This window comes from Phoca vitulina, unplaced genomic scaffold, assembly GCF_004348235.1.
Source record: "Phoca vitulina isolate PV1807 unplaced genomic scaffold, GSC_HSeal_1.0 scaffold16, whole genome shotgun sequence".
Lineage (NCBI taxonomy): Eukaryota > Metazoa > Chordata > Mammalia > Carnivora > Phocidae > Phoca > Phoca vitulina.
The window spans coordinates 12,960,439-13,082,334 of NW_022589719.1; the positions used below are offsets into that span (position 1 = coordinate 12,960,439).

At 45.3% G+C, this 121,896-nt stretch overlaps 4 protein-coding genes across 6 annotated transcripts in view; 1 reads left to right on the top strand and 3 right to left on the bottom strand.

Moving 5' to 3' along the window:
* Positions 1-46,404, top strand: part of KIAA1549L (KIAA1549 like) — a 268,932-nt gene extending 222,528 nt beyond the window's left edge. Inside the window, exons 18-22 of the mRNA XM_032414728.1 lie at positions 16,651-17,001; positions 27,595-27,692; positions 30,172-30,320; positions 31,472-31,623; positions 36,446-46,404. Coding sequence (XP_032270619.1) covers positions 16,651-17,001; positions 27,595-27,692; positions 30,172-30,320; positions 31,472-31,623; positions 36,446-36,727 — 1,032 coding nt within the window. The 3' untranslated portion in view covers positions 36,728-46,404. The remainder of the gene's footprint in view (positions 1-16,650; positions 17,002-27,594; positions 27,693-30,171; positions 30,321-31,471; positions 31,624-36,445) is intronic.
* Positions 46,405-55,298: 8,894 nt separating this feature from the next.
* CUNH11orf91 (chromosome unknown C11orf91 homolog) lies at positions 55,299-58,949 on the bottom strand. 2 transcript variants are annotated; one of them, XM_032415089.1, is made up of 3 exons: positions 58,402-58,949; positions 56,749-56,874; positions 55,299-55,456 (listed from the first exon to the last, which is right to left on the bottom strand). In XM_032415089.1, exons 1-2 carry the CDS (start codon positions 58,892-58,894, stop codon positions 56,789-56,791), a joined length of 579 nt encoding a protein of 192 aa, XP_032270980.1. In that variant the 5' UTR covers positions 58,895-58,949; the 3' UTR covers positions 55,299-55,456; positions 56,749-56,788. The 2 variants fall into 2 exon arrangements, with proteins under 2 accessions (XP_032270980.1, XP_032270979.1); XM_032415088.1 differs by lacking the exon at positions 55,299-55,456 and having other exon boundaries at positions 56,611-56,874.
* A 10,982-nt stretch (positions 58,950-69,931) lies between these two features.
* On the bottom strand, positions 69,932-83,946 carry CD59 (CD59 molecule (CD59 blood group)). Of its 2 annotated transcripts, none has more exons than XM_032414905.1 (4): positions 83,618-83,946; positions 79,502-79,580; positions 75,810-75,908; positions 69,932-70,972 (listed from the first exon to the last, which is right to left on the bottom strand). In XM_032414905.1, the coding sequence occupies exons 2-4, from the start codon at positions 79,560-79,562 to the stop codon at positions 70,770-70,772; spliced, it is 363 nt and encodes a 120-aa protein (XP_032270796.1). In that variant the 5' UTR covers positions 79,563-79,580; positions 83,618-83,946; the 3' UTR covers positions 69,932-70,769. The 2 variants fall into 2 exon arrangements, with proteins under 2 accessions (XP_032270796.1, XP_032270795.1); XM_032414904.1 differs by lacking the exon at positions 83,618-83,946 and adding an exon at positions 83,414-83,566.
* A 1,951-nt stretch (positions 83,947-85,897) lies between these two features.
* On the bottom strand, positions 85,898-118,592 carry FBXO3 (F-box protein 3). The gene is made up of 11 exons (XM_032413889.1): positions 118,450-118,592; positions 114,447-114,536; positions 112,390-112,553; positions 101,855-101,969; positions 99,888-100,092; positions 98,730-98,775; positions 96,300-96,384; positions 95,350-95,472; positions 93,480-93,595; positions 92,161-92,351; positions 85,898-87,070 (listed from the first exon to the last, which is right to left on the bottom strand). Exons 1-11 carry the CDS (start codon positions 118,551-118,553, stop codon positions 86,894-86,896), a joined length of 1,416 nt encoding a protein of 471 aa, XP_032269780.1. The 5' UTR covers positions 118,554-118,592; the 3' UTR covers positions 85,898-86,893.
* Between the last annotated feature and the right edge of the window lie 3,304 nt (positions 118,593-121,896).

Below are 121,896 nucleotides of genomic sequence, written 5' to 3' on the forward strand. Positions count from 1 at the left end.
CAGACAATGCTTGCAGAGCTCAGTCTAAACATTTTCTCCCCCAGAATCTTTTCCTTGACCCCATATCTGTGGGGCTGACTTAGGCACCTGTCCTTGGTGCACCAGTAGCACGTGGGACTCACTCCCATCAAAGCCCTTACTCCCGGGCTTCCATCTGTAGATTTACTTGTGTTGTTTTCCCCGTTTGACTCCTCAAGGACAGGAATCATGTTTTATTCATCCTGGAAACCTCAGCACTCGGAATAGGAACCGGCGCATAGTAAATTCTGTGTCTCTATTTGTTGAGCAAATGAGCAAACAAGTGTGTCAGCCAGAAGAGGTGACTCTATAGCTGAGACTTGAACATATAGGGCGGATTTATAACCCCGAGCCATATAAACATATGATTTGGCTGCTTATCAAATCAGTGTAGGCAAATGTATGTTACTGTTTGAAGTTCTGTCTAAATAGTGGTTATTGGTTGGGACGTTTGGGCTAACATAACAGAAAACCCAACCCGAATGAAATGATCTTAAATCATGAAGGGAAGGTATTGGGTACAATAAATCCAGGCATGGTCTGACTGGGGCTCCAGTTCAATCCCCTCTGCATTGTGCGGCACCGTCCTTAGGCGTCGGCTTCATCCGCTCTACTGGGAAGTGGCTGCAGGAGCCTGGGCCCCACATCTACATACTACATGGACCAATGAAAGAGAGAATTTCTCCTTTCCAGCCATGAAACAAAGTTTATGGGTTTTGCTCTAACTGAGCCTCCGAAGGTCAAGTACCCACCCCGTGTATCCATCACTGCAGCAGTGGGGGTGGGAGGCTTACACTGGTGAGTTTAACCCAGTCAGACCTTACCGAGGGAGCTGGGGCAGGAGTGGATGCGGGCCGAGGCCATTACAGTATCCGCTACCCCGGGAACACTGGTGGTTGGGCCTCTTAAGGAGCAACACCAGTGTAACCCTCCATGTCGCTCGTTCCACCAGTCACCTGTCATCTTTAGCTGGCCCTCCATAAAGGGAGAGTTGAGTGCGGTGAAGAGCCAGTGGGCTCGGGAAGGCCCGGCTACAGTGAGAGGTTGTGTTTTAGGGGCAGATAGAGGGAGAACGAGGGATTTTGTGAGTCTGGCTGGCTTTTTCTTTTTTTTAAAGATTTTATTTATTTGACAGAGACACAGCGAAGAGAGAGAACACAAGCAGGGGTAGTGGGAGAGGGAGAAGCAGGCTCCCCGCGGAGCAGGGAGCCCGATGCGAGACTCGATCCCAGGACCCTGGGATCATGACCTGAGCCGAAGGCAGGCGCTTAACGACTGAGCCACCCAGGCGCCCCCTGGCTGGCTGGCTGGCTAGCTGGCTTTTTCAAGACCCGAAAGGAGAAAGAGCAGATCTGAGTGGGCGCTGGGGAGGGCCTATTTTGTTACAGAATGGGGTCGGCTCTCAAAACTGACCTTCTGTCCCCTCCCTGCCCACGGCGCCAGCTCAGCTAGGAGGAGGAGAAAAAGCAGGGGATGGCTCCCCCTCAGAAGCGCCCAGTGAAATAGCTTCGCATGAGCCAAAGCCTTCCTTATGTGCTTACTTTCAGGTTGAATCCTTTTTAAAAGATATTTGTAATTAATTGACTGTGGCTCATGCCTCGTTCTCAACGTTAACAAGCAGTGCTGTTTAATGGTCAGGTTCGTGGCCTCTGGAGCTTGGCTGCCCTCAAATTCCAGCTCAGCCACTTCCTAGCAGCGTGAATTTGGTTTACTCCACCTCTCCGTGCTTTAGTTTTCTCATCTAGGAAATGGGGATGCAAAGGGCACATGCCTTATAGGGTTGTTACAAGAATTGAGTGAGTTAATGCGGGTAAAGCACATAGAAAACATCCAGTGACCGTTAGCTGTTTTCACTGTGGCTAACAGATTCCATGAGGGAGAGAGGGATACTATTTTTTGTTTCTTTTCCATCCCAGCACTCTAGACATGTCAAGACTGCTAGGAATTTTGTCACACATTGTGATATTGTGATTTATAATAAGAAATATATATATTTGGTTTCCGTGCACTATTCTTGGCACAGAGCTCCAAAAACCCTCGGAATTTCCTAAGTGATGAGCATATTAAAGTGTCTTTTGTTATGTTAATGAGGTGACTGGGAAAGCACCTAAGGATAGGGGCTGGTAGCACACAGAGCCAACGATGAACATGATTAGGGGGTGGGAACTTTCAGTGAAATTTGCAATTTTGCTAAGATTTTTAAAAATTCCATTTGCATGCCGATTGCAGAAAAGAAGTCACCAAACCATGAATTTGAACCCTCCTACCTGTTCTGAAGGGTACCAGTCTCCCTTAATTGTCAGAGAAGTTCTTGAGAGGTAGGCTCAGGAGGAAGCGGCTGCCTGCACTTGGGCCCTGATAGCCCTGCAAGGGGAAGTGGAAACTCCCTGGACTGTGGTTTCCAAAAGCAGCTTTGTACACATGTCTCTGCATCCTTGGTCAAAGCTGGCATCATATGGAGAGAAGCAGCCCTATTTTGTGTTGCCCAAAGGACCCTGTTTGGTGGAGAGAAAAATGGACATGGAGCCAGATCAAGGCATCATGGCCAGATGGCCCAGAAATGGATCTTGCTGAACCCTCCACTTGGTATCGGGGCCCTTGCTGTGAAGTTGTAGAAATTGTTCAGAATCTGTTCTCCTTGGGGCGCCTGGGTGTCTCAGTCATTAAGCGCCTGCCTTCAGCTCAGGTCACGATCCCAGGGTCCTGGGATCGAGTCCCACATCGGGCTCCTTTCTCCGCGGCAAGCCTGCTTCTCCCTCTCCCACTCCCCTTGCTTGTGTTCCCTCTCTCACTGTGCCTCTCTCTGTCAAAAAATAAATAAAATCTTAAAAAAAAAAAAAAAAAGAGAATCTGTTCTCCTTGCTGAATGGGGAGCTGTGATTAGCACGGAGCTGAAAATCAGGGCCTTGGGCAAATTCTTGTACTCCGTAAGTGGAGAACCCCGGTGAGGCAATGTGATGTTGTACACACTCGTGTGTCCTGGAAAGGATGGCCTTGTAAGACATCTATCCATTCTGGGGCTCATAACTCAAGAAATTCTGGAATAAATGGCCTCAAAGATGTGAAAATGTTGGGGTTCGGAGCGAATGGTCGAGGAAGAATTCTTGAGACATCTTCAGTGCAAGAAGGGGGTTTTATTAATGCACTAAGACAGGACCCATGGGCAGAAAGAGCTGCATTGGGGTCATGAGCAGTGGCCCATTATAGACTTTATAGTTGGGGAGTGGTTAGGGACAGCATAAGTCTCTAAGGAATTTGGAAGCAAGGTTTCCAGGACCTTGAGGGGCTAGCTGTTGTTAGGAAAAGGTCATTTATTACTGTCTAGTAAAACTTTAGTCATGAGACCCTTCAGATGTGTATCAGAGGGCCATATGCTTGGAGGATGATTGATAGCATATATGTTGGGGGATAGAGATAAAGGAAGCTTCCAAAGGAATGTTTATATGTTAAAGGAGGCTTACAGGATCTTGGAGATCAGGATAATGTTAAGCTCAAGTATTAACATCGAGACAGCTGAGTTCCTAGAGAAAGGTCACTCTGCCTGTCTCAGGGACTTGTCAATGGGCTGTAAGTTGTAAGCAAATTTAATTTTTTTCTTTTGCCTGTGTTCGCCACATCATCAAGAGCCCTTCATCCCTCCTCTTCAACTCCACTCTAGATAAGGCTGTCTAATGTGGTGTCTAAATGTGGTGGCATCTCTTAGGAGATGGGGCCCCCCAAACGTGGGGTGACAATTGGGTAGAAGCCGGTGGCGTGAAAGATTTCACCTGAGACAGAACAAAGGAGATAGAATACTGAGCACACAGCAAGGGAGAAGGCAAGGGAGTGGAGGGCAGGACAGCAGAGGAGAGACTGTGTGCCACGAGGCAGTGGGTGGGGGCCATTTTGAAAGGGGGAAGATGGGGAGGTATGGCGACATATGGACATATGGAATTTTCCCGTTTTTGGCAACTGTGCCTAGTTGTAAGTAGCCCATTGGTCAGTTAGGGCCAATGGGTATTTTGAGGTGAGTCACCTGCTGGGCCTGTCCGGATTCAGCCAGGGGGTTTCTGTGAGCCTTTTCTACATTCCGTCGCTCAAGCCTGTTTGCCTAAAAGCATTTTCTACATCTAATTCATTTTAGACACTTGGCAATGTCTTTTCCTGGTAGAGGCTTTTGAGCAGAAATCCTCCAGGCTCTCTTTTAAGATGAATTTCCATTTATTCATTCAACTAGTATGTATTAAAGTCCTACTGTTTGCTATTCTGGGTTGCAGCAGAACACATGACAAAGTCCCTGACCTCGAGGAGCTTATATTCCAGTAGGAAGAAAAAGTAATAAACACCCGAGCACATAGATGTTCAGCGCAATGTCAGAAATGCTGTGGGGGAGCATAAAGCAGGGCGAGACAATGGAGAAAAACAGGAAGCCCTTTTTATAGGTTGGCCCCGGGGAAGGCTCTTGGGGGGGGCGGTGACTTCTGAGCAGAGACCAGAAATGAGGGAGCTAGCCAGGCTAGCTCTTGGGGGAAAAGCATTTGGGCAGAAGGAACGGCAAGTGGGAGGGCCCAGAGGACAACGCATGCCTAGGGAGCTCAGAGAACATCAAGGAGACCCAAGTAGCAAGATGCCCCTTCTTGGTAAAGGTCTCAGCTTTGACTCCTTCCTTTGTTTCATCCCCACACCTCATCTTTCAGCAAGTCCTGTCAGCTCTCTTCCAAAATATCTCTAGAGCTCGTCCATACCTTCTTTGTCCACCCTAATTCAAGCCCCTGCTGTTTCTCCTTACCTGGATTACTGCAAGAGCCTTCTAACTCACTTTCTGTAAATTCCAATCACATTTCTCCCATGCTTAAAATTCTTCAAGAGCTTCACATTGCCCCTTGAAAGCCCTCCAGCCTTCTTACCATGGCCTTCAAGACTCTATGTGATCTGGCCTGCCATTCTAGCCCCGTCTTCTGATACGTGGGGCTCCAGCCACACGGTTCATGTGTTAGTCAGCTCAGGCTGCCCTAACAAAGTGCCACGGACCTGGTGACTTAAAACAACTGAAATTTATTTTCTCACAGTTCCAGAGGCTGGACATCTAAGATCAAGGTTGGTTCCTTCTGGGGGTTGTGAGGGAAGGATCTGTTCCAGGCTTTTCCCCTTGCATTCTAGATGGCTGTCTTCTCCCTATCTTCATACTGTCTTCCCTCTTCACATGCCTGTGTCGGAATCTCCTCTTCTTATAGGGACACCAGTCATATTGAATTAGGCCCTACTCTAATGGCCTTATTTTAACTTCATTACCCGTGCAAAGACCTTATCTCCAAATACAGTTTCATTCGAAATTACTAGGGTTAGGACTTCAACATATGAATTTGAGGGGTTCACAATTCAGCCCATAGCAGCCCACCTTTCTCTTTCTCAAATACTACAAGCTCTTTCCCATCTCGGGACTTTATCATAAGCTTCCCTGTGATCTTCACATGGCTAACCCCTTCTCCTTCAGGTCTTCAAAATGTCACCTCTTCAGAGAGGCCTTCCCTGACCATCCCCGTAGTACGAGCTATGTTGCCCAAGTCATTTTGTTTTGTTTTATTAAGGCAAAATTTATATAGGATAAAATGTAGAGGTCTTTAGTATACAGCTGGATGAGCGTTGACACATGTATGTACCCTTATAACCACCAGTCCAATCAAAATATAGGACATTTTTATCACCTTCTGAAGGCACTCCGTCTACACCATGCCCCCCACTGGCAACCACTTTTCTGATATCTACCCTCATACTTTTACCTATTCTTGGACTTCATATAAATGGCATTATTTGGTATGTACTCTTCTGTGTCTTCATATAATGGCATTATTTGGTATGTACTATTCTGTGTCTGACTTCTTTTGCTCAGAATTCACCTGTGTTGGGACGCCTGGGTAGTGCAGTCGGTTAAGCATCCAACTCTTGGTTTCGTCTCAGGTCATGATCTCCGGGTCATGATTTCAGGTTTGTGAGATTGAGCCCCACATCAGACTCCATGTTCAGTGTGGAGTCTGCGTAAGACTCACTCTGCCCCTCCCCTCTGCTCTCTCTCTTTCTCTCTCTCTAAATAAATCTTTAAAAAAAAAAAGAATTCACCTATGTTGTTGCATGTATCTGTCATTTATTTTTTTTTTATCACTGAGTACTATTGTGTTGTATTCTGTTGTATAAATATACCACTATTACCACTATTTGTCTACCATCCTGTTATTGGACATTTGGGTTGTTTCCAGTTTGAAGCTACCAGAAAACACTACTATAAATATTTTCATATTTTATGAACATATATGCTATTGTCTGAATGTTTGCATTCCCCCCCCCCAATTTTTTAAAGATTTTTACTTATTTATTTGAGAGAGAGAGCAGAGCAAAAGAGAGAGCACGAGGTGGGGAGAGGCAGAGGGAGAAGGAGAAGCAGGCTCACCACCAAGCAGGGCTATCCCAGGATGTTGGGATCATGACCTGAGCTGAAGGCAGACACTTAACCAACTGAGCCACCCAGGTTCCCCCAACTTTTTTAAAGATTTGCATCCCCCCAAATTTATGTGTTCAAATCCTAACCTCTGATGTGTTGGTATTAGGCGGTGGGGCCCTTGGGAAGTGATGAGGTCAGAAGTGTGGAGCCCTCATGAACGGGATTAGTACCCTTAGATGAGAGACCCCAGAGATCTCCCTGACCCCTTCTTCCACCCCTTCCGAGGTCTGTAACCCAGAAGAGGACCCTCACTCAACCATGTGGCATCCTCAGACTTCCAGCCTCCAGAACTCTGAGAAAGACATTTCTGTTATTTATAAGCTAACCGGTCTGTGGCATTTTGTTCTGGCAAACTGAATGGGCCAGGACAATATGTTTTCATTTATCTTGGATAAATCCGTAGGAGTGGCATCTCTGGGTCATGAGGTGTACGTTCAACTTTCTAAGGAATGACAAATAGGTCTACGAGGTATGTGTGCTATTTGACCCTCCCTCCAACAGTATGCCAGTTCTGATGTCACTCCTCAACCTCACCAACATTTGCTGTTATTAATCTTCTTAATTTTAGCCATTCCAGTGACTGTAAAATGATATAACCTCCCTAATTACTACCGGTGTTGAGCACTTCCTCATGTGTTTATGGGACATGTTATGTATCTTCTTTTATTGATGATGACTGTTCCAGCCATTTGCCCAATTTTTTTTATTTTTTTATTAACATATAATGTATTATTTGTTTCAGGGATACAGGTCTGTGATTCATCAGTCTTACACAATTCACAGCGCTCACCACAACACATACCCTCCCCAATGTCCATCACCCAGCCACCCCATCCCTTCCACCCTCCTCCACTCCAGCAACCCTCAGTTTGTTTCCTGAGATTAAGAGTCTCTTATGGTTTATCTCCCTCTCTGGTTTCATCTTGTTTCATTTTTCCCTCCCTTCCCCTATGCTCCTCTGTCTTGTTTCTCAAAATCCTCATATCAGTGAGATCATATGATACTTATCTTTCTCTGATTGACTTATTTCACTTAGCATAATACCCTCTAGTTCCATCCACATCGTTGCAAATGGCAAGATTTCATTTTTTGATGGCTGCATAATGTTTCATATATATATATATATATACACCACATCTTCTTTATCCATTCATCTGTTGATGGACATCTAGGCTCTTTCCATAGTTTGGCTATTGTGGACATTGCTGCTATAAACGTTGGGGTGCATGTGCCCCTTCGTATCACTACATTTGTATCTTTGGGGTAAATACCCAGTAGTGCAATTGCTGGGTCATAGGGTAACTCTATTTTCAACTTTTTGAGGAACCTCCATGCTGTTTTCCAGAGTGGCTGCACCAGCTTGCTTCCCACCAACAGTGTAGGAGGGTTCCCCTTTCTCCGCATGCTCACCAACATCTGTCGTTTCTGACTTGTTAATTTTAGCTGTTCTGACTGGGGTGAGGTGGAGCACTTTTTCATGTGTCTGTTGGCCATTTGGATGTCTTCTTTGCAGAAATGTCTGTTCATGTGTTCTGCCCATTTCTTGATTGGATTAGTTTTTTTTGGGTGTTGAGTTTGATAAGTTCTTTATAGATTTTGTATATTAGCCCTTTATCTGATATGTCATTTGCAAATATCTTCTCCCATTCTGTCGGTTGTCTTTTGGTTTTGTTGACTGTTTCCTTTGCTGTGCAAAAGCTTTTTATCTTGATGAAGTCCCAATAGTTCATTTTTGCCCTTGCTTCCCTTGCCTTTGGCGATGTTTCTAGGAAGAAGTTGCTGCGGCTGAGGTTGAAGAGGTTGCTGCCCGTGTTCTCCTCAAGGATTTTGATGGACTCCTGTCTCACATTTAGGTCTTTCATCCATTTTGAGTCTATTTTTGTGTGTGGTGTAAGGAAATAGTCCAGTTTCATTCTTCTGCATGTGGCTGTCCAATTTTCCCAACACCATTTGTTGAAGAGACTGCCTTTTTTCCATTGGACATTCTTTCCTGCTTTGTCAAAGATTAGTTGACCATAGTGTTGAGGGTCCATTTCTGGGCTCTGTATTCTGTTCCATTGATCTATGTGTCTGTTTTTGTGCCGGTATCATACTGTCTTGATGATGACAGCTTTGTAATAGAGCTTGAAGTCCAGAATTGTGATGCCACCCATTTGCCCAATTTTTTTTTCCAATAAAACTTTATTTACAAAAATCATTGATGAGCCATAGTTTGCAGAACCTGTTTTTATGCATAGGATTTGTGACAAATCATTACCATTTCCTCAAGTCTAGGCCTCAAACTGTAACTTAAACTTCCTGAAAGCACAAAAGCCCATGGTTCCGTACAAAATACACAGTGTGTTTTAGGACTGTCGCCAATCCTGTCATAATGCAGTGTTTTAACTTTGAACAGTTGCCTATTTTTTATTTATTTATTTATTTTAATAGGCATTTCTTTTATGTTATGTTAATCACCATACATTACATCATTAGTTTTTGATGTAGTGTTCCATGATTCATTGTTTGTGTACAACATCCAGTGCTCCATTCAGTACATGCCCTCTTTAATACCCATCACCAGGCTAACCCATCCCCCCACCCCCCTCCCCTCTAAAAACCTCAGTTTGTTTCTCAGAGTCCATAGTCTCTCATGGTTCGTCTCCCCTTCCAATTTCCCCCCCTTCATTTTTCCCTTCCTGCTATCTTCCTTTTTTTTTTTTTTTAAACATATAATGTATTATTTGTTTCAGAGGTACAGGTCTGTGATTCAACAGTCTTACACAATTCACAGTGCTCACCATAGCACTTACACTCCCCAATGTCTATCATCCAGCCACCCCATCCCTCCCACCCCCACCACTCCAGCAACCCTCATTTGTTTCCTGAGATTAAGAATTCCTCATATCAGTGAGGTCATATGATACATGTCTTTCTCTGACTGACTTATTTCGCTCAGCATAATACCCTCCATTTGCCCAATTTTTAAATTGAGTTGTCTTTTTGTTCTTTATATATAGGAATTCCATATATATTCTGGTTACAAATCCTAGCATTTTCTCCTGGTCCATGATTTGTCCTTTCATTAGGTGTCTGATAGAAAAGTAGTTTTTAGTTTTGGGTTTGTTTTTTTTTTTTTTAAAGAGTTTATTTACTTGAGAGAGAGAGAGAGCACGAGGTGGGTGGGGAGGCAGAGGGAGAGGGAGAAGCAGGCCCCCTGCTGGGCACAGAGCCCAATGTGGGGCTCCATCCCAGGACCCTGAGATCATGACCTGAGCCCAAGGCAGACCCTTAACCAACTGAGCCACCCAGGCACCCCAGAAAACTAGTTTATAGTGTTGATGAAGTCTTAGGGCTATAGAATCTGCTCCAGGACCAGGCAGTAGGACTGAGCTGTGTCCTGAGCCGTGTCCTGTGTTGGAATACTTTCTAGAAAGAAGGTACTTGGGGGTCCCAGCAGGGCTGTCATTTCCTTCAGGTTTGTTCTGTAGTATTTCAAAGTGAAGCTGAAGTCACATGGATACTTAGTCCCTGTGTGAGCCATCCTGGTGTGCTCTTTTGAAAAAAACCCTGAAAGGGTCACAGCTTCTCACTCTTTCCGGTAGGCACCAGAGCTCAAGCCCCAAGTGGGTTCAGGTGTGGAGAAGAAATGGCCTTAATTTCCTCTAAATACCTGTGGCCTTTGCTGCTGAATGATGAAATACTCTAAGAGTCCAAGATCTTCAATATGGGCATATCCTCTGACCCCATAATTCCACTTCTAGGGGTTTAACCTGAGGTTGAATCTATGGTTATGTGCAGAGTGTCATTCACAAGTGTACTTATTTCGGCTTTGTTTCTACGGCAAGATACTAGGACATCACCTACAATAGGGGACTGTTACATATAGCCTGAAAACTCCGTATAGCAGAATGCTATGAAATCATTTAAAGTTATTCCCTAAAATACATATATTTACTGGCAGAGACATTTCACAATATTGTATAAAAAGGGTTTCAAAATATTATATACAGTCCCATTTTATAAAAAACGTTATGTATGTATATATATGCATACATATATATGTATGTATGTTTGTATATTCTGTTTATAAAAGCATGACCCAGATGGCTCAGTTTGAGTGCTGTGTCAACAAAAGTAATTTTTAAATACTTCTATTCCTTTACTTATATTTTTCATATACATGAAGGTGATTATATCATGCCCAGTAAGACTTATAAAATTCCCTTAATTCCTCTCCCGTTCATATGTCATAGCTGCTTCGGCACCTCTCTCCAAAATCCCACTTAAAAATCCTGCAGCCCACACCCTTCTGCCTGTTTGTTCTCCCCTACTTCCTATTTTCCATCACAATAGCTGGAGAATCTGTGTGGCCAATGCTGGGCCCTCCTTGAAAGGGGGGGGGCTGTGGATGTTGGTGGGGGGGGGGTTGGCAAGGCTCCAGCATTGATAATCTCCTTTTATTTCATATGCATAGAAAACATGTGGAAGGATATGCACAAAGGCCAAAATGTTAACAGTAGTTATTTCTGGCAGTAGGATTAGAGTGGATTTTAATTATCTTCTTTTTGCTTATCTGTGTTTTCTAATTTCCTACCATGATCGGACATTCCCTGATTAATTTTTTAGAATTTTTATTGAAGTCCATCTTGATTAACTTATAAAAATAGTTTTTTAAAAAAAATAGTTCCCCAGTACTTCAGGAGGTTGGAGAAGCAAGTATGGTAAACTTCAAGTTAAAGAGGTTTAAAAATAAATTCTCTGTCCCAGACACAGCCCCCAACATTATACCCAAGTCAACCACCAGCCAACACTGGGAGGTTTGTCTTTGCTCCTGTCTCCCCCTTTTTGTCAAATAAAAACAAAAGGTATTTTCAGAAATGTGCAAATTAGAGAGAAAGGCTTGGGGCAAGTTAAGCAAGTTAAGCCAGTATAGACATGATATGCCTTATCTGGAAGATGGGTACAACCATATGGTCCTCAGGGATGGGTGAAGTGACACATGTGGAAAACCCAGGACAAGGCTGGCTCATGACAGGTCCTCAAGTAGATTTGAGCACCTGCTATGTTAAGTTCTGTCCCTCATCAGACGAGTCTTGGTTCCAGCTTTGGGCTCAGCCCTGGATTGGAGGCTGTGGATATAAGCCTAAGACAGAGGCTCAGCCCTGTAGGCACTCCCAATCTATGGAATGAGACAGATAACAACAATTATGATAGCAGCTAGTAATTTTTAAATGCTCATGTGCCAGACACTCTTAGAAGAGCTTTATATGTATATATTGATGTTTTCCATCTTTCTAGGAGTCTATGAGATTATCTCAGTAATTATTTTATAGTCTGTCCTCCTGGTCACAGATGGTCTGTTTGTCCTTCTGTCAAAGCCCATATCTGCAGTATGGTAATCTATCTGTTTAGATATGTACAATGGGTAACAGTTTGGGGCTGGAATCAGACTCTCTGAGTTCAAATTCCAGCTCTGCCAATTACAGGCAACATATTCAATACCCCAATTTCTTCACCTATAAAATAAGGACAATCAGAGTTGCTACCTCATAGGTTACTGAGAGAAAAAGGGTGAGGGGCGCCTGGCTGGCTCAGTTGGTAGAGCACGCAACTCTTGATCTCAGGGTCGCGAGTTTGAGCCCCACATTGGGTGTAGAGATTTTAAATAAATAAACTTAAAAAAGAAAAAGGAAAGAAAAAGAGTGAATATATATAAAGCACTCTGGACAGTGTCTGGCACATAAGCTGTGAATAAATGTTATCTGCTATGATTCTTGCTGTTGTCTTTGTCCTTTGTCTCCTCCTATAGACTGGGAGCTTCTTGAGGGCTGGCTCACCATCTTATTAATTGCTGTATCCACAACTCCCAACCCAGGGCCTCGTTGAAATAATAATTGTCTATTAAGTAAAAGAGCAAATGTATCACTGCTCACATGTTTCAAGGTGGGGAAGGAAGTTGGGCAGGGGTATGAGTAGACATGAGATTACTTCATGAGTAGACATGAGATTCCCCCAAGAATGATAGTAGGAGGACCTCGGGCCTTCCTGGAGCAGATAGAGTCCAAGAAACAGTAAATGTGAGAACCAGAAGGTCCTTCCCAGATCAAAGTTCAGCTCCCCCATTTGACAGATGAGGAGCCTGAGGCTTAGGGAGTTCATGTGACTTGCCTGTGGTCATACAGCTCATCAGCATTGGAGTGAATGTGTCAGGGAATGTGGGCCCTTTATCCTAACCTCAGGTTCTACCCCATGGGCAACTGGACAGAATTTCTTATTGGTTTAATTTCACAAAGTTTTTTTTTAATATGCTAAGCTCCTAAGAGACAGAGGTGAAATGGGCTCAGGGAGCATCCAGATTTGGGCAAGATGGACATTAAATAAGCAAATACAAGTGTGAGGAGGGGGAAGCCCAGGGTATAATGACAGTTTGTCTTGTTTCCATCGGTAGATGTCAAGAGACTGAAAAACCAAGTGAGAACAGTGGGAAAACAGGAGGAGGCTGGAGCAATCCTATTGAGGTCACTTGGGGTATAACTCTGGACCCTCCAGCTAAAGTGAAGCCCCCTCCCATACGAAATGGAAACTCTGGGGTGGGAAGCAGAGGTTGACTTCTGTTGGGGTGTTATGGGGTGGACGCAGTGGGAACCTGGAGAAAATGTCTCCACCTCATCATCAAAGATCGTATTTCCCCCACCAACCTTAGAGAACCCCCAAGCCAGCACAGCCCCGCCCCAGGGCTCCTGGAAGAGTGGCAGAGCAGGGACTTAGTTGTTGCTCACAAGTATATTTTTGCCCTGCTTAAGGCACAACTATAAATTCACATAATTGATCCACCAATATGACTGGAAATGCATAGGACAGCTCAGGGGTGGGAAAAATCATAGCTCATCCCAGTGCCATTAATCTTCCACCTGGGAGTAGTTTAGCATTAAGCATCCATTATTTATTAGGGAGACGGGGATGTAGGGAGGAAGGGCAGTGTTTGGGTAGCAAACAGCATTGACAGGGAAATGTAACGGGCAACATGGTGCAGCAGGATGTGGGGGGGACGGGAGCTGGGAGAGCTAGACTGTGCCACAGCCACCCCTGGGTGACTTGGGAGAAGTCACTTAAACCACTCTGGCCTTGACCACCTCATCTATAAAATGGGGCTTGGATTAAATGGTCTCCTAAAGTCCTTTCAGGGTTTGAAATTCTGTCCAAAATGTTCTCTGCATTATGAAGAAAATTTGTTTTCAGAAGTTGCATTCACGGGGCCCCTGGGTGGCTCATTCGTTAAGCGTTTGCCTTCAGCTCAGGTCATGATCCCAGGGTCCTGGGATCGAGCCCCGCTTCGGGCTCCCTGCTCAGCAGGAAGCCTGCTTCTCCCTCTCCCACTCCCCCTGCTTGTGTTCCTTCTCTCGCTTTGTCTCTCTCTGTCGAATAAATAAATAAAATCTTAAAAAAAAAAAAGTCGCATTCACTACCCTAGAAGGTGTCATCAAGCCATCAGGGAGCACATTTCCAGGAGAGCCATCTCAAGTCTTTCCCTAAAGATCCCCAATTGATAAGAGCCCCATGAGGGCATGCACCCAGATATGAAATGTTTTTGAGTTTGTTTATTGGGGCAAAAGTAATTTTGCATTCTACTCCATGACCTATTTTTGCTTGTGTTCCTATAAAAATAGTATTCTCAATTCTTACTGTAGATGTTTGTTGATAAATCTAGATTTGAAAGTTGACAGAGACCCTCATCTTTTGATCTTGAACTACGGCGAAGCCTTAACTCTGAGTGATAAGATTACAGGGAATGTCTCTTTTCTTCTTGGTGTTTTCTGTATTTTCTATTTCTTCTCTAATGCACTTATATTAATTTAATACTAAAGGAAAGTGAGTATGTCTTCAAAATAGGAAAAATAACAAATTTCTGACCTTCCGTGTATAGATTTTAAGGGGAGAAAGACTTCCCTTTATGAATGAGTTCCCTGGCGACATTTTCTTGTTGTGCTCTATCTCATATATCCGAGAGGCTTACGCATAGTAATTACATGAGAAACAGGTGCAGTTGAATATGTAAAAGTAATAATAATGATAATTATGGTGACGACAGTTACCACTGTGTTTCGCCGTATGCTACTGTTCTAAACTCTGTGCAGATCATCATATTTAATCCTCGTAAGACCCCTGGAGGCAGATGCTACTATCCTCACTTTACAGGTGAGGAACTCAAGTGATAGAAAGTGAAGTAACTTTCCTGGTTAGAACATCGTTTATGCCCTGTCTTCTGTCTTCTCAACACACCTTTTAGATCTGGCCTTGCTGTAACATCTGTCCTCTGCAACAGGAACTTGACCTCCCCGTAGCGGTCCCTTAGCTTTTACTTCTGCCCTGAGGCTTCTCTGTCTCTGTTCCATGGGAGCCCGTTGTACCCATCTGGCACCTGCACAGATCTCAGAGTTCAAGGACACTTTCTGGAGCAACTCTTGACTAGTGGGGGATGAGAGCTGGTGGACAAGATTTTGTTATACAGTCCTCAACCATGTTCTGCCTGGTTCCTTGGCGGGGCGGGGAGGGGGGGTCCCAAGGGGAATTAAGCCTCAATTGCCCACAGCAATCACTAATTTAGTGCCTGCCCTTGATTGGCTTTTTTTTTTCTTCCCCCAATTTACTCATTCTAGGCCCTGACTCCCATTCCCTGGAATTGTTTTCCAAAATAAATGATCTGTATATAAAGTATGTCTCAGGTCCTGCTTTATGGGAGAACCTAAGCTAAGACATTGCCCCAAGGTTTACTCAGCTGTTAAATTGTGCCACCCAGGTGGGAGAATATTCATTCTCTGTAAAATAATAGTAACCACCCAGAACCAGGATATAAATACCTAAATCTTTTTAAATGGGTGCGTGTGTATGGAGAAGGAGTTTACACGCACACCCCGATAGGCTTGGGAGTGGAATAAGTACACCAAAGTTTAATGGTTTTTAGATTTTTTTTCCCTCTTACTTATCCATATTGTCTAATTTTGCTAAAGTGGTAGTATGTCACTTACGTCATAGATGGAGAGCAGGGTGGCAAACTGATCTATGCTGATTTATTCTCACGGAACCCTCACGTTCTTCTAGCCACGGACGTGCTTGAGTGAATGTGGACTAACTACTCCCCCACAGCCTTACTCTCAGGCTGTCATAGACCCAGACACAGGCCGACTTCTTAAATAAGCATTCATTAGCAGGCAAGCATGAGACAGTCCGTGCAGCCTGCTCTGGAAGCTGATGATGCCCCAGCCTCTGCCAGCTCAGGTACTGCAGCTGCCCCCTAAGTGAAAGGTTCACTGGAGGAAGGCGGGAGAACATTCTAGATCTGTTGGTCTCAACCCTGAGCAGGCAGGAGAGTCTCCTGGAGGGCTGGCTAAAGCACAGGTTGCTGGGCCCTGCTCCAGAGCTTCTGATTCAGTGTGGAGCCCACTTTGAGACCAGTGTGATCTAGTGGCAGGATTTTGTTGCTCTCTCCAATAAAACTGGCATTGGGCAGCCAGCGATTCCCTAAATGGCTGGACACAGGACCATTTAGAGAGTTAGTCTAGAGTCCAGAGCATCAACCATTGGGGTGTAGACTACCAGACGCTCTAGATTCTTTTACCTAAAAGGCATGAGGGTGGAGAATGTCTCTAAGTGGTTTTAGAGAATATCATTAATGCCGTCAGTGAAAAGCCATTTCTCATCATCCTTACGCCAGTTAGCAAAGCCTGCTGCATCGCTGGAACTGCAGAAAAGTGAAGCCACCTGGAGAGCTGGCAAGTGGCCTTCCAAACACAGTGCTAGCTGACCACCCCTGTGGGGTGGATTCCTGGATAGGGCAGCGAGGTGCTAACATACATGAGCACTACACCTAATAATAGCAGAAGTCCAAGCCGAACATTTTTTTTTAAAGATTTTATTTATTTATTTGACAGAGAGACACAGCAAGAAAAGGAACACAAGCAGGGGGAGTGGGAGAGGGAGAAGCAGGCTTCCCACAGAGCAGGGAGCCCGATACGGGGCTCGATCCCAGCACCCTGGGATCATGACCTGAGCTGAAGGCAGCCGCTTAATGACTGAGCCACCCAGGCGCCCCCAAGCTGAACATTTTAAAGTGCAGACAGCGTTAAGGGGAAGGAAAGTTCATTAACAAATCAATGGGCTTGTGTTTGATCCCCCAGACGGAGCCTGAGATCATAGAAGAAACCAACATTGACAGAGTGAATGAGCCCCGGGGCTACGGCAGGTCAAGGCAGGTGAAGGGCCACTCGGAGACGTCCACGCTGAGCTCCCAGCCCTCCATCGATGAGGTCCGGCAGCAGATGCACATGCTGCTGGAGGAGGCCTTCAGCCTGGCGTCCGCGGGCCACGCAGGCCAGGGCCGGCACCAGGAAGCCTATGGCTCAGCACAGCACCTGCCCTACTCGGAGGTGGTGACCAGCGCTCCGGGGACCATGACGCGGCCCAGGGCAGGAGTGCAGTGGGTGCCCACCTATCGCCCAGAAATGTACCAGTACAGTCTGCCTCGGCCGGTAAGTCAGACGTCCCACCCACCTGCCACCAGCAGGTCAGCTCTGCCCAGCGTGTTCCCAAAGGAGGTCTCAGGGCGGGGACTTCTAGGGATAAACCACCTGGGGATTTGGAGACAAACTTTTCTGGGCTCTCATCCCATCCTCCACCCATGATCCAAGCCTAAACCCATGGGCACAAACACACAGGAAGCCCTCACATCAAACCGTAATACACTGTAGGATGAATTTCCTTTCGACTACCCCTCCTGTAAAGGCTTGACCTCATTCTTCATGCACTGGTGGTTTCCTGCACTTCCAAGTGCGAGGACCCATTTTAAATGTCAGAACACATTGCAGAGCTTCGTGTTAGGGAGCCATGGGCCTGATGGTTCGGAGCAGAGGCTCTGGAGGCGGGTCGTTTGACTCCGAGTCCCTGTTCCATGACTCACTAGCCTTGGAGACATCACTTAAATTCTCTACAGGTGAAATCAACAAGAAAAATAACCCACTTCCTAGGGTTGTTGTAAAGATTAAACGAGTCGATCTATCTGAGGCACTCAGAAGAATGCCGGGCACACAGTAAATGCTACAACAATGTTGGTCGTGCCTATTTCATTTGCTGGTAAGTGCGCTTCAGGATTGGAGAAAGCACCCAGTGACTGAAAGCTTCCATGATTTAAACAAGAATTTTAATTAGCGTGCATTTCACTCATTACCACAGCATCTACAGATACCTTTTTAAAAAGATGGATAAACCGTGGACCATAATAAACGATGCATTGTGCGTGTATAGATTTCACCCTCGTAATAGTCTACGCCCTATCCCCGACGGTTACTCATTAATAGAGCTTTATAAATTGTCGTTGTGATGTATAATAACATAACAAAAGCCAACAGTTGTTGTTTTACTTTTATTAGGTATTGATCATGTATATGGGTATGCTCTTGATCATGCTACTACAAGTAAGGACCACTGAGGCAGGTAGTAGTTTTATCCCTATTTTACAGATGAAGGAACTGAGGTTACACACGTGTTCAGGTCCCACAGCCAGGAAGGGGCACCGCTGGGACCCAGAGCCAGGCGGTCAGCACCAGGGCCTGTGTTCTTATCCAGCATGCTGTTCTCCCTTGTGCAGTGTTACAATACCTCTTCATCCATATTATTTCTTTCATCTGCAGGAGACTAATTGGGACACCTGTGGGCTTGTGGACCCTCGTGATAATTTCATGCCCCTACCCGCCACGGTCCACACTACACAGGCACTTAATACATTGCTGCTTGCTGTGCAACCACATAGCCTGCACACTATTGTGAATTTCCTTATTGTTCTCCTTTGCTCCAGATCCCCCCTCTCCTCCAAGTCACTGAGATGTCTCCCCTTGACCCTGCTCCTCATCCCCTCTATCAGTTCCCTCTCTGTGAATGTCAGCGTCTAGCCTTACCTTTCCCATTGGCTAAGCTTTAGCAGGAGAGACTGAAGTTTATTTCAAACAGAACCTCGAGGGTGGGGTGGCCGTGTGTGTGTGGGACCATCGTCTGCAAGCGTTTGTCCTTAGGTTGGCAGGTGCAGAATTTCTATCTTGTCTGTTCACTCCACGGGGATCAGCTCCTGGGAATTTGACTCACACTGATTAGGCTCCCAACAACTGTTTTATTAAAGATTCGAACTTAGCAACGTGCAGTGAGAAGTTGGCTGACCACATGGGCCAGAATACTTATGTTTGCTGGTCAGTGTGATCTTTCATTAAGTAAAAGCCAAGCTGAGGAAAGTAAAACATTGTCAGAAGGAGAGCTAGTTATTTTTGGAGCTTTCTTCTTCTCCATCTGTGATAGGCAAACCTGGAGAGTACAGACAATGAAGGACAAAGGGTAAACACCAGCCATCTTTTTTACATCCCATTTTCTGAGGTATGGGTAGAATACAATGCAAAATTCTTAAAACAGTCTTTAAGCTAAAATAGAAGACTTTGGGGCAATGCCCAGATATCAGGAATCTGAGTCTGTCTCCACCATCAGGGAAGTTTGCTGGACATGTTCAAGAAGCACCACCTTCCGAAAGGGTGTCACAACTGTGGGGCCGCCACTGGCCATGCTCCCATCAGCTGGAGTCCCAAACATCCTTTTTTCAGAAAGAGAAAAATTCTCACCAAGCCTTACAAATCCATCACCTTTAAAAGACTTTCCTTTGGCCATGATGTTACAGTTTGCACAATTATAGTTCTCTTATTGTCCATTAAATCGGTACCCACCCTTATGGGGGAAGAAGGGGTTTTTCTTACTGAGATTTAGAAAACACCCAAATCTTATCACATTTATACGCAGCTCTTAAGTGTCTGTCCCCTGGGAAGAGTCACCTGTATCCGTTCTGTATTGATTCACACTGACCAGTTTCGTTGGCTCATCCTTCTTGACCTCCATACATTGACCTCATCCCTGGACTTGCCCTGAGCCCGGAGTAGAAGGGCACACGCGGCTGAATGACCGTAGCCATGGCTGCAACTCTGAGCCTCGGGTTCCTCGGCCATGAAACGGTGGTGATAAGAGGTCTTCAGTGAGGATGAAGTGGGCGTTCATGGAGAATGTTTAGCACAGTCCTGCACCTGGGGAGCACCCGCTACTTGTTTGCTGATATTAATCAGAGGGCTTCCGATGAAGCTCAGCCCCTCAAATTGCTCGATCAATGGTAGTCATCATTGTAAAACTATTCTGCCCTTTTCACTGAATTCCACTAGTTATATTCCTTCTCCTGACAGTTCCGGGACTACATCTTTTCCTCCTCGTGCTCTGTTGAATTCCTTTAAGAGCATGCTCCGGGTGCCCCAACTGAGGGTCCCAGAGAAGCTTCACTTCTGTTGAAAGATGATTCTCAACAGCTGGACCCCTCTGGCTGGAGGCCAGACTCTGGGGATCCATAGAGAGATCCGATTTCAGAGAGAAAAATTTAAACAACCAGGAGGAGTCTTCCAGCCGCTGATGGAATCCATGTCCATGGTGCTTCAATTTAACAAAACTATCTAAAAATTTCATTGTGGGACCTATGAAAACCGAGATCATTCTGTTCGTTATAATTTGGGGTTGGCAGTGGTGCCAAGAAGGGCAACAACATCAGCATTCCAGGCTTGAAAAACAAGGCCACCGAAAACTGGGAAAGAGCTGAGAAATAACACAGCAGAGAGATGGGCCATCAAACCAGAACACTATCAAAGGCAGTTCTCTTGTTATGAAGACTTCCTCTTTTTTGCCAACACATGTGGTCCCTATTTTCATAAAAGGAAAAAATAGCTAACAATACACAGTAGAAATAATGATTCTTAACCCGAGTTCTTTGCCGAGCCCCCTTGTGCTATGATAATGTGGAAATCAATAGAAAAGGTGGCGATTGAGAATGATAACTATGATTACTTTTCAGCTTCCCAAAAGGAAGCTCTTGGAGCTCCGCTGGAGGATAATTGGAAGCTGGTGGTTTTCGATGAGCTAGGCCAGGCTGATGCCATTTATATCATGGCAGCCTGGGACTTCCGCACTGCAGTTTGGGGGACTCTTGATCATATTTCACCCCGGAATCTGTGACGAGATTGGACTTGACACCTAAAGACCAATCCAGTTTTGCCGGCAGCCCTAATGAGTCTCTGTCAAGTGGAATGAAAACATCCTTCAGCCTTCCTGTTGGTGTCAGAGGAGGGGATTCAGAGAAAGGTAGTAGGGTTAAAACAGCCTCCCCACTAGAGGCACTTGGAGGAGACTCAGATCTCCAGAACGGCAGAGTGTGATCTCTTCATAAGGAAGCTGACCCTGAGAGGATTTTGTCCATTCCTATCACTGCCACTTATAAGGGAGACATCTCTATTAGGATGAAATCGAGAATTTCACAGCTTTTCTTTTTTCCTGTTTTCCCCTCAAAATCAAAACAAAACCTCTGTTGATGAGATAGGCAGACCTGTCAGATATGAGTCTGCAAACACCACAACACTTGGGTTCAGGAAATAATTACGTTTCTTATGTTTCTCCGAATCCGATTTGCATCTGTTCTGAGCTCCCATCTGGTCAGGTGGGTGGGAAATTCAGTGTCAGTTTTTACTGGGCCCTCTCCGCCTCTGGTTGCTCCAAAGTCATTGGTGGCTTGAGGCAGTCGGAACACCGGGAGAGGGTCTGTCCCTGGCACTGTTGGTGGGGCGCTGTCCAACTCTTGGGAGTCCTTGAAGCAGGTCACACTGTCACACTGTCCTACAGCCTTGGTGTGGGGATCTTTGCCTCTGGACTGCCCTGAGGAAGCCCCCTTGAAAACCAGCTAAGTACCCAACATCCAGCAACAGCATACCCCTCGAAGCTTAGAAAAATCACCCAAGTGAGTAATCCAGGAATGCTGCATGGGAAGGGAGAAAGGGAAGTGTAGGAGATGAAGTCGGAAGAATACTTAGCCCACAAAACTCAGGAGGTGCAAGACATATACCTTTCTTTATTTTTCTCTTCTCCATGTGCCAAAGGCTCAATTTCAGTTCAGGGTCTCCCTGCCTACCCATGGGTTGAGCTATTGCAGGGTCCTACATGGTGCAAAGCATGGTGAAGGGGTGGGAAGTAGGCATCAGAATCTGGTTTCAGTTTGTCCTCATCTAACTACTCTGGCTGGTGTCCCTGAGAAGTCCTTATTTCCATCTAATCTCCAGCTGTTAGTCCAGGAGGAGCACAGCTGGATCCTGAGCCTCCTGTTTGCAAGCTCTGTCCAGACCCCTCCCCTCTCCCTGCCATGCTTGAGTATGCTCATTCTCCCTCTTTGTCTTTCTCTTTCCCCCTCTATCACACACACACACACACACACACACACACACACACACATCCTATCCCTCTCCCTTCTCTAGCATCTTCCTCATATTAGCCTCTCCCTCCCTTTCCCCCAGAGCGAGGCAGGACCTAGAGCCCCTTCTCCAGACGCATCAGCATCTAAGCCCTCTGGCTTCCCTCCCACTCTCCTCCCCTTCCTAACCCCAGGGTGTTTACCTCATCTAGGGGCAGAGTGGTCTAAATGTACCTCTCTTCTTCCAAATCTCTTCTTTCAGCATCAACTTTAGGCCTTGAGTGCTTTAGCGCTTAGGTTTTTGATATTCAAAATCCTAAATTCAATAGTTTTGGCTATCGAAACTCCAATGAGAACTGGCTCTTGGGCCATCCTCAATGGTTGTGGCTATGGCCTTCCTTCCCTGGGGCAGGAAGGTGGGATACCCTTGCTGCTTGGCATAGGGGAAGGGCCCTGGATTCTAGGAATTGTGGGGAGAAAAAAAGTGTTGATTACTACAATTACTATATCAAAAGATTACCCTGTCTCAGAAGGAAGTGATTTTACTTATGGAGGACATACTGTGTGCCAGATGTTACATTAACACATAAAATGAGTCTTTCAGGGGCGCCTGGGTGGCTCAGTCATTAAGCGTCTGCCTTCGGCTCAGGTCATGATCCCAGGGTCCTGGGATCGAGCCCCGCGTCGGGCTCCCTGCTCAGCAAGGAGCCTGCTTCTCCCTCTTCCTCTCCCCCCTGCTTGTGGTCCCTCTCTCGCTGTCTCTCTCTCTCTCTGTCAAATAAATAAAAATTTAAAAATCTTTAAAAAAAATAATAAAATGAGTCTTTCGAACAGCCTTTGGCATGGGGGTCTAATACTGTTAACCACCATCACCTGGTGAGAAAGTAGGCCAGACAAGGCAAGTTGCCCAAAGTCAAGCAGCTGGTAAGGATCAAGCCAGGATTCAGCCCTGGGTTTGTCTGGTTTCAAACCCATGCCCTCTGTACCACACCACCCTTAGCTCAGGTTTGCAAGACAGTGCCCTAAACTGGCTATGGAACTTTAGACAAGTCAGTTTACCTCTCTGGGCTTTAGTATCCCCCTTGCTTAAGGTAAGGGGTGTGGTCTCAGTGTCTCCTGCTCTCTTTCTAGCTTGAACCTTTTATGAGTCCCGAGGCCTTGGAAGCCTTAGATGTGACTCTACCAGCAGCTCCTGGTGAACTGACAGATGAAGATGAGCCCTGGGTTTTCACCATGGGGTTAGTCTTCAATTACCAAGTCCTCTGTTTTCAACTAAATAAGAACTATCCTTCTGGAAGACTTTGCTTCCTACACCGGGTTGTAAAGCTATTTATAGGCCCACGTGGACACCTGTTTTGCCTGGAGCCGTATTGTTACTAGCGGGTGTGGAGAGATTGCTGCATCCACTCTGCCCTGGGGCTGGCTTGCTGGTACTGGATAAAAGCCTCCAGTGAGGGTGGGCTGACTGTGGCCTGTCAGTCCTCCTTCCCCCACCAGTGCAAAGCCTGAGACCCTCTGACCTGTCCCTCCAGCTGCAGGCTGCCCCCTTTGACCTGTCATCCCTATTGTGCTCCTCTTGAGGTTGATCTTGACCACATTCGTCCTTCTGGATGGATGCACATGCACAAGGAGGGGCCAGCACACAGTGGGTCTCACCTGGGCTCACTCTCTACTAGGATTTCTAGAGAGGATGGCCTTGAGCCGCTCCCATCACCCCCCAAGGACATCATGACTGAAACTTTGAGCAGACTACGTAGTCACCTTTTTCCCTTCTACTCTGACCACCCAACTTCTAAGCCCAAAGAGTGGCCTAGTCTAGTCACATTCAGGCTCCTTCCACCTCAAAGACCTCAGGCCTGTTTACAAAAACTGCCTTCTGTTCTGAGTCTCTGATCTCCTTCCTAGCCAGAGGGCAGGGATCCCAAAAGATGGTGTCCTTGGGTGCCAGGCTGGGTCCACTGTCATGGAACAGGGAACTTGGAACCAGGCAACAGTTTTGAGCAATAGCTTCCAGTGAAATCCCAGTCACAGCGCAGCCAGCAAGAAGCCAAGGTTCCAGATACATAACAAGAGAAACCAGAATGTGAGGGCTTAGAAATCTGGGGAACCTGCACAGAGGGAGGGAGGAAGACACTAGGAGAGGTCATTCTCTCAGCCCCCAAGCAACAGGGCATGGGCTCTACTTTTTATGTGACCCCTGTGGCCCCTGAGGATACAGCCCAAAGGCAACTGTCTGATCTCCTGTTCAGTCTTGCTCGTATCTGGAAAGATCTTCCAAAGTAAGGAATTCCCTTGGTACTTATCAAAACTTCAGAATTTTTAATCCATTCTTTGGTGAAGTGCTACAAGATAGACACAGGCATAAAAAGGCTTTTTCTTGAAGGCTGGAAAACTGTGTTGAGCATAGAATAAGGCTTCCAGGGATCAGGGATAAAAATAGGTCGTCTCTCTCCTCTACCGAGTATCGTGAGAGAGGCCAGAAGAGGGAAGAGGGGCTATAAACCCCTTTCTCTATTTTGGGAAAGGCATGTCCTTACTTGATGGTTTATTGATAATAATGGAGGACAAGCTGGAAGGGCATCCAAGATTATGATTTTCAAACTCTCTGCAAAATCTTAGAGTTCAGGGAGGTCCCAGGTTGTCATCATGCTGGTAAGTGAAGGGCCAAATTCACCAGCACTGCCCCCCCCCAACTTCAACCAGAGAAGCTCTGCTTTAATCTGGTTATGTATTCAGATTATGTCATAATGATTTCATGGCTCTAGAAAAGTTTGCTTGGAAGCCCATGAGCTACTCCAATGCCTTATTTCACAAGGAAAATGAAAACCAAACAAGCAAAAAATGAGGGGCAGAGAGACTGACATGCCTACAGAAAGTGAACGGCTGAATCAAGATGAGAATTTGGGTCTCCTGACTCTGATTCACTCAACATTCATCGAACAAGTACTTATTTAGCACTATTAGGTGCAAAGCATTTTGCTTCATAAGGTCGGGGTACCATGGTTGCTGAAACCCAAGAAGTTTAGGATCTAGTGGAGCTTCAGAGTTTGGTTCCCTGAATATGACCTTAGCATACATTGTTGACTGATGCTCAAAAAATGGAAATGCAGAATGGTAATGTAGCTTTCCAAATTGAGTCAGCCAGTACCTCTAGATCTGGGCAAATGTTTTCTTTCATTCTTGTTCTGGAAAGTTAGTATTGCTGATACACTCCTAGGCTGACAGTTATTTTCTTTGAGCACTTTGCATTCCATGGCCTTCTAGGTGATGTTGAGAAGTCCAACGTCAATCTAAATGTCATCCCTTTGTAGATGATATGCCTTTTCTCTCTGGCTGCTTTTAAGATGTTCTCTTTGCTTCAGCAGTCTACCATTTCAGTACAATGTATCTAGGTTTGTGTTATATTTATCCTGCTTGGGATACATTGTACTCCCTGAACTTAGTAATTCATTGATTTTATCCATTCTGGAAAATTCTTAGTCATTGCTTCTTTAAATATGGCCTCTCTTTTTCTCTGGGACTTTGGGACTTTGATTAGCTGCATATTAGACCCTCTTACTCTGCCCTCCATATTTTTTTACTGCTCTTTTATATTTTCTATCTCCTTATCTCCTTGGTAATTTCTTTAATTCCATTTTGTAGTTTATTAATTTTCTCTTCATCTGTGGCACATCAATTACTTTTTGAGTGTTGAGTGTTTTCTTTCAGTAATTACACTGTTGAGTGTTTTCTTTCAGTAATTACAGCCCACTCAACACTCAACAGCCCCCTGTTCCCCTAGAGCCCCAGTTAGTCTATCTCCGATGTTGAGTGTTTTCTTTCCGTAATTACATTTCACCTCTAAAAGATCTATTTGTTCTTTTTCAAATCTTCCTGATCATTCCTGAGAGTATCTCTGGTCATTTATTTGTTACAAACATTTTTTACCTTTCTGTTTTCTGTTTCGTACCTAGAAATTTTAAACTCTTAAGTCCTTAAAGATGTAAATCTGTTGTTTGGTTTTTTTCTCCTGTTTTCACCTATGTTTTCTGGTCTTTGATTATGAGCTCCTGTCTGCTTATCTTAATCTGTGCCATTCCTCAGAGCCTGGGTTAGGGAGATCGCCACCAAAGAGGACTTACAATGGCTGCTACCTGAGCCTGGGAGCACAACCAGCCCCTTGCAGGTTGGTTGTATCTCAGTTCCACTTGCCCGCGCGCCCCCCCCCCACCCCCCCACCCCCCCCACCCCCCCACCCCGCTTGCCTGTCCCAAGGCTTGATCTCTTAATCGTTTGCCAACATGGTGCTTGACTTCAGGCAACCCCACCTTTCATATTTGCATACTTCTATTTCTATCTTTGGTTTCAGCTCATGGTTTTGTTTTAGTTTGCTGAGATGTGTGCGGGGGGGGGGGGGCGGGGGTTAGGGTCTTTGAGGTTTCCCTTACATCTTGCAATTCCCGAAGTGCATTAAGATGTATGTTTCATCTAGGATCTAGTTGTTAGCTCATGGGTCGGCCCTTACGAGTACGTAGTCTGCCATAATGCTGCAGGGCAGAAGACCTCATTCAGTTCAAAGAACCCTATTTATGGATTCCCACCGCTGCTCTTTTTGTCCTGATGCCTTCAGGCTTAAAGTCTTGTCAGCTTGTTCCTCAAGAGATCTAGCAGGCATGATACCTAAAGAAAAAGATGAATGAGAAGCACAAGTTAAGCTTTGTCTTCCCAGAGAGCATTTCTAGATTTTCTCCCACTAAAGGAGGCTGTGGCCTGGCTCTCTGATCCTGTCTATCTCTGACTGTTTTCCTTTTATCCCCTCACGTGTTGATCAAAGTCTTCACTTTTGTGATAGTTCCAATCCTTTATCTTTGAATAGTGCTTTATAGATTGTGAAATGCTTACACTGACTTGCCTGATCTTCTTAGCCCCCTTTGGTGCAAGGCATCCTTGTCCCCATTTTAGAAGAGGACAACGAGGCCCAGAGAGTCCACCTAACTTGCTTAGGGACATAAAGTCTATTTATCAGCAAGCTAGGACCTCCACCCTTACTTCCTGACTCTAAACCCATTGCTTTCCCCCCATTAAACGTGCTTTCTTTTGAGCGAGAAAGTAAACTGCAATCAATGATTCACCGTTGCAGGCACGAGGATAGAGCTGACAATAAAGCCCCTGCCCTCATTACACTCTAGCTGGTGGCAGATAATAAATAAGCAATGATATAATACCAGAGAGTGACAATTGCTATGGCAAAAAATAAAGCAGAATATGGAGATAGATTAACTGGGGCTCTAGGGGAACAGGGGGCTGGCTGAACGAGATGGAGGGAGGAACCACAGGAAGAACTGGGAGACAGTGTCCCAGGGAGAAGCAGTAGCATGTACAAAAGCCAGAGGCAGGAAAGCACTAGATCAGCTGAAGGACTCCATGACTAAGGTGGCCCAGGCACAGGGGAGCATGGCAGAGGTGAGGTAGAAGAGGGGGCTGGAGGACAGAAGGAAGAGCAAAGGGCAGAGTTGGAGGAAGGAAGGAAAATTTGACCTGGAAACCTGCTTTCCTTTTTTTTTTTAAGATTTTATTTATTTTTTTGAAAGAGAGAGAGCACAGGTTGGGGGGTGGGGGCAAGGGGCGAGGGGCAGAGGGACAAACAGACACCCCACTAAGCACAGAGCCTGACACAGGGCTGGATCCCAGGACCCCAAGATCACGACCCAAGCCAAAGTCAGGCGCTTAACCAACAGAGCCACCCAGGCGCCCCCTACTTTCCTTTTCAGTAAGAAGAACCTGTGTGTTGACTGACACTGCGTTTTAACACATCCTCCTCTCTTGCTTGTCTCTTTCACAGGCATACAGGTTTTCCCAGCTTCCTGAAATGGTCATGGGCTCTCCCCCTCCGCCTGTACCTCCCCGGACTGGCCCCGTGGCTGTTACTTCTCTCAGGCGGTAACACATTGCTTTCTGGGCTGTTTGCAGTGTCTGGAAAGGACCTGGTCCCGTGTACTCTGACCCGACGGTTTTCCTTCATGGCTGTCCCATTCAGGGTGCATCACCTGTTCCGACAACCATGTGTCTGGGGTGCCCCGAGGACCATGAAGGAAGTGGGAGCACAGGGAGGGTTGACCAACTTTCTTATCATTTGAAATGGAAAGTTCTACAGGACTTGAAGAACCCCAAGGGCAACCAACCCATACCCCGAAAGCCTCATACCCTGACCTTCAACATCTGAAAATTATTCCAGCTCAGTCCACTACAACGACCACCTCTAGTCTGGGCAGCTCCTGGCACCTGTGTGTGGGCCCAGAAGTCCCTTTGTCGTTTAGGGGTAGTGTCCAAGAAGCTAGGGAGTGGCATGTCTGGGCACCCACCCTAACTCCTGACTCCGAAGACAGGAGGCTGAGAGCACATGAACTCAGATATGTATAAAGAGATGAACTCAGATAGAAAGCTATAAGTCAGATATGATAAAGATACTGTCTTTGTTCTGTAACGATATGACAAGCCCATGTTTCAAACAAAGGTAGGCAAGAAATACAAAATCCATGAGCACTGGGAGATGCTGGAATAGGCATCAGGTCCAGGATTAAAGAAACAAGTGTGCCCTGGGATAGGGATAGGCCAGTGCCCTGGCCCTCCTACCCCAGCCTCTCCCCCTCCAACATGCTAGCCACACTCTACCTGGGGACCACAGGTCTGACCTTTGTGAAAATGGTGAAGAAAAATGAGTTTCCCCCAGAAATGACCCTGCCTTCATTTCCAGTGGTTTAGAACACCGAGCTGTGTGTAGACACCGCTCTTGACTGCAGTCGAGCTCAGGGTGGGGTGGGAAGCTGCAGACCAGGGTTCCAGCCTAACCTGCTGTGTAACCCTAGGCAAGTTGCCTCAACTCACTGGCCCCCATTTCCTTATCTGTAAAATGAGGGCAAGGGCCTAACTGATTGCAGAGATTCATCCAAGGGGGCTGTGTATGGAGCAGAACTCAGGAATTTTCCTGGTAAGGGTTTCCTAAACTAGGAGCAGATGCCTGGAATAGTATGTGGGAAGCCAGGGATATGGGAGAGAGCAACCAGGAGAAAGAGGGGAGGGAGCAAGAAAGGAAGGGAGACCCCATACTACCGAGCCTCCAGCACCCACCCTACCAAGCCTCCAGCACCCACCCTGAAGTTGAGTCAAATCATCACGCCTCTGTGTTTCACCCTCCCTGAGCAATAGTGGGGGGCTTTAATTACTCCTGAGAGTTCTAATGCGAGGAGCTTCACAGTAGTCATTTGTGGCCAATTTGCTAAGGGCTAGTGTCAGTTTCTTCTTTCTTCTCTCAACCCTCTGCCCCCTCCCATGCCCTTGCACAGCATCTGCCATCTTGCCAGATATCAGCAGGCCACTGCTTCCCATTTAGACTCAAAGGATTAGAGCAGGGAGGAGCCTTGGAGAGGGGGTCATCCACCCCTTTTGTTTCTCAGATGGGGAAACTGAGGCTCAGCAGGGGGAGGAAGCTAGAACCCAGACGCCTGCCTCTTGCTGTGGCTCTGTTCTGTTCTTCACAGTGACAGACACTCCGCTCCTCAGAGGGTGGCCATATGGGCTGGCAGCCTGCCACCTGCTGTGGCTGCCTTTGCCTCCTTCCATTTTAATTTTAAGAGAGCCTGAAGTCCCTCTGTGAGGGGGAGGACAGAGACTGGCTAAAGCACCTTCTATTAGAGGGGGAGGCTGGCCCCCGTGGCGCCCAGGCAGCCCTCTTCTTACCAGCTTTCTGAGCACTAAGTGGAAATAGGATGTGTTTAATGGGCTGGATTCTCTGCTCGCCTGTGGGTCCCAAAAAAAAAAAAAACAAGTGCCTGTCATTTATAACGCCTAGAAAGTGCTAGGCTCCTGCTTCCTGGAGCCGCCCGAGCTTCCCCGGAGTCTTGAGCTTCTTGGGCCAGCAGCAGCAGCGACAGCAGGGAACGTGGTCCTCCCGGCCCTCGCGGGTCACCAGCCCCGGTGCCTGGGGCGGGTGGGCGGGGGCGGCCGCCACTCCAGACGGAGCCTTCTCATTGGCTGCTGATGATGTCATCCCCTCCCAGGCCGACCATCCCTGGCTAATACCCAGCGTTAATGGCCTGGCTTATTTTTATGTGGAAATTAAGTGGGCTACTCCCCAGAGACACAGAGCCACCCTCGGGGGAACACTGACCTTGAATATCTAAAAATGACTCCAGCTCGGGCCACCACTCCAGCTGGACGGCCGCTCCAGGTCTCGGCGCGCCGGCCTCCTTTGTGATTCGGGGGCAAATCCAGGCCCGAGGACTCCACCCTCGTGGGGCTTGGAGGCCGCCGCGGCTCCCAGAGGCGGCCCCCGAGGTGACAGGCGGCGGGAACTTCTGGGTGGCGGTGCGGCCGCGACGGGCGTGGGGAGCGGCTAACGCAGCCCCTCTGCGCCCCCCAGGTCCACCTCGGACGTGGGCAGCAAGACCAGGATGGCCGAGTCCGCGGGGCCTGAGCCCGCCCAGCTGCACGACAGTGCCTCCTTCGCGCAGGTGTCCCGAGGCCCCGTGTCCGTGGCGCAGTTGGATCAGTCGGCTTTAAATTACTCAGGTGGGCAAGAGGAGAAACGCCTGAGAAAGGCGGGCGCGGCACCCCAGCCCCACCCGGGTGCTGTGTGTGCTCTTTGCACTGCGCACCCCCCACATTCCCACTCGCCACCTGCTACCTGCCATCCTCAGCAATCGAGGCAGCTGTTACGTCTGACTTCAGTAGCCCTGGCTACAAGAGCTACTGCTCTATTTCTTTAAAAAATCTGAAACGTGACAAAATGGGAAGATACGTGTTACAGTCGGGGTAGCTGTTAACATTTGCCAGACTTCAGGGTTTCTTTTTAATTTATATTTACCTTTAAAGCATTACAGATAGAACTATCCAGCCCTCTATCATTCCCCTTCTTCCCAGAGGTAATCCCAATCCTTAAATTGAGGGTGTTAACTTTTTGCTATATATGTATGTATATGCAATAGTGTATATTAATGCTGTTGGTATTTTACATGTACACAAGTGATATCAAAGTATGCCTTTCCTTCTGCATTTGTTTTCTTGACTCAGCCTTGTGTTCAAGATGGGTAGGTACATGTAGATCTAGTTCATTTGTTTCAACTGCGGTATGATATTCAAAGATATGATAGGCCAGTTTATCCTTTCCCCTAAGGAGGGACATGTGGGTTGTTTCCAATATTTTGCTATTACAAACAGTGCTGAAATGAACATCAAGGTTTATCCATGCCCTAATTGGTATTTTGAGTCTGTTCAAAGCATACCTTTTAGGCAAAAACTGCAAACACTCGGTTGCTAACACTTACTAAAGCATTCACTGTCTCCAGAAATTCCATCAGTGGAATCCATTCCTTTTGGTTCCTTTTCTTGCCTTTTTAAAAATACCTCTTCCCCATGGGAGAACAAAATTTGGACACTGAGCTGTCCCTTCTTGCCAGTAGGTCAGGGGTGTTGGGATGGGGATGGAGGATCGGCGAGGGGAGTTGGGCCATCATTTCTCTAGAAAACCAGGTCTGCATCATAGCAGATGACCATGCAGGTGGGCGGGGCTAGGGCTGCAGGTGGAGGTCTGCTCTGCACCTCATTACCCCTCCCCCCATGCCAGAGTTCCCCCATTTCCCAGCTTCCCCCAGCTTGGGCAAATGCCAGCCCAAGAGGTGGGGTGCTAGTGTAATCTTCCCCATGCATCTCCTCCATGCCAGGTAATACGGTGCCGGCAGTGTTTGCCATCCCAGCTGCCAACAGACCCGGCTTTACCGGCTACTTCATCCCGACGCCTCCCTCGTCCTACAGGAACCAGGCCTGGATGTCCTATGCAGGAGAGAATGAGCTCCCAAGCCAGTGGGCCGATTCGGTGAGAACCTTGCTGATTCCCTCACCATCTTACCTGCTGGACACACTTGAGGGAGAAAATGGATGAGAGGTTGAGACAGTGTTTTTTTATCTCAGCCTGCTTCCCACCAACCAGGTGGCTAAGTTCAGCCATTTTAGAGGAGACAGTGTGGTCAGGTGGGATGTCTTTTGACAGAGGGACTTGAGACCTGCCTTCCAGTCCAGGTTCAACCTCTTCCTAGCGGGGTGACCTTAATCATATAAATTTTTGTTCTAACTATCATTTTTTTAGTGTTTTCTATGTGCCAGACACCATGTTAGATGTTTTATTTATATTATCTTATTTAATCTTCCCAACAATCCTGTCCAGTAGGTGTTATGATGCCCATGATGTGGAAACTAAGGCCTAGTCAGGTGACCTGACTGCCTAAAGCCACACAGCTACTGTAGATGAAATACCAGAAAATATAGTTTTAGAAATTCAAGATTGAATTACTTTGCATGTAGATCCTAAGGCATTCTACTTGACTTCCAGCAAAGGACTGTCTTGTCATGATCCCCTGGTTCCATCCTCCATCATAAGTAGGAATATATGGCACAGTGGGCCTGGCCTATCCTACACCGAAGAGAGGCAGCAACTAATTGAACCTGGATAGTCACACCCAAACCTGCCTCTGAGTCACCTGTCAAGAGTTGCTAAGTAAAAAAAATCAAGCAAACAAAAATAGCACAATGATGGCCTCTAGTGTGGGTTGCCCCCATCCCTCTGTGAGACCATCCGTCATGGATAAGAAAGGCAGGCTGTCTCCCAGGCTCAACCTGAGGGTTCCCTGGTGCTGTGTGTCATTTTAGGGTTTGGTGTCAACTTTTGAAATATATCCTAGATTTAGCAAACATGTTGATGCCCAAGGCCTGGGTCATCTTTTCTCTCTGTCCAAACCCCTGGGGTCCATACTTTCTACCTCCACAGATTCAACTCAGCCTTGGTGTTGGTGTCTGTTTTTATCATAGTGATGACACATTTGAACACCACTAAGGGTAAAGCTCTCCTATATATATTAATTTTCCTGATGATCAAAGCTTATCCTTTTAATTTTCAAAGCACTTAGAATATATGCTATCTTGCCTTAAAAAAATTCTGGAATGAATTATATCCTTCCCTCCTTCTTTAAAAGAGGAACATAATTTAATTTGTCTCTAACAAATGATTCAGCTCATCATTATGCCTTACTAGTAAAATGACATTTGTAAGATGGGCTCTGATGGTAGGATTATTACCCCTACATCACACATCTCCCAACTACTGTAATTTTTGGAGTTACTACAAGGCTCAATATGGTTTTTCTTTTTTTGACCTTGCTCCCAACCAGACCTTCTATTGCTGTCAGTGTCCCCACTTCCACAGATACACTCACCCTTAAATATACTTTTCCTAATGGGCTGTTATCTGCAAATGAGGCATGTCTGAGTTCCTTAGAATTGTTTGTCAAGTTGGAGTAAATAAGCTTTAAGAGTAGCTGTAGGGATTCCCTATTGTTAAGTCTACAGATCTTAATGTGAGACTTTATAGCATCTGTTTTGGTTGTTTGTGGGCCTTTTTTTGCTTCCTTTGTTGTGCTCGGCTATTTTAAACAGCTGAAATCACTGGGTATGAGTTGATCAGTTCAGAGCTTTCTTGACTCCATAATTCCACTTATAGTCTAAACATAATGTGTACTTTTCAGAAAATAGATTATACTTAACTTGTGACAATTAGGCAGTAAACCTACAGCTTTGTCGGTTCACCCTCTGCATGGAAAGTTCCACTGGGTACTCTGCAGGAGTCAATGGAAGTATTTTCCCAAACTTTGGCCCTTGCCCTCAAGACACAGATGATAGCTTAGCCAGGCTTATGGCCACTTCCAGATGCCTTTGGGTTCATATTACCTTAAAGATGAAGGAACAGGAACCCAGCAAATCAAAACCCAACCTTCCTAACAGGATGATTTGACCATTCTGGGTCCATCCCTCTCAGTGTGAGGGAGAGTTAGTTTTCTATTAGTTGTTTTTAAGAGGAACATGTTTGCCGCACTCTAAATGGGTCTTTCCTGGCGCCCAGTTACCACCTACAGTTAAGCAGGGTGGCGGGTCCACGCGTGGAGCACAGTAGCCAGGAACCACAGCAGGGAGCACAGGGGATTCTTCACACGTGAAAGAAAGTGCATGAAGCTCAGAGGGACCCGTTGTCAGCTTGAGAAAGTGGGGCAGGGATGGCGTCCACTTCCACATCCATGAGAAGGAGAAAACCCCCACCATCATTTGGGGGTCTGACCTTCCTGATCCCAGGTATCCAGACATCAGGAGCTAGCTTAGACAAAATCACCTCAAAATCACCCCTTGACAAATGGGTTTCATCCTTGGTGCTGGATGGAGAAGGGTTGGGAGGGGTGTGTTGTGATCACTAGGTGATGCCTGCCTTGGGCACTGCCTGGGGAAGGAGTGGTGTTTGCCAGCCCCGAATTCTGGCCAGCAAGATGTGATGGCTCCAGCCTGGATCCACTATTAGGGGAAAAAGAGTCTCTTAGAGGAGTGACTGCCCTCCAGGACCCCTGCCTGTGCCAGCCGCTGGCGCCCGGACGCTCGACGCCGCAGAGCTGAGGGGTCTCAGGAGTTGGACGCTCTCAGCTCCAGCTGAACTTGAAATGCAGGGAAAGGGGATATGACCGCTTCCCTCACAAACATATGGCACCATCTGGTCATCCTTCAGTGATTTTCAAACTGTGTGCCTCAGAACCCCAAGTTCTGAGAGACTCCCTACTGTGTACCATGCATAATTCTGGGTACTGGTGCCCAGTGATACGCAAGCAAGACACTGTTCTGCCTTTACGGAGTTGACGGCCCGAGACAGGTGATGGCGTCATGGGCGATGACTGACTCTAGAGAAACTACTGGAAGCATCTTACAGGGAGCCCCCGGCTAACGTAGGGCAGGGGAGCGTGTCCTGGAAGAAAGGACGTTTGAGCTGAGACCTGATGGGTCAGTCCCCTGTCTGGGCCTTGGCTCTGTTTCCCCACAATCACTTGTGCATTCCCAGTGCTTATGGACCAAGGACACAGACAGTTCGACTCTGGTTTTCCTCTAAGATGCAAGGGAAATATGTACAGCCCTTGTGTAGAAAGACCCACCATTAACACCTATTTGCCACTTTGTCTTTCTTTGCCAGGCCTTGGGAAATTAAAGCCCCAGCCTTTGGAACATCCATCCTATTATTTCTTCCCTCACTCGGGTCCTCAACCGGCCCTCACCTACCCCACTGACATAGCCTCAGAACTCTCTCGACCTCCAGTGGGTCTACCTCCAGAGTGTCCTTTCTAAAATACAGGCCCCTCCTCCACCTGACACCGCTGGTGGCTCCCAGGCCAGGTGTCGGGCATGCCTCTCAGAACGCTGCGTCCTTGGGACGGGTTGTCAGAACAGCTCAGGCGGGGAGTGGAGGGAGGCTGCATTCCTGCTGTACATTCGCCCATCCGAAATTTCTGACTCATCACCCAACCCCATCCTACTCCATCCTACTCCATCCTACTCCATCCTACTCCATCCTACTCCATCCTACTCCATCCTACTCCATCCTACTCCATCCTCTCCAGGGCCCAGACAAGTGTCTCTGTCAAGAATGGGAACATGCCGTATTTCTGAGAAGTGTGCCATAGAAAACTGAACTCTGCAGCCTGGCATTTGGTGGCTTTCTGATCGGCCCTGCCTGTCTGTCTTCCCTGAGCTTCTCCCAGACCCTGTACATCCTCTCTGGTCAGACCGAGCTCTTCGGAGATTCCTGGGTACACCGTCCTCCACGTACCCCCATGCCTCTGCCTTTGCTTTTCCTCTGCTGGAACACCCCTCCCACCTTGTCTTCCTGGCAACAGCCTATTCATCTTCCAGACCCAGCTAAGCTGCGTCTGCCTGAAAGCCCCCGACTCCCCGCACGTGTCCATTCCCCACAGCACCCTGTGCCTTCGTTGTCCACAGGCACGCATCCCACAGGGACCCAGCTAACATTATGGGATATAAGGGCCTCTTGTGGGTTGCTCTGGAACAGCATCCCCACATGTGGTACTGTCTCTGTGGGAAAGTTAATCCTGAATTCCAAATCATTGACGTGTCCTTATTACTAGAAGTGTCCATATATGTAAGCGTCTAAGTATGTGTCTTCCACATTTGATAATAAGAGAAAAAATTTTCAAGGAACTCAGATCACATCGCAGATCTGAGACAGTGCAGTAACTAACTCCCAGCCCTTGGCGTCAGACAGACTTGCTCCAAGCGTGTCTCAGTGGCCTGTTAACCATGTCACTTAAGACTGTGGCACTCTTTGCTTCAGTGTCCTCTTCTGTAAAATAAGGATGACCATATCTGCCTCCTGGGTTGTTGCTTTGAGAATCAAGTGAGATAATGTGTGGGAAGCCCTTAGCGCAGGGCTCCTTCCGTGTTAGCAGTTACCTGTCGGTAATGAGTCCCTGAGTCCTTCGAGGTCCGTGAAGAACAATACTTCTGTTTGCCGGATTGTGCTTATGTTAAAAAGGTAGCCAGGTAGATTCAGGTGTAGACTCTGTGTGTAGCAAGGTTCAAAACCCCTACTTCGTTCATCCACCCAGCATATCCAGCGAGTCCAAATGACCTGCTTTCTAAACAAACAGACTCCAGGTTCTCTATGTGTACAATGGTGCCTGGTCTCCATTTTCTTCTGAACCTCTTCCCTTGTCTTCAGTGCCCCCCCCCCCGACCCCCTCACCCAGTATCAAGCGTGTCCCATGACTCGAGCCCCTTCCTAATCCCGGCCCTTCCCTTCTCTCCAACACCCTCTGCAGGTCCCCCTCCCAGGGTACATCGAGGCTTACCCCCGGTCGCGTTACCAGCAGAACTCTCCCTCCAGACTCCCTCGCCAGTACAGCCAGCCCGCAGGTATGCACCCCAGCCTGGAGCAGGCCCCGGGGCCGTCCGCCGCGGCCTCGCAGCAGAGCCTGGCCGAGAACGACCCGTCTGACGCGCCCCTGACCAACATCTCCACCGCGGCCCTCGTGAAGGCCATCCGGGAGGAGGTGGCCAAGCTGGCCAAGAAACAGACAGACATGTTTGAGTTCCAGGTCTAATACCTCAGCCCCATGGAACTTCCAGACTCCGAGGGGACAGTCTTCCGGTGTCTCAGCCTGACCTGCTGGGACTTGAGGCACAGACCACGTGGGAGTCTTTCTTACCCTCTGAACAGGTGAACGGTGGGGCTTCTGGGCAACAGAGGAGACTCTTGGCCGCCGAATTCTTGGCTTCTTCAGCTGATTGTACGTCAAGAAGTCCCCGCGTGGGACCTTATGTCTGATATTCTGTGAAGTTAAACGTTTGAACTGTGGGTGTATTTCCCTATGGAGCCTTAGTCGCAAGAGACACTAATTGATGTGCAGATCCCTGTCCAATGCCACATTTTACTAAGTCACCAGAAGGGGGAGAACATAGCTCTGTCTTCGGTGAGTTCTGCATGTTAACTCTGTTTCTGTGTTAAAGGCGCCGCAGGCATCTGACTAAGCAGCAGACCGCACCCTCTCTCGTCCAGCCGTGACTGTAACCGTTTCCTCCTCCGGTCTGTGGACGAGGCACTGACTCCGGCCAAGAAACTCGAGTCCTTTGCTTTTAAAGGTTCAGGTTCGAAGTCAGATGAATTGGATGAAAATCAGTACCGTCCATGACTACACCGATAAATAGTCCTGGCTCTTTTTTTCCCTCCCGTTCATTAAACAAAGGCCAAGGAAGAGAGGAGGTTGAGGGGGAATGGTGGGTTTGGGTTGACAGGTTTTCTGAAAAGGTGTTGTCGTTTTGGAACTGGAGTACCCTGCAAGGTCGTATCTAACTGAAAGGGAATCGGTGCTAAGAGCTTTTAGGATCCTACAGAAGAAAAACAGTCATATGTTGGAGGTTTTTTCTTTGCCCGGCAATGAAGGTGGCCTGAGAACAAAGCTTCTCTCTTCTTTGAGATACTAGAAACATCAGCGTTTACAGGAAAACCTCTGTCTCTTCAACAGCGACGTCCGGCAGGCGCTGCCGAGGGACACGGAAGAAAGGAGTAACTGACGCCTGTTCCGAGCAGAAATAGTCTCCGTGCCCCCCCCCCCCCCCCCCCCCAGGCTGCAGCCTCTGTTTATAGAAGCTTCTGAATGTAGAAAATCTGTTGATTTACGTTTAAATGTAAATACCATTTTTAAAAGTGTATGGAGTTTGCCAGTTCCCTCCCTCCCCGCCCCCATAGTCAATGGATGCAGGACATTGGCTGACTTTAGGACCGCCGTGTGGCAAATCGCACTCCCTGAGCGGCGAGTCGGTCTCCAGAGCTCGGGGTGGACGCTGCCTCGCAGCCCCGAGGCACCAGCTGCTGACTGTCCGTGCCTGAGCGAAACAGCCACCGACTTCAGGTGGCCCCGGGAGGGAACACTCCGGCTCCCTCACCAGCTCTGTTGGGGGCTTCCTTGGTGTCTGTTGGAGAACGAGGTCCTGTCCTGCCTTCACCCATGACCCATCTAGCTTCAGCTGTGTCCATGCCTTCTGAGCCCATCTTGCCATTTTCCTCATGAGTTTCTTTGGTCTTTACTGAGAGAAAGTGGAAATTTAGAAGTTGAGAGAAGAATAGGAGTGGAACTGATTAGAATGGGAGATTCAAACTGTCAAAGCACAGGCTTTTCAAAGAAGCTGTTTTTATTTCCCAATGGCAAATTGCCCTTTCTGGAAAGTTCCGGAGATGATGTGTCATGGAATCCCCCCAGACAAGTCTCTTGTTCAGATGATATTAGGTAGTGTCCTTTTGGTATGCTGGTTGATCTTTCATAGTGTTAGTTTTTTGTTACTTAAAAAAAAAATCAGCTATAAATAAAATGTATTTTTGTAATTTCCATGTGTATATATGGTATATTTCTACCAATGGCCAGTTGTTGTAGTCCAAAACCTAAATCAGCTTGAAAACACTGTGGATGGTGCAAGATTTTATTGACAGATTAACACAATGCCTAAGTCTATCCAAATAGGTATTCAATGCACTTGAATGAACAAAGAGCCAAAGAAACTCAGCCTTTTCATGCAAATGGTATGAGTCTGATAAAGTCAGCCACATTGTCCCGCCTTATCAATAATATTAATATTTCATCAGTGCAATGATATCAACCCAGTACTTTGTCTACTTGGTAAATGCCTGGAAATCCTGTATGTGAAAATGAAGTTTCAAGACCTTAGTGTAATTAAAATAGATGCTTCAAAGACAGTGTCCGAGCTTTGGATGTTCCAGTGACTTACAGAGAAGGAGCCTGCAGTTTGCAGTGGTGTGGCTCCAGCTTGCTAAGAGGATGGAGAAACAAATCATTGCAGTCTTTGCAGAACCCCAGGAAGTATTGAATTAGTCAACTGAGATGACTAAAAATATAGCATGCTAAATCAGACACCCTCGTAAACTAGACACCATAGGTTTAAGAAAAGTATATGGGAGGAAAACCTTAAGTTGAAAAGAAATCAATCTGTTCATGTTTTTTCCAGCACTGGGGAGACAGCTGCCATTGTTAGATTTTTCTGTGACTGATAAATATGTGGTCCCTTCTCTGAAGAGTCTCCTGACCTCGTGGAGGGGACAGATGCCTGGACAGCTGACTCTGAGCAAAAGCAGATGGGCAGAAGTGCCTCATGGAAGTGAAAATAGAGTTCCATGAGAGCCCAGAGGCTCTACGTTCCTCATGACCCTCCAGACGGTTGAAGAAGCCACAAAGGACCTTGGCAGTCCCAGAGAAGGAATCAGAAGTCCAGAAAAATGGAGCAACCTGCTCGAGGATTCCGGCTCAAGCCTGCTGATTCACGATTCAACTTGCTTTCTGTTTCACCACGCTGCCTGCACGCTTGTCTGTGACACGTTTCTTGAACTGTGCTAGGAAGTTTAAACAGTAGACCAGGGTCAGATGAGGGACGCCCTACATTCTCGTGAAGAAAAAAGTTGATTGGATATGTAAAGGACGTCAGTTAAAGTATATAAAGGACGATGCGTTTGTGGCATAATAAACATTTTTCAGAACTTGTTTTGATGTGAGTTTTCTGCATTCCTGAAAAGAAATGCATTTTGACTTTTTCCAGAGAGGGCCATCAAAGAAATGGTGTTCTCCTCATCTGCTGTTCAAGGCTGCGGGGGTGCATTCCTCTCTCGGTGCCGTGGATCCAAATGAGCAGGGAGGGAGGCCATGACAGCTTGTCATTATGAGGCAGCAGATTCTATGCTCAGCATTAGGGGGAGGCAACCCCATGTGCAGGAGCCTGAAAGTCTACCGTGTGCCCTGGTACCTAGGATCTGAGATAGCCGTGGTTACCTATAGAGATGGAAGTTCTCTCTTTCAGGGTGTGCTGTGGACTTAATGTTGTGTCCCACCCCCATTCACATGTTGAAATCCTAACCCCAACATGATGGTATTAGGAGATGGGGCCTTGCGGGGGACGGGGGTGGGGGTAGTTGAGTCATGAGGGTGGAGTCCTCACGAATGCGATTAGTGCCCTTTTGTAAAAGGGACCCCAGAGAGCCCTCCTGCCCTCTTTTTTTGCCACATGAGGATACAGTAGGAAGTCAACAGTCTTGCAGCTCTGAAAAGGGTTCTTTCCAGACCCCGATCCCGTCTGCACCCTGATCTTGGACGTCCAGCCTCCAAAAGTGTGGGAAATAAATTTCTGTTGTTTAAAAGCCACCCAGTCTGTGGTACTTTGTTGTGGCAGCCTGGGCCGACTGAGACAGGGTGGATTATGTTAAGAATCAGTTCTCTGGTCCTGGAGGTTATGTGCCTTTGCTAATTTAAGAATTCAACAGAAGGGCATGTAGTTTCTGAGTAATCTTGATGGAAGAGTGGATAGGAAATTGTTAGATTTGTGACTTAAAAAAAATCAGAATACAGATGGAGGAAGACAGGAATTTAAATAGCTAACAAAGAAATACTTCTCTAACGGGCAGAAATTAGAGAAATGATCAAAAATTTAAACATTGTAGATAAATAAGCTTCTTTTTTCTACATAGGGCACCTTTTTCTACTCAGGCACTCAATGTTTAATGAATACAATAACATATTATTTCTAAAGTTTGAAAACATATTTTAAACTTAATCTGTTCCTTCTACCACACACCAGAAAATAGTTTGGACCTTGCTTACAAAATACAGCCAAACACTCTTGGGAAATACAGTAATTTAACTTGGAGCAGTAACTGACTTCAGTCCAAGTGTTAGAGATTAAATTCTCCCATGTAGTCCAGCCTTGAAGGTATTTTAGTCAAAGACCTTTGCAAGGACTAGAAACCTATTCAGACTTGCTCAAAAGTGTGGGGGGTGATGGAGAGAATACAGGGCCATTTCACAGAAACTAAACACAGCGCCCATATGGGAAAGGGCTGGAGACAGCCAGCTCACTCTTGCTTTCTCTTGCATCCTCTCTCCATATGGACTTTCCTCTGTTTCTCTCTGTATGTCTGCTCAGTTCTCTTGCTTCCCTTGGCCTCCTAGCATTCTCTGTTTTCTCATTGCTGTATGTACAGCTGAAAATCCATCCCAGGATGCACGCTGCTCCCCTTTTTTTTTTCCTGTACCCACCCCTCTCTGACTACCATCTCTGTGCCCAAATCCTGAGAGTCTGGTTGGTCCAGTTCATCTGCCTGTGGATGAGCCACCCTTGGATCATGTGCCTATCCAGTCAACTGTCACCAAGGAGGCAGAGTCATGTAAGACCAGCACGGCCCCCTGGCCTGACCCATTCGGTAAGAGCCTTTGTTGGAGGCTAGTACCCAGAGGAGGAGTGTAAGTGTGCAGAACCTTCAAAAGGAAGGAACCTCCTCAGGACTGGAATTGACCGGCACTCCTAGGACACCACGTAGCCGGTGAGCAATCAGTATGGACACTGCTACAGAGAGGAGAGGTCGTCCTTGACGTGTACACCAGGTGGGAACACACGCGTTTGAAACCCTGGTGGACCAGCCAGCGCTGCCCCAACCACAGGCCATCTCAGCACCGGTACTACTGATTCTGGGTCTAAGAGCAATTTCCAGCCAAGGTCCAGGTAGCACCACATCTTGCTCAGCAGACAGTAAATGCTTGTAAATTGAATTGCACGATCTTAGCTCAGGTGCTATTAATGTAGCTCACGGCCACACACTTGCATGGATGAGGAAACTGATGAGCCTCTCTCTAGAGTCTTTTGAAACAGAATTAGTTTCAAGTGAAATTGATATTATTGTGGCTCTGCCCTTCCAAATATAGTAAGTTAGTGTCCCGAGAATTGAAAGGTCTCTTGATTTCTTAAGGTGAATGGTTACAGGATAGAATCCTAGCCTATGGTAAGTGCTAAAAGGTAGGGGGGCTTCTGGAAAGGAATATTTCAGAAATAGAATTAATAGTGCCAGAAACAAATTCTTTTAGACAGTGTTAAGTTGCTTGATTATGCAGGTTTCAAAGACAGGGAAATTTGTGATGTGGCAGAATTTGTCTCCATAGGTCAAACCCATACTTTAGTGAAAGCCATTATATAATGAAATTGAGAAATTGATTATTTTCATTCTCTGACCTCAGCCAGACTTTTGTAAATTATGGAGGGAGGCCGTCAGTGTATTTTGCATAAATTAACTGTGACCTCACCTTATTTCCCCCATCTCTTCCTTATGCCTAAATCCACCCCCTGCCCACATACAAACTGAGAGAAGGTTTGTACCAAACAGAATCAGAGTATCATTCTCTGGTCTGGAAATTTTGAAAAAAGCATAAATAGTCAAGGCCTTAGGCAACTCACTTTAAACCATTCTCTGACTCCTCACCCGCAAAATGAGGACAGCGACATCGGTGCTTCCTCCCTCCCGTGGTGGGCGTGAGGAGCGTGCGGCAGATTGTGTCCGAAAAGGCTTTGAGAAGTAGGTTTGAAGGTATTCTTACTAAAGTATCAGCTTCATAATTTGGTCTTTTTCTAGTGAAATATTTTAGCTCCTTCCATCCACCGAACTAATTTGTCACATATTCTGTAAAATTAAAAAAAAAAAAATACTCCATAAAATAAAAAAAGGAAGAGGGTCCTAAGTTTGGAACTGCCCACAAAAGCCAGCCTCATCAGGCCATATTGTGTTGTTGCTGTTGTTGTGGAGGATTTGGAGGCCACGCGAGCACGTGTGCGTGCACTGTCGCCCCGGGCGGAAAACCCAGACTCCCGCTCCCCACCAAGCGCATCACACACACGTTAGGCGTTAGGCAAAGACAAGTACGGAACAGGAGCTCTGACTGTGGCTGTCGACACTTAATGCTTGGCTTTCTAATTAACTTCCCACGTCCGTGGCCTCTGCTGGGAACAGAGCGTTCATATGCTGTTAGAATTTTTTATGGTAAAATAAAAAGCAAAGGCTTTCATACCCCAAAACCTACCTGCTTCTCATTCTACCTCCTCCATATGGTGAGATGGAGTCCCCTTCACAACCCAACTGCACAGCAGTACCTGCTTCGAGTTATCAAAGCCCTGCAGAAACCCTTGTGGTCGTGTGGTCTCAGAAGCCATCCCAGCCTGAGGCACGAGCTCATGAGCCAAGAAGAACTTCTTCCTGGCCATCCACAGGCCCCAAGAGAGCAGTTCCAGCCTATTCATGACTGCGTTCTGGGAGCAGATGTCATCCGGGGCAGAAGAAGCCAATGTCTAGTCACAGGCCCTTCTCGGAGCATAAGGAAGTCCCATCCAGGTCAGTGGCTACCAAAGGGTCCGGGATGACACTGCATGGACACAAACTTCCAAGACCACTTACTTTCCCTGCCATTGCTAGTCCCAGCGATCATGATGTCTGCCTTATGTGCAGCCCTATCCGTGTGTTATATCCATGCTCTGCCCTCTGAGGTAAGCCGATTGGACAGGAGACCCATCTGACCAGGAGCCACAAATTCATAGGTTGACCAGCCACAAAAAAATGTAACTCAGCCCATGGGGCTAGGCCGACTGGATTCTCTCTGTAGGAAATACCAAGACACAAAGTCTATTAGCAAGAGATGTTGAAACTGAATGGTCAAGACTCAGAGACCCTGATGGGCTGTATGCAAAGCAAAGCAAAGCAGAGAACAGAATATTGAGTAAGAAGTAGCCTTGAGGCCAAGGAGACTTAGAGTATAGGTAAGAAAGCCTGTCTCCTGTAACAAAAATAGACAAATGAAAAACCAATTCTGAATGTTCCGGAGGAGTCCCCACGTCCTAATGGAGAGCCACAACCCTGGGATTTGGGGGCTTTTTTGCGATTCGGGCAGCTTGGACAGTAACAGCGTGTTGTTTCTCCCGGGAGCCAGGTCTGCTGAAGCTCTCTGCAAGTGTTCAGAAGTACTTAGACACTGAAGGAGCAACTTTTACTCCTCTCTCTACCATAAAGAGGGCTCACATCTGCACAAAAAAACACTCCCCAAAGCCACCGCCTCGCTGCGGTGATGAGGAATAGACTTGGAGCCTCCACAAATTTCTGGGGCGCTCACCATGGCAGAGAGTAGGACCAGTGTGCCCTTTTGTTTTTTCTTTCCTCCTGGATCCTGGCTGCTCTTAACCTTCAGGACAAATGGAATGATCAAGGGAAGTGGTGGTGCCTACTTCAGTCCCAGGAATGGCAGACAGACACAGACCCAGGGGGCTGGAAAAGACACATGGCAATCCCTAGCCTTTCCTTGCTGGGGTGCCCTCATAAAAAGGAGAGCAAACTTATTCCAAAGCACCATCTCCAGACTTCTCTGAGTCACTGTCATGCATCCAACTCATGAGCTCTGCTGGCCCCTGGAAGCCAGAAAGAATGCACCTAGGAAGGAGTGTGGAACCAAGTAATGGTAGCATTAGTGAGTGAGTTGTCAATGGTCAATTACCTGTAAAATGTACACAGATGGTTAGCAAAAGACATAATTGCTCTGAGTCTCTCTATGATCTCTTGGAGGTATGGTTATGGCAAATACTGGTTTGCATAGTTGGGCACTTCATGTTCACAACATTTCAGTGTTCACGTTTGCACGTGGACAAACTCATATTTAAGGAGAGGCCATCTGACAAGGCGCCTTGGAACTGAAATAAAGTTTCGTTAGCATAACCGTTTCATCGCCAACCCCTCCTGCAAACCAAAGAGCTCTGGCAAACTCTTGAAGGTAAAGGCACTCTAGGTTACCTGTCTCTGAAATGGGCTATATGAGCTTGCTCTGGATCTGATGGGCCTTCACTGAACATATAAGAGAGCTTGTTTTTGTCCGTGGTGCCCACTCCATCACCTAGCTCCTCAGTCCTGGTAGCTAAAGCCTTTGGGAAACCCAGAGGGCCCGTGTGAGCCACACCCCTTGAGGCCGCATCTCCAGTGATGCCAACACAACCTAAGGAAAAATCAGGCTACCACCCAGATGTCTTGCCTATAGGACGTTCGGAAACAGTTGGATTTCGGACATAGAGTCTACAAGTAAGCCAGATGTTGCATTACATTATTCATGCTTCACCCTACTCTGCTAGGATTCGTGATGGCAAAGCCAAAAGCTGTTTGCATCCTCCTGGAGAAGTCCATTTCCTAGGTCAAGTTGGGTAGCATCAAGAGAAAGAGCCTGGAAAGTCTTAAGACTGTGAAAACAGAGGGCTGCCAAATTGCACGAATTGCTTCATATATGGAAATTCAGGTGCTTTGGAAACCAAAAGTTGGCTTCTTTTTAATTTAAGATTATGTCTCCAAAACTGGTAGGTCCCAAACTAGCCTTTGGTGCTTGGGGGACCAATTCTTTAGAATGAGTCCAAGTGAAAGAACAAAGGCTAAGACCAGAAATCAGATGCCACAAGTGAGCAGAAACGAGGGTTTAAGGAGCGCTGCTGGGCTGCCTTTCTGCCAGGGGCTTGCATTATGGGCACATTTTTATCCTGTGGATCATTAACCTTTCATTTAACTGGAACTGTACAGGAAGCACTGATAGAACCTTTCGCATAACCATCCATTCAGTCCTTCATTGGCTGAGCAAACATTTCCTGAGTACCTACTATGTACCAGACTCCGTGCTAAGTGATGAGGATTCAACTGTGAGCAGGACAGCGTGCCTGCCCCTCCCGGAGCTAACGGTCAAGGAAGATTGATCCTTGAGACACAGAGCCCAACATATGAAGGACCGCCATTCATTCAGTGCATTTTCTATCCCATCAGAGGTAGGCGAATTAAAAACCGGATACAGCCACATGAAAACCAAAGTCCCCTTCTTTCTGGAAATGTTCACGATTAGAAAGGACAGACTGCAGTCCTATCTTCTAATGATGCTACACAGTTTTCCTTATCAGTGACCTTTAACTAGTTAGTAAGGTGGCCACAATATCCCCATGGGGACTGAGAACAAATTGTCAACTTCCAAGAATCAACAAGTGTTATAAACCCAAATTTCAGAGCTGTCACCATCAAATGAAATCAGGAGCCCAAACTGTAAGAAAAGGAATAACCGATTTGGGGACTACACTATGCAATCCAAATAAAAATTTCAGGAGCCATATATTTTACAAATGAAAACACAGTACGCCGAACACTCTCCCTCTGCATTGTTCATATCAATAAAGTGCCGTTCAGAATGCACTGGATTATTAATGAATGGGTTTTGGTGTTTGTTCAGCCTCTGAAATACGGTGCTCTATGGAGCAAATCTAAATAGGCGAGCCAGGTAGAGCTTTGCAATGATACCATTTGTTTGCTGCATTTGTCTGTTGAGCTTAGTTGAAATTGTGTTTGTTTTTTCTTGGCAAATTTGCATATGAAATAAAGCACGTTGTCTTACTGTAATTTTCTTTCCAAGGTATTAGTGGATATTTGTGCTCACATTTTGTCTTTTCTCTTACTTAATATTTCTTTCTCCATTTCCCATAAGGAAAAGATTTTAGCAAGCATTTACAAATTCTCAGAATATTAGAAATCACCATGGGATGGAAGGATGTATCTTGCTTTTTTTGAAATTATAGGATCCCAGACTCTTTGAGTTGGAAGAGAATTTAGTGGGGAAATTATCCAGCTTTGTACCCTGCAATCAACACAGGATAAACCTCATGCCCTGTATGCACGATGTTGGCTTACCCGGTCAAAGATTAAGCAGAATTAGGGCTTCGGCAAGGCAGGTACTCAAAATGAGCAGGAGGGGAATGAACAGGAGGTGGAAGGGAGATGGAGAGTGTTAAATATGATTTGATATTTAGGGCAAAAAAATAATGTAGTCACCATGGGGTGAAAGTGGGGGAATTGTCTTGATTTTAAATTACATATGGAGTAAGAAGACACCAAAATTTTTTAAAGGTTTTACTCTAGCTCAGAATCTATACCATGCCCATTGTTATCACATGGGTAAAGGGATCCCCATTTTAGGATTTGCAATCATCCAGACCTGGATTTGAACCTCACTTTTACCTCATTCTAGTTTTTGGACAAGTCATATCCCCTCTCTGGGCCTTATCTGTGAAATGAAGCTAAGATCTAGTCTATGATGTGACTGCAGTGCTGGGAGAGAGTGCCCGGTTTACACTGCATGATATTTTATGAGCATGATGGATTGTTGGTATTTATTTGTCTTCTTGAATACTTCTAGCATTGGGGAACTCACTGTCTTGCCAGAGCCAACATATTACCCATTGATCACCCAGAAGGGGTGACCCCTATGCTCAGCCCCTTCCAGCCACCTACTGTAGACAACCTCTCTTTTCAAAAGCCCAGGACACCCATAAGTCCCCAGAACAGAGGCGAGCTCAGGACACCCAGGCAGGGAGCAGTGCTATGAAAGAAAACGCCCTTCACCAACTGACCAAGCTGATGATCTCCCACAGATTCCACATGTTCTTTTGATTATGGCCCCATCATTCCTGGGAGTCAGTCTTCAGAACAACCAAAAGACTCAACTCATCCAGGGTGTTCGACCCTAGTCCCATCAAGCAACTCCCTGCAAAATGCCTGGACTTGGTGTATTTGAAGTTCTGGCAGCAAGGACAGTTAGCTCTGTAAGAAGGACGGGGAACTCATTACCAGAATCATACAGTAAGCCAGTGGAAAATGAGACTGCCCATGTAACTGCTCAAGGCACAGTGTTGTTCAAGTGAAGCTCTCCTGCGCTGAAATCAGGAGAAACCTTGCCTGTTCCTGTTTGAGAGTCCAGACTTTGGGTGGTTATGATATTTGCTCACACCAATGTTCTTGATAGCAGCTAGGTGCAGTGGGCTGAAGGGGAACAGGGAAAATACAGTAGTTTGAAACCAGTTACCAAAAAATGAGCTGGAGGTTTAAGTGATCGGGCTTTGGAGTGGCTTGAACACATCCTAGTTTACATTTCTCGGCGCCTCTGTAAATGGCAGGGAGGACATCATCCTCATGGTCGGGGCTGGAAATATGTATATATTTTTAAAGATTTTATTTATTTATTTGACAGAGAGAGACACAGAAAGAGAGGGAACACAAGCAGGGGGGAGTGGGAGAGGGAGAAGCAGGCTTCCCACAGAGCAGGGAGCCGGATGCGGGGCTCCATCCCAGGACCCTGGGATCAGGACCTGAGCCGAAGGCGGTCGCTTAACGACTGAGCCACCCAGGCACCCCCGGGGCTGGAAATATTAATAAGACTCAGTGTGTAGAGTGCTGAGCACAGAACCTGGCACAGAGGACCCCCTCAGTAATTGGTGGCTCATAGCTGGTATTGGTGGGTATGGCATTATGGCGGGGCTTGGAAGAAACTCTAAGAGTGACTCGAAACCCCATCAGCCTCTCTTGTGCTCAGTCCCCAAGACACCTTTTCCATTGCTAGAACTGGCCCCATCAGAGCATCTTTGCTCTGTTCCTAAAAGAGACTATAAAGTTACACCAGTCCTTGTAGTGCACCTAAAATAAACGGTCTCTTTGGGATGGATGGGGAAGGGTGCAGTGAACAGTTCAGGTTTGCTCACCATCCTCTTCCCCGTGAAGAGGGTCACACAACCTCCTTCTACAAGAGGGCTGCTCATGCCACGACGGCATGCGCGAGTACACGCACACACACGCATACATGCTCACACATCGTACCTTGGTCAAGTGGGCCTGTCCTCATTGTCCTGTGACTCTTCCCACATCTCCTCTGGGAGGGACAAGAAGGGAACCTAGATTCCTGGAGGCTTACACAGAGGAAGGAACTGCCCCCTGGAGGTGCTGGGTAGGCTCCGCCGCTGACCCACTGCGTCACCTTAGGCTTCATGTTCTCGGAGCCTTGGTTTCCTCATTTATAAAGAGATACTATTTTCACCCACTCCCACATCAGTTAACTCTGAAAACCAGGCCTGCATTCAACCCCAGATTTTCCAAACTCAACCCAATCAATTAAATAAAGGGGAAACTCTATGTATTACCTCTGTCTAGATCTGAATGGTCTGATACACTAGCCACTAGCTGTTTAAACTAAAATATAGGGGCGCCTGGGTGGCTCAGTCGTTAAGCGTCTGCCTTCGGCTCGGGTCATGGTCCCAGGGTCCTGGGATCGAGCCCCGCATCGGGCTCCCTGCTCGGCGGGAAGCCTGCTTCTCCCTCTCCCACTCGCCCTGCTTGTGCTCCCTCTCTGGCTGTGTCTCTCTGTCAAATAAATAAATAAAATCTTAAAATAAATAAATAAATAAATAAAAATAAACTAAAATATAATCATTAAAATGAAATAAAATTTAAAATTCAGTTCCTCAATGGTACTAGCCACATGTCGAGTCTCAACGGCCACGTGCGGCTAATGGCTTCCACATTACGCAGCACAGATTTAGAACATTTCTATCACTGCGGAAAGCTCTGTTAGACAACATAGGTCTAGACCATCCACCCATTCATGGATAACAATAATAACAGATAATAGGCAAATAGACAACAGTCCATAGAAAAATATCTATATTTAGGTATATTTATGTTTGTTTCCTCATATGTAAGTAGGTATAAATATATGTACTTACTTATGGACTGTTGTCTACCTGCCTATTTATTTATCTGTTGTCATCCATTAATGGTTGGATGGTAATAGCAGCAGGTGGATAAATGACAGGAGGGAGAGAGAGGAATAACTAGGAATGCAGTGTAGATGACGCTCCAGACTCACTTGTGCCGTCCCCCACCCCAAATCCGTATGTCAAATCCTTAATCCCCAGTGTGCTGGTATTTGGAGATGGGGCCTTTGGGAGGTAAGTAGGTTGAGATGAGGTCATAGAGTGGGGTCCTCAAGATGGGAAAAATGTGCCTATAAGAAGAGGAGGAGACACCAGAGCTCCCTCTCCCATGTGAGGACGCAGCAAGAAGGCAGCCAACTGCAAGCCAGGAAGAGAGCTCATCAGGACAGGAACTGGCCTGCACCTTGATCTTGGACTTTCCAGCCTACAGAACCGTGAGAAGTAAATGTCTGTTGTTTAAGCGCCCCAGTCTGTGAAATTTTGGTATAGCTGCCCAAGCAGACCCATACAGACAATAAATATTAGTGAGTTCAGTCCAGCTTCTTTTATTCATGTGAACCGGACTTTTCACCTTGAAACTGCTTCTGAAAAGAGATCCTCCACCCCCCCCCACCCCCCATCCCCCACCCGTCCCTGTGGGAGTAAAATGTGGCTCTCAGCAGGCACCCACCTGCAGCCTCTGGGAAAGGCCCCGGGCTACACCTGTGTTTATTTTCGCAATGAATGCCGGCACTGGCCGCAACGTGTCCTCCTCCCTACAGGTTTCCAAACTGGATTTTCTCCTGGATAATAATGAACAAGCTGATAAATGTCAGCTCTGGATGTGAGAGGACTAGAAAGGGAAGGGGGGTGGGGGGAAATCTGTTCCATCCCACTTCCAAGTTCAGGCTGCCACCTAGTGGATCCCACCAAGAGAGAAACACCTTTGTGTTCATGACCAGAAACCCTGATGCCAAATGTTCCCAGCAAACCCTACCAAGCAAAGTGACGTGTCAGGTCCTGATCCGAGCGGTTTTATGCACATTATCTCAATTAATTTGAAACAACCCCAGGCAGGGGGAATGACCAGGTACATTTTCCAGAAATTCCAGAAATTAAGCACCTGCTTCTTTGAAGGAAGGCTTGGATGAATAAACAAACGAATGAGTAAAATGCACGCAGGCTTAATTTACGGGCAGTGTTTTCCGAGTTGTAGAATGTACTGCATTCAAATAAACTCCGAGGCGACATAAAGAATCCTGGGTGAGTTTATGAATGGATAGACGGGACAGCTGATATTTCTTCCTCCCTGCAGAGGAGTCCTCCTTCCGGCCCCCGCTGAATCACCGGCTGACCTTGACCTTCGCCGCTCTGTCCTCTCCCCCAGCTCGTGACCGAGCTCCCAGCCAGCATGCCCGCCCCGCCCCTTCCCTGAGGAGCTGGGACAGGAAACTGCTCACTGTGGGCGGTCCTGCGAACACGGAGCCCGACGACGTGGCTCCGGTGAGTCACTGAGGAGTGAGGTTAGGAGGAAGCCCAGGGGCAGAGGCAGGAACGCGGGGAGGAGTACGGAGCGGGAGATCAGACGGCAGCTGCCCGGGCTCCTGGCGGCTTCCCCCCCACCCCCCCGCGCCAGTCGGCAGGAGGCCCGGGAGGGGACATGCGGCGGCCCGGAATGCAGGGGCTGCCCCCAACTCTGAGTGCCTCTGAGGGGGCTGCCGGCACAGGACCCTGGCCACCCCTCCCTCCCTCCGCGACGTGGCCAGAGATGGACTCGGAGGGGTGGAGGGCCAATCACATGTCCTCTCCAAGGACAGGAGGCCGGCGCGGAGCCGTCCTGGGGCAGCACCCTCATTCCATTCCTTCTAAAGGCCTGGATGCCTCCTTTTTTTTTTTTTTTTTTAACATTTTTCTTACGTTGGTTTCTATTGCTTGTAACCAGAGAACCTTCCTGTCAGCCCCTCTTGTTATTTAAGTAAGTTAGTTTGAGTGGCCCTCTGTTTCCCGGCAACCAAAAGAAACCCAGCCCGCGGAACCATTTCCCGGACTCCCCTCTGGTCCTGTCTCCGAGGACGCCGCCCAGATACCGTCTGTGTGAGCTGACGCCCTGGTGTGGACTGACGAAAGCGCCGGGTGGTGACCACAGCCCTCCCCTGGGGGACCCACCTGCAGAGAGTCCCAGCCCTTGGCTTTGCTGCAGGAGATGATGCTGCCTGGGAGAAAGCGGCTGGCCCTCTCTAGAAAAGACTCAAACCCCCTCCCAAACTGCCTCCCAGCCACGCTCACCTCCTTGTCACTTTCTGTAGGGCTGAGCCCTCGGGGCCCTGCAAGCTCAAAGCTTCTCCCTCCCTGCGGGCCAGGCCTCCTTCTGGCTCACAGCCCACGGCCACCTCCATTCCCCATAGCCCAACAGTGAGAACAGTGTTCTAAATGCGCTAGAAAATAATAATAATGACTCCCAACTGGGGCGGTTTCACATCTGTCACCTTATTTCTTGTCCCCCACCCAACCATCCTTTGAGAGCAGTGTCTCCATTATACAGATGAGGGAGCAGGCTCAGAGAGGTTAGGTGACTTTCCCAAGGTCACATATCTGGTTGGAGACGGAATCAAGTGTCTGTTGAAAATGCCCGTGAGCCATGAGGCACCCACGTGGTGTTCACCTCCCGCGAAAGCTTTAAAGCTGTGATTGGCTCTCTCTTCTGTTCTGAGAAACCAGGTTCCTGCAGGCCTGGATCCTGCCTGACTCCTTTGGCCACATGGTGGGGCACAAATTACTTGCATTAAGTAGAAGGAGGTTTTCCCGTTTCCCTTGAAATTTTCTATTTCTCTCAGGACTAACAGATCTGTGATGAAGGGGATGTGATATAAATAGCTAGTTTCATGCCTAATCAAGTTTCATGTTCCATCTTGCTCAAAATGGTTACCACTGCAGAGGAGGGACTTCTGTCCCCCTCCTGCAGGCTGTTACCTCTGTACTCCCTTATACCCTTATTACCCGAAAGTAGAAGTCACAAATCTGATTGGCCAGGGTCCAGAACATTCCTTGGGCCCCATGTTACCAGTGGGCAGGCTTACTACATCTTAAAAGTCAGTACACATGTGCTCCTATTTATTTCAAGGTAAAGCCTGCCTTGGGGGGCAGGCCTGATCAGGCTCTTCTTTCCTGCCTCGTCAGTGTCTACAGCGGAGTGGGCAAATGGGGCCAGAGGAAGAAAGGGGCCTCCTTTATACCTTCAGCCCAACTTCAAATGCTTCAAAGCAGCTTTCTCTTTAGCTCAGTTATGAACAAAGTGGTATTTTTGTTTCTCGTTTAGCTGGTGGTGTGCTAGTAAACAGTTTAACAACCAACTGTCTGGGAGAGTGGAGGTGGGCAGAAACAAACGGGATTTCTACCTTCGCCAATTTCCATGGTGTAGAAACTCTCCTGATGGCCAATATCATATGCCAACCTGACATCCTTAGGAAGTAAGCAGGAAGCACGTTCGTACACCATTATATATAGTGGTGCCAGAGACATGGCCTCAGGAACATAAGTAATTGCAAAATAGGAAGTGAAGGATTTTGAGTATTTCTTAACTTAGTTGTAAATATACTTGGTGAGTTGATACAGTTTAATTTTTAATAATGGCTGTATTTAACAACCAGCTGACAAAATTCCTGAATTTTAGCAACTGGCGCTCATGAGCTATTCAAGCCGGCCCCGGCACCCGGTGCATTCAGCTATTATTCCTTGCATATGCTCTTCTCTCAATCAGGACTCCTATCCTTTTCATCTGCCAACGTCCTTTTCTTTGGCAAACAGCTTCTTCCATTCCATTTTGTTCTGGAGGAGCCTCTCTTCCCTCATTTATAAAACACGCCAAGAGTGGTGCTTATTCTACAAGGTGATGGTGAGGATTAAATGAGATTGTTCATATCAATTGTCTCCCTCTGCGCCTGGGACACGGTGTGTACGGAATAGGGGGCCAATCTTGTGCTCATGGGGGGGGAGGTTAGGGGTTAGCAGGAGGTGGGAGCTATTGGGACTGGGAAGGGAATGGGAAACAGGCCCCCCGGCTATACTGCCCTTGGTTTTTCCCCACCCTCTCATTAACATTCTCCAGCCCCTCTCATTGACTTTGCCCGCCAGAAGTTTTTCAGGGTGAACAAGGGAGCTTTCCCGATAGCCACCAGCCTGGGGCAATAGGAATCTGCCTTCGGGGCGCCTGGGTGGCTCAGTCGTTAAGCGTCTGCCTTCGGCTCAGGTCATGATCCCAGGGTCCTGGGATCGAGCCCCACATCAGGCTCCCTGCTCCGCGGGAAGCCTGCTTCTCCCTCTCCCACTCCCCCTGCTTGTTTGTGTTCCCTCTCTCACTGTGTCTCTCTCTCTCAAATAAATAAATAAAATCTTTTTAAAAAAAAATAAATAAAATAAAAGGAATCTGCCTTCTTCCTGGGGAGGAGAGACGGGCCTGGAATCCCTGCCCAGGGTGAGAGGGCTGCTATGGGTAGAGCAGAGGTTACAAACTCTACGGGACTGCTGAGCCTTTATTTTATTTGGTCCGAATTGTGTTCTGGAAATATTTGCATTTGTTGCTAAGATTTAGAAAGCAGGAGCTTTCGCCTGACAGCGTGCTACACTCCTGGCTGGGCAACAAGCAGCTGGAAGTCAGGGTCGGCTGCCGACCCCCCATCCCCCGCCCAGCCTCGGCTCTGCAGCTGGCCCCTCTCCACCCGGTTCCCCGCACCCCTTCCACGGTTTCCAGCTGGGCCTTGCAGGCATGCACATTTGCATCCTCAAGCACGGGGTCGCTGCACAAACTTTGAGGAGGTAACATGTAAACAAGGTGTGCAGGAAGTTGAGGGTGATAGCCATGTGGCACCTAGGGGAAGGTTCCAGGCACAGGGGGGCTGGTGCAAAGGCTGAAGGTGGGAGCATACTGGGATGTTTGAGGGCCAGCAAGAGCCCAGATGGCTGGAGCAGGAGTGAGGGGAGCATGATGGGGTAAATGCTGAGGGTCCTTCCAGGTGGGACTCTACAAGCCACTGCAGGGACTATAACTATATAATGGTATGCAACTTCCCGGGGTTCCTAGCACCCATTTCCCCATTTACCGGCATCTGCATGCTCACACCACGGACGGAACCTCCTGTGATTGCAGAGGAACCGTCTCTGCTCCCACGTAACGCCGATCCCTCCACTGTAAAGTAGGTCCCACCCCTCTTGTCCACTTGAGAACACCATTCCAGCCATGCCCCATCTACATCGTCACTTTTTCTCCCTCCGCCCGAGCACAAACAAGCAGTCATTTCTCTCTTAATAAAGACCGCTCAACCCCGCTTGCCCTGACAGTTACTGCTCTAAGAGGCAGAGCTAAACGCCTCTAAAGTCTTCTCCAGCCATGGTCTCCAATTCACCTCCACCCCCTTCTCTCTTAAAACGACTCTGGTCAGGCGTTAAACCCCTCTCACTCAACCGAAACTGCACTTGACAAGATCACCGACACCAGATCCCCGTAGCCAAGTCCAAGAGGGCATCTCAGGCTCGCGGTGCCGGGCCGACCAGTGCGATTGGTCCGAGCTGATCACGCCGCCTCCCAAACACCTCCTCCGCTCGGAATTTTTTTTTTTTTAAGATTTTATTTATTTTTCGAGAGAGAGAGAGAGAGAGAGAGAGAGAGAGAGAGAGAGAGAGAGTGAGAGAAGGAACACAAGCAGGGGGAGTGGGAGAGGGAGAAGCAGGCTCTCCGCCGAGCAGGGAGCCCGATGCGGGGCTCGATCCCAGGACCCTGGGATCATGACCTGAGCGGAAGGCAGACGCTTAACGACCGAGCCACCCAGGCGCCCTCCTCCGCTCGGCTTCTAAGACGCCTGATTCACTGCTCACTCCTTTCCGTTCTTTTTTGCAGGAAGCCCAAACGTCACAAGTTCTTTGGCTGTGATCTCCAGCGGCTGCAGGCAGAGCGAGGGCACAAGGGAATCCAGATGCCAAGCATCAAAATGTTACACTCGATTGAAGACCTGTTTTCTAAAATACTTTCTCCTTTATTTGTGGGCTTGTGTTGCTGAGCTCTTGCTCCTTCTTGCCAGAGAGACAGCACCTGGCTGCAGGGGTGCTGGCAGTGGGGGCCACCCCACAGGACATAGACACCTCTGACCCAGCAAGGGGGAAAGGGCGGCCGGGCCTGGGCCACATTGCGCAGCACCACCGCTTCTCGGTGGATTATTAGTTCTGACAGCCTCCTACCTGCTTTCCCTGTTTCCTCCTCAGTCTATTCTCAACTCAGAAGCACAGGTCAGATACTATCACTCGGCTGAAAACCCTCTAACCACTCCATACTCCACTCGAGTCCCTGCCGTGGCTTGCAGAGTCCCACCTGGAAGGACCCTCTGCACTCACCCCTATCATGCTCCACTCACTCCTCCTGCTCCAGCCATCGGGGCTCTTGCTGGCCCTCAAACATCCCAGTATGCTCCCACCTTCAGCCTTTGCACCAGCCCCCCTGTGCCTGGAACCTTCCCCTAGGTGCCACATGGCTATCACCCTCAACTTCCTGCACACCTTGTTTACATGTTACCTCTTCCAGAAACCTTATTTAAAATGCCACCCTGCTTTCCTCTGACCCTCCTGACCAATTGCCTACTGTTTTTGTTTTCCCCTTAGCAGGTCATCTATGATACTGTATTATGATTTACTTATTTATAGTATTTATTGTCTGGGTCTCCCCCACTCCCAGTCCTGAGTCTGGGAGGGCACATAACAAGTCCTCGGTACTTCTTGAATATGATTTTCTAGGAAGGACCATAGCTTTGACCAGATTATCAAAGAGTTTTTTGGCCCAAAAACTATTAAACAAAACACTTCCCAGGACTAAAGCTGTTTGAAAACAAACCATTTGTTCCAGTCCTCAAAGAACCTTTCTGAGCAGGGACACAGCAACCAAATATATATTGCCCTTGGGTTTTCCCAACTCCCTCCACGTGGCAGTATTGGGCGTCCCCTCCTATGGTCTCAGGAGCCCCTGAATGCCAGCTGGGCAGCAGCTTCTAGACCCTGTGAGAGAGCACCCCCCCCCCCGCCCCCGGCTGCAGCACAGAGAGGAGACAGACCATGAGATTTACCCCACAAGTGGGCACTGTATGTGGAATATATGCTGGGAGCAATGAGAACAGCAGGAAATACAGAACAGAAAATAACGATCTTTGAAATGACAACAAACGGGACACATTATCTAAGCACTAACACCTAAGGAGGCGGCTGCCCAGGCTCCGGTGGGCAGCTGCTCAGGAGAGAGAGGCCGACTTCTTTCCAGCCTGCCTTGTCTTCAGTCCTTGTAACTTTTCATCTTTCAGTGCCTTCAAGAATTTATCTGCAGGAGAGCAAAACAAACACAGCTGTAGTTAAGATAAGGGCTTTTCTAACAGTTCCAAAGTAAGCTTCTGGGAAGCAATTGTGTGTTCCCTGCATGAACCCAAAACCCAACATGGGAAGGAAAAAAACCCTAACAGCCAAAACGTGTTTTAAGTGGGGAATATGTAGTAAAGAAATCCAGGACTTAGAAAAGCCTGTCTTCTAGGGATTCTTTCCATGACTGTGGGGAAAAGGACCTTACAGGGTGCCTGATGAGTTGGGGAACACTCTCATGGCCACATTAACCTAAACATTTAGGTTATTTCATACTCCCCTTCCCTGTGTGGCAAGAGAGCCGATTTAACCTGTTGTTTTTGTTTTGTTTTGTTTTATAATAGTGGGGATGGTCTTTCGAGAACAATGTGCCCTCCTCCATTGTTATACTGCAAGCCTTAGAACAGGTGATGGGGGGGCGCCTGGGTGGCTCAGTCGTTAAGCATCTGCCTTCGGCTCAGGTCATGATCCCAGGGCCCTGGGATCGAGCCCCGCATCAGGCTCCCTGCTCTGCGGAAGCCTGCTTCTCCCTCTCCACTCCCCCTGCTTGTGTTCCCTCTCTCGCTGTCTCTCTCTGACAAATAAATAAATAAAATCTTTAAAAAAAAAAAAAAAGAACAGGTGATGGGAAGACAAAGTCTGCAGAACAGCCTATGGCTACTGAATATTCTATAGTGTGACAGGTCCTTATGGAAGTAGAATCAGATTTAACTTTACCCTCCAACTGGAAGGATCAGTTAGCTTGCATGCTAGAGGAATCCTGCCCACATCAGCACACCTGGTCTACCCTGATCCAGATCCCTAAGACTTTAAACCTAAGATCAGAGGGCAGAATTCAGGACCCTGGTGAGAGGGCTTACCAGGACCGGACCCAGGGTTCACAGGGAGGTTTCCTTCCAGCACTGAGAAGTGGAGGGCCCCAAAGCCCCTCAGTGAACTGTCCTTGGGATTCCTGGGTCTTGCACAATTCCCACCTCTACCTACAGACCCTCCAACTGGTGTTTGCTTCCCCCTCCTCCCATTCAGGACCGCAGTTGAAGATAAACACTAAAGCTCAGGTCTGTAGAGGTAGGGATTGTGGGTCGTGGGTGATGGTAATATCACTACCACAGGGGTCGGGGGTGTCACGGTGTAGGAAGTTTAAAGTGCAGGATGGGGGCTGTGATGGACGGAGTTCTAGGTTTGGAGGCTGAGTCCAGATTACCAAAAGGGCTCAGGATGGAGGGAGGGTGGAGTTTGGGCCAAAAGTGTTCATGAAATCCTGGCTGTGGTGAGCGAAGCGTCGGTTGAAATCCAAGATGGGGGAGTCGGGGTGCTGGGAGGTGTGACTGGGTGCTGGAGAGGTCGATCTGGGATCTGGGATCCCTGGGGGCTGGAGTCTGAGCCCGAGGCCACACTGCGGGGGAGGGGATTAGGAAGGCATGGAGCCAAGGAGGGAGCCAAGGAGCCAGCCAAGGCGGGCTAAGGGGGGGACTCGGGCAAGGTCACGCACAGCGCTGGGAGTCGAAGCCGTCCCCAGTGATGGTGAGCAGCTCCAGCTCCTTAATCCGGATCTCCAGCTCGCATAACTCCTCGGGGTGGGAGGCGGAGGCGAGCCGGGGGGTCGTGGGGCCGGGGGCCAGAGGCGAGGCAGCCACCTCGGGCCCCGGCGGTGGCGAGTAGAAGAAGCGCAGAGGCTCATAGGGGATGGAGGCCAGGCCGGAGGGCCAGGGCGGGGGCCACGGGCGCTCGCTGGGAGGCCCCAGGCCGGGTGGCGGCGGCAGGGGCGCCGGAACCTGGGGCACCTGGGGCAGGGGCCGCCCCGCCACCGCCCCGCCCGCCGCCGCCCCGCCCGCCTTCAGAGGCACGAAGAGCTTCTTCCAGATGTTGAAGTCGCTGAGCGGGGACGAGGAGATGCCGCGGTCGTAGAGGGAAGGGAAGTAGAGGGGCGGGGCCGGCCGCTGGCTCATGGTGGGGCTCTGGCTGCCGCGCCGCCCCTTCGGCATCTTTTGAATGGGAAGCTGCGTGGGAGGAACCCCGCGCCCTGAGACGCGCGCCTCAGCCGGGAGTCGCCCGGATTCTGAGGTTCCACAGGCCACGCCCAGACGGAGCGCGGCCCCGCCCTTTCGGCCTGCCCCGCCCCGAACCGGAGGGGTTCTACGGTCCGGCCGGCCACGCCCCAGGACGTGCCCCGCCCATTGACGGCAGGCGGCGACCCTGGAGCCGGCGAGGCTGGGCGAGCGGCAGTGACCGGAAGTCTCGCAGGCGCGCCCTAATCCGCGCTGACCGCACCGCTGGTTTTCCGCTACGCCCGGCGATCGCCCCACATCCGCTGTCCTCTAGCCTCCCACGGTCCGGCCCCTCGACTCTTCCCACCGCCCCTACATTCCACAAGCCTCGCTCCCACGCTCTTGCTCCCCTGGCCCCAGCTCCCATCTCCCATCTCCCATCCCAGCAGAACCTCAGAAAAAAACAGGAAGCAGGGAGCTGGCCAGAACTGCAAGAATTCATTTTTCAGTCTTCCTCTCCTTTCATAGGGAGAAAAATATTTCCTAGAAATCTGCCCCCTGCCACAGCCGACTTCCCTTAGCACCTCTCGCCGCAGAGTATCTGGGGAAATGAGTTACCATCCTCTACAATGGGAGGCAAAGGAGAAGAGTGTTGATTGGGATCAGCTGTTGGAGCCAGCCCATGTTTCTGCCAAATTTCCCAGTGTTGTGGAAGATTCTGGAGAACGGGACCCTGGTATGGATTTGTAATAGATCTGAAGTGGAATGTCTTCAATGAAATGCAGTTTACTTAAGTTCTTTTCCAGACACATTATTAGGCGCTAACAGGAAACAAGCCACCAAAGAGAAATCCTGCTGCACCCACCTCGAATAGCTCACCCATTCTTTAAGAAGGACCTGTACATACTGTCCCAAGGGGCTTGTCCAGCTCATTTTACATGCGTAGCCTGTATTAGCCACAGACTGAGGGGAAGTAAATTTCCTTGAAAACCTCCCCCTAGTGATCACTGGTGTGAATGGACAAAGGTGGGTGGGGGCCAGTTTAGGCTGTTGGCCAGCCAAGATCTGAGTCAGTACCAGCTCCATTGGCAAATGCTACATATATGTATACGGCTATATACCTATGGTTCATTTAGGGGTCTGTGTGTGTGTGTGTACATGTATGTATGTGTGTGTGTATAGATATTAGGAGTGAGCTGGACAGTTAGGCAGTCAGGACTAGGGTCCCCACAAGAAAATACAGAGTCAGGACAGCTAAAACAAAACAGCACCGACATCCTGTTCTGCAGCTTAGAAAGGACTGCACTAACATTTTGCTTTGCAGCCTTTGCAGAAATGACTTCTGCAGAATGTCCTAAAATAAGACAATTAACCCCAAAGCATTTGTCAATATCACGGGCAAGGAACAGTTAAGACAGATGTCAGCAAAAAAAGACCAGCACAGAGACATTAACCTAATAGATAGGCAGATACATGACCAAAGGCATGACTCAGCACGTACACCCTGGTTGCTTAAGATAGCTCCACAAGAGAGCTCATAGAAGCCCCTAAACTTAGAAACTTTGAGAGCAACCCACTCACACTCCCCTCCCTCTCCGGGAGCTTTATACTCTTGCTCAATGAACTTTGCTTTGCTGCCCACCACTCTTCGTCTGGTCTACCTCTTCATTCTTCCAAGCAGTGTGACCAAGAACTGCGGGCACTAAGGGGACAAAAATCCTGTAGCATATATAGCGGGACAGCGGACAGTCAGATGTCCAAGGTGAATAACTTTGGGTACGTTGCTTGACTTCTAAGAGGGTTTTCTGTAAAAATAAAAATAAGAGAACCAGGCTGCCTCATACCGTTGTTTGTGATGATCCAATAGAAGACAGAATGATGTGTGTGAAACACTTGAAAACTTCAAAAACTCTGTCCAAATGCAGCTGTCCCCACTGAGCGGCTTGTCTGAAGCTGAGCAGCTTTGTGTTCCCGTACTTAGCTGCAAACTCCTCGAGGGCAAGAATTCAGCCTTATAATGTTGAGCATAGAATAGGATTCAATAAATATTTGAGAACTTTTATTTTTTTTTAAGATTTATTCATTTATTTGAGGAGGAGGGAGGGACAGAGGGGGAGGAAGAGTCTCCAGCAGATTCCGTGCAGAGCCTGACTCGGGGCTCCATCTCACAACCCTGAGATCATGACCTGAGTCAAAACCAAGAGTTGGATGCTTAACCTACTGCACCACCCAGACGCCCCTATTTGAGAACTTTTAAAACAGTGTTATGTGTTTGGGGGACTGAAGGGGACCAGGATATAGCACGCCAAAATATGCCATGTTGGGATAAGGATTATTGTAAGTTGAAGGAAACTGAGAAACAGCAGACACAGGAGAAATTCTGTCCTCTCCCTTTCTGCCTAAAAGCAGGGTATAAATTTCCCTTTGTGAAGGTATCTCCTCCCCTCTGCCAAACCAGGGAAAAGTGATGATAATTCTCACTGGAGACGGCACTGACTTGAGTATGCTTAAACAAATCTTACTACACAACCCTATCTTCAATGAGTTTCTCCCATGTATCTAACTTCCCACAATTTATGACTTCTAGAAGCCCAAACCCCTTTTTCTTTGTCTTGTCCCTTGTCCACAATTTATCACCCTTTGTTAAAATGGCTTATAAGGTTGCAAGCCTAAATGTTTCTTTGGGTTTTCACATCTTTTCTGTCAGCCCCCATGTGCATGCATAATAAATCTTTTCTACTGTTAACTTGTCTTTCGTTGGTTTAATTCACATGACCCAGCTATTGAACCTAAGAAAGTAGAGGAAAATACTTTTTCCCACCTCTACAGAACCACAGTAGTGGTAAGAACCAGAGTTTTGGACTCAGACCTAGGACCCAACCCTGGATCTACTATGTACTTGGCTGTATGGATGAACCTTTCTGAACCTCGGTTTTTTTTTTTTAAATCTGTATAATGGGAATAGCAGCAGTATTTCCTCATTAAATTGGCAAGATTAGGGCGCCTGGGTGGCTCAGTCGTTAAGCGTCTGCCTTCGGCTCAGGTCATGATCTCAGGGTCCTGGGATCGAGCCTCACATCGGGCTCCCCGCTCGGCGGGAAGCCTGCTTCTCCCTCTCCCACTCCCCCTGCTTGTGTTCCCTCTCTCGCTGTGTCTCTCTCTGTCAAGGAAATAAATAAAATCTTTAAAAAAAAAAAAAAATAAATAAATTGGCAAGATTAAATGAGACCATCTAAGTTATTTGGCCATAGAACATGCTCAGTAATGTTAACTCTTATTATATATTGAAGAGCCTTAGAAAGGAAAGAGATTTTGCATTATGTTTTTCAAATGATGTAATCTAATCACATTTTTATTCATATATATATCCATTCAAAGAGAAAAAGCTTACAGACTTTTTGCCTTAGCTTCAAGGTAATCTGAATAGATGTTTATACCAGGTGGCTTAATTATAAGACAATCGTGATGTTACAAGTGGTAGATTTAAGAGAAAGGTAGTTTCCTCTAACAACTACACAACAGGAAAATGCTACGATGAACACACACTGAGGTAAATCCCAGTGAGGTGAAGTCCTTATGGGGTACTAACAAACCACAGTGGTTAAGGCAAAACCCTACAAATTCGTTCTGCAAACAAGTGTCTGGTAAAGTGAAGTTGGTGATGAAAAGACAGAGCAGACTTACATCCATTTTAAATAGAAACTTCCCCTCCCTGGGCTCAAAAGCTCTTGCAGCACCTGCCTCACTACTCAAATTCCCCATTATGTGCCATCCTATTGGGGCTGAAGGGATTCAGTTTCCGACACCCAAGCTCCCTGCCTGCACTTGGAACCAACTGAGAGAGACACTCACCCAGGTCCCTCTTCGCAGATAAAGGTCTGTTGGAGGACGTGGCTTTAGGTCTGGTGACTGGGTGATTTGCCAGGACAGCACCTCTGAGGTGAGCTCAGCTACCCAGCGCCAGGCCCGGTGGGAAAACCACAGGCCTCGTCCACAGGGGGAAGGGTCTTTACTAGCACAGAGGAGAGTGGGATAAAAGGCCTGGTCCTTTCTCCAGGCTCATCTATCAGGGCAGGGGTTCTCCCATCTCAGGAGAAGGGGGGCAGGAGTGTCACCCTTAAGACACGTGACACAGTGGGTTGGGGGTTCCTCCCAACACTCTGACTTAAACTCTCTCGCACCGAGGTTGGGGTTTATAATTTCCCCTCGCCCAAGCCCTGTTCGGCCAGGAGCTCCCAGGAGTACATGTGTTGCTGGTTCCCTCATCATAGCCTGCTGGACATAAGCAAGCTTCTTCCGGGTTTGCTGCCCTGGGAGTCCCACTGCTCTTCAGCACCTTAGCTCTGCGTCTAGTCACACCACTGGTGGTCACATCCTATCCGGGTCCCCAGCCTCTTTAGGGGCATATCGCGATTGGCCATGCCTGCCTTGGCTCCGGATGGCTTTTAGGGACATGTAGTGCTTGTGGCTCAGAGTACAACAGGGTTGTTATGAGTACATGTTTGTGTCCCCCCAAAATTTCTATGTTGATATCCTAACCCCCAAGAGGAAGGTGTTAGGAGGTGGGTTGGGAGGTGATGAGCTCATGAGGATGGAGCCCCCACAAATGGGATTAATGCCCTTAGAAGAGAGACCCCAGAGACCTCCTTTGCCCCGTCTGCCAAGTGAGGACACAGGAAGAAGATGGATATCTGTGAACCCGGAAGTGAGTTTTCACCAGACACCGAATATGCTAGAGACTTGATCTTGCACTTTCCAGCCTCCAGACCTGTGAGAAATGGCCTCCAGACTTGTTGCTCAAGTCCCCCAGTCTGTGGTATTCTGTTACTGTAGCCTGAAGGGATACGTGAACCCAGGACTCTGTGAGTTGGGGAAAATCGTGTCAGCTCTCTGAACTTCAGCGTTCTGGTCAATAAAATGGAGACAGTATGTACGCCGCAGGGTCGGTGCGTCTGATGAAGACATGAATAAGCGGTCCCTGGGAAACACACTGGGTGCTCAGTTCAGAGCGGCTCGTACAGCTGTAGCTGGGTTCCTTAGTTCACCATTAAGCCCTGGTGAACTGATGAGAATGGAGCAGGGAACGGAGGATGTCACTTCTAGAAAACCAAACCCTCTCCAGATGACTTAGCAAGGCCTGAACCCTGGAAACCGCTTCCCGGCTGTCCTGCTGAGGACAGTGAGAGCAAACTCATGAAGAGAGGCTACTGCATGCCCCACACTTGTCTGAACTCCACTAATCTTCCTAACGACCCAAGCAGTAGGTGTTGTTATCCCCATTTTCCAGATGAGAAACTGAGGCATGTAAGGTTAAGCACCTCACCTGAGGTCCGTGGCAGGTTGGCATCAGAGCTGGTGTTCTAAACGGGGGGCGGGCCCCACTGCCGCCTCCTCCAGCCTCCCACGGGCCCCCAGCCCTCGGGGCAGGCCCACAGCCGGGCATCTGGCCCCCTGTCCTCTTCCTGGCAAGGGCTGGCTCCACTTGGAAGTTGTGTGTGCCACAATTCAATGGCCCAACTATTCTGGGAACAGCCCTTCCTTTATTACTCATCTGAATTAACCATTGTGTTGGTCTGGACCTGGGGGCCCAGACATGCCCACTCGCCTTCACAATGCCCACTATTTATAAAAGTTTCTAGAAAATACAGTTCAGCCCTTCTTCTTTTTCCCTGGGTAGATGTGTTCCTCTGTACTTACTCTGTACTTTGCAGAGTAAGCAAATTGTTTAATAAACTGGAGCCTGAGAGGCGATTTAGTGGAATGGAGCATGCAGGGGAAGGTCGAGCCGCATCAACCAGTTGGGCAACCTTGGGTAAAATAATTGTAGCTTACACTTACTGACCACTCACTATTATGCGCTCTCATGTCATCCCTACAGCAACACTTAGAGATTAGGGCTGTCAGAATTTTCTGTGCTCGAGCAACAGAAGTTGACGCTGAGAATTTACACGGAGGGCTATGAGATAGCTCAGGGATTTGAAAGCTTAAGAATTAGGTTTAGGAGGAGGAAAAAGCAAAGCAACTTCAGGATCCAGGTAGCAGGGAGGAATCAAGAGCGTGTTCAGTGTGGCCACTGGGGGGTAGCCAACTGTTGGCTGGCTATTCTCAATGACTATTCCCTTATCCTTTTACCCTTGCTGTCCTCCCCTAGAGAAGTTGGAAAAAGTAAATACAAGCTTTGCCAGTCCCCCTTTCAGGTAGGGGTGGCCGTGAGACACAGTTCCAGCCGGAAGGTATGACCAGAAGATATTTGGGAGATTCCTAGGAAAGACTGTACTTTCCTGGTAAGAGTGATAAGAACAACTGAAGCTTTCCCTTCAACTCCTCTTCCTGCCTTGAACTTGGATGCAATGCTGGAACTTCTGCAGTCACTTTGTGACCAGGAGGGAAAGACAAGGCTATCACAAATATACCAGCCCAGACATTGTTGAGCAGCTGACCGAATGCCGGCCGCTGCTTACCTGCAGGTTGTTTATGCAAGAAAGTCAGACTTTGTCTGGTTAAGCTCCTCTAAGTTGGGTTATTACTTGCAGGCTTCCTGCGAGGCTCACACCTTCACCCAAAAATATTTCTTTTTCAGTCCTTGCAGAACTCCAGTCGAGACTTAAATTCCAGGAGAGAACATACCCAACTTTTGGCTGGAGGAGGGTAGGCTACCTTTATTAACAGTCCCACCAACACCGCACTTACGGGTAGAAGGAGTTCCCCAAAAGAGGAGTATGCTCCCGTTACCAGAAGGTGGGGGCAACAGAGGCTGGGAGGCTGAAAGTCAAGCGTTCATTAGGATAGGTACCATGGTTACAGCTGGTGAGGACGCAGAGGCTCAGGGCAGTGACGCAGGAAGCTCAAAGCCTCCGAGCTAGTCGGTTCACGGGCACGGAGAAGGACCCTTTACGGACCATGCTGCAAATGCTCTGCCTTTAAGTAAAGGACTGTTGTACTGGGATTTTATTGTCCACCCACCTCTTAAAAAAGGGGCAAAGCTGGGGCACCTGGGTGGCTCAGTCGTTAAGCGTCTGCCTTCGGCTCAGGTCATGATCCCAGGGTCCTGGGATCGAGTCCCGCATCGGGCTCCCTGCTCTGTGGGAAGCCTGCTTCTCCCTCTGCCACTCCCCCTGCTTGTGTTCCCTCTCTTCGCTGTGTCTCTCTCTGTCAAATAAATAAATAAAATCTTAAAAAGGGGGGGGAGGGGCAAAGCTGCATTATTCATCTAATATACATGTTACTTCCATCCCAATTTTTTGTGTTCTTTTAACTGCTCCCCACAGCTCAGGGAGTAGGATGGTTTAGTTAGCAACTGTCAGTTAACTCTTTTCACTAGTAGATGTCTTGGTGAGGGATACTTGGCTGCAAAGAACAGAAACGTTCTCAAACTAATTCAAGCACCCAAAAAGGACGGAGTTATGGTGTGGATAGACCTGACTTTGGGTATAGACAGTAAATACCATTCATAGTTACTGAGAAAAATTAAGCGAACTCGTACACATACAGTGCTTGGCATAGTGCCTGGCACACGGTAAGCCCTCAAGTTATGACCACGACAGTCCAGGGTCGAAAATGTAGCGCCAGGTCCCATTTTGTCTACAGCAGTAGAGTTTATGAACTAGAACACTAAGTTCCAGTTCTGGCCATAACACCATGTCACACCAACCCAGGAAAGGTGTTTCCATTACATTCAGGCCACCGTACCTTATCAGCATCAGCATTGTAGGTTTGCCTGATTTATATACAAAACCTACAGCCAGATTGGGTGGTGTTAGTTGAGCCCGCATGAGCACAGTCTGTTTATGGGATCGACATAATGGGGTCGGCTAACTTGCACAGAGCCAATGATGCGAGGATGGGGATAGCCGCACCCTCAGGGAAGCTGATCACAGAGATGAAGGTCCTCACTCTACAATATAGGAATTGTGTTTCCCAGTTCAGTGCACCTGCCCCCTGCAGGGTCTGTGCTGTCTCCGCATCCCCCCACCCCGCCCCCGCCCCACCTCTCCCAGGCTATGGACCTACATGGCTTCTGGGGAAAAGGAGAGCATCCTTACCTACAACAGAGCCTCGTAGGCACCCAGCTAGAAGTCCTGTGGTCATCTACCTTACTCCAAAATAATGTGTTAATAAATAGGAAGCTTTAGCTTAAACAAAAATCTTATGGTGAACAAACCTGTAATAAGCAATATGAAAAGAAGATCTCTGGTCAATTTCTACTTAGGCCAAAGCCAGTGGAGTGGATGCGACAATGTGGTCACTGGAGATTCTCAGGTCTCTTTAGTTTTAACCACCCTGGACTCGTGTAACCTGCGTTTTTATTACAGCCCACTTCCTACCTGCCAGACACTTTACAAATGCACTTTACGAACGTGAGATCCCAAGCCTCACAACAATTCTTTGAGCGATGGGCAGGAAGCCAGAGTTCAGAGAGGGTCCAAAAACTTGTCTAGAGACAGCCAATTCGTGGCAGAGACAGGATCAGAACCCGGGCCTCCAACTATAAAATCCACCCACTCAACTGCTACTATACTGAAACGAAATAATTACGAGAGGCAGTGGGCCCTGGAAACAGACTGTGGCAAACACAGTATTTTGTAATTTTATCATGTTTCCGGAAAGGCCTAACTGGGTTCTATAAAGCTCATCCCGTTGGCTAACCTAACTGTTCAGTGAAAACAACCGTACTGAAAGTTTTTGTTTCTAAGAAGAGGCAGGAATCATTTGCTTCAAAGCAAAAAAGCACCCGGCTCTCCCTCCAGGCTTTTTCCCAAAGTCACGCTGGTGTGTGCTCAAGGCAGTGTGCAAAGGATGCGGGGCAGTAGAGGGGGGCTGCCTTGGGGAGCTGAGTGTGAACCCTAGACCTGCCAACGTGTTACCCTGGTGACCGGGAGCAATTCAGCTAACTTCTCCAAATGTAGTTTTCTCTTAAGCAAAGTGAGATGATAGCACAGATGGAAATACATGTAGACCACAGAGCAGAGAACCCCGCACCAAGTTCCCCTTGTCAGAGGGCATGTCAGGTCGGTACTACTTTAGGTCAACTCTGTGCCTTCCCAGTACATCAAGAATCTCTTAGAAATGTTAGCATTAGTTCAGATCTGTTTGCAAGCAAACAAACCCAATATGAGCTAGTGGACTTTGACCACTGATGAGGCACTTACAAGGTGCAGGGTGAAATCATCTGGACCCAAGGACTCAGACATATAAAATAAGGTTCATGCTCTCAGGAGGCCCAAAGTGCAAAACGTGGGCTAGACAGGCTCTTATTTTATCAGGATACATACTACGTGTTAAGTCGTGGGGCCCACTACAAGGACACAGGGGAAATATACCCATACCTTGAGGCTCAGTACCTTCAAGCCTAAGTTGGATGATGGGTCAGCATCCTTCAGGACACACTAGGCGTTCCACTTACTACCCATTGGGTGTATCTTGCATCCATACCTCATTCCCCGAGAGAGAAGATCCGATGGGGGTATGACCACCCAATATTAAACCCAATATGAAAGTTCTTATAAAGCCATACAAAAGCTGTTGACTCTCCAGTCACCTGGCCTTTGCAGGACTACTTTTGGGTCAAGACACCCAATGCTCAGTCCATAGCGTGAGTCATAGTAACTTTCTACAGAAAGAAACCTCAAAGCTTAAGGCCATTCATTATGACCATGCTGATTTCAACTCCCAGGAGCCCTCTCCCCATCTCCCCACGTAGCAGCACTCAGATTCTGCTTTAGAGAATTATCCCTTTCTTCGTGCTCTCTGACCCCAGTGTGGGCGCAGGACCCAAGACAGCAGTCAGACAGTCACACTCTGGAATCCGAATGTTGAGAGCGCGTTCTGGAACTACCCAAATCCTGGCTTCTTGTAGTCTGGTTGGATTCTCCCTCAAAAGGTCCCCCAGATTCATTTTCTGTGTGAGTGAGTCAAAACTGGTTCTGTTTCCTAAAGGCCTATGTGAAAGGCACTGCGCTGATCAGCCGGCGGCCGTGGGTACGGTCGTACTACCCTAGGCAGAAGGAAGCCTCCTGAGCAAAGAGTTCCATGTGGTCTTCTGTCTTGGACAAGAGAATGAAAGACAATGTGAGGAAAGACACCGAGCCAGTGAGGAACCCAGAGCACCAAGGCAATGCTAGGTTTTGGTGAGGAAGCCCCAATTTGTCTCTGTTCGAGGAAGGGCGTCCACAGGAGAAAGCTGACATTGCCCAGGCTCTCTTCTACTAGCTGCAACCACTGGGCACACCGCAGATGCTGCTCTCCTCCTGGGCCAGTTATCACACTCATGCACTTGGTTACATTTTATCTTTGGAAAGACATCCGTCATTCCAGTTTGTCGCACAGATTACACGATCAAGGGGTTTAAAAAAATGTTATTCGTGAAATCCCACCTTCAGCTGCAAAAAGTCAAGCTATGCTGTTAAAGACAGCCAAGATGATAAGAGTACAAGTGTCCTTACATCTATTGGATCTTGAGAATTATTCAGCAACACCCACAAGAAAAGTAAAACTCTACCCTCCTGAAAAGGTGTATCACTATTTAGGAAACCGGGAGAGCTTCCAAAAGCCTCAACATTTGTGATTATGTTAATAACCCTGACAAATGTCTCCTCTGCAAACTGGGCTAAGTCAGCTAGGGGTCAACAGGCTAGGTGTCGGCAGGAAAAAACACACCCCTGTTGCTGTTTACGAGGGCATCTGGAGGTCCCAAGCTGCAGCCCCAGAGCTCTTCTCTTTGTGTTCATAAAGTACACAGACACAGAGGAAGAGACCTGCGACCAGTACTACTTAAAGTAGGCACACTTAATACTGCGAGTCATTTTTAACAAAGAATGTCCCACCGTTTAGTCTTCGACTGTGGGTGACAAAGCCAAGATACTCCACCAATCCGAAACAAAAGTCAGGGGGGTAGTTTTGGGTTTTTTTTGTTTTTTTAAAAGATTTTATTTATTTATTTGACAGATAGATAGAGAGCACAAGTAGGCAGAGAGGCAGGCAGAGGGAGAGGAAGAAGCAGAGTCTCCACTGAGCAGGGAGCCCGACGCGGGGCTCGATCCCAGGACCCTGGGATCATGACCTGAGCCGAAGGCAGCCGCTAAACCGACTGAGCCACCCAGGCGCCCCTAGGGGGGTAGTTTTAACACATCATAATTATATGCTGTTTGTTTTTTCTAGTGAAGACAGCAAAGCCCATTCACAACTGAGGAACAGAGGAAAACTTGGATTTTAGCCAACTGCTAGCTCTCGGAAGACAGACCTGGGGGTTCCATACCCTGCTGTGTGGGAAGCTCCCCTCCTTCCCTGCCAGACACCTGCTAGTTGAGAGTACAAAGGTCATTGCGATCACCGCCCCCCCCTCCCCCTGCGCTGAGACTCTCACTGCGCCTGACCGACAGCCCACACGTGGGAGCTTGGTCGGGCCTGCATGGCAGCACAGGGGGCCATGAAGGGAGAGGATGAAGGCATTCCCTGGGAGAGGCTGTTGAAAAGAATCCCCTGCCCCCCCCCCCCCCCCCCCCCCCGAAAGCACTGATCAGAGTATTTAATAACTACCTCCCAGCCATCGGAGGGGAAATGACCAGGGCATGCAGAGAATCTAAGGTACTCAAGCTGTCACAGCGAGGCTGCTCTTGCAAAAAGCCGAGGAAGAAGCATGTGACCTAGCTCAGATCATGCATGCTTCACCCTTACATTTTGTCCCTCTGACAGGTCTTCGCTGCCGGCGGGACTGGTCTTCAAAGTCTCTCAGAGTCTCTCTCTTAACCACGCGGCTCGAGTTAGTTTTAGTCTTGCCCAGCGGGATCCAGGTGAAAAATGTGGAAGGCAGCAGCCAAGGAAATAAGAAATATACAGAAACGGACGGTTTAGGAGAAGGCCTCCCGGTGTTGATTTAGAGCCAAAGGGTCCAGGCTGCGGCCAGCAGGGGGCTCAGCAGCAGAGCCGTGCTGCGGGCGCCCGGGGCCGCGGCGTTCCTGTTACACAGGTCCTGCTGGCAACAGTTGTACTTGAGCTTCCCCAGCCCCAAGGCTTTGGAGATGAAGTTGTAATTGCAATCATCCAACTTCCAACAGCGGTGGTAAAAAAGGTTTGGCTCTGTGGGGGAAAGACACACACAAGGGTAAGCAAGCCCGCGGGTACAGTTCGGTACCTGCCTTTGACCTCTCGATTCTATTTCCTAGAACTTAGCTACTCATGGAAGTAGAGACTTCTGGGCGACAACAGGTACCCTCATTGGGCTAGGGAACGACTGAGCAAATGATGATACAGCTCAAGATGTAGAACTTTTCCCTAAAAACAAAGGTTCATCAGAGCCCATAAAGTTTGTGGTGCAATAACCAATCACGCTGGTGTTTTAGAGGTTTGCTAAGATTTTTAAACCCATATTCCCTTTGATCCAACAATCCTACGTCTAGAATTGACTTTATGATGTTACTTGTGAAAAAGGTTAAGGTAGATGCTCGAGAATGGTCATGGCATCACCATCTGTCACAGCAAGAAACTAAAAGACAAAAATCAGTCCATTACTAAAGAAACGTTTGAAGAAATAAGGGTAGAGTTCCATACAATGGAAATCCAGGTAGAAAAGGAAGGACACAGGCCTGCATGTGTTGAAGTGGAGTCTGAGTTAAAAAAAAAAAAATGTAGAAAAATGGATAAATTGGACCCCATTAAAATAAAAAACTTTTGTGCATCAGTGGGCACTGTAGAAAACAAAAAGACAACCCACAAAGAGGGAGAAAATGTTTGCAAATCATATATATGATGAGTCTAGTACCCAGAATATAGAAAACATTCTTACAACTCATTAATAAAAATACAAACATAAGCAAAGGATGCAGAGATTTCTTCAAAAAAAGATATACAAATGGCCCATCAGCACATGAAAAGATGTTCAGTATCATCAGTCATTAGGAAAATACAAATCAAAACCGCAATGAGCTTCCCTTCACACCCAGAACGAGTGTTGACAAGGAAGTGGAGAAACTGGAAACCTCCGTTCCCACCACTGGGGGGAAGGCAAAATGGTGCTGATACTCTGGAGAAGTCTGGCAATTACTCAAAAAGTTAAAAATAGAGTTACAAATACCATATGATCCAGTAATTCCACTGCTGGGCATTTACCCAAAGAAAACAAAAACACTAATTTGAAAAGATACATGCACCTCTACGTTTATAGTAGCATTATTTACAATAGCTGAGACATGGAAGCAACCCATGTGTCCATTGGTAGATGAATGGATAAAGATGTGGTACACACACACACACACACACACACACACACACTGGAATATCACATGGCCAGAAAAAAGGATGAGATCATGCCATTGGAGACAACATACATGGATGGACCTAGAGGGTACTATGCTTAGTACAGACTCAGGGTACTATGCTCAGTACAGACGGAAAAAGACAAATCCTGTATGATTCTACTCATAAGTGGAATCTAAAAAATAAATAAACAGCAGAATCAGACCTATAAATACAGAGAATAAACTGGTGATTGCCAAGAGGGAAGGAGGGGGGCGGTTGGGAAAAACAGGTGAAGGGGAGAGGGAGATCCAGGACTCCAGTTATGGAACGCAGGTCACGGGCAGGCAGACTGCATAGGACATACAGTCAACGCTACCGGGACAGCGGTATGAGGGGCACGGGATGGGTACGCTTGTGAACACAGCAGCACGCGCACACTTGTCAAATGCTAAGTTATACACTGAAACTACTCTACTATTGTGTGTCAACTATACCCCCCGCCCCAAAAAAGAGTTACCATATGACCTAGCAATTCCACTTCTAAGTATGTGAACCCAGGAGAACTGAAAACTACGTTCACACGAAAGCTTGTACACAAATGTTCAGAGCAGCATTATTTGCAACAGCTACCAAGTGGAAACCCAGATGTCCGTCGGCTGGTGAATGGATCAACACAATGTGGTCGCTCCACGCAACGGAGTGTGATTCAGCCACAAAAAGGACTGGACGTACCGACACGTGCCATGACATGGGTGAACCTTAAAAACACTCTGCTCGGTGGAAAAAGCCAGTCACAGAGGCCACACCCACTGTATGATTCAGTTCACAGTAAGTGAACAGGCAAATCCATGGAGATGGCAAGTCGATTAGTAACTGTTAGGGTATGTGGGAGGGAGGGGCAGGGAGTGACTGCTGATGGGTATGGGCTTTCTTTCTGGGACGAAAATATTCTGGAGTTAGTGGTGATAGTGGTGCAACCCTGTGAATATACTAAAAGCCACTGAACAGTACACTGTAAAATGTACATTTTCTGGTATGTGAGTTTTATCTCAATAGGATGGATGCAGACCAGGATGTAGAATGGGGGCCATATGCATAAATGAAGTGTGTGTCTGGGGGTAAATGCATTCATTTTCTCTGGAAAGATTCCCAAGGAGCTTAACAGTGTTGCCTTCCCAGAAGCCTATCTTTCATTTATATATTTCTGTATGGATTGAGATTTTTTTTTAAGTCATTGGATGGATTTATTTTCAAAATATTTTAAACTTCATTTAAATATCATTGGACTATTCAGTAATACAGGAAGAATTAAAAAAAAAAAAAATGCCATTATGGTCCAACTTTTGCACACATGGAAAAATAAAGGCCCAAAATATCTATGCCAAATATCTTATTGTGGTTTTTGACTATTCAGAAAAATGATGTTAAGGGAAAAACAGTGTGCTGGTTGAGAGGCATTATGGTCAATTTTCCTCTCCAAAAATAACTGTGTGCCAAGACCACGGTGTGCTAGCTGCTTGGGGACACCCCAACAGAGAAGGGATGGTCCTGGCCCTGGGATCACTCTCTCATCCTCTGTGCTGGAAAGAAAAAAACCCATACATATGCCTATTTCCTTATTAAGGGCTTGTTGTAACTAACTTCATTTCATTCATAGCTGGGAACAAAACTACATTTATAATGCAGATATAACTGTCTCATCCTCCCCCTCGGAGGGGATGAGCGCTTGGGCTGGATTTTAATGAAATTTGGTCAAGTGGCAGAGGCCACAGACTGTTCTAGTGACTCTACTTTCTTGGGTCATAAGTATTTAAGTGGATGCTTCTACTAGTGAACTAGAGGATGCTGTTGAACAGGACAAGTTACTGCTTTATGTAATCCTAATCAGGAATTGGAGCTGGAAAAACATTCAAGTGACCAGAATTTTAACTGGGGGAGCCTAACAGCCCAGAGAAAGCAGATAGTAGTTTATTAATAATTGCTACCAATGAATGAATCATTTACTACGTGGCCTGCAGTGAGCCAAGCACTCTACTTCAATGATCTCATTTGCATAACAACCTATGATGGTGAGCTTCTCACCAAGCCACTAGCAGAATTACCCAAATAAGGTGGATTACCAGAGTCCCCAGAATGTTAAGAGTTTCTCTCTGCTGGGCGCATCATCCCTGATCTCTTTGAAGACTTAGTTTGAGTCTAACTTCACCAAGCAACAGTCCCTCATTGTTCTTGGCACCTCTACGTGCGCCCCTTATTCATAAGGTCATTCCAGCAATGATCACTCGGTGCCGTCACCAAAGGCTTATGCCACAGTCTAAGTACATGGTTTACAGTTCTGGGACAGGCTGGGACACCAGTAAATAGTGGTTGAATGAACACCTAACACCTGCCTCCTCTCTTCTAGACTCTCTGTATAGCACCAACATACCCATTTTCTCCTCTATCTGTCCCACTGACCCTGGGAGAGAAATATTCCTCTTTTACAGTGGGGGAGAGGGTAGGGCGTAGCTAGAGTAGTGGAACGATTTCTCCACCGGAGTACCTGACTTTTCACTCGTGTTTATGACGACAGTGTGCCCTGCCTCTCCCAGGAGATGTCAATCCCAGCTGGAGGGGGACTGAGGTGCTCTGGTAGGATCTGTCTTACTGTAAGGTCAGAATGTCTGTATTTCAAGAACTGCTATCATCACATGTCAAGCTGAAGTTTTGGGACTTAAGTTCATAAGAAGAAAAATATTTATCCTTTAAAATTATCCTTCAAAAAAAATAGATTTTATCCTTTAGAGGAGTTTGAGATTCACAGCAAAATTGAGCAGAAAGTACAGAGTTCTCATTTAGCCCCTGGGACCCCCATCCCTACCCTAAAGAACCTGTTCTTAGCGTCCCCCACCAGAGTGGTCCACTTGTTACAACTCCTCCTCACCTCTACCGTCCAACACACACATTTCATAAACCAAAAAACACAGGCAGAGAGAACTTACTGGAGGCAGGACAGAGATTGGAGTTCCGAGCTCCTAACTGCAAATCTAATTCTTACTCTACACATAATATTGCCTTTATTCTCTCATTTGGAAATTACACTTTTTGTAGTTGGGGAGGGGTCCAAGAGACACAGATGATCAAGGTTAACTTGACATATGTGCTCACACATAACTGGTTTTCAAATATCTGTGGGACGAATGGCTACATTCTCTCCAGGGGCCTTACTGCGCTTTCTACATTAACAATGAATGATCGTGGTCCCCCTCCAGAATCAAGGACCTTGCATACGTAGGGCTCGGAATGTTACCCACATTCTAGGACTTTACATCAAAATGATCAGATCGTCCACTCTGACAGGGTAATTCTGATTTGTCCTTACTTATTGAGGGATTTCTCCTTTCTGGGGAAATCAATCTTCTCCTCCTTTCTATCAGGTTTTTCTGAACCTGTGGGTCTCCCGAGCCTTTTATGAGTTTACCGGACATGTTCAGCATTCCCTAATGATGCCCCTGGAAGGACTTTGTGGTAGAGGGTAGAAAAATAGAATAACCTTGAAGGGTGCTTTTATTTTTATTTCTTAGATGGTAACCATTACTTGTTGAATACAGGTCTCATGAGAATAAGCGTGGCACACATTTTTTCCCAGGCCCTCATCATCCTGTTACCCTGAGGAGACGGGGAAGGGGCAGGCTCTTACCGGCTTTGACCAAAAGACACGCATCAAGATTAAGCGAACAAACGGTGGTGGTATTGCACGCAACATTGTCAGGACAGGTGTAACATTTCAGGCTATGACCTAGAATCAAGAACACACCCTGTCAGCGCTTGTAAGATCTCCACTGACTTGCCCCCCACCCCTGGCAGCAGAAGGGAGCCCACCATCGCCACTAGTATGAGGCTGAGGTCGGCAACTCATAGCCTGCTTCCGTTCCCATACGAACCTGTAGCAGATATATTTTCCCAACCTCAAGCTACAGTTCCAGCAGCATTTTTTGGACCCTGATACAAGTGCAAAAGGAATTTCCATATTTCAAAATCCACATAACTGGGATACCTGGGTGGCTTAGTCAGTTAAGTGTCTGCCTTCGGCTCAGGTCGTGATCCCAGGGTCCTGGGATCGAGCCCCACATTGGGCTCCCTGCTCAGCAGGAAGCCTGCTTCTCCCTCTCCCACTCCCCCTGCTTGTGTTCCTCAATCTCTCTCTCTGACAAATAAATAAATAAAATTTAAAAAAAAAAACCAAAAGCCCAAAAAACAAAATCCACATAACCATGCAATTGAGAAGTTTCCTCTTGCCTTCAACTAGAAGTGATAAAAAAAAAAAAAAAAGAAGTGCTTAATCTGCAATGTAATGACATATTAAAAGGAAACTACCCCGAGAAAAAACTAACAGAATTCTATAAATGCCTTCCAGGCCATGAATATGCTCTTTTTGATCACATTCTCCTAGACTGATACTCAGTTATTTGGCAGTACATATCTGTGTGAAAAGACATTTTCAAAGACGAAATATGTAAAATCTCATAGAAGAATGTCATGGTTAAACCCAGACCCAGTGTGGGTTTTAGAACCCAAGAGCTGACTTTTAGTTCTAAGGCCAAAGCCTACATTCATCACGCAGGGAGGGGAATTTTCCAGAAGGCCAGAAGAAAGTGGCTCCTCACTATCTGAGCACCACAGGAGTCAAGCGCTCTATAACATATAAAATGGCCATGCTTGCCTTCACAGGTGTGAAATCCCACCTAGCAGAGGACCCTCTGATTTGGGAAGGTTCCAGATTAACCTTTGAAATGTCAGTCCAAAAAAAGCTCCCCCACCCACTTTGTTTGCAGATGACAGATGCCTGAAGAGGTGAAGTGGCTCACCCAAGGACACCGAAGGACACCCAAAGCAGCATGGCCGGAGCCAGCCCCCACACCCAGGGGCCAGGCTCCGTTAGCCCACTCTGCCTCCTCCCTCCCAATGTTAGTTAGCGTTAGTCGTGCCTGTGTGAAGGGGGGCCACCATGAGAAGGGACAAAGATGCGATTTTTCTGTAGTCCCCTCCCTGTTCCAGATGTGTACACCTGCGTGGGAGGGGAGGATGAAAGAGGGAAGAATGTTCTAGCCTGGATACTGGGGAGGGCCATCTGAAAAGGCTGTTCTGAGGACTGACTCTTCTGCTGGCTACAGCCAGACCTCTTCTGGCTTCTTGACAGATGAACCAAAGCTCACACTTGGAACTTGTGGGGGGCAGAAATACAGCTAACATGTTCATTCGGCGTGCAGAGATCCTGTGTGCCTCCACGCTAAGCTCTTGATCTTTGCAGAACTGTTATGACAGGTAGGCTCAGTGATCTCCGGCCCCATGTTTGAAGAGAAAACAGGACTAAAATGTTAACTAACTTGTCCAAAGTCTCACGTTACAAATGAGAGTTGGGACTCAAACCCAGGCCATTGGTGCTGAAACCCAAGCTTGGTTTAACCATGACGTTCTTCTTTTTTTTTTTTTTTATTTGACAGAGACACAGTGAGAGAGGGAATACAAGCAGGGGGAGAGGGAGAAGCAGGCTTCCTGCCTAGCAGGGAGCCCGATGTGGGGCTCGATCCCAGGACCCTGGGATCACGACCTGAGCCGACGGCAGACGCTTAACGACTGAGCCACCCAGGTGCCCCAACCATGACGTTCTTCTAACGGTCCAGAGCGGGAAAGAGAAGGAAAGAGCACAAACTGTGCAGGGATCCGACTCTGGGCTAACAGAGGTGAGAGGAAGATGCCCCTGCATTTTCCTCAGAGCCCAGGCAGCAGCCAGGGACGCGTCTCCCCTAGGTGCGCTCATGCTCCAGACAGACCCTGACTCTCTGTGCAAGGGCTGGGAACCTGTCACAGAGCAGCTGCTGGCCCCAAACCCAATCCTGCTCTGTGAGCAGATGCCGGCTGCTGGAGCTCGGGCATCACCGGGCGATTCCGCCCACAGGGACTACACCAGGCAGAAGAACAGAGACAGTCACGTCATGTTGTCACAGGCATGAGCCACATGAGCACCCGCCCTGGCTGGGAGTGACACAGGTGGGCAGGGAGGGTCATGAAGCCACAACAGCACCTGCCCCGCCCCGGCTGGGAGTGACAGAGGTGGGCAGGGAGGGTCATGACGGCTCTTTTTTCTCCGAAAGGCAGAGCATATTCAAATGTGTCCTTGGGCTAGTTCCTTCTTTGCTTCAGTTCCCTCAACTGTAAAATGGGAAGAACAACCATGATCCCTCATGGTGTGGCTGGAAGGGTTAAGTGAGACCGGGGCTTGGCACAGTCCCTAGGACACAGAAAGAATTCAATATATGGGAGCTGCTAAAGCTAATAATATCCAAGACATGCTCTGACACAGCAGAGATCTGTTCCTTGCTCATTGCATTGCTACCTCCCTTTCTGCCTCTCCCCCACCAAAAAACCCTGAAAAACTGGCAGAACTAACTGGACAGAGGCAGAAAAAAAATTGATCTTTATCATGAAGCAAAGCAAATAACACAGGTGGGGTTTTTTGTTTGTTTGTTTTAAAGATTTATTCATTTATTTGAGAGCGAGAGTGAGGGAGCAGGGGAAGGGGCAGAGGGAGAGGGAGAAGCAGACTCCCTACTGCGTGGGGTGCCTGATGCGGGGCTTGATCCCACGACCCTGAGGCGAAATCAAGAGTCAGTCTACCTGACTGAGCACCCAGGCGCCCCAGTAACAGAGGTGTCTCTACCGTTACAGAACTAAGACTCAGGAACACACAACTACTGGGGAAGGAGTTCGGAGCAGCCACTCGGGTGCCAGTCCATCTGGGGCTCAAGTTCAGGTTGCACCACTTCTGTGTGACATTTTACAATTAGTTCACCTCTTTGGGCCTTAGTCTGGTCATTTATAAGATGATGGCAAAACCAGGAGCTACTCCATGGCGCTGACAGGAGGATTCAGTAAGCGGGTGTGTACGAAACACTGGGAAGGGCGGCAGCACACGAGTGCCGTGAGCTAGCCGTCACCGCTGCTCCCAGGGCCGTCGTCCTCACCCCCACACGGCGGACGCCCCCGCACGGAGCTCAGCACCCTAAAGATGGCGCCCACTGGGGTCCCCAACAGCTGGCGAGAGGCAGAAACTTCAGCTGCTGCGTGTACCCCCTGCCCTGCTCCCCCCGAAAAGCTACTCTGTCACCCAGGTCGGGCTGTCACTGAGGAAGGTGCTCCAAGGAGGGCACGGCTGTAATGCAGGAAGGAGCGGTCACACGGCCCTGGACCTGTTACACTGGAAGGCAAAAGAAGCAAAGCCAGGTCCGAGGCCAGGGGCATCTGCTCCGTCTTCCTGAGGCCTGAGAGAAACGAAGCTTATGATCAAGCTGACCTAGATGGTCTGGATCCACGTCCCCTTGGACCACTCACCTGAATGGCAGAGGACAGCCAGGACGAGCAGGTGCAGGATGAATCCTCCTTTGCTTCTCATGGTGATTGTCCACAGAATCTGGAAGGAAGGGACGGAGAGGGTTGTCACGCACCAACAAAGGACTGCTGGCTATTTCAGAAACCAACAGTTGGAAGGCCTGGAGCCTTCAGGAAACACAGGGAAGGAGCTAGCAGAGCAAGAAGTGGTTTGGGGTGCCATGAACCAGGGTGCTCTCCTGGTCCCTCCTCTTGCCCCCAAACCTCAGGTTACTGAAGAAATGCTCGCCGTCCTGGTGGGAGGGGCAGCTATGGGGCGTCAACGCACACGGGGCCAAGCGTCGGCAATACCCGGGCCCTGCCCCAGCTCTCACCTTGGGTGGCCAGGAATAAACAGTTACCTTTGAATAAACCTCAGTCCCCCCAAGCCACAGTGGTCACGATCATGCAGTGGGGGTGGCACTCTCTTCCCCAGAAGGGTTGTTGAGTCAAATGAGAATGTGAGAAAAATACTTAATACAGCAACTACAATTCCCACTCTGCGGGCCCAGCCCCAAGCTGCTGGCGGAGCAGGGGGGCCTAGCAAGGGCCACCTCTGCAGGCCACGCCACCACGTGTGTCAGACCCCAGGGGTGAGTCTGGAGGGCACCAGCAGGCCTTCCGCAGCAGAACAGGAGGCAAAGTTTAGCATGCACAGAAGCTCCGGCTCCCCACCTTAGCCAGGGTGATGGAGACAGTGCCTTGGTCACCTCCTCCCCTCTGGGGAAGTAAAGAGGGGTCCCACTAACTTTGATGACCAGTCCCCTTACATTTACGCCTACATGTGTGGCAGGGAGCATCAGGGGAGGAAACGGGAGGGCTGAAATGCCTCAACCCCTCCTTTCACCTGACAAGGAAGCCAAAACACAGAGAAGGTTCTCACTGTCTAAGTCTAAGCCTCGGGTCTCCCAATCCCGCCCCTACTTCCCTGACCCCACCCCCTGAAACAAGGAGGCAAGAGCGCCTCTAAAGCAGGGTGCTCCACGCTCTCCTCCTCTCAGCCCCACCGGCCGGCCTCGCAGACAGCAGGGGTTCTTGCTGGGCGAGCCCCCACCGCCCCTCAGTTAGGAATGTCATCCCTATACCTCTGAAGGTCATCTGCTGCTCAGAAATTGGCTGATCAAGGTCAGGCGAGGGTTGAAAAGCAGAAAGAACAGGTTCTGGCCTTGCCCAAAGAAGAAAACACCAAGCAGGTCAGGCCCGGAGGAAAGAGACAGGTTGCCTTCTGATGTGTGGGGAAACAGGAAGAAAATCAAACGGAGCCTGGCCTTTCTTTACAAGTAACCCCCACTTCCCTCTGGCGTCTTCAGAATCTACAACAGCCTCCGTATGGCCACCTCCCGCCTCCCGCCGGCCCCGCAGGGGGTTAGCTGCCCTCAGCAGCCCTGCACAGTGAGGCCGTGAGGGGTGCAGGCGTCACTGCCCCCAGCCACATTTGCCTCAGCTATGACAAGGGGCAGGCGCTGAGGTGCTTCCCAACACCGTGAGGACTCAGTGAGAGAAAACAGTATGTGCTTGAGACACAGCCAAGCCCAGGGAAGTGGCGGATGTTACCAACCACAGGCCTCCTGCCCTGACTCAGACAGGCATGTCTACTGCACCTCCCGTTCCGAGGACCTGCGGATCGTGGATCTTTCTTCCTGGTCCCTGACCCTGAGAGGTGGGTGTCCTGAGGTCTCCGCACCCTAATGGATGGGGAAGAGGCCTCAGCACCTCCTGCTGGCACCCCGTGCCCTTTGCCCGGAGCCAGATGAGGGACACGGAAGAGCCCCATCCACTCTCCCCTCGCCCGTGAGTGGCCCGGGCCTCGGCACCCTGCCAGCTCCCCGCCTGGCTTCTCTCGCTCAGGAGTTTCTGTTTTGGAAAATACAAAAGCTGCAGGCATGGATGAACCTCCGGAAGGCTACTCCCTACCTACCCTGGGGTTATACATTTGCCACCAGAGTAAATATCCACAGTTTGAGAAATATTGCCACCCCCCTCAAGGAACATTCTGAGGTCTGTGTGCCTTCCTTAAGAAGTGGGAGTGAAGGGGCACCTGGGTGGCTCAGTCGTTAAGCGTCTGCCTTCGGCTCAGGTCATGGTCCCAGGGTCCTGGGATCGAGCCCCACATCGGGCTCCCTGCTCGGCGGAAAGCCTGCTTCTCCCTCTCCCACTCCCCCTGCTTGTGTTCCCTCTCTCGCTGTGTCTCTCTCTGTCAAATAAATAAAATCTTTAAAAAAAAAAAAAAGAAGTGGGAGTGAGATGGCCCCGTGGTGAACAGCAACAGCTGCTGTGGGGTCATGACAACGGTCCGCGAAATATTAACAGCCACGTTGTTCTCCACGAACAGGTGCCAAACTGATTTCCACGAATTATCTCCATTAGTTCTTATAACACCCTAGAAATTAAGGCCTATTATTTTACTGATAAGAAGGTGCGGTTAAATACCTTGCTCAGAATTACCCAGCCAGTAAAGAGCAGAGCCAAGGTTTAAACCCTGGTCCGTTGCCCAGGCCCCTGACCACTACTCTGTGACACATGAACTCGGTCGGGAAGTGCAAATTCACCACTTCTCACGCATAGCAGGCTTCAAATTGTACCTGACTCTAGGTGGATTCCAGAGCCAACAGATTAAGCCAGACAAGGCAGGGCAAAGTGGTAGAAAAGAAGCGTTTCCCCGAGAACTGAACACCTAGTAATCTCTGGGTTAACTACCGTGTTTGAAGTCTCTCCCTCCATTTCAGAAATTGTTTATTATCACAAGCTAACGTGACAGAGGCGCTGTGTCTCTAAATCTGCAAAATGTATGGGCTGATCTGCTTAGAAAGAAGTAGAGGTATTGCAGTTGAGTACGGGTGGGGAGCCAGGTCTCCGCTGGGACCCCCTGGCCTCTTTAGGAAAGTCACCACCCGGTAAGAACACGATTTTTAAAAGAATCAGCTGGTCACAGCGGGCGGCGCCTTCAGAATGGACACAGCGGATGACCGAGAGTAGGGAAAACACCCTCAAAAAGGACACGCTGCGCAAGGCGCGGAGCTAGCGCCTTCACGAGGTGCCCCCCACAGGAGTGTACGATTTCACGAACGGGGCCTCCCGCGGGCAGAGCGTCAGGATCCGCGGCCTGCGGGAGTCGGTGTGGGCTGCTGCAGGCCCCCCGCGAGGGGCCGTTTCCCGGACACCGTGCACTTGCGGCGGCGAGGGGAGAAACGCAACATGTTAACCTGGCACATTTCTAGGACCCGGGGAGCGCCTACTTCTCCTGAAACCACCGCACACACCACTAGTTAACAGTTCTTTAAAATCCCGCTGTCACACTCCGGGAGGGGTGTAGCCCCTCCAAACGAAACATCACACCAGACTTGGACTTAGAATGTCTCCGTTTCGGCCCGCCCTTTCCCCCACAATTCCAAATTTGTCGGTCTCGACCAGGTCTGTTACCACTCGGCGGGGAGGGGGTTGCGGGCTAACCTCCTTTCAAGGCGCGACTTTTCTTCCCTAAGTTACAACAGCTTCCCTTCAGAGTGACGCGAGGACACGGTGGGGGTTTCGGGAAGATACTCCCGACGCAATGGAGGGCACGGCGCGCGGAATTTGGGGTGTTTCGTAAAGAGCGCCCTCTCCCTCCCCCCCTCCCCCGCATCCCCGCGCTTCTCTTTTTGTTAACAAAGGAGGCCAGCGTTCCGCCGGGCTCTCTGCGGAGGGGCTTCAGGGGCGGGAATGCTGCGGGCCGCGGGCGGCACGGAGGGGTCTGCGGAGGGAGGCCGAAGCACCTCCGTCGGTCCGGGGTTTCCGCCGGCCCGGGCCCAGATGCCGGTGAGCGCACGCGCCGGCTTAAGATGGCTGCGGCTGCAGGCTGGGGGTGCAGCTCGGCCCCCTCCCCGCCTCGGATCTTACCTGCCTGCACCCGGGGTCCCGTTGCTAACACCGCGCGGCTTGCGCGCTCCGCCCCGCCCGTGTTTATAGCCCGTGTGGGCCGGGCTCCGCCCCTTCCCGCGGGCCCCACCCCCGCCGAGGCTCCTGCCGGGACCCGGGGGCCGCGCGTCTGCGAGTCCAAGGTCACCTCAGTCCCAGCTCGGTGTGCAGACCCTTGGCACTCACCGCGCGCTCCCGAGCGAAGGCCCGCCAACCACCTCCGGCCAGGCAGCCGGGCAGCCACTTCTCGCAGGGTGACTCAGGCTCTCCGCCCAGGTTCAGAAAAACACCGTACCACGAATAGATTAAGACCTTTAAGATCCCTGAAACGGAAAATTTGTAGTGTCTTCCTCCGATTTGTTACAGGAAACAAAAATAGGAAGCTCCATGACTTCTGATTTTCCCTTCGTTTAAAAAAATATATTAAGATGTTTCAAAAAACGTTCTTGTGCCCGTGCCAAGCTCCCACTTGGCGGGGCTGTCAGGTTATCCAACCCTGCTGCAGCCGGAGTCTCTTTTTTTTTTTTGGCATGAATGCATGAGATACATTTTATTCAGGGAAATCATATGATAACCGATTATGACATGTGCCTTCTACCATGATCCTCTGGTGGCTTTGGGATGTCAGGGAATGAGTTTCAGTTGGTGGTGCCCAAATCTTGGTTTTCTTCTGTAGAAATGGGAGTCTCAAATCAGGACTTGCTTTGGTATTTAAAATGTGTCTGCTTAAAACAGTGAATACATGTATTTCCTTGTTTACAAAACTCTTTCACATGCATTATCTCATACACATCCTATTAGCCGTTCCCTCCTTGGAACTCTTGGATTCTGAGATGCCACCCTCTCCTGGTTTTGCTTCCAGCTTCTTGATCTTTCAGTCCTGAGTGTTGCCAGGGTTGGACTGAGACTGTTACTGTGTGCTCCCTGGAAGAGGACACTGCATCCACTTAGTTTTGCCTTGGGGATATGTATAATTTGCAGATAATTTGCAAATCTTTATTCTCCATCCCTGACCACTCTCTCAATCTTCATATTCATACGCAACTGATTGCTGGAACCTGTATGTCCTACAGGCATCTTGAATTCAAAATGTATCCAAATCTCATCTCCAATGTCCAACCGTATTTCCTCCATTTTTTTTTCATAAATGAAGCCAGAAACCTGGCAATCACCTTTGATTTCTTCTACTCTCTCACATCTAATCACCAACTCTTACGTACTTTCTCTTGTAGATAACCATTTCATCCTCTTTTCACTCCACTCCCACGGCTCTTGCCCTAACTCAGGCCTGTAAGCATGTCTTACTTGCGGAATTACAAGTTCTTCACACCAGGTCTCCATGCTGCCCATGTTAATTGCTGCATCACCCGTCCCCCCCCCCCAATCTGTTCTCCACATGACTGCTGGAGACCTGGTTGGTTTACCCCTCCAGCTGTATGTTTGACTTTACTTTCCATTTAATTTGTCCCTTTTCTCATCATCCTTCCCTATCCATCTATTCCTGGAATAGAATATGACTACAGCTGCCATCTTGCAACCACGAGGTAACCTTTATGATTAAAGCCTTGTGCTAAGGATGGCAGAACAGAAAGTTGGAACGAATCTGAAATGAAGACACCACTGGGCCACTGTTATCAGTCCTCAACTAATCTTTGGTTTTTCATAAGAGAAAAATAACCCTTAGCTATTTGCTGCTATTGGGTCTCATCCTGATACATCAAGCTTTAGATAAATGAGTCGAAGACAGGCAGTGGTCTCAAGGGACCTCAGAACCAGAAATGGCCTTCACTCCACAAAAGCATAGGCTGGCCAACTGTTAGATCCCTTCTATGTGTGAATACACATTCTTGCTAATGAAATAACACTTAAGCGTGTTATCAACTAATCAATCACACCTTGGTATGAACAACAGGTCATTCAACATATTAAGAGGATGTGAATTTAGATGAGAGGATAAATAAGCCTGACGTATTCTAAGGAGCAAGAATTGAATGGGGTTGTAGGGGAGATTTGGGGCATTGTGAGTACTGTGGGAACTGAGAGGAGAGGTCAACCAGAAAAGACAAAGAAGCAAAAATGCTTAACCCCATATACACTTGCCTCTTCCTATAGTTTTCCCTACAATAGTAGTATTCTTGGGGCACCTGGGTGGCTCAGTTGGTTGGGCGTCTGCCTTCGGCTTAGGTCGTGATCCCAGGGTCCTGGGATCGAGCCCCATGTTGGGCTCCCTGCTCAGTGGGGAGCCTGAATAAATAAATAAAATCTTTAAAAAAAGAAGTATTCTTGGGGAAAATGGAAGGTAGGGCATATGACAGGATATAGTCAAAGCCAGGAAATAACTTTGAATGGGCCTCTGGCAATAGGACAATGAATATCGATTTCATCTTCCATCCTGACAGCAAAGGCTGATTAATATTAGTTTATGGAAAATAGGCAATTACACAAAATACAGGGTCAGAACCAAAATTCGTTTTTAAAATGTGAGTTTTTGCCACTTGGAGGATTTCATTCCAAACTCTCAATTATATAATTACAAAAAAATCCATGTTTCAGGAAAACATACTTAATCTTAACATAAAACTCATGTCACTTATCACATAGACAGTCAAGTGTATAAAGGAGAAACAAAACAGAAGCAGTATTTACAAATTTAGACTACATGAGACATTGTGAAGACTCTTGTTAATAAACAACACAATACATACTTTTACACACTACATTTCAAAAATGATGCATCTGTGAACAATATGATAAAGGTCATAGCATTAAAGACTTTAAATTCAAGGTCGTCATGTTGAAGATTTTAAATTAAATTCAAGGTTGGTAGAGTTGAAGACTAAATGCAAGGTCATAATGATGAAGACTTTAAGTTCAAGGTGGTAGTGATGAAACCTTTAAATTCAAGGATAGATTGTCTAAGAAAGGACAAACAACTAGCATTCAAGCTATTTAGTCAATTAGTTCCCTGTGAGTACAAAATATATAGGAATCGCTAAATGGATTAGCCTAATTACAAATTCTGTTCATTTCTAAATAATTCACAACTGCAAGAAGTCTTTTCACAGAATTATTCACATAGTTCCTCTCTATCCTTGTGTAGGTATTTCTGCTACATTTTTCAATCCTTATTCAAAACAACTCCCTCCCATTTCCATATTTGTAGAAGTATAAAATATTTTGAAACAAAGAAATGTCTGTTCTTTAGCTAGAGAACTATTCTCCCACTGACTTCTAGAAGAGGGAGAAAGAAAAAAAGATTCCCATTTCCTCCTCTTCCTCAAAAACACAAAGCAAACCAAAACAATCCAATTCCTAACATGGTGTCGCATAGAACCCAGGGCCTGGAACAATATTTCATGCTAGTTTTCCTGCTGTGTGTGGAGAGCAATTTAGTTATTTACATTATTGGGAAATCTATTTAACAACTGGATTCATGCCAGTGCTTCCATCAGCACAGCTTCCCTAAAAAAGGCGAGAGCAGCGGCGTCTTCGAATGGGAACGTCAAAGACTCTCCTCCGTCTCTCTTCCTCATCGTCTTCATCAGACTCGTCCATATCCGCCGAGTCATCGTCGTCGTCGTCTTCCTCCTCCTCCTCTTCTTCCTCTTCCATCTCTTCATATTCATCAGGACCCATCTCCTTGAAAGAGAAAACAATCTTTTGATAAGAACTTCCATCAGTTTTTTATACTTATTTTACACAAATTCTCATTTATCTAGAATCTAAACTGGACATGCCAAATAGGATTTTTTATGGAGTTGAACTGTGTATTTTCATAAATGCACGTGCTGATGCAAGATTCTAGAATGTATATACATATATCACATGTTTTAAAAGGCTCAATGTGGTCTTAATGGTAAGTCTGTTTCACTAATGCAGTACTTACACTTTACATGGTAGTTGATAATTTGTACAAGGCAGCCAACAGACCACTTCTAACAACCCAAGAGAAAATTTTACTAGATTTATTTTAGTGTATTAAGTAACAATTCTTTATTAATCTATATGCTGACAGAAAAGAGGACTCCAAAATATTAATAAGGTATGACCTCTACTGGTAACTTACATGTACTGTCAGGTCTAATAGACTTCTATTGAACTCCTAACTATAAAGATCTATCATTTCAACTCAATCACCAGGGGCAGCGTCTACTTAGAAATTAACTTGCTGAAGGCTCTCAGAATAGGGGCAACAGTGAGGTTGAACATCTCATGGAAACTTCAATTCTGCTTAAGCAGTGTCTCTGATAAAGTCTTGACTTCCTCTGCTGTCAATTTTTCTCTCTCATACGTTTGAAGACTCAGTGAGAGGAGTCGCTATATTGGAGAGAGTTCTGAACAGCAAGGAGCACCTAGCTGGTGATGTGGGAACTACTGGGAAACCTGGGATGTGTCAGTAAAAGGCCTCTCTGGCCTCACATATCCAGCACTCACTATGCCTCCGATTTCACCTCTGACCACTGTCCCCCGGCCACGGCCCTCCAGCTACACTGGCTGTTCTTCACACATGCCAAGCATTAGTATGTTTATGTAACATCAGGGTTTCAGGGCCTTTGCACTTGCTATTCTTTTGCTTGGAACATCCTTCTGCCACATATATCCACCTGGCTCCCTCTACTTCTTTCAAGTCTTAACTCAAATGTTGCCGAGGCCTTTCCCAACACATCTTTATATTAGAACAACCAAACAGGACACTCCTTATATATCCTTTACTCTGATTTTTCTCCAGAGCACTTATTACTACTTGGTATAACTAGGTAGTGTTTATTTGCTACTCTTGTCTCTTCCAACTAGAATGTAAATTCCAAGGCAGAGGTTTTTTTGTTTTTTGTTTTTTAATTTCCTCAACTTTCTTCTTTTTTTTTATTGAGGTATAATTGACATACAACATTACATTCATTCGTTCCAAGTGTACAACATGATTTGATATTCATTTGATATTCGTATATATTACAAAATGATCACCACAGTAAGTCCAGTTAACATCCGTCACCGTACAGTTACAGAATGTTTTTTCGTAATGAGAACTTTTAAGATTTATTCTCTTAGCAACTTTCAAATATGCAATGCAGTATTCACTATAGTCAGCGTGCTGTACAGTACATCCCCGAAGGCAGATTCTGGCTGTATTGTTCACTGCGTTTCCCCAGCACCTCGTAGGGACTCAATAAATATTTGTTGAGCAAGCAAATTAATTAATGTGGGAGAAAAAAATTGTTCTTTAGGAGTTGTCAAAGGATTGTCACTTAGGATTTATTATAACACTAATAACAACATTAACAACAATCAGAGAAAATATACATAAATATGACATGATATTCCATTATTTTTATTTTTTGATTTTTTTAAATCTAGGGAATGAAGACTTTAAAATTCAGAAGGTTCAAAAGGGGCAAGGGGGAAGGCTTAGGAAATCCTAAAACATTAAATTCAGGTAGTATGATCATTAGTCATCTTATTGAAGAAGAAAACAGAAAAAAATGTTAAAGAAGTCCGTGTGGCTAAAGAGCGAGACTGCTGATGTCAGATAAAAGTGTACACAGAAGCAGCAGACGGAAAGAGGCACACACAGATAAGAATGGAAATAAGTAAGCAGCAGGAACCTCTAAAGTGTCCAAAAGCAAACAACAAACCACCTAGAGCAAGAAAAGGCTTAAGAGAAACCAAAAGTATATTTTGTAGTGACATTCAAAGTATAAAGCAAAAGGAAGTATTAAGTACAATAATTATCATATGGTTAGGGCACAAAAAAGAAGAACAATTCAGTTTCCATATCAAGAAAACTAGTATTTCAACAGGAAAGGTACAATACAAATACAACACCATACAAATACAATCCCCACTGCCTCTTTCATGTTGATTAGAAGTAAGTCCAGAATTCTCATTTCTTTGTATTGATATCTCATCCTTGAGAGAGAAACATTTTCCACAAGGCAGGTCAAAATTTTATATGCGTATTTGTGGTTGGGAGGAAATTAAAACTCTAAATAAGTAAGAACATAGTTAAGAGGGTTGAACATGTAATGAGTTTATTATTATAATTTAAAATTATAAATTTAAAAATTGTAAACTTTAAAAAAAGAGTAAGTAAATACTATAAAATTTCTCAGTTTTCATTTCTAACATGATAAATACTGACATAACCCACATCAACAAAAGTTCTTTGGAGTCCTCAACAACTTTTAAAAGCTTAAGGGAGCCACGAGACCAAAATGTTTGAGAACTGCTATCCTAAATTAAAGACTACTTTATACCCACCCTAACAAACATTAAAAACAAGTCTCACCAGGATCAAGCTGACCCCATAGTAACTTAACTGCCTGCCCAAACAAACCTCAACATTCTTTACACTGTAGGTCAGGAATATTAGCAATTTTAGGACAAGAAATATTATCAAAGAGAGAGATTTCATAATAATAAAAGAAAGCACTTCATTAAAAAGACATAATCATCCTAAGCATATCTGCATATAATTATAGAGCTTCAACACACATGAAGCATATCTGATAAAATTTAAAAGAGAAATAGACAAAACTGTAATTATGGTTGGAGATTTCAACAATCATCTTTCAGAGAACAAGGACCAAAAAAAAAATAATAATAATAATATATAGAAGACTTGAAAAACTGTCAACCAATTTGAACTTTCATTTATAGGTAATATTCCCTCAATTAGCAGAATATACATTCTTTTCAAATACACAGGGATTAGTAATCAAGACAGACCATAATGCTGGGACATAAAACCTTTAAAAGGATTGAAATTACACACAGCGAGTTCTCTAACCATAACAAAATTAGAAATCAGTAAACAAAAGTTAACTGGAAAACCTCCAAATGTTTGAAAATTAACACATTCCTAGAAAAGTTACAGATCAAAATTAAATTACAAGGGAAATCCCAGAATATCTTGAATTAAATGTTAATGAAAACAACACATCAAAATTTATGAAATACAGCCAAAATAGTGCTTTAGAGAAAAGAAAGGCCTAAAATTAATAATCTAAACTTCTACCTAAGAAGCTGGTAAAAAAGCAAATGAATCCCAAAGTAAGTAGGAGGAGAGAAATAAAGAAAACCACAGAAATCAATGAAATAGAAAATCAGGAAACAGTAGAGAAACCCAGTGAAACCCAAAGTTGTTCTTTCAAATGACTAACAAAAGAGATAAACCCCTTAGGTAAACTCATCAAGAGAAGATATAAATTACCACTATTAGGAGCAAAAAAGGACATATGACTATAGTTCTTATGGCCATTAAAAGGATATCAAGGGAATATTATAAATAATTTTATGTCAATAATTCAACATTTAGACAAAATGGACAACTTCCTTGAAAGACACAAATGACCAAAAGTGGAATAAGAAGTAGGAAATATATGAAAGAAATTAAACTATTTCAAACTTTCCCACAGAGAACTCTAGCCCCAGATGGCTTCACTAATGACCTATATCAAACATTCATGGATGATAACCAATCTCAGACAGAATCTGGACTAGTCAAAAACAGGAGACTGTTATAAGAAGTAACAAATTCCTAGTACTGGAAATATACAGTAGAAAGTACTCCTGCACTGGGAGGGAAGCTAAACTTCACTTCCAAACCCAGACGGTAGATCCTTTTCACCAGATATGCAAGCATAATGGCCTAAAGTCTCATATCATCCTTCTCTTTCCAAACTGGAGTTGGGAATGTGTCAGCTCTGGGTCAGACTAATCCTATGTCCATCTTCCCAGGAGCCAGAGGGCCCTTTCTGAACATTCAACACCTACCACTCAGTCACATTCTGGATATATGAGTCATAATTTATTTCTATTGTATAGCAGGAGCCTCATAATTCTCTTTATTCATTTTATAATCCATAAGATTAGGGTACTGCCACTATCATAAAGTAATCCTAAAAGTGAGATTTTAAAATTATACCTAGTTGACTTAGGAAATGATCCCAAAGAGAGATGACTACAAAGAGGATTTAACGGGTAGACTTGCACTTTTAGTAGTCTCTCTCTAGGACATTTGTTATTATTATACAAAATTGGGATTTTTAGCAAAAACACTGCATGAAATTGCTTTTCTAATCTTAATGAAATAAAATAAAGCCTATTTTAACTGGTCTAGTGTGGTGTTTCTCATTAGGCCACAGAATTTTTTTTGGAAATAGTGGAAAAGAGGCTGAACCTTTAAAACCAGTAACCTCTCTACATGATACTATGATGGTGGATACGGGTCATTATACACTTGTCCAAACCCAAAAAACGTACAACACCAAGAGTAAACCCTAATGTAGACTATGGACTTGGGGTGATTATGATGTTCCAATGTAGGTTCATCAACTGTAACAAAAATACCACTCTGGTGGGAGATTGATGATGAGGAAGGAAGTCTGTGCGTGCATGGGGGTGGGGGGTATTTGGAAAATTTCTGTACCTTCTGCTCAATTTTCTATGAATCTAAAACTGCTAAAAAAAAATGACATCTATTAAAAACAAACAAAAAAAACAAAAAACAGCTAAACAGAGTAGAGTTATTCTGATTGAAGTGTATGGAGTCTAGCTTATTATCCACCACCCCCACATATTCACATGGCCTCCCACGATATTTCCTCAGAATCTCTAGGGTTCTCTGGAACACCATTTATAAACCATTTGTCTGGCTAATCAACAAAATCCCTCTGTGGAGTTAATTCTACAAAGCATGGAAATCAGTCCCAGAGGAAAATTTAACTCACCAATCGGGCTATAGACACCCTGAATGTTGGACAAGCCATATGGAATCGGGGAATAGCAACATTAAAGATCTTGTCTTTAAAGTAAAGAAAATGGAAGGTATAATATCCTTCCATATATCCTGATGTTGTAGAAAATGTGGTACAACTTGTGTATTCATATACCCGACCTGGGCTGATGATTGGAAATTCACCTGCAGAGAAAACAGTAATAAGAAACCAAAGTATAAAACTCAGTTCTTCATTATAGCAAATAAGATATGTCCTCTATGAGATTATATAAACTATGTTAAAGTAAATGCACAATTAGAAAAAAAAATCTAAAGCGCCCCGATAATCGAAATCTTTTAAAAAGCTAACGGTCAATGACAACCAGAGCTAACGATGACTGAAATCCACAAATAAGAATCTGTGCTACTGATTTTAACATTTCCCCCAAATTTCAAAAAGATGACCAATATGAAATTTATTTTCTCTTTCTGCCCTATGCCTGGTAACCCTACAGAATATGACAGTGAATAATTATCCAGCTAAAAAAGATGATGAACTTAAGAAGCTAACAAGGAACTCAGGTGACCCACAGAATGGAAAATCAATCCCTGAATAACCGTTTGCTGTAATTTTATTTATTTATTTATTTATTTATTTATTTATTTATTTATTAATTTGACAGAGAGAGACAGCGAGAGAGGGAACACAAGCAGGGGGAGTGGGAGAGGGAGAAGCAGGCTTCCCGCCGAGCAGAGAGCCTGATGTGGGGCTCGATCCCAGGACCCTGGGATCATGACCTGAGCCGAAGGCAGACGCTTAACGACTAAGCCACCCAGGCGCCCCCGTTTGCTGTAATTTTAGAAAAGTTCATGTTTAAGGTACTAAACTAATAGGATAATGATCTTTACACATTATATTTATGAAGCAAAGTATTGGAGTTACAAGAAGCCGAGAATCTATAATATCTTTCATATTGTAAACATAGCTATTAAAAGATACAGTCTTGGAGCGTCTGGGTGGCTCAGATGGTTAAGCGTCCAACTCGTGGTTTCGGCTCAGGTCATGATCTCATGGGTGGTAAAATCGAGCCCCATGTCAGGCTCCAGGCTCAGCAGGGCATCTGCTTGAGATTCTCTCTCTCCCTCTCCCTCTGCCCCTCCTCCCAGTCATGCTCTCTCTCTCTCTCTCTAATAGATAGATCTTTAAATAAAAATACAGTCTTATCCACTAACTACATCGTGCCTTTTCCAAGCTGTATGTCACATATATGCTCTCCAAAATGTCTTAGAGGCACCTGATCTATAAACCCAAATCTTGAGTTACATACATACCAACTACTCCAGGTCCTTGAACTTCTTCTACATCACCTTTAGCATTTGTTATTCTCCAATAGCGACTGTCCAACTGACAAGCCTTCTCAGGAAGTGCATCCTTTGACATTTCAATCCTGGAGAAGGAAATGGGGTGGTAGAGACACAAATCTGACCTGATTTGGTTTCTTTTGCTTAAGAGCTAAATTATTTGGACTAAAGTCTGTGTTAACCACCTATTTCTGAAAGTTCTCAAAATTATGGGCCTGATTAGCTTGACTCTCCCACATAAATGCCTTTACCCAATTTGCACACTTGACTTGCCGAGAATCAACAATAGAATGGGGAACATAAAAATGTATGAACACATTGGTGATAATAATTTTGGGCTCTTCAAGTAAAGATCAATGTACGAAATGCTTCCCAGATAAAGTGCAATAAAAATTTTTAGTTTTCTTTAAAAAAAAATTTTTTTTTTTTTAAAGATTTTATTTATTTATTTGACAGGGAGAGACACAGCGAGAGAGGGAACACAAGCAGGGGGAGGGGGAGAGGGAGAAGCAGGCTTCCCGCCGAGCAGGGAGCCCGATGCGGGGCTGGATCCCAGGACCCTGGGACCATGACCTGAGCCGAAGGCAGACGCTTAACGACTGAGCCACTCAGGCGCCCCTCTTTAAAAATTTTTATTAAAAAACTGAGACTGAAGGCATTTTCCTTTTTTCCATTAACTTCTAGAAAGCTCAAAGAAAAATGTCACCAATCAGTTACTAGGATTACACCTTGACTCTTTCCCAGTACTATTATTTCCCCCCTTTCTCTAGGAATCTGCTGTCTCTTATTTTCTTTTGGAGTACCCTATAAGCAAGTGTCAGTGTTACTATTCTAAGCATGTTTCAATCTTACATAGGATCTGAATTAAACAATTAAAATAACAAACATCTGTACATGTGTAACTGGACATATCAAAGGCTGCATATAATACCAAAATCCTAGGATGCTCCCTGGTTAGTATACATAGCAAAAATAATTCCAGTATGTATGTATGCATATATATGTATTTTTAAAATATCTGTAATATATCATAAATTATATAAAAATATATCTAAAAACAAAGTATTCTTAATATTTTATTTTATTTTATTTATTTATTTATTTTTAAAGATTTTATTTATTTATTTGACAGAGAGAGACATAGCGAGAGCAGGAACACAAGTAGGGGGAGTGGGAGAGGGAGAAGCAGGCTTCCTGCCGAGCAGGGAGCCCGATGTGGGACTCGATCCCAGGACCCTGGGATCATGACCTGAGCCGAAGGCAGACGCTCAACGACTGAGCCACCCAGGCGCCCAGTATTCTTAATATTTTAAAGCAATGAGTTATCTTTATGTCATCGCACAGAGTATTAAAGTGAATTTAATGTTTGTTTTTTATTTAACCAAAGTCAATGCTTAACACCATGCCTAATATACAGGCAGCACCGATAAATATTTATTAGAGTTTTAATCAATATAGATAGCCTAAGTGAAATTTAAAACGCCTGGTTTTATCTTGAACAATTTGATAGCTTCTAAATGCAACTCTTATAGACAGCTTTCATGATGATTATAACTTAGTGCCCACCTCACGAAGTACCTGGCACAATTCTTTAAACACAGTACATTTGCAAGAAATAACTTAAGTAACTTGGAGGTTACTGTAAACTCAAGATACTAGATTATACTAGATTATAAAATTATAAAATTATGTAGTATTATACTAGATGAGAAAAAATTTTGTTATCCACCTTCCTCCACACCTCGGCAAAAAGCTGTCTTTCAAAATATGTCTGATGGACCATGTCAAAGGGAGGCTACACCAACACATCGACAGGCTGTACCCCATTTACATCTCTCACCTGATTCGGTATGTGAAGAAGTAGTGGGGCGGATGGACAGAGCTAAGTTCTGGCAGAAACGATGTAGAAACTGAAACGGTAATGTCCCCAGTTGTTGCCACACACTCTGGATCATGAACATATCTAGATAATTTTAAAACATTAAACATTTTTTAAATCAACTAACTTCAAGTCTATAAGATAAAAGATTTCAAGATACAATGCAAAATAGCTTATATTTTACCTTACGATCAAAAATTTAAACCATATTTGGGAACTTAAAGGTATAGTCCTATGATGCTTAGAAGAAAATTATAAATTACAAGCAAACCAGAAAACCTTGGAAGACTTCAGACCAGTAATGACAGCATCGAGGCTCAATGATCAGTGGTTCGAATAATGATTCAGCAATTAAACTGGAAACTAAAAAGAGCTTATCTCAGTTTTCAGAGCCAGGAAACTTTTGGGACATCTGAAAACAGTGGCTCTGACAATAAAATGTGTTGGTGTGTTATTCTAGAGACCTCTAATTTATAATTAATCTATCATTTCTGCCAACCAGGCTACTGTGAACCAATATGACCTCTAATACTATCTATAATACCTGCATGTTTCATTTATAGATGATATATAATATTCGCCAAGAGTTAACAGTTACTGACTTGCTATTCATGATAAATCCATTAACTGGCAAGCAGTCTTTTCCCCCCCCAAAAAGAAACTATGTATAAAAAGAAACTATACCATAGAGCTATAACTTCGAAATAAAAATCAATTTATTCTCTGGATCCTTCAAGATAAGAAAAATATTGGCTATTCAAGTGTTTGAATGTGGCTTTAAAGTGGGACTAACACAGTGGCACTTAAGATAATGAGAGGTTCTGTTATTAACCTTCTTTGAAACTTCATCTCAAGATGTGTAACTAATGTTTTTTTCTGATTTACAATCATTTTAGTCCTGAGTGAAATACCTGAAAATTTGGTCTCTGATGATTGGGAAACCACCCGATACAACATTGCTGACATAAGAAGTAAACCAGTCAGTAAAAGTAGCACCTATAAACCAGGAAGGGGTGGGGAAGAAGAAAAGGACAAATAATTTTTGTAAAATCTATACAGGAAACAATGATAATTTCTCTATGCTTAAGATACGAGATCAAAACTATAAACACTTATAATTCTACTAGTCCATTATCAGGTCAATTTCTATTCTCAATTCTATCCATCTCATTCCCAACTACCTTGCTAGGGAACCCTCCATCTACCTTCAAACTACTTTATACATTTATAATTAAATAACAGATTTAAACTTTATTTTGTGCTGGTACAAGAATGAAAAGCCTTCTTCTGTCTGTAATTTCTAGAACATACGGAACAAAGGAGATACACATACAGCTATGTCTAGGAAGAAACTACAGGAAAAATATCAGCACCTATCCTCAGACAATCAGGGTATATACCCTTGGCCCAGGTACCTCCTGACTCATGCATAAAATTCTGGCAGAAGCCAGGCTCAGCCCGGGCATCTAACAGGGGTATGGCACTGTACAGTTCTGGGCATCAAACCAATCCCAAAGTAGTCTAGTTGCACCACGGCAGATTCAAATGCAGAGTGGTTCTCCATATTCTCAGTGACCAGCTCAAAGTCCAGTCCAGACCAGACCACACATTCGTGATCTAGTGAGTGGATCACTGGACAAGTATTTACATGAATTATGTTCACCCCTTCTAGGTAAAACAACATAACTTTCTCAGACCCCCACATCTATTATTAATACAATCAGTGCCTGGCAATATTAGTCCCTGAATCAATGTTATTCACTGAATTTCTCTGTAATCTTGTTTCTATTAACAAGGTTCTCACACTCTGCCATGCTGAACATTGGAGCTAAATTTATAGTATTTACTTATTATTCTATTTAGGGAATAATAGAAGATACAATTTAAGCTTGGGTCTTAGGGTTTATAGCTTTAAAATTTTAAAGGCATCAACCAAGAGAAGGTAAGCTACAATAGTTGGCTCTTTTCTCAACATCTACTAATGAATGGCCAATTCTAATCCTTTAATTATTGAATGTTCTATTTAAATGATTACCTACCATCTATCCACTCTGAACAAGATACTAAAGAGGCACATGAATAAGGTCATTAAAATTCATAGAAGCTACAATTTTGTTTTTAAAACTAGTGATTTCCCTATAAAGTTTAAAACATCATTTTGTATATTTCCTGGAATAAAATGTTACAGTAAAAAAACCACAAATTTTTCATGGTTTACATAAAAATGAAATTGGCATGGGGTATTTTAAGGTACCTTAATTTATAATAATACACACCCAAGTGTGTTCTTTAAAATGAGGACAGTCTTTTCTATGCAGTCTTCACCACTCAACTTACCTGAACACAGATTCTAGTTTTTTCAAATATCTATTAATAATTCACTGAATACCAGGAGATTCCATCTTGTGTTTTACCAAAAATTCCAAGAGTGTCAAACTTCGTTGAATCAAGCCGGATTTTTATACATCCCGAGGTAGTTTACCTTTTAAAGTAAGCCTGTTACCTTGCCATCTCTTTGGTAGCACTAGGGTTTTATCAAGGCAGCTTAAAGGAAGCCACTTTCTTGTCTCTCCTCCCAGCACTAACATCCCATTTCACCTCTCCTCCCTCAGTGCATCTCAAATCTTTTGCTTTGCTCTCTTATTGCAGGAGAAATCCCAGCTACCAGAATAGTATTCATCAGATCTTAGAACCTGCTGTAGCGGTGGAGCCTTCCACACCATGTCAGAGCAGCACCAAACCAAGAGTAAGAAACTCACAGAGCGTAGCTGGATGAACAGCAAAGGGGTGAGCTGCAATTGCAAACAAACTGGATTGTTCTCAAAATCCTATGAGAAATATCTTGGAAGGCCAAGAAAAAGTAGTTGAGCCAAAGAGTTCATGGAGCCCAGTTTATACTGGTCTCTGAAGACTGCTGTTCTGAGATCTCTAGTGATTTATCAGTATTTTCCCATCATCGGCACCACAAACTTTATAGGTATAAAGTTGTTTTATCTATCTGTCTCCAATTATGTATTAACATGATTGATGGAAAATGCATGCAATGTGTAAGGTAACTATATACATACTCACAGTAATTCTATTCATTCTCCTGTTCTACAGCAAAGTCCTAAGAGCACAAGATTATATAGGGCATGGCTTTTTTTCCAAGTAGAAAACAAATTCACACAAAGTACAAGGGCTATTCAAATGAGAGCCTAGATACAGTATTTTATAAACCAGCAAACTTTAAGAAAGACAAGTATAAATTGCCAGCTGATCAAGTAACTGCAAAATTTTTACCAATTTAATTTTTTTAACCAGGAAGAAGAAAGGAAAAGGAAGACTATTTTTTCTCCTACCTATGATAAACATGTCAATAGCAGCTGGATTCCGAGCCATTTGGTCCTAGGTGAGAAAAAGAATATTGTAATTGAGAAAAAGACATTTTACTTAATTTCTCATTGTTCATTATCTGTATCCTTCCCTGGAGACAAGGCAGAATAGATAAAAATAACAAGTGCTCTAACCAACACTCGGACATTACTCATACTTTTCAGTCCCTGCTCTTATGATTTCTATATTTAGGTCCTTTCTAAAAAGAAGAGTGCCAGGCACTTCTCAGTAACAGTTAAAAAACACTTATGTACTGCGATTACGGTTACAGCGAACTAAAAAATTACCCTTTAGTTGGGAAGTTAAGGTAAGATGATATATATGCCTATTAAGAAAGGGCTTTAGATTCGGAGTCAAGAGACCTGAACAATTCTAGGTTGGTCACTTCTCTCACTAAGCCCTCATCCTACAATCTTACAGAGGTATCAAGTGAAAAATGAGCTAAAATGCATGAAAATATTTAGGAAAAAAATAAAACTATGAAAGCTCTTTAAATATTTCCAATGTTATATGGAGTCACATGTCTCGGGTATCTATGATTTTCTATTTTAAATTCCTCTTTTAAGTTAAAAGTTCACATTTTGGCAAAAATGAAGCCAGAAGATCTACAACTGAGAAATTACAAAGAACTGAAGAAATAAGAATGAAACCAAATACCACATTTTCTGTGATCATATTTAAATCTTAACAAAAGCCTCCTAAAAATGGATCCACACTTCAGCAACTCAACTATGTAATGAAGAGTTTAAAAAGTTTCTATTGCACTCAGAACTTGAGTCAAATGATGTTCAAAAGCTAAATTTTTTAAGTTAGAAATGTATATTATAATTACTTCAACAAATCACTTTAGTTTTTCTTAAACTTAAATTGCCTTAACATGTATCACAGCCTTCCCTCTGTGTGCACAATGGTTTGCATTGTTTGTCCACAGGTAAAATTTTCCTTTGGCATTCCATAATGTCAGAATATTATGACTGAATATTAGCCCTCTAATTAGATGGGTCTATAATCAAATTGTATAATGCTCTATGCCCATTCTACAGCCCTGAAAACTCCTACTGCACACATTTATACACTCATCAGAACATATCTTATAGCCGCATTTAAACACCCTTCCTACTTACTGGACATTGGTAAAAAACTTCATTTTTGTTTCGGCCCTCCGCAGCTTCCACTGCTATGTACTGACTCAAACCAGTATGTATGCAAAAAGTTAAAGGGAGACAGTATTTCAGTCCCTGTCTCTGCTGGAAGCCTCCAGCGGCTGTATCGACGTCTAACAAATCCTCCGAACGATAGTGATTGGACAGCGCCATACTTCCCAACAACCTGAGAGCACAGACAAAAATTTAATCAATTTCAGTGCCAAACAAACAGCCGTGCTTCATCTTTTTGATGAATGATAATTTCCTACTGACAGCTTTATAAGAACTGATTAACATGTCAATCACCAAAAACATTACAATTTCTTTACATTCAAACTCGAGTGGAAAGATTCTGATTTAACTTAAAAGCCTAAATGTCTAAAATGTCTAAAAAGCCTTTTTAAAAGAAAAATAGTTTACTGCTTTCAAGACTATCTTGCTGGGATATACTGATTTGCTAGTGTTTTGCTATATATGCATGTGCGACTATTTTAAAGTTTAAAGGGGTAAAACTCTGATACCTTTATCTTGATACAACTTTTAGCTTATCCTATCCTCCCAGACAATATTAATGTAAATCAATCTAAACCTTGCCCAAATTTTCATAAACTTGGGATGCATGGGGTCTAAACTGATCTCATTGCATATACATGACAACAAAGGTATTGGTCCTTGATGGAAGGAATCCTTGATGATAGGATTCCTATCCTAAAGTCTCACTGTTTAGACTGTGGATAGATATAAATCCCTGCGTAGAAATTATGACCTGGGGGCGCCTGGGTGGCTCAGTCGTTAAGCGTCTGCCTTTGGCTCGGGTCATGATCCCAGGGTCCGGGGATCGAGCCCCACATTGGGCTCCCTGCTCAGCGGGGAGCCTGCTTCTCCCTCTCACACTCCCTCTGCTTGTGTTCCCTCTCTTGCTGTCTCTGTCAAATAAATAAAATCTTAAAAAAAAAAAAAAAAAAGAAATTATGACCTGTTTGTCGTGTCAATTCTGGGCAACTCTTTTAATAAAGTTCTCTCTTATTTGCTCTTGAGATATGACAATTTTTCAATTTTTGTCAAGTTTCAGTTCAATAGGGAAAAAAAACTAGAAAAAAACAGCTAGTAATTTAGGCATATCTCATCCTAACTGCCCAATATTTGATTTCTGCATACTACCTTATAATCTCAGGATGATCACCCTGTAGTCACTCAACCCTGATCTAAAATGGTAACAAGGCCTCATATGATTCTTCACACACAAAGAGACACCATGTTCCATTAAGAACAATGCAAAGTTCTCCCTAAGTTCTTATGAACATTTCATGAGTGCAACGTCTCTTTTATGAAATAGCTTAATTTCATAAAAGAACAAAAGGAGTAGGCCCAAAGTATATAGCTTTCAACACTGTGAATGAATTTGACAGCTACTGTATGTCTGCTTTTGCCAAAAGGTTCCACAATGAGTACTTCCTCTTAAAAATAGGCCACTCAATTACAAGCTATGCCTGAATAGGACAAAAATCTATTTTCTTTAGTGTATGTAGCTCTGAATAAATTATTGCTTTTTACATGTATGGTACACAGAATTTACATCAAGCTCTCCAAAACAATTTACCTGGCCTATAATAGGATAAAGACCTCAAGGGTTCTGAACAGTTTTAGTTAAAATATACTCGCACACACATCCACCCTATATACCACAGGACGCACCCCAACCCCAACCAGACTTCATTTTAAGTATAAAGATGCATTGATAAAAATGCTGTTTTTATGAGACGTATTTATTTTGGGAAAATCAAATTCAAGCAATAGATTCTGTCTTTTGGATTCTTATAAGGAAGAAGAGGGAATTCCTATACTCCTTTAATCTGTTAAGAGTAACTACAAATTGTATTTGTTTATTTTCATTCTGGGAAATGACGTGTGTCACTAAAAATAACCCAAATGGCAAACATTCTTACCCAGGAACCACTAACTTCTGCCCATTGTGGATACGATACGAACATCGATAATCATCAGGAAGCTTGCAACCAATCTGAGCTTCCACAGCATCTAGGTCTTCCTCTCGAGCACCCTCTGCAAATGCACAAAAACGCAAATTATGAAGAAACAATAAGCCTTATAGCTAAGGAGAAATACAATCTGCTGCTAGCCAGTGAAACAATCTTAGAGCAAGTGAATTCTGTCCAAATTGTACTGCTGAAATATAGAGAAATAAATTGAAAATTCAAAGCAACATTTCACTTTGGCTTGGCTCTGACATTTGAAGCACTGAGAAGGAAATTCCTCAGTTTCCTCTCAACAGGGAAAACACTGGCACTCAGTAAAATATGGAAAGGTATGCAGGAGGGAGATGCATTGTAATTATTTCACATTACAATGCAAGGGTATACCTCATTTTTCTTAATCTAAACACTCACATTTAAAACACACTCTCTATTAAAAAAAACTCCCCAGAAGTTCTCTAAACTGATGTTGTTCAAGAGTCTCGACATTGTCTCTTAATGAGAAATATAGGACATAGGTAGGTATAGATTCATACTGTAGGGAAGCCACTAACTTAAATCCAATTTTGCATGTTTGTCAGCTTGCCATCTATTCCAGCTTTAAAAAGCAGGAAGTGATTACAAATACCAAAAGAAGAGATTCATTTCCAGTAATGGTTCACCAGGTGGTTGGAGCAAACCTCTTGCCGAGAACTAGAAAAGCAGAACAACAGAAAATTGGTTTCAAGGCTTTTGGAGAACCTCAAAGACAGTGAGAACTGGGGGAGAGAGGCAGTCACAAGAATTGGGAAACTGAAAGGTTAGCCAGGCCTTTGGAGCAAGCCTGTCTTGGAGGCAATTGCTAATTCTGAAAGCAGACCTGTGGCTGAGAAGCTGAGCAAAACTTACAGCAGCAGTACAGAGAGAATTTTCCAAAATCGATGAAACCATCAAACCATAGATTCAAGAAGCACTATAAACCCTGTGGAGAACAGTTATAAAGAAAATCATATCGGGGCGCCTGGGTGGCTCAGTCGTTAAGCATCTGCCTTTGGCTCAGGTCATGATCCCAGCGTCCTGGGATCGAGTCCCGCATCGGGCTCCCCCTGCTCAGTGGGAAGCCTGCTTCTCCCTCTCCCCCTGCTTGTGTTCCCTCTCTCGCTGTGTCTCTCTCTGTCAAATAAATAAATTTAAAAAAAAAAAGAAAAAAGAAAGAAAAGAAAATCATATCTAGGCACATTATTGGGAAACCGCTGAAAATCAAAGACAGAGAAATCTTAAAAGGAGCCAAAGAAGGGGAAAAGCCATACAGTCACTTTGAAAGGAACAACAATAAGACTAACAGCTACATTCTCAACAGAAACAATAGAAGGCAAAAGAAGGATAGCTTCAAAGTGGTAAAAAAAAAAAACCTGTTGGGCGCCTGGGTGGCTCAGTCGTTAAGCACCTGCCTTCGGCTCAGGTCATGATCCCAGGGTCCTGAGATCGAGCCCCACGTTGAGCCCCACGTCGGGCTCCCTGCTCTCCCTGCTCGGCAGGAATCCTGCTTCTCCCTCTGCCTCTTCCCTCTGCTCATGCTCTTTCTCTCTCTCTCAAATAAATAAAATCTTAAAAAAAAAGTTATTAAAAAAAAAAACCTGTTGACTAGAATTCTATATCCACTGAATATGTACTTCAAAAGGGTAGATAAATACATTTTTGAACAACAAAAAAAATCTGAAAAAATTCAGCAGTAGTAATCCCTCATTTAAAAAAAATACTAAAAGGAATTCTTCAGGTAGAAGAAAAATGATCCCAGATGAAAGCATGAAGATGCAGGAAGAAATGAAGAACAATGAGAAAAGGTAAAAATGGAGGTAAATCTAAAATAAAATTGAATATATAAAATAATAATAATGTTTTCAGGGATAGAAAATACGTTCAAAATTAAAATCACAAAAACTATAGTGTGAAAGGCAAGAGGGTGATAATTGAGTATTCTAAGGTTCTTTTATTGACCAGGAAGTGGTAAAAATAAAAATTTACAATAAATTTTAATTAAGTCAGAGATGCATCATTTAATCTCTAGGGTAAATCACTAAAAATGATAAATAAGAAAGGGAGGTACAGAATAAAAGATAATTAAGAAGAACAGAAAAAAAGGAACACTTGCTCAGGAGCACAAATAAAAAACAAATAAGAACACAGTATATTGGGGCGCCCGGGTGGCTAAGTCATTAAGTGTCTGCTTTCGGCTCAGGTCCTATGGGATCGAGCCCCGCATCGGGCTCCCTGCTCAGCAGGAAGCCTGCTTCTCCCTCTCCCTCTCCCCCTGCCTGTGTTCACTCTCCCACTGTCACTCTCTGTCAAATAAATAAATAAAATCTTTAAAAAAAAAAAATTTAAAAAAAGAACACAGTATATTTAAACTCAAATACATTAGTAATTACATTAAATATAAATAAATGAAATAATCTAATATTAAAAGACTGACCAGATAAAAAACACAATCAGGTACAAGAGGCACATCTTAGAGATGTAGATATGTAAAAGAAAGTTAAAATAGCTGTACTAAAATCACTAAAATAGACCTTAAGACACACAGCATTATCAGAGGTAATGGACGATTTTTTAAAATGGCAAAAAAAGTGCACCTAATAACCCAACTTCAAAACATATTTTTTAAAATAACAGAACTAAAATGGAAAAAAGATGTATCCACAACCATAGTTATTAGTTTTCTATTGCTCTACTATTAGCAGCTTAAAACAACATGCATTTATTATCCCATAGTTTCTGAAGGTAAGAAGTCTGGGTATGACTGAACTGGATCCTCTGCTCGGGTCCCACAGGCTAAAAACACCATGTCAACTGTGGCTGCTATCTCAGGTTATGCATCTTATGCTTGGGGTCCTCATCCAAGTTCACTGGTTATTGTCAGAATTCATTTCCTTGCAGTCGCCCAACTGGGGCCCTCCGCTCCTAGAAACTACCTGCTATTCTGTATCACCTGGCCCTGAGCATAACATGCCAGCTTGCTTATTCAAAGCCAACAGGAAAGACCCATGCTTCAAAATCTCTCTGCCTTCTGGAAGGGCCCAGTTTTTAAGGGCTCACCTGATTAGGTCAGGCCTGTTCAGGATAATTTCCCTTTTGATTAACGATTAACTCAAATTCAACTAATTTGGGACCTTAATTACATCTGCAAAGCCCATTCACCTTTGTCATCTATTACCTAATAACAAGAGTGAAATCAATTATATCCACAGTACCACTCACACTCAAAGGAAGGCTATTATTACACCAGGCATGTACAGCGAGGGTAGGAATCTTTGGAGCTATCTCATAATTCTGCCTACCACACTGATAAGTTTTAACATACCTCTCTCAGTAACTAATAGAACAAGTGGACAACAAAAAACAAATAAAATAAAATAAAATAAAATAAAATAAAATCAGTAAGAGTACAAAAGATTTGAACAAGACTAACATTTTTTGCCTAAATTATATACATAGTACTGAATCCAACAATTGCAAAATATACATTCTTTTCAAGTGTACAAGGAACATTTACCAAGAGAGATTATATGCTGAACCAGAGAACAAATCACAACAAATTTCAAATGACTGAACTTATATAGAGTATATTCTCTGATCCCAGCAGAACTAAAGTATAAATTATATTAAGAAAATTACAAAAAAAACCCCCAAATATTTGGAAATCTAGCAATACATCTCTATATAAACCTGTGAGTCAAAGAAGAAATCAAAAGAAATCAGAAAATATTTTGAACTGCATGTTAATGAAAATACAACATATTAAAACTTATGAGATAAAGCTAAAGTTATGCTTAGAGGGAAATTTATAGCAAAAGCTATTGAAGAAAACAAAGCCTAAAAATTTATGATCTAATCATCTCAAGTCAAGGAAAATGCCACAGTAAACTCAGAAAGAATCAGAGAAATTAATGAAATAATAAGAAATGAATATACAGAACTGACAAAGGCTAAGCCAGTTCTTTGAAAAGGCTAGTAAGATTAACCCCTACCAGCATGTGACTCTCGATCTCAGGGTTGTGAGTTCAAGCCCCACACTGGGTGTAGAGATTACTTAAAATAAAATCTTAAAAAAATAAATTAGTAAATAAACAAATAAAATTTTACCTAATTTACGTGTTCTTTTTTCCTAATTATCAAACTTGGGAAAATTCCCAAGAAGTCCACCAATCCTCAATAAACACTCCTAAAAATAAAAATTTCACAATTTCTTTCTGGATCTCACTCGCAACAGGGCCATGGCTAAGGACACAAGTATCAGCCTCGCTGCACAGCTTGCCAGAAGCCGTGAGTCAGCCTGCTCCCACCAGAAGACTGGAAGCAAGTCACCCATCTACTTCATGGCTCAGGTTTTGCACTGGAGAAATTGAAAATAAAGCACCTGCCCCTGTTTTATGTAAAAAAAAAAAAAAAAAAAAAAAAAAGAACGAAAAAAAAAGATTAACCCCTACCTAGTAAGACTGATAAAAAAATAACAGAAAAAGCACACGAGAGGCGCCTGGGTGGCTCAGTTGTTAAGCGTCTGCCTTCGGCTCAGGTCATGATCCCAGGGTCCTGGGATCGAGCCCCGCATCGGGCTCCCTGCTCAGCGGGAAGCCTGCTTCGCCCTCTCCCACTCCCCCTGCTTGTGTTCCCTCTCTCGCTGTGTTTCTCTCTGTCAAATAAATAAATAACATCTCTAAAAAAAAGAAAAAGCACAAACAATATCAGAAATGGAAAGGTGAAATCACTACAGATCCAACAAGCACTACAAAGGTAAATGGATATTATAAAAAACTTCACAGCAATGTATTGGAATATGTAAATAAAGTGGACAATTTCCTAGAAAAATACTCAAGTTTACATAAGAATAAGTAGAAAATCTGAATAGTCCTATATCTAATAAAGAAATTGCATCTTTAACTTAAAACCTTCCCACAATGAAAACTCCAGAATTGAATGGCTTCACTGGTGCATTCTATGAATAATTTAAGCAAGAAATAATATCAAGCTTACGTAAACTCTTCCAGAGAACAGAAAAAGAAGTAACACTTCCTGACTTGTTTTATAAAGCCAGCATCATCTTTTTTTTTTTTTTTTTTTTTAAAGATTTTATTTATTTATTTGACAGAGAGAGACACAGCGAGAGAAGGAACACAAGCAGGGGGAGTGGGAGAGGGAGAAGCAGGCTTCCCCGCGGAGCAGGGAGCCCGATGCGGGGCTCGATCCCAGGACCCTGCGATCATGACCTGAGCCGAAGGCAGACGCTTAACGACTGAGCCACCCAGGCGCCCCTAAAGCCAGCATCATCTTGATACCAAAACCTGACAAGAACATTTTTAAGATGGAAAAATTACAGGCCAAAGTTTCTCATGAACATAGATGTAAAAATCCCAATCAAATACTAGCATATCAAATCCAACATTCAAAAAGGAATTTACAGGGCGCCTCGGTGGCTCAGATGGTTAAGCGACTGCCTTCGGCTCAGGTCATGATCTTAGGGTCCTTGGATTGAGTCCCGCATCGGGCTCCCTGCTAGGCGGGGAGCCTGCTTCTCCCTCTGCCTCTGCCCCTCTCTCTCTCTCTCTGACTCTCATGAATAAATAAACATTTAAAAAAAAAAAAAGGATATTACAGCCAAAGTTAACTTTATTCCAGAAATGCAAAGTTGGTTTAATATTCAGAAAAAATCAATGAATACAATTCGGGACATTAACAGAATGAAGTAGGAAAATCATGTGATAATCACAAGGTTGGAAAGTCACTTGACAAAAATTCAAGGATCCATTTAAAACACAAAAACAAAAACCCTCTCCACAAACTAGGATCAGAAGAGACTTTCTTCAATGTGATACAGACTATCTATTAAAAAACCTACAGCAAACATCATTTAATTTTTTTTTTAAACATTTGATTTCTTTCTCTGACAGAGAGAGACACAGCGGGAGAGGGAACACAAGCAAGGGGAGTGGGAGAGGGAGAAGCAGGCTTCCTGCAGAGCAGGGAGCCCGATGTGGGGCTCGATCCCAGGACCCTGGGATCATGACCCGAGTCAAAGGCAGACGCTTAACAACTGAGCCACCCAGGCGCCCCAGCAAACATCATTTTTAAAGGAGAAGTGCTGAAAGCTTTTCCTCTGTGATCAGAAAGATAGGACACTCATTATCATCATTCCTATCCAATACTGTACTGAAGGCCCTAGCCAGTGCAGTAAAGCAGGAAAAAAAATGACATGAAAATGGGAAAGCTAGAAATAAAACTGTCATTATTCAACATCCTTAGGGAAATGCAAATTAAAACTACCACTACATATCCACTAGAAAGGCTGAAAAAAAAAAAAAAGACAACATTAAAGTTCTGGTGGGAATGTAAAGTTTTAGAACCACTTTGGAAAATTAATAGTATCTTTTGCAAGTTTAATATAAGCATACTCTACAACCCAAGAAACTCAATCCTAGATATTTACCTAATGGAAGTATGCTCATATGTACATCAAAAATTATTTGCAACATTATTTATAATAGCTAAAAAGCTAGAGACAACCCAATATCCATCAACAGTAGAATGAATCTATAAATCATAGTCTACCCATATAATGGTAGACCATACTCACGACAAAAATGAACAAACTACTGTTACACACAACACAGCTGAATCTCACAAACAAAACAAAAAATTCACACAAAATATATACTTAATCATGCAAATTATATAAAGTTCAAAAAGAGAGAAAACTACTCAGTGGCATTAGCATTCAGGATAGTGGTTACTTCTGAGAAAGAAGGAAGATTCTAGGTACAGAAAATCATTCTACTTCTTGACCTGGAGGGTGTTACAATGGTCATGTTTACGTTGTGATAATTTACCGAGCTGTACACTTAGAATCCACACACATTTTTGTATGTTAGTTAACATCACTAGTGATGGCATGTGGATATCACGTGTCCCTAGGTATGATGTGGTAAGAGGGGCACTTCACCTTTGTGGTAATCTTTCTAAAAGCCCATTACTCCAATCTAATCATAAGTAATACTTCAGACAAAGCCAATTTGCGGAATATTCTACAAAATACCTGACCAGTACTCCTTCAAACTGTCAAGATCATGCAAGACAAGGCAAGACTGAGAAACTGCCACACACCAGAAGACACTAAGGAGACATGACAACTAAATGCAATGTGGTATTCTGGATTGAATTCTGGAATCCAAAAAGGATATTAATGGAAAATGTGGCGAAATCCAAACGAAGTCTGGAGTTTAGTTAATAGTAATATGCCAACAAAAACTGTAGCTTTGACAAACGTCCCACAGGGAGATACGTTAGGGGAAACTGAAACTACGTAAGGGGTGTACAAGAACTCTCTGTACTGTCTTTGCAACTTTTCTGTAATCTAAAATTACTCCAAAATAAAAAGTTTATAAATAAAAAAGTTTAGTACAAAAGAAAACAAGCTGAATAGCTGCCTGAGCCAGAAATCGATGAGGAAAGAAACTAATATTGGTATGGTCAGTGCTACATGTTGGACATTAGAACATTAAGAAACTAAGAATTTCTTGAAGAGACAGCTGGACAGAAAAAAGTAAAACAACAACAAGAGAAAAATATAAGGAAATACATGTTTACAATACAACAAAATCAAGGTTTAGAGGGGCATCCTGTTAATAGGAGAATTTGGGAGCCACCCAGACCAGGTTCAAATCTCAGCTCTACCACTTACTAGCTCTGTGATCTCTGGCAAGTTATTTCACCTCTTTAACCCTGTTTCATCTGCAAAATGGGGGATAATACTACCTACTTGAGACAATTATCCTGAGGATTAAATAAGCTCTCTCTGCTTAATAAAGTGCTTTCCTGGCACTCAATAAATGTTCATTTACTTTCCTTGCCCCTTAGCCTACTTCTGTGAAAAAGCAGGGAAGAGGTTACCAGGAGTTACCCATCACTTCCTAGTTATGGGACCTTGTGTAAGTCACCTAAAACTCCTGAGCCTGTTCCTTCACCTGTAGAATGAGGGAACTAGTATAAATCAGGGATTGGCAAACCACAGCCTGTAGATCAAATCCCAGCTTGCCGCCTGTTTCTGTAAATAAGTTTTCTTGGAACACTGCCATCCCCTTTGTTTAGGTATTGTCTACTGCTGCTTCCCCACAGTAACAGGAGAGTTGAATAGTTGTGACAGAGACTATCTCTCTCTCAAAGACTAAAATATTGACTATCTGGCCATTTAAAGAAAAAGTTGGCTAACCCCTGGTCTAAATGGTCTCAAAGGCCCCTTTCAACTCTAAAGTTCTAAGCCGACATGTAAGGTAAATATGAAATTCGAAGATACATGATATATACCATTAGATAATTCCAAGTTACTCTGTAAAACTTTCCCCAAGTCCAGTGCCTATTTGCTTTCCAAGTTTCCTTTCTATCTCTGCCATCTCCATAACCTTGAGACTGAGTCAAGGACTGTGGCCCTTGAGGTGAACAGCTAGTTCCTGACTCAGTACTACAACTCATAGGCCTGGCATCCCTAGCGTACCCAGCATTCTAGATATCAAACAGCTTTTACCCCATTCCAACTCACGGCAAAACCCCCAGAGAACTGGCACTTGGCAGTAAAACAGGGGCTATCAGGGAAGTCTCTGATAACCTCACCTCCAACCACCAGATACAGAACAGTGAGCAGCAACCACCAGATACAGAACAGTGAGCAGCAAACCTGGGAATGCCAAATGGAGGGAAAAAAAAAAAGGAGGAAGAAAGAAAAAGAAAAGAAAAAGAAGCTGCTGTGTATCTTTAGTTTCTTCCTTTCTTGGTAGCTCTGTGCCTCAAAGGAGAACCATGCCTACATTTTCATATTCTAAACGTCCTAATATTGGACTAGCTCTCTAAGAGTCCTAAGCACTCTGGACAAAATAGAATAGGTCCTCTCTCCCTTCAATTGTTAAGACCATAGCTCTCGCGTAAGCTCTGTATTCACATCCTGGCTCTTTTATTTTGTGATGGCAAACAACTTGCTTAGTTTATTATGTCTTAGGTAGTTCACCTATATAATGAGAATAATAATTGTCTACACCTCATAAGATTTTGGCAAATTAAATGGAATAATATAAGTACTTAGCTTAGTGCCTTACTTTGTGTATAATAAAAAATAGCTATTACAAATCCTTACCTATTTTATTTATCACCACCACATACCTATTTTTGGAATTACTTTCCTCTTGCAATTATTTAACCCCACATACCAAGTGGATATTATTCTCCCCCCCCAAAAAAAGGAAAAGAAAAAATCTATTAAAGATATTAATCAAGGATACTTTCCTTCAAAGCTCTACTCTCTCTACCAAATCACTCTTTCCTCTACCTCCCAGCAATTCCGTTTGAAGTACCTAGTCATGCGATCCTGGTCTGTATGAAATTCGTATTTGCATGGGAAGTTACAGTGGAAATATGACATGTAAAAGGAATAGTGTTTCCAAAGAGACCTTAATTCAAAAGGAATACATGTGAGAACTGATTCCAGTTTCAGCTCAGTAGAACCAAAACATGTTTAAAATTCCTTTGGAGAAACCTGAAAAAACCTGGAAGCTAAAGCAGGTAAGTAGCAATATATCTGCAATGTGTTTATGTACTTTCTTGGGCATAAATTAACAAATCAAATTAGTGGGAAATAGCTTGTTAATATTTCTTGCCAGAGTTGGACAATAACAGTATAGTAGAAAGACCACAAGTTCTGAGGTCAAATAGACCTTAGTTCAAATCTTAGTTTTCACTATTCTGTAAATGTCAAAATAGGGATGAAAGTTTCCCTTACTTTATTATGCTGCTCTTATACTCTGAAAGACCCAGGTCTTTAGTATTTGGTCTTTCTAAATCATTAGACTATCAAACAAAACTTTACTTGCACTAAAAATAAGAAAGAGGGTTAACACAGGAGGCCATTTTTCGATTAAAAAAAAACTCCTTTGAAAGAAATCACAATAGTTATCCTCAAGCAATCTTAGTGTTAGTGAGCTTATTAAAAAACAAATGTAAAGAGGCGCCTGGGTGGCTCAGTCATTAAGCGTCTGCCTTCGGCTCAGGTCATGATCCCAGGGTCCTGGGATTGAGCCCCGCATCGGGCTCCCTGCTCAGTGGGGAGCCTGCTTCTCCCTCTCCCACTCACCCTGCTTGTGTTCCCTCTCTTGCTGTGTCTCTCTGTCAAATAAATAAATAAAATCTTAAAAAAAAATAAATAAAAAATAAAACAAACGTAAGGACACTAGGAGTTCGGCTTTCCCTTCTAATAAATAATCACGTGGGTCCCAAGGCAGGCAAAAATGGGATAAGCAGTAGAGCAAGGGTCCTTTTAGCAATATAGGCTTCCTATTTCCTTGGCCAAATGTGAATGGTGAATTACAGATAATGTTGGTAAATTACAGATTAGCATAGATGATAGAAACCCAAAGTTATTTAACCTATTTATACTATAGTTACTAAAATGAAGGGAGACCCTGCATTGCCAGTACCTTTCAGAGATAAAACCATCCGAGGACATCTGGGCTCCAAATATTTCTTGAGATCATCCCAGGCCTTTTTAATAGCAGCATAATGGTCAATGTATCTTCCTACATCAGAGTAAGTATCTATGAAGAGAGATTTCCAACACTGATTCTTCTGTGTTTTCTCTTCCCTAAATAGATTTTAAAACATGAGATTAAAAATCTTTTGAAATGAAATTAAACACTTACCAACATACTTTATTGGGAATTTGTGCTTACTTTTGCCTTCCTTTTCATTTATTTTAGCTACAAATGAAGACTAGATAGCAAAAGTGATACATACATCAAAAAAACTAACAGGAGTTATTGCTGGCATGGTGGGATTATGAGTCACCTATTTTCTTACTTTCTACTTATTTTTTTCCCTAAGTTTCAAATCCTTAATGAAATATAATGTGAATTGTATAGGAGGTATGAATTTCAACTTACTCCTTAAAGCATACCAATTATAAAGTTTTAAGACACATATGTAGCTGTTTTATTTTAGAAATTATTCGGAATTTAATGATATAATACTACTAATCTAATTTATCTACATTGGATTAGCCAGGAAATCATATAGCACTGAAAGTAATCACATGATTTAATATCTCTATTTGGTACAATTCCACAAACATCTATTGAGTGTCTACTCAGCCACTGAGGGCATTAAAAATGAAGCACCTTTTTTGCCCTCAAAAATATATATATTCTAATCAGGGAGAAAGAATGAAGTGTCAATTTATGAGTCGGAAGTGGTATAGGATAAGACAGACACAAAGGGCCTTCTGGTATTCTGCTAATGAGGTTGGACTTTTCCTGTAGGGAATGGAGAGCTACTAAAGGGTTTTAACAAGGGAGTTGAAAGAGCAGAACTGTGGTTGTGGTTTGGGAGGTGTGTAAACTAGAGGCACAAGAGATGAGTCAAGAGGGTTTTGAGTAGTCCAGGTAAGAGATGATGAACTAAACTAAAACTGGTAGCTAGATGAAATGAGAAGGAAAATTCAAGAAATATACAGAGGCTAAAATCAGAAAGGCTTGGTAACTGAATGAATGTAGGGACAGAAAGAGAGGAGATCTAGGATGATTCCTGTTTCTGGCATAAATACCCAGGTGGATGCTTCTGCCATGAGGACTAGGAATGCAGGAGGATCAGGTTTAGGGATGGTGAAAAGAACAATTCAGGGTGTTGTTTTGGCTGGGAGGCAGGGGTGGAGGGTGGGGGCTGGGGGCAGGAGTTGGAAGCAAAGCATCTTTTTATTAATCAAAATAATATATATACATATTATCAAAACCAAAAAGTACCAAAGAACTTACGATGAACAATTAGTCTCCTAGTCTAATCCCAACCCTTCAAAGGAAACTTCAGTTATTTCTGCAAGTTATCTCTGTAATTCTAGACGTTCATGCCTCTACACTTGATTTATCAATTTTACATCTATCTACTGATACCCCAAAGTAAAAGATCAGTTCATGGCAATACTTAAAATGTCTTCTTCCCCATTCTTCCTCCTCCCAGTGTTTGATAACCCTGTTATATTTAGTTCTATTAGGTAGCTTGCAACTTTAAATAATATACTTAGACCTCTAGTTCTTCCTTTGCCAACTTGTCACTACTTGATTCCCCTCGATCTAAGAAAAAGATACTGGCAACCCTACCTTCCCTTTCATCTTTCCCAACTGCCACCTTCTGTCAACTGCACTTTGATTCTGTCAAATTTATTAACATTTACTGAACTCAGAGAGCCCTTGTGGGTGATCCAATTAAGATCTCGGTGGGGATGTCAGGGATGGACATTCAGGTTTGGGAGTGAGGAGCACACTGTTGCCACCATAAATGGCCAACAGCACATGCAGAATTCACAGAGGGAGAAGAGCGGTGGCCCAAGGACAGAAGTTTGGAGAACACCAGCGTTTACTGGCAGGCACAAGAAGAGCCTCAAAGGAGATAAAGAGACAAGGGTGAGAGAAGAGAATCAGGACAGACTAGTGTTATGGAAGCCAAGGGCCGAATTTCAAAATAACATTATTTCCTGAATACTCACTCAGATATCAGCCAGTATTTTTTGCAATGTCTTCTCCACAGTGGATCATGACTTGATAGCTGGCTAAGTCTTCGACTGACATAGCAACAACTGGCAATAACCAGATTCATGGTTAGTATAAAAGAAAATAAGAAAACAATTTAGAAATAAAGATAAAAATATTCAATGTTGTTTTCTTTCATTCCTTTTGCTTTTCTTATTTCCCACTTTCTACCCTTATAATTGTAAAACAATATTTTCTAAAACCTGTTTAGCATGTTAGCTAGTATAATTACCTTGTGAGTGGTGAAATCTTAACTATTTGAGTTCACAAATAAACCCCAAAACCTCTGCAACTGTAATTTTCATATGAAAGTCTATAAAACATATAAACCATTGGAGTTAATTTCAAATCAAAGAGTTTTCCTACACTTATTATTGGGACGGTATTTCTACATATAGGAAGAAACGTTAATCAGGTATAAACAAAACGGTTTTCTTTTTAAGATCTGTGACACATTTGATATTAAATACATAAGCCTTTTGTCTGTTTTGTTCCAATTTTTTCTTAAAGGAAAGAAATACTGCAGCCAAAATCAATCTTAATTATAGCAACTATTGGAGAGCCCATTTATAAAATACATCGGATTCATAATAGTTCTAATTCAATATCTATAGCGATCCAAATTAGTATCAGCTACTCAAAATCACGGAATGTTGGAAATAATTTTCTTATTATATAGAAATTTCTAATACAATAGTGCTCCAGTCCTGTAAAGGCTACCCTAATTAATTTGCAAAAAGAATGAACCTAGGATTAGGAAAATAGATTTCTATCCTCTCAGAAGAGGAATCACAAGTTACAGAAAGTTGATACTCAAAGATCTCAGTTGGGCAATAGGTAGTCAACTAAGTGAATCTTAAATTACATGGGATTTGTCAAGGCCCTGATTGGGGCATGTTAAAAACCAATTGATGGTAAACAAAATAGCTTTCGTTAGATTTTCAGATTTCACACAAATATCATCCTCATCCTTTTATGCCAAGCTCAGGAAGTGCCCAAACAAACACTTGCAAACATAGGAATCCCTCCAGTTTTGTCAATTCAGAGTCCACTCCCTCTTTTCTTGATCCTTCTTTCTCCACTGTCCCAAGAGGTAAATAACAAAAAAGAATCTCTGGAATAAGCACCAAAGGAGATTTTGATGCACATGAAGGATGAGAACAACTGTTCTAGACATTCTGACTCTGTTGGCTTGGGGTAAGATCTGTATCTTGAGCATGTGTATGTTTAAAAAAGTGTCACATGTGGGGCGCCTGGGTGGCTCAGTCATTAAGCGTCTGCCTTCGGCTCAGGTCATGATCCCAGAGTCCTGGGATCGAGCCTGGGATCGAGCCCAGGATCGAGGCCCACATCAGGCTCTCTGCTCGGCGGGAAGCCTGCTTCTCCCTCTCCCACTCCCCCTGCTTGTGTGCCCTCTCTCGCGCTCTCTCTCTGTCAAATAAATAAATCTTAAAAAAAAAAAAAAAGTGTCACATGTAATTCTGATACATAGTAAGGGTTAAGAATTAATAGTACGCAATAAATCACCCTGGAATGGGGGAGATCCACATTGTACAGCTGATATTACACAATGATCCCAATAGACTACTCCAATCCAACCTGATCCAGTCAGTAAGTATGTATCAAAAACTTTGGAGCTCAGCAATGGTCAGGACACTTGACAAAGTGGAGCTGTACAGCGCAGGAAAGAAACTGTAGTCCACTGGAAACTTTTCTGTAGATAAAATTTGATGATGTTTGTGACGGTTAATTTTATGTGTCAACTTGCCTGGGCCAAGGGATACCCAGATAGCGGGTTAAAGATTATTTCTATGTGTGTCTGTGAAGGTATTTCTGGAAAGGATCAGCATTTGAAATGGAGGACAATGTGGGTGGTCCTCAACAAAACCACTGAGGGCCTGGAACAGAACAAAAAGGTTCCTACCCAAAGCATTTAAAATAAAATCTGATCCCCCTCATCTTGGCTCACAGGGTCCTGCATGATCTCACCAGTCTCTTCTCAAGGCACTCTGCCTGTGAGTCACTCCCTACCCTCCTGCAACAGCATTCTAGCACCCATCCTGGCTATGCTACCATCCAATCAGCTTCTGAATACACTGTTCCCTCTGCCAGGACTGCTCTATGCCAACCTTCATAGATGGCAACTCCTTCCAATTTGAATTGATCATCCCTTCCTCTCATTCCTTTACAGAGCAATTGGTTTATTTCCTTCATAGCAAACAGCAACTCTTGTAATTATGCACTTTGTTTTCCCATCTTGCCTACAAGGCTGTAAGCTTCCTAGGAGGGGCCTTATCTGTCTTGTTCACTATTATATTCCCAACATTTAACCAGCTGGCACTGAAAAAAAAAAATCTGTTGAATAAATGGTGAATACTAAGATAAACAAGACAGTCTTTGCTTTTAAGAAGTGCACAACCTATCTGGTATGGCAAATAAACTCTGCAGAGGAAGGAAGAAGGTAGAAGAATCAGGAGAAGCGGTCTTAAATAAATTCCATCTTGCTTAGGGTGAGAAAAGGTGGGCAAGGCATTCCAGACAGGGTCAAGAGCTTAAGCCATAGAACAAAAAAACCTAAATGTGTGGTATGCTGGCAGAGGTCTGATTTGGCTACAGTGGACTGTGCCAAATTGATAAGGACCTTAAATGCTCCCGAAAGTTTAGGTAATAGTTTGTAAACAAGGAGCATCATAGGTTTTTAAGGGGACTGACAGCGAGATCTGTCTTAGAAAAATCACCCTGGCAGCAATGTATGTGTGTATATGTGTGTGTTAGATCCCTAAGAGGCCATAGCAAGAAAATATGTCAGATGAAAAGTCTGCTTTTGGAACAGCCTTTTCCAAAGAAAAGACAAACGTTATTTCTCTGCTTTATGTACAAGCCTGAGTAGAGAAAAATTTATTGAAAAAAAAGTTACAGGTGCTAATATAGATAGCAGCCAGAAACTGGAGTTATCCCTCTGTCACCAACTAGCTAGGCCAACCAACAAACATCAATAAATCGAAGAATACTGTATGTCTAAAAGAATTTCTGATAACACAGGGCACAATCATCAAAGGGTTAAAATCCAATGGTAATCCAAAAAACAAAACGAAACGAATCTTGCCTACCGATCCTTAAGAGGGCGATTTTGCCTCCTCTGCAAATATATATGGTGGCACAAGAAAGACAGAGCCATGCCACCAGCTGTCAAGGGTGTAAACAGCGCCATTTCTTCCACCAAACAGTCCCGAGCGCTGAAGGAACTGGCATTTGACCACCCTTACCAGCAACCGGTGTTATTTTTGGAACGGATGCTGGTAATGTAGGAAACCCAGAGCCCACAGGAGAGAAGTCACCTGTATCGCACCACCGGAAATCACTACCAAAACACAGAATCCAACATGCAACCATGAGGAGGAAGGCTGGCAGCAAAACAATTATCAAGCACTGATGTCCAAAAGTGAGCCCTGCGAGATATTACGGTGCCACGGAAGTCGCACCTGAGGGTCAAGCGGTCGCCCCACCTGCCCACTCTGGCGCCGGACTCCGCAGGCCCGGGCCCAAGCAGAAAAGAGCGCTTGGCCCGGACAGGGGCTTTCCCAAAGCGTCCAGGGCTGGGCCAGATCGGGCGGAGACCAGCAGGACGGCGTGTGGGGGGCACCGGGGTCGACGGGGCGGCCGCGGGGAGCAGTGCCTCCCCACCTTAGAACTGGGCCTTCGCCGAGGCCTGGCAGAGAGGATTCTCGTCGCTCCTCCGGCCCGGGCCCTGGACCGTAGGAAGACCTAAAGGCGGGGCCCTTTCCGCCCCCGTCTCACCCAGGCCCCGGGGTGGCTCCGCAGGATCAGGGCGGCCCTCGCGTCACCTTCTGGCTGACGCGGGAGTCTGGGTCAGTCTGGGAGCCGGGCCTCCGTCCCTCCTGCCTCACTGTCTCCCCCCGCCCCGTGGCCCCACCCCTGCCATGCGTGTCCTCCCATTACTTGATTAGGTCCCGGTAGTCCAAGAAGGATAAGATGAGGAGCAGGGGATCGGTGGGCAACGATTCTAGGGTCAGCGTCGCTGACTGGGTCTCCATGGCCGCCATCTTGCCTGGCCCGGTGCAGGCCTGGCCCCGCCCCGGCCCCGCCCCGACCCCGCCCCCCGCCGCCACCGCCCGAGCCGCTCCCCAGTCGCTCGTACAGGTTTGTTATGTAACCGCCGGGACAGCCCCGCCCACGGGGCGGGCCGAGGGGCGGCTCCCGGCCGCCCCCGCCCCTCGGGCCCAGCGCCGGTGCGGTGGGACCCCGCTGCAGCTGGGATCCGTGTTCCTCCACGCTGCGCGAGCTCCGCAGGCTTCCCCCGTGCTCCCCATCACATCTCCCGCGCTCTCTCCTCCCATTCCGATCCTTAAACTTGCCCAGCCCGTAACCCTTTCAGTCTGTTCCAAATCTTCTGCCTGGCTCTATCCCCGTACGCGAAATTTTACATCCGGTATCCTCGAAGCCAGGCCCCAAATCTCACCCTAAATCCTCTCCGCCCTTGGCCCCCAGATCCTTCGCTTCTCTTCGTTTTCCGACCTAGAAACTCTTCGTTTTCCCCCTCAGCCTCCCTCGCCCTGCCTGTCCCTAGCGCACAGCAAGGTGGCTCAGAGCCTTGTCCACTCAGTAGGGGCAGAGTTGGGAATCAGCCAGAGGTGCAAGGCTCCACTCCCAAACTGGGGAAATGATCGTCGAGGGCATAATTTTAACCCCTTCCCTGAATGATAGGTGCACAGGGACTGAATCTAAAGATCAGCCGCTCTCACTTATTTGGTCTTCACGGTGATTTTTCAGCCTATTAGGGCAATGCAAAGTGTATAGTAAATGGATTTTTTCCCCCCCAAGGTTTAATATCCAAGGGTTCAGTACCTTGGGTGTGAAGAGATGAGCCAAGCCTGCCAGTGGGCGTCGTTGAGGCACGGTGATTGCCCATCCTTAGCTTTGCGGGTGGGAGAAGTGTCATGGATCGTGAGCTAAGGAATACACACTTACCTGAATCCTTCTTTTCCCTTGCTTTTCCAAAGGCAGCCTGCTGTAAGGGACTTTGGGGAGCCCAGTGAGACCTGGACATCACATATCTGTCATATACTTTAGTAGAAGTGAGATGGACTAGCTAACGATGCATAAACTCTATGAGCCTGTGGACTCATCTCTAAAAACCCTCCCTCCCCTAAAGTGGTTTATGGATGGTAATGAAGCCTTGTTTGTGTAAAGTACCTGGCTAGATATTCAATAAATATTAATTTCCCAAGCCTATGCATAAATCCATTACTAAGTTTTCCAAACGTTTCCATATCCTGGAGAGGGTTTCCTCCCAACCATTTGGAAAAGTGGAAATAATTCCACCGCCCACCCCAAACCGCTCCATTTCCTCAATTCATTAATGGTAATTAATGCTTTATATTTATGATTTTGTCTAATATTTATAACTCCTCTCCCCACCACACATACATGTTTTAATCATGTTTTGTTTTTTTTTAATTTTCTGTATGTTACAATGTTTTGATCCTAAAAATCTTGCTCTCCCGGGAAAGACTGCCCTCCTAGGGCTAGCTAATTCCTAAAGCTAGCAAACAACTTGGTTGGGAGATGGCCTCTCACGGGCAAGCCAACCACTCCCTTTATCTCTCTCTCACACACCAAGCCAGTGTTTCCCCTGCCCTAAATCATCTGAGGGCCAGGTACCAGGCAACTAGAGAACACACTTAGAGCCCAAAGCCCATCATGTATTGTTCAAACTAGCCAGTCCTAAGCTGTTTAGTCTGTCCTGCCCTGCCTTCCCAGTGGAAACCCTAATAAAGTCCCTGTGATGTAGGAAAGAACATTAGGGTTTGAAGCCAATTGCCAAGAAAGAATTCTTGAGACGTCTGGTGCAAAAAGGTGATTTTTATTAAAGCACGGGGACAGGACCCGCGGGCAGAAAGAGCTGCATTGGGGTCATGAGCAGTGGCGCATTATATACTTTCAAGTTGGGAGGGCATTAGGGATAGTGTATGTCTAGGGAATTTGGAAGCAAGGTTTCCAGGACCTTGAGGGGGCTAGCTATTGTTGGGAAAAGGTCATTTATTACCATCTAATAAAACCTTAGTCATGAGACCCTTCAGATGTATATCAGTGGGCCATATGTTTGGGGGGTGATTGCCAACACGTATCTTGGGGGGTTTAGAGATAAAGGAAATTTCTAAAGGAATTTTTATAGGTTAAAGTAGACTTACAAGGATCCTGGGATGGGGGGCGGGGGTGGTCAGGTTAGGATTGTCTTTTGCCCTTAGGAAAGTATTAACATCGAGGCAGTCGAGTCCCTAAAGGAATGTCACTCTGGCTGTTTCAAGGACTTGTCAACGGGCTTAGGTAGTAAGGAAATTTAATAATTTTTCTTCTCCCGTTGTTTCCCACATTGCCTTGCCTACGCTTTCCCCTCGCTCCTTCTTCTGCATCCTAAGAAAACCTGATGCTTCCACTGTGGCCCTGCATGGTGTAATGCACCCCCTTCTCTAAGGAAATGTAATAAAAATCTTCCAGTGGCATTGGCACACTCATCACTCACTCACCTCCATAAGTTCAAATCCCACCCATACGAACGAGACACCCACCTAGGGAAAACCACAAAAACTAAAGCAAAAAAATCTCTGCTCACATCTCTGTAATCCCAAACTATTTATGGACATATTCAGAGCATTTATTGAGTTGGATTCGGGTCGGTTGTTCCCTATTTGTCTCTCTCACCAGACTGTAAGCTCTCAGTCTTTTTTATCCTTGTAACTCCAGGGCCTAGCACGGCATTCAACAAGTAGAAAAGTTTTAATTCAGGTTGAGTGAATGAAGACAGAACGGTCATTTCAGTTTGCCAGGGAACCGTACCTGTCTATAGGTAAATGCTTATAAAGGCACTTGATTCTAATTCATGTTTGTCTCTATTTCTCCCTCAGATAAGCTACTGAACTTGTTTTAAGTTCAAAAATTGGGGGGTAGTTTTAAGTACACTGCATTCGCTTCTGCTACCCTATTGTATTTTCCTTTTTTTCTTTTGGACTTGCTCCAGAACTAATGAGAAGACTACAAGTATGTTACCCTACTGCCATGGCTGAGATTAAGGTGAGATGACAGAGGTATTCACCTGGGGCACAACATTTAAAGGAGTGCCAAAAAAAAAACCCTCAATAATCAAGATAAGTAATATTTTAATGCAGTATTTTTTAAAGCAAAATTAATGCAAAAATCCATGAACAAAACACCAAAATTCTAAATAAAAGCAGGATTCTACAGTGCTGTTCAAGCTGTATGGGAGCCTAATGTGGGAGAGCTAGATTCTAGCCTCATGGAGTCGAAGAATGCATCTTTGGGACAAAGGAGAGTGAGTAAAGCGATAGAAATTTATTAAGTGAAGATACAGCAGAAATTCTCAAGAGT

Excerpts from the sequence above, each read along its gene's own strand:
- CUNH11orf91 (XM_032415089.1), bottom strand. The coding sequence starts at position 58,894 with ATGCCGAAGGGGCGGCGCGGCAGCCAGAGCCCCACCATGAGCCAGCGG. Across the intron at positions 56,875-58,401 it reads CGGCTTCGACTCCCAGCGCT|ATAAATTCTTGAAGGCACTG; the intron begins GTGCGTGACCTT and ends GCTCTCCTGCAG.
- FBXO3 (XM_032413889.1), bottom strand. The coding sequence starts at position 118,553 with ATGGCGGCCATGGAGACCCAGTCAGCGACGCTGACCCTAGAATCGTTG. Across the intron at positions 96,385-98,729 it reads TATTGACATGTTTATCATAG|GTGCTACTTTTACTGACTGG; the intron begins GTAGGAGAAAAA and ends CCTGGTTTATAG. Across the intron at positions 92,352-93,479 it reads TCAAGGACCTGGAGTAGTTG|GTGAATTTCCAATCATCAGC; the intron begins GTATGTATGTAA and ends TTTTCTCTGCAG.
- CD59 (XM_032414905.1), bottom strand. The coding sequence starts at position 79,562 with ATGAGAAGCAAAGGAGGATTCATCCTGCACCTGCTCGTCCTGGCTGTC. Across the intron at positions 75,909-79,501 it reads GGCTGTCCTCTGCCATTCAG|GTCATAGCCTGAAATGTTAC; the intron begins GTGAGTGGTCCA and ends TCTTGATTCTAG. Across the intron at positions 70,973-75,809 it reads GTGTCTTTTGGTCAAAGCCG|AGCCAAACCTTTTTTACCAC; the intron begins GTAAGAGCCTGC and ends TTTCCCCCACAG.